Here is a 113,375-nt window from a genome sequence, read left to right on the forward strand (position 1 = left end):
TTTAGGGCAGCCGGGGTCATCTGCAGGTGACCAAATCAAGGCCAACATGTCGTCCGGAAGGTAGAGCGGCACACTGCGGCTGCGGCCGCTGCCTCGTAGCAGGCACTCGGTGACACAACACGTGTGGGACAGACCCGCGGGGCTGGGCTCTAGCCTCTAGCCCGGCCGTGCACACTGGGCCTTCCAGATGTGACACCCGACTTCTAGAACAGGTTCGTCGGTGTCCTCCGGCACGCAGGCATTCGGCAACGTTTCGATTCAATTGACTGCGGCTGTGCCGGCTAAGACACAGCGGGCCACGGCGGACCACTCCAGAAGCTGAGAGGCCCGCAGAAGCCGAACTTCTCCCCACGCAGAGCAGCTGTGGGGGACCAGGAGGCCGGCTTCAGCCGTCCCCAGGCCCGTCTGAGCCACGCCCTCGGGAACCGGGGCTCCTCTTGAATCCGAAGCTAAGGCCGGCTAGAAATCTCATGGTTAAAAGCCCCCCAAATCAACGTGTTCTGCAAACCCGGAGGCTGCCGAAGGAGTCCCAGGGGGTAAAAGACTGGAATTTCTGCCCCTTTCAACCAGTCCGGGCACGCCGGCCACTCTACTCATTTTCTCCGACGGTAGTTTTGAGGCAGACCTTTTCCCACCCTAGCCTTGAACTTAGGGCTTGCGTTGAGATTTGCAGTTATTTCAGCCTCGAGCATGGGAAAAGTTACCAGAAAGAAGAGTAGGACGCAGATTCTTTTATCTACCTATAGAAATAGATATAGGTATAGATAAAGATAGATGATATGTAGATATATAGACACAGAGAGACAGAGATAGATATATAGAGATACAGAGATAGATACATAGATAGATATAGATGAGATATATAGATAGATATAGAGATATATAGATAGAGATATATACAGATATAGATGATATATATAGATACATATAGATGATACATATAGATAGATGATATAGAGAGATATAGATATAGATATAGATATAGATATATAGATATATAGATATAAAGAAGCAATGGCTTCTGGAACAGGGCCACAGCGTTTTCTCCACACCCTTACAGAACAACAGTAGGATTTCGAACGCCCCGCCAGATCGCTTCACTTCGGTAGGAGTTTTCCCAGTTGGTTGAGAGAAGGGTAGAAATAAGGACAGGGATATTCCTGATTCCAAAAACTTCTTTTCAAAAGGTTGCTTCATTGCAATGTTAAATATGGGATCTTAATCTATAAAAATTTGCTGAAATAGCAAATCTCCTGGATGCTGTCATTCTTAAACTTTTAAAAATGCAGTCCTCTGTGACTTCTCCAGATCAGTAACTGGGAAGTGGCTTAAGCACTGACCTTATAACGATAAAGTGGTCCCGTGATTTATGCTGTCGAGGGGCTCAAACCCCACGAACCGTGAGATCACGCCCTGTTTGTTTCTTAAAGAGACCCAGCTGTTTAACATTTACTAACCTACCAGTGGGTGCAATCTAATTATTTGACTAAAAAGTCTTCATTTTTACAGTCCTGCTACTCAATTATTGCTGTAAGGGACCACTAAATAATACTGTGAATTAAAATACAGAAGTTACTTAAGAAAGCATAATATTCACGAGCTAGAAAGCCTAAAAAATCAGACCTTTAAAATTGTTCTCAGAGAGCAACAGGTACTTTATGTAGTCAAAGAAAACATAACATTCCTTAAATGCAAATATTTCTCCTATATAACACATTCACACAGTGGTAAGTTGACAAAGGTTTATTCTGTGCTCGCTTTCTGCTGGTATGCTCGTTCATGGTAATTTGTACGATATTTACAAATGGAATAGAGTGGAAAAGAGTTCTTGACAGTTCTTGACAAAGAGAGTTCTCAGCCAGCATGTAAGATTTAAAATAATAATAATAATAATAATCCCTGGGGCGCCTGGGTGGCTCAGTCAGTTAAGCGTCTGACTTCAGCTCAGGTCATGATCTTGAGCTTCATGGGTTCACGCCCCACCTTGCGCTCTGTGCTGACAGCTCAGAGCCTGAAGCCTGGTTGGGATTCTGTGTCTGCCTCTCTGCCCCTCCCCCTGCTCATGCTCTGTCTCTCTCTCTCTCTCTCTCTCTCAAAAATAAACATTAATGAAAATTAAAAAAAAAAATCTGCACAGGGATGTATGGAACAGAAGTTTGAGGCAGGGCTTCACTACATTTCAGTCATCAGGGGATAAGACATTATATTGCACTTTTTCAGTACTGAATTAAAGTGAGCATAGTTTTCTACAGCATAAAATGTTTTGGATGCATAAAAATGTATAGAGAATAACATCACGAGCTCCCACGTATGAATACCCATCCATTCCTTCTCTGTCCCCGACCCTCAGCTCCCGACCTTAATTTGATGTTCATCATCATCCAGCATATACTTTTCCTTTAAATTACCCATTAAATTGGGGCGCCTGGGTGGCGCAGTCGGTTAAGCGTCCGACTTCAGCCAGGTCACGATCTCGCGGTCCGGGAGTTCGAGCCCCGCGTCGGGCTCTGGGCTGATGGCTCAGAGCCTGGAGCCTGTTTCCGATTCTGTGTCTCCCTCTCTCTCTGCCCCTCCCCCGTTCATGCTCTGTCTCTCTCTGTCCCCAAAAAAATAAATAAAAAAGTTGAAAAAAAATTAAAAAAAAAATTACCCATTAAAAGTACACATATTTTAAAACTTTATACAAATGGTATCATATTTATCCTGCAGTTTCCTGTGAGATTCATTGATGACAGCATAGCTCTAGATCTTTTATTTTTTAATTTTTTTTAATGGGGGGGTGTGCGGAGAGAAAGAAAGAGAGAGGGGGAGAGGGAGAATCTCAAGTAGGCTCCACACTCGATCCTACGACTGGGAGATCATGCCCTGAGCAGAAATCAGGGATCATGCCCTGGTCGGATGCTCAACCAACTGAGCCACACAGGTGCCCTGAGCTCTTATATATATATATTTTTTTTTAATTTTATTTTAGAGAGAGAGAGAGCATGCAAGTGGGGGGGGAGGGGAGAGACAGGCAGAGGGAGGGGGAGAGAGAGAGACAGAGAGAGAGAGAGACAGAGAGAGACAGAGAGAGAGAAAGAGAATCCCAGGCAGGCTACACACAGTGCAGACCCCAACAAAGGGCTCAATCCCAACGCCCCTGATATCATGACCTGAGCTGAAATCAAGGGTCAGACGCTCAACCGACTGAGCCACCCAGGCGCCCCCTCTAGATCTTTCCTTTTAACCTCTACACAGTATTTTGTTGTAGAATATTCCACAATATTCCATTCTTCTGTTCATGGTCATTCCTGTTGTCTCCAAATTTTGTACTGTGCTACTATGAACATTCTGGGACACATCTCGAGCATGCGTGTATTTCTCTGGGGCAGATATTTAGGAACAGAACTAAGTTATACAGTACTCATTTCAACTTTGCTTACTATTGGAAAATTGTTACCGAGGTGTTGCACCAGTTTATGCTCCCGGTAGCACCGTGTAAGAATTCTTGCTTCACATCCCACCCCCTCCCCCGCCCCAGCACTTGGTGTTTTCAGAATCCAGGTAGATTTCTAAGGTACTAATTCCGGTATGTAAGATGGCTGTTTTGCACTGAATTCAGGTATTTTAAAACTAGTTGTAAATGTGCAGGGAGGTATAGCCCTATATCTTCCCCAGCTGCAGTAAAGAGATCATTTTAGCTTCTGAAGATAGATTCCAAAATGTCCGCCATGGTGGAAAAGTTACGGTTCCGTTAGTCACTAACGTTTTATTTGTTCTCCTTTGATTTCTCATAGATTGTCATGGAAAAGAGCACATTCACTATCAAACTGCGAGTAAAAGTTAACTGAAGTAGGGGGCACCTGGGTGGCTCAGTGGGTTGAGGTCGAGCGCCCCCGACTTCCGCTCAGGTCATGATCTCACGGTCGGTGAGTTCGAGCCCCACATCGGGCTCACTGCTGTCAGCACAGAGCCCACTTCAGATCCTCTGTCCCACCCCCGCTTGTGCTCTCCCAAAAAATAAATATTTAAAAAAAAAAGTTAATTGAAGTAATCCTAGGCACATCAAGCTCTTTTCATGCTTCAAATCTTTGACTTTCTCTTCTGCTCCATGATGATATTTTAATTGTTCTCCAGCCTGGTTGCATTTCTTTGCTTATTTTGGTAGTAATCAAGTTAGTGAGTCTCTCTCACAAATATGCAGATGAAATGTATCTTCGAAATGGTTTATATTTGATTTTGGTTGGGTTTATGCAAAGTTTCATTTAGCTGAAGGAATACATCTTCACGAAGTCCAACTTCACTGGCTGTTCTCAATACACGTTAATAGTCCTATCTGGAGGTCATATGCTGAAACCATCTCCCCAGAATTTAGCGCGCTAATTTGTACGTGTGAAAATGAGGTGATCAACAAACATCAGATAGGCGCTCGCTAAGTGCAAAGCAGAACTGAAGACCTAAATATATCATGCATGAGCTTTAATATATATAATACATTTTGAACTAAAAAGGAAAGCCTATTGTCACTTCTACTGATTTTCTTTTCAACAGTACAAAGGGTTTAAGTTTTCTCTTTAACACTGGTTCCTTTTTTTAAATGTTTATTATTTATTTTTGAGAGAGAGACAGAGTGTGAGTAGGGGAGGAGCAGAGAGAGAGGGAGACACAGAATCCAAAGCAGGCTCCAGGCTCCGAGCTGTCAACACAGAGCACAACACGGGCTCGAACCCACCAACTGTGAGATCATGACCTGAGCTGAAGTTCAACACCTAACGGACTGAGCCACCCAGGCGCCCCAACACTGGTTTGTTCCTAAGCGTTTTGCTGGCCTTGGGCAGGCCCCATGAAACCAACTGCAAACTGACCATTTCAAATCAATGTAGGGAAGTGTACCAAAATGTGATAAAAAAATAACTTGCTTTGACAATTACTTGCTTGAGACTTGATTCGTTAAGCACTCTCGAGTTTACTGCCCCTAGGGGAAGCAGGTTCCTATGTTCTAATACCTATTAATAATGAGCATTTTTCTCAGAGAAAGTCTATTGAGTGAAACTGGATTGATTTCTGACCAAGCCCCAAACAGACTCACTAATTTCTCTTCCAGTGAAGCATTATACTCCCTTACATTTACAAAAATATACTCAGAAATGTCCTCGCTTCTTAAGAGAATACTAGAGCCCAGATGTCAGGATGGCTTTCATAACAACTCTATGAGATTCATACGCAATTTTGGAAATGTCACCAATAACGTTTACTCTTCCGCCAACATAGGAATAAACACTGGAATACCCATTTTAATTTTCAAGGAGCTCTTTGGAGATTAGCTTCTTTCTAACTAGTTCACTGAAAGCACTTGCTCAAAAAAAAACTCAAAGTAAATTTAAAGGCAAAAGAAATGTTTCGTTGTGTGATGGGATGCTCACTGAGGCATCTGAAACATCTCTCAGTTTTTAAAAAACAGAAGATTCAGTTGAACCAACTTGATAGATTTTTGTTCCTTCTCTATATTAAGCCCAAAGTTCTGGTTCCCTAGTGGGCTTTGGAAGAGATGAAGTCTGGTGAACCCAACTAGGTGCCCTTTGCAAAAGCAATGGTTCAGAAAACCATCTCAGAGATCTAGTTGTCTTTCGGGTTTCCTTGGGCTCCATGATATGGAAGATTTTTTTCAGAGTGTAGAAATATCCACTCACCAATGTGGCTATCCATCTAACCCCTGAAACCTCATTTACAGCTATCCTGGGGGAAGAAACTGTTTTTAAGTTTATTTAGTTTGAGAGAGTGACACATTGCAAGTGGGAGAGGGGCAGAGAGAGGGGGGAGACAGAGAGAATCCCAAGCAGGCTCCACACCATCAGCACAGAGCCCGATGTGGGGCTCGAACTCATGAACCGTGAGACCACGACCCGAGCCGAAATCAAGAGTCAGACACTTAACTGACTGAGCCACCCAGGAGCCCTAGAAAAAAAAAGTCAGTTTTTCTTTATTTAAGTAATCTCTACACCCAACATGGGGCTTGAACTCACGATTCCGAGATCAAGAGTCACATGCTCTTCCGACTGAGCCAGCCAGGCGCCCCTGGATGAAGAAACTTTTTGAGCACAACATTTTATCCTAGTTCTAGTCAGATCTGCCCATCTCTGTCTCTCAGGGAATTATGAAGCAAGGCTCAAGGTAAACATCTATTTTTCCCAATTTTCTTAGCATCGTTTATTAAACAGTCCCCAATTTCCCCACATGCCATGCTACATCCAATAATACAGCAAATTCCATATGTGTAAGACTTTGTTTCTGGTTTCTCTTCTCTGTTCTATTGTATCTGGCTACCATGAGGCTAATTCTCACTGTTTTATTTATTACCGCATTATGACGAACCTGAAGGTCAACATTTAACTCAAAATACCTCTGGTGTCTTTCAGGTGTCGCTAATATAGGAGAGGAAAGGAGGGTTCAACATATAATTGATACTATACTAAACTGAAAAAAATACACGACTAAATTTAAGGTTGAATATTTTTAATGTGGAATTAACACAAGTACATTTACATTGTAAGTACATTTACAATGTAATTAAATTTTGAAGACTTAAAGGGAAATTGCTGCTATGTTTTATAGTAACACACATTTATAGCCCAATAAAATTAATACAGTGCATTTCCATGTACAAATACATATACAAATGTAGCATTTGTTGTACAGTGATTAAGACATTAAAAGACTATAACTGTATGTTTGAAACTACAGAACTCAGTATCGTCTTAAAGGATTAAAATCGCTAGTTTAATACCATAAAAATGAAGACGTTTTGTGCAGAGGGGCATCATCAATCAAAAATTTTATCTCCTAGCTGTGTCTTCTAACCACAGGGTCAGCACTCAAGAGAAACGTACTTTAGTCTCATTTTGTTGTTGTTATTGTCATAGAAGCATTAAGCGAAACATCACATTTATGGACATTTTCATGAGCGAGTTATAAATCAATCATCATAAATTCGGCAAATTGGACATTCGAAGACTTATAATTTGCAGGTACCTTTGAATAAAATACAATCGGTTTGTCATACAAACTGTTACATCAAATGATACCACTGGCATTAACTATGATCTTAACATGACACATAAACCTACTTAAAAGATACATTTATGTCTAATATAGTTATTGTGGTGTTTATCGTAAAACCAATAATCAAAAACCATGCGCCTAATGTGCCAACTTGACAGGAAAACTCACAACCCGTGATTCAAAAGGCAGCAATTTCAAACCATTGTCTTCAGTGGTCCGTAAAAGAAAATACTCCAAGCATAAATTCAACACCGCATGCAAAAGCTGGCCCTGGGCTTTAAAGCAAGTGGTCACGCTTTTTACATATTTAGAAGAAAGACATCTCTACACGGATCACCAAAAAAAAAACAAAAAAAACAAAAAACAAAAAACAAAAAAAAAAAAACAACAAAAAAAAAAAACCCTAGGAAGAGACACAATATAACTTAAGAACACCTTTACCAGAACTGCTTTTTCTACAAAATGCAAAAGCAAGTGAAGACACTGGAAACGTAGAGCTTTGTAACAGGAACACCTCTTGTGCAAATAGGAGTCTTTCACTTAAAGCTGTGACACGTGTATCCAAGTTTCAATGCGTAAATTGTAAACTTCAACACATCCTAACTACAGGATTTTTGGCTTTGGATCTTTCCAGAGCCGTAAGACAGCTCTGTCAACCCTAATACCAGTCAAAGTGCAAAAGAGGTCCTTCAGAACACATCCCTTTGGTACGTTAGAGTCCCACAGGTAACAGAAGTAAATAATGAAATAAAACCATCAGCCCACAAAGGGGTTTAAACTCTCTGGTTATCTCTCTTCTCTCTTTGGAATTTCGTTTTGTTTTGTTACTGAAAAGTTACCCCGAACATTACAGGGAAAGCGTTTGGCCTGGAAATGTTCCGAGTGACTGATCTCTGGGTTTTAGATGGAGTCCGAATGCGTGCCGTGGAAAACCCTACTTGGAAGCGAAGTAACCTGCACTTGTCACCTGAGGGGGGGTGGGGGCGGAAGGTGTGAAGATGGTTCTTGCAAGAATGAGACAAACTGCGAATGACGAAGTCCTTCTCAGTCCTGAGGAAATTCTGTGAATGTCATGGGCAGCACAGATCATCCTGACTCTTGTGCTATGTATCTGTAACGCTTTTAAGAAACATAATCTAGTTCACACCTCCAAAGGAAATCTTATTTCGATTCCTTAAGTCTATTCATTCTCCTTTCATTCAAGGGGAACTTAGTTTCCTTGTGTTACTCAGAGCAGCAGCTACAAAATAATGAAGAATGATCAACGTGAGGATTCAAAAGGTGCATCCTAAATCCAAAGGTGATGTCTCTTGCTTGTTTATTTCACTATGAAAGGTGTTATTCTGGTACAAGATTATTTCTTGAAGCCATCTAGTTTATGAATGGCATAACTTTACTGGCAGCAAAATAAACAGAGTTCACATCTCCTACAACCGGATTTCATAAATATTATATGAGCTATGCTTGTGTGCATATAGGTAACAGGAAACATGTTAAGCACGTAAGTATCAAAGAGATGTTTACCCTGTATTTGCCAGATTCCAAATAAGATAGCCTCGTATCTATCTTTAAACCTAAGTGCTGCCGACAGTTGCCTGTGTGGTCAACTGTAATTTCCTAACCCACTAACTGGCACACATTCAATTTTTGTAGGCCACAATACACTATTTTGCTCCATGCGGTGTCATGAGGGTAGATCTCAATCCAGACCACTTGATATTATAGCATTCAACAAAAATCTACCAATGAGTATTAATGTGTCAAAGGACTTAAGTCATAAATGCACGTGATGGGAAAGGCATGCATGCTCTCAAAAGGTCTGAAGTCAGAACTGTCTAGAGAATAGGGACCAAGGGGACCTAGAGCCTTGATCCAGTAGCACACTGCGTTGAGAGCACTAAATGCTTTAAGTGCTGGTGATCTATCAATACATGACATTTCTACCCTCCCGATGGCATGAAACAAAGAAAAGGCTATTGGAAAACTATGCTTATGGTAGAAAATTAAAAGAACTAGAAAAGATAATGCGGTTTTTGCCAACTAAAGCGTACACGTTAACAAACACAGAGCAAGCCCTTTGCCGTCTGGGAAACAAGCACCGGCCCAAAGCCAATGTAAGCTGTTCGGCCACGTGCTCTCCAAAGGGTAGTGACACACACTGAATCTACGGTGATTGGTTACAGTAATGGAATCACTTCAAATTAAAGCTAATCGAATATGTAATTTTACATGTCCCACAGTTCAGTTAGCTGAGATGTAATGTAATTAACTTTGTCCCGAATTAAGTATGAGGGCAATCTGGCTCTACATTTAAAATGATGATACAAATGATGGAAAACCTACCAAGTCTTCCTGTATTATATATATGGAAGCTAGATGAACATACTTGGTGTTTTCAGTTTTGAATCTTGGAGACCGGAGCACAAGAAACGCCATTATTTTCCAATACACACATGGCTTTATTGGTTTTTGAACCGCTTCATAAAAAATGATTTATATACGTTACTTTCAACAGCTTCTCCAGCATGTACTTTCAGGGACGCCTGTATTTCTTCTCTCATGAATCATTTATTTTATTTTTTTAAGAGGTGGGGAGAGGGAGAGAGAATCCTAAGCAGGCTCGATCTCATGAACTGGGAGATCATGACCTGAGCCGAAATCAAGAGTCGGATGCTTAACCGACTGAGCGACCCAGGCGCCCCTGTCGTCAATCATTTAAATAAGCATAAAGCAGTTAGCAGAAAGCTGGCCATGTTGATTTTCAAACTTTTCAATGTAGCAGATGGAATCAGTGAAATCTGGGGGGAAATGTGATTCGGTACAACTATCTGGCTCCTGAAAGTGTTCGCTTTTAGTATCTTAGATTTTATCTTATTCTAACAGATACAAATTTTTAAAGTTGTATGTGCAACTTTCAATTCAGCATGTGCAAGGTTTCTATTTGATACTCTTCTTTTATAGTTAGTGCTTCTTCTGCCTCGTATAATGCAAGAAAGAAAGAAACTGTTAACTACTTGAAGTTATGAAGATATTGTCCTGTGCTTTCAGATTTCAGAAGCTTTTACTCTGGGTTTTATGTTCAGGTCTATGATCCAACTCAAACCGCTTTTTGTATACGGTATGAGATGTACGGATGAAGGTTCATTTCTTCTCCGATACGGATACCCAGTTGCTCAAGCACCACTTGTTAAAACAACCTGCCTTTCCCCATCCGGCTGGCTCGGTACCTTGATTGAACATTTTTCGATTATGTGCATGTGGATCCATTTTAGAAATCTCTATATCTTTCTACATTTACATCAACACCACATCGCATTTGTTACTATAACTTTATAGTAAGTCCTGAAATCAGATATGTAAGTCCTCCAGATTTTTGAGATTCTTTTGTTCTGGATTTTTTGCCTTTGCATATGCATTTTTTTTTTTTTATTTGAGAGAGAGAGAGCATGAGTGGGGGAGAGAGGTGGGGGGGGGAGGGAGAAGGAGAGAAAATGAATCTTAACCAGTCTCCACGCTCAGTGTGGAGCCTGATGCAGGGCTCGATCTTCGACCGTGACATCATGACCTGAGACAAAATCAAGAATCAGATGCTTAACTGACCGAGCCACTCAGGCACCCATCCATATGCATTTTAGAATAAACCTGCATTTTTTTAATACTCAGATTTTGAGTGCGTGAACTCTATAGGTCAATTGGGTGACGATGGATTTTTTTAAAGTTTATTTTGACAGAGTGAGAAAGCAAAAGTAGAATAGGGACAGAGAGAGGGAGAGGGAGAGGGAGAGAGGGAGAGGGAGAGGGAGAGAGGGAGGGAGAGAGGGAGGGAGAGAGGGAGGGAGAGAGGGAGGGAGAGGGAGAGAGGGAGAGAGGGAGAGGGAGAGGGAGAGACAGAGGGAGAGGGAGAGACAGAGGGAGAGAGGGAGAGAGGGAGAGAGGGAGGGAGGGAGGGAGAGGGAGAGGGAGAGGGAGAGGGAGAGAGGGAGGGAGAGAGGGAGGGAGAGAGGGAGGGAGAGAGGGAGGGAGAGGGAGAGAGGGAGAGGGGGAGAGGGAGAGGGAGAGGGAGAGGGAGAGGGAGAGGGAGAGGGAGGGAGAGAGGGAAAGGGAGAGGGAGAGGGAGAGACAGAGGGAGAGGGAGAGACAGAGGGAGAGAGGGAGGGAGGGAGGGAGGGAGAGAGGGAGAGGGAGAGGGAGAGGGAGAGGGAGAGGGAGAGGGAGAGGGAGAGGGAGAGAATCCCAAGTAGGCTCTGCACTGGCAGAACCCCAATGAGGGCTTGAACTCATGAACCGTGAGATCGTGACCTGAGCCAAAACTAAGAGTTGGACACTTAACTGATTGAGCCATGCAGGTGCCCCAGGGGACAATGGATTTCTTAACAACACTGTGATTTCCAATCCTTAAACATGGTATCTCTCCCTCCCCCTTATTAAGTTCTCTTATATATATCTCAGCAGTGATTCGTGGTTGTCAGTATAGAAGGCTTAGACATCTGTTGTTAGATTTATCCCTATTTATTTTACATTTTATATTACCAATGTAAATGGTATTGTTTTTTAAAATCACAGTTTTTTCAATTCTCTGTGGCTAGGATCGAGAATTACAGTTTATTTTGTATAATGATTTTGTACACTATGGCCTTATAAAATTTTATTACTTCTACTAGGATCTTTTTGTGTAGAGGTTCCTTATGGTTTTGTACAAATACGTGATCTGCTCGGCATGACGGCGCTGCCTCTTCCCTTCATTTTGTTCTCTCTTTATCTTGAGTTATGAAAATGGCTATAATAGAAATGGTGAGAGTGAATATCCTTGGCTTGTTCCCAATCTCAGGGCGAAGGCTTCCAATATCTCACCATTAAGTATGATGTTAGTTGTGGTTCTTCATGAGCGTACATGATCAGATTGAGGAAATTCCCTTTATTCGTCTGGTGAGAGTTTTTATCACGGATGAATATGGACTCTTGTCAGCTATTTAAAGGATGACATAATTTCCCCCTCTGTTACGTTCACATGGTGAATTGCGGTGACTTTTAAGTTTGTAATACAAGTATCTGAACATCCAATTTGAAATAGTTCTAAGTTCTCTTGTGCTCTCTTTTTTGTCCCACGTGTTCTTTGGAGGTGCGTTGCTTACCACCCAGAGATCCACGGACATCCATTTCTAATGCTTTTTAAGACTTTATATGATTACAGTCTTCTGAAATTTATTGGGACTTATTTTAATGACCCAGCATATGATCTATCTTGGTGAATGTTCCATGTACACTTAAAAATAACGGTGTATTCTACAGTCGTTGGGTGCAGGTTTTAAGTAAATGTCAACTAGTTCAGATATGTCAGACTCTCCTGATTACTAATTATGTAAATCATTCAATAATTATCTAAATAATTCAACAACCGGTGAGGAAAAACTCTAAAAGGTGACCCAGATTTAGGGTACCTAAAAAAGCAAACAAGAAGTGACCTTTATTTATTTAATCTCTATACCCAACCTCTATACCATTTAATCTCTATACCATCTAATCTCTATCCCCAACGTGGGGCTTGAACTCACGACCTTGAGCTCAAGAGTCGCATGCTCTTCTAACTGAGCCAATACAGAATTCTAATACAAGTCCAAAACTAGGGATTCAAAGGAAATATGTGCATATGATAATAATGTTCACAAAAAGTCTGTGTTTTCGTGGGGTTTTTTTGGTGATACCTTTTGATAGATAGCTCAGTATTACTTAGGGGGAAAATGTAAAAGAATACTGGTTTATCTTCAAATACAGAAATTTTATGTATTAAGTGTAGGGTTAATAGAAGGGAATATTAGGTCAGCACTCATTACTTTATGCTACCTTCATATATTACGTCTTGGACACAGACACGAGTGTGTGTGTGTATGTGGCTGAAAGCTAACATAAGGAAACAACATACTCAGAACTGAGTGAAACACACTGGTAAAGCGTTCTTGGACAGTATAAGGCTGGTACTTTAAAAGCACATCATCAGTATTTAGTTCTGAAGGATCTCTTACAAGACACCTTGGTATCTGAGACTCTCTTCCATACCAGTCAACCTCGTAGGGAAAAGTGTAACATGTTTTAAAAATCTTTCTTCATTATTTTAAAGCTATGAAGGGAAAAAATAAAATAAAATCCTAGCCAACATAATATGCTTGCAGCTCTATTTCTAAGTGCAGAGAAGTTCTTGCCTATGTCGACTGCATCCTTGGTGAAGCTTTAAAACCGCTAGCCTTTAAACAAACAGTATACAGTCTGTTCATATTATACCTGTAACTTTGGCATTCCGAAACCTATAGTCACCAATTAAAATCTGCGAAGTATTCCCGGGAATCAGACCTTCTTTTCTTCTGTTTAGATTTTTCACCAACCTAAATGATAAATGAATTAGTAGCCAACAGTGGTAATATACGGTAACGACAACAACAAAAAACACATGTAATCCAATGACCTTCATGACACTGTGCTTGAGTCCTGTGAGTGACCTACAAGGGACTTAGGTTACTAGCAAAAATGCTGATTACTTTAATGATCCGTCATTACTTTTCACCCTGGCCTGTACTCGTCCACCTTTAGAGTCAAAGTACACACTCCATGTAGCCTTTCAGCTAAAGTCATGGGCACAGTGAAGACGACAATCATTTCATAGCAAAGTTCCAAAAGACTTATGGAAGTTTCGTTCACTCAGTCCTCTCCCAAACAAGATTTCCTTCCTGCTTTGGACTCTCTATAATTACACAGTATATTCGGCAGAACCATCTTGGCAATCGGTGTTAAATGAAGTCAAATGCATTAGAGTAGAATGGTAGGACTAAAAAGTCAATATGTGAATTGACAAAGAGAAGGTGACTGTGTCGTAAAGTAGCAAAGCATGGTTCCTGGCACACACTGGTAGGCATTCATTAAAAATGAGATGAGTTAATGAGTGACTTCAACGACCAAATGTAGTGGGATCTGTAGCCATTACAAAGCCAGGTCTCTCAGTTGAAATGTCTGAGCCAAGGGTAAACCACAAAAGAGCATGCAGACTCATAGCATTTCATTCTCTCAAAGCATGTTTCACTCACCAAAGGTTAACATTCCTTTCAGTGAGCTATATAGGCATAGCTGAAGCAATGAAAATGAGATACTGATAAGAAATGTGATATTTCTGCTTCTTGGGACTGTATAACAAAGATACAAGTAAAGCGGAACATTTCATTAGATATGCACGTGCCCCCGGCAAAGGTCATCATAAGCACTGAGAACACACTTACCATTGACCTTCGGCATCTTCATGGAGAAACTGAAAGACATCTCCATTTCTGATCAGGAGGTCTTCTGGGCCTCTCTTCCTGCCATCTGCTAGGGCTTTGTAATTGCCTGGAGACTATAAGGTGGTTTTGAAAGATCACATTACAAATTTGACTATAAAACGGCCTGGGTAACTGCATGCGCTAGGACATAAAGAATTCACTCTTCAGTGGGAATAGTGGTGGCTACAGCAGCCCAGCGGGGATGAGCAAACACGGAACCGTTTGTGATGAGGGAAGAAAAAGCAGAACGTGGCCTTATGGAGCCTGAAGAATTCATTTTGATTTGCAAAAAAGAGAAGCAGAGCACGAACTACACAGAAGATAACAGAGCACGATGACTTTAACTTCTATGAATTATAAGCACACACCCACGGGGCACCTGGGTGGCTCCGTCGGTTAGGCGTCTGGCTCTTGATTTCGGCTCAGGTCGTGATGTCACAGTTTCGTGAGCTCAGGCCCCGCATCAGGCTCTGTGCTGTGAGCCCAGAGCCTGCTTGGGATTCTCTCTGTTCCTCTTTCTCTGCCCCTCCCCCCGCCTCTCTCTCAAAATAAATAAATTTTTAAAAAAAAAGCATAAACCCAGAAAAAAACCCAGTGTGAAACTAATTTTTCAATACGGTTACTTGTAAACTGCTCCCATGGAAAATTTATCTAGACACACACAAAAGGCAGCAGCCCTAAGCAAAGACTAACACCCTCAAAAGGATTTCTGGGATTTGTATCATTTTGCACAGGTAAAAGTAACGAACACAGACATTCTGGGTCCAATAAAAGCACATTAAGCCATACTGTTGTGCTTAACTTGGCCTTAATCTTTTGACAGCTATCATGTGAGCTTGATTCATTAAGAAGCTAAATAAATTATCTAAGGCCCACTGATTGCACTTTGCTACAACGTAGAGAGAGACGAAATAATTTTCAAGTCCAGAAGTATTCTTTTTTTAAAGATTTTATTTTTAAGTAATCTCGGGGTGCCCGGGTGGCTCAGTTGGTTAAGCGCCCGACTCTCGATTTCAGCTCAGGTCATGATCTCGTAGTTCGTGGCATCGAGCCTCACGTCAGCGCAGAGCCTGCTTGGGGTTCTGTCTCTCCTCTCTCTCTCTGCTCCTCCCTCGGCTCGTGCTTGCTCTCTCAAAATAAATACATAAATAAATAAACTTACAAAGAAAAAAAAGAATTTATTTTCAAGTAATCTCTTGAATTTTAACCCAGTGCGGAGCTTGAACTCACAACCCCAAGATCAAGAGTCGCGTGCTCCACCGTCGGAGCCTGCCAGGCTCCCCAAGTCCAAAGGTGCCCTCCTGAGATGAGGAATTTTCCAGCACAGCAGCTCACCCATTGAAGACGGGCATTTAAAAAGAGTACCGTAACTAAAAATCTTTTAAATGAAAGAGTCACGTGGTATCGATTCTTTGCACATGCCAAGGAATTAACCTGAAAACAATATCCACATCACTCGGGCCAAACATCTTTTGAGCAGTACTTCTCATCAGCCTAACAGAGCGGCTCATTGCAACCCATTTTACTTTTTGCTCTCTCGTATGTTCTCCTTAGTAGCACAACTCAGGGAATAACGGCGAGGAGACAGAGCTTACAGGGTCTTCTCCATCCCCATCCCCTGTGATGAAAGTCACGCTGCCTACACGCTTCGTTTTCTGCCACCGTGGCTGGGAAAGCGCTTACTCAGCACCTTGATAGCTCCTGACGAGCCCTTCACAGAGCATCTGCAGAAAACATCTAAACCCGAACTGGCATCCTCTGATTTTTTGCTCACGTCTGAACTCTCTCTCCCGTCCTCAGATAGTATTTAATTAAGGAAACTCCCGTCCAAATATGTATTACGGTCACTGTTTCATTCAGAGAAAGACTACTGTTACTTTTTTTGAAGGTTTGATTTATTTTTGAGAGAGAGAGTGAGGAAGCACAGGGGAGACAGAGAGGGAGACAGAGGATCTGAAGCGGGCTCTGCACTGACAGGAGAGAGCCCGATGCGGGGCCCGGACCCACGAACGAGATCATGAGCTGGGCTGAAGTCAGATGCCTAGTCAACCGGGCCACCCAGGCGCCCCTAATTCTGTTACCTTTTTAAAGAAAGCATTCCAGGGTCGGCGCTACGCAGCTCTGTGACTATCCACACCACTAACTCCCTTAGCCCAACGTGAGAACGGCCCAACTGCATTTGCTGCTCTGAAGGGCACCGAGGAGAGGTCCGCTCCACAGGAGTGTTCCCACCCTCCAAGCTGCTGACCTCGGAAAACTGTAGACAGAACCCTAAACAGTCCTAACTGCCCCTCTCCTAATAATCGGCTCGGATCCTAACCACAGCACACACTATTTCTTCCCGAAGTTACTTTTACTCTAAAACAAACTTTTAGTTTTATGGGGTGCTCCCTTGCTCCGTCAGGCCGATGTGGCACCACTGACACATGTTTTGGCCACCCACAAAAATGTGCTCCCCAGATGTTATCAAAGAGTTTCATACGTGTAAAGTTTATTCCCTAGGTTTTCCAATCTGGAATCGAAACTGATCGTTAAAGTAGACGTGACTCTCTCCTGTGCTCTCTGATTTTATCTCCGCCGCTGCGATTGAAGACAGGGGTGAAGTTCAACGAGAGAGAAAACTGGTCCATGTACAGAGACGCGGAATTGACAGACCAGATGTCCCATCAACCTCAGCAAGAGCGCCACAGGGAGCTCAAACCGGTTCTACCGGCAGAGAGGAGTGCTTACTAATGAATGTTCACGGTAAGACTGGTTTCAAATCTTTTGGCTACAAAATACACCTAACGGCCTCAAGGATCTGGACGGAAGACTGCCCCCACGTGCCTCACTATTGCATCAGTAAAACTGCCCCAGCCGTTTTTTTTTATTTATTTACTTGCATATGTCATTACTGACCATTAGGGGCCTTTCTTCTTCTTCATTGTCATCATAAGAATAGAAATAGTTGCTTGACCACTCCTCAGGGTCTTCAGAAATTTCTGCAGGTGATGACATCTGGGTCCAAACTAGAAGAAAAACATGGGGGGGGGGGCAGTTCCTTAATGGTGCTGGTCTAACACAGGGAGTGAAGTAAAACTAACTGCAGTCATCAAGGCTATAACCGTCAATGGCCCAGAACAGTATTTTTATATAATAACACCTCCAATTAGACTGTACTAGTTTAGAATTTCTGATATTTCAGAAAGGGCCTGGAATGTCATATACTTCTGTTACTTCCTAGGATGGTTGCAAGTTGGAGTTGGTGGGAGAATTATTAAAACTAATAAGTTAAATAACATTCCAGAGAATATTGACCCTTTCAATATAGAGAATATTATAGAGAAGAGAATATAATCCCCGCCAAAGTTGTTTTCTATGGAATTGCTATTGGTCCTACTCAAACAGCACTTACAACATCCTACCTAATAATATTATTATCTTTGACCTGTCTTACTTCCTTATTAGGCAAAGACCGTGGGTCATACGTTGTATATCCGTAAGAGTCCTGCGTGTAAGAGGTGCTTAATTCATAAAATATATCAGGGGCGCCTGGGTGGTGCAGTTGGGTAAGTGTCCGACTTCGGCTCAGGTCATGATCTCACGGTTCGTGAGTTCGAGCCCCGCGTCAGGCTCTGTACTGACAGCTCGGAGCCTGGAGCGTGCTTCAGATTCTGTGTCTCCCTCTCTCTCTCTACCCCTCCCCCACTCATGAGCGCACTCTGTCTCTGTCTCTCTCTCAAAAATAAATATACATTAAAAAAAAATTAAAGGGGTGCCTGGGTGGCTCAGTTGGTTAAGCATCCAACTTAGGCTCAGGTCATGATCTCGTGGTTTGTGAGTTCGAGCCCGCATCGGGCTCTGTGCTGACAGCATAGAGCCTGCTTCCAATCCTCTGTCCCTCTCTGTCTCCGCCCCTCCCCAGCTCTCACTGTCTCTCTCAAAAAAATAAATAAATAAAATAAATAAAAACATTAAAAAATAAAATAAAAATATATTGAATTGATACAGATTAAACAATCTCATACAGGCAGAGAACTAACAGAATCTCATCTTGGCCACACTAAACTATTCATGTTATCTTGGAAAAATCACGTCAAATTTCTCTAACTTGGTTTCCTCATCTGGCAAATGAAGGCAACGGTACCAGGCCCTCATCCTGACTGTTCAAGGGGCCGCAGCATAGATGACCTGAAGGAAGTGACTTTCAGTTGAACAAGGCTGTCATTGCTTGTTTCTCTTCGACTAGGAGAGAACTCGTCCAGACTGAGGACCTTCTTATTTACGTATCAAGTATCAGACATTTGCTAAGCATTTCTCTTAAGCATTTTTCTAGAAAAGTCTATGCTGTTTATCCCAGAGTTGTGTAGATGACCCTGCCAGGTGCTTCTACAGCAATCTATTATATTTCTCTATTATAACACAGTAACTGCTTCTTAAATGATCATTCTACCCTCCTGGCTTCATAGGGATGGCAACTGAGTGTATCTTTTTTTTTGTTTGTTTTTTAAAGTAGGTTTCACACCCAGTGCAGGGCCCAGTGTGGGTCTTGAACTCACATCCCTGAGATCAAGACCTGAGCTGAGATCAAGAATCAGAGGCTTAACTGAATGAACTACCCGGGTGCCCCACAACTGAGTGCATCTTAAACAGACTGTATGCCCAAAGCTTTGCACAATTCCTGGCACACAGCCCGGGTTATAGTTGTTGAATTAACCAACTTGTTTGAAATCAGCTTAAATGACACAATTCGCAAAAAAAATAAAGATTCTAGCTGTAAATGACTCTTCTCTATTCATTAAAGCTATGGTGAGTGAAGTGTGCATTCCTTGAAGCCAGGAGATGTTTCACTCATCCCTGTACTCAGTGGGTTAAGCGTCGGACTTCGGCTTGGGTGGTGATCTCGCGGTTTGTGGGTTCGAGCCCCGCTTCGGGCTCTGTGCTGACAGCTCAGAGCCTGGAGCCTGCTTCCGATTCTGCGTCTCCCTCTCTCTCTGCCCCTCCCCTACTCGTGCTCTCTCTCTCTGTCTCCCTCTCTCTCAAAAATAAATACACATTAGAAAAAATTAAAAAAAAAAAAAAAGAAGAACCACATAGAGAACGTGTTAAATCACACATGGCTGGGTCTCACTCCCAGAGTTTCTGACTAAGAAGGTCTGGGGCAGACCCAGAGAGTCTGTCTTCCTTAAAAGTTCCCACGTGATGCTGATGCTACTGGTCCAGGCACAGCTCTGACACCCAAGCGGCAGGGCCCGCCAGTGTTATCTTGCACGCGGAAAACAAAAGGACCTTATGAAAATGGGTTAATTTTGCTTTCTCTATACTAAGGCAGCGGACAGGAAGATTTTCCAAATTAACAACGGGAGGAGACACTGTGCACAGCCATGAGTCTTACCTTCCTACGGCCACTATGCATACCTGTGTTCGCTTTGGCCTGAACCGGTGGGACGGTCTCCCGGACGTCCACCACAGCGCTGCTGTGTTCTGATTCAGTCTCCTCGGCACCCATAAAGGATCCGTGTTGCCTTCTGAGACGGTAAGTGTGTAAAAACAAGTGAGCTTTTATATGCTTTAAGAGTCACAAGAAATTAAAGATGGACGTTTTCCCACTGATCTCGTGCATTAGGAACATGCTCTAAGAATCATTCAAACCCAGCTGATTGCCCCCTGAATTTCAGCCCGTGGAATGATAGTGATATCAGAAAAGCTGATCCAAGCCAGCAGGATCTCTCTTTAACACAGAAGGAAAAATGTACTCCCTTCAGGGCCCACGACAGGTATATTGTTTAAAATTCTTATCATGTGCTGTATTATATGATTGAAATTTGCTGAGAGGTAGACCTTTTTTTTTAATAATTTTTTTAAAGTTTATCTATTTATTTTGAGAGAGAGAGAGAGAGAGAGAGAGAGAGAAAGATTCATTGATTGAGAATCCCCAGGAGGCTCCATGCCGCCAGCACAGAACCTGACAACACGGGGCTCGAACTCAAGAACCGTGAGATCATGACCTGAGCCGAAATCAAGAACAAGATGCTTAACCGACTGAGCCACCCAGGCGCCCCTGCTAAGAGGTGGACTTTAATGCTCTCATGACACACACAAAAGGATGGTTGGGATTAATATTTCACAACGTGTATGTATATCAAGCCAAGTTGTAAATATATATCGTTTTTAATTGTCGACTATAATTCAATACAGTTGGGAAAATGTAAACAAAAAAGTCCCATAAAAGGAGGAATTTATTGGCTCTTGTAACTGAAAGTCTAAGGATTAACACTGGACACATATGGATACAGGAGCTTAAATAATGTCATCAGGAATCTTTCTATTTCAGCATGGCTCTTCCTCTGTGCAGCAGTGACTGCCGGTCCTTTGTTACTCTTACAACTCTCTTTCTCCAATCAGATTGAAGGTGACCAAAAATATTTTGAACAGAAAGCCACGAGTGCAGCCATTGTTTGCCAACACGCTACTCCCTCCAGGATATACTGAGGACAAAGCATCTGTAATCATGTTTAAAAATTAGCCCAGGGTCGTCTGCACGCCTCCGTCAGTTAAGCATCTCACTCTTAATTTCGGCTCGGGTCACGATCTCATGATTGTGGGATCAAGCCCTGCGTCGGCCTCTGTGCCGGGTGTGGAACCAGATTGAGATTCTCCCTCTCTCTTCCTCTTCGTCTTCCCCTCCTGTGCTCGTGTGAGCACACACATTCTCTCTCTCGATAAACAAACAGGTAGATAGATAGATGAACATCCTGTCAATAAAGAGGTAGATAGATAGATGGAAAGAAGGAATAAAATAAAATAAAAATTAGCCCAAACTCTGGGGCGCCTGGGTGGCTCAGTCGGTTAAGCGTCCGACTTCGGCTCAGGTCATGATCTCACAGTTCGTGAGTTCGAACCCCACGTCGGGCTCTGTGCTGACAGCTCGGAGCCTGGAGCCTGCTTCAGATTCTGTGTCTCTCTCTCTCTCTCTCTGCTCCTCCCCCACTCATGCTTTCAATCTCTCTCTCCTTCAAAAATAAAGAAACATTTAAAAAAATTAGCCCAAACTCTCCTATTATTTTTAACATCCAGAGAAACAATAGGATAATATTAAGGACCATTAGGCTCCACGTATAAGGATAGAGCTGAAAAGATGATGTATTTGTGGAATTTGATGAGTTACTCCTAAAAGAGAGGGTAGTTTATGTCAGAGATACTTTATAATAACATTGTCTCGTGGACATACAGAAAACAGAAGACTGCAGGAGTGATAATTTCTTAAAGAATAATCACTTACGCATCAATCTGCTGAGTAGGAAGCTGATCCTGTTGTGTTAACTGATTGTGTTGCTTTCGTTTTTTAACTGTGAAAGAAAACAAAGCTTATGGGAGCACCATTCACAAGCTGCACTTCTTCCATGAATCATGCACACGCATGCACGTACATGTACACACACACACACACACACACACACACACACACACACCATTCCCATTAGAATTAACCTTCACAGACCGGAAATAACCAGGGGAAAAGGCCGGTCTGGATGTGAAATATGGAAACGGACTGAACTACGTAGTATTTTATCAAGAAATTCAAGTTTATAACTGTAACCATCACCCCGTGAACATTACTTGAGGTCCCTGGCAGAGTTCACTCATGGGAAGGACCTAGAGTTAATACAGTTAGTTTGCTGTGTTACTTCTCAAGCAGTGGAGTTCACTTGCCAGTGTAAAGTTCATTCACCAAGAGAGTTCAGACAACCCCTTGAACCTTGGTCTTCTACTAATTAGTTTAACAAACCCTTTCACTATAAATAGTGTAAAGTAAATATCAGCCCCATTCCTGGTACAAATGATCCCAAAACAGGAGTCAATGAGCTGTTACTGTACTTCTTGTTCTGAAGAATGCAAGCTTGAAATTACCTGTCATAAGTTCCTGCTGCTTCAACAAAATACTTCTTATCTCTTTTAACCATGTCATTTTCACATCGACATTCGGAGCCTAAAGATTTTCAAAAGGGAGGAGGAGAGGACAGGTTTCCTTTGAAAAAGAACGCTTCACGACAAAACAAATGTAGCTCAGTATATCACACATGATCTACATCCCAAATCACCAAATTCCAACTCTACCAGGAGTAGCAAGTAGGTAGCCATCAGATGAGACGAGATCGTCAAAACCCTTTTGAAACCGCCCTTAAAAAAATAATGCTCAGGCAAAAAAAAAAAAATAATGCTCAGAGAAAAAGCACAATACAATCTAACTTATTTTTCCTTTGTAGGAGGGTCCTTTTAAAAATATAAACGTTGACAGGAACCCTCTTGCCCTGTTGGTGGGAATGCAAACTGGTGCAGCCGCTCTGGAAAACAGTGTGGAGGTTCCTCAAAAAATTAAAAATAGAACTACCCTAGGACCCAGCAATAGCACTGCTAGGAATTTGCCCAAGGGACACAGGAGGGCTGATGCAGAGGGGCACTTGGACCCCAGTGTGTATAGCAGCACTTTCAACAATGGCCAAATTATGGAAAGAGCCTAAATGTCCATCAACCGATGAACAGGTAAAAAAGTTGTGGTTTATATATACAATGGAATACTACGTGGCAATGAGAAAGAATGAAATCTGGCCTTTTGTCGCAACATGGATGGGACTGGAGAGTGTGATGCTAAGTGAAATAAGCCATACAGAGAAAGACAGATACCATATGGTTTCACTCTTATGTGGATCCTGAGAAATCTAACAGGAGACCATGGGCGAGGGGAAGGAAAAAAAAAAAAGGTTAGAGTGGGAGAGAGCCAAAGCAGAAGAGACTCTTAAAAACTGAGAACAAACTGAGGGTTGATGGGGGGGTGGGGGAGGTGGGAAATTGGTAATGGGCATTGAGGAGGGCACTTGTTGGGATGAGCACTGGGTGTTGTATGGAAGCGATGAATCATGGGAATCTACCCCCAAAACCAAGAGCACCCTGTACACACTGTATGTTAGCCAATTTGACAATAAATTATATTTATTAAATAAAATTATATTTATATATACGTGTATATGTATATGTATATGTATGTATATGTATATATACACGTATATATCAACATTTTTATGTTTAATTTTGGTAAAAATGAAACAAGTTCTCCTGATTCTGAAAAGATAATCTACTGTAATCTTGATAACTCACAAGTGTGTAAAAGGACAGCAAGAAGTCTTATATGTAAATCAAACTCAGAAAATGTATTTTTATGAATTCTTATCACCTAATATAGAACTAAAACGAAGAAACACCACTGAGCAATTTCAACAAATAACAGCACATTCACAGGTCACAAGTCATATACAAATACTTATCACGATGACAATATCCTCTTGAAATGCTCTCATTCGTCTCCCCTTCCCTGAAACAGGTTGGACCTTATAGTGCATCAAGCCAGGGCTTTAAGCGTATGTTTATTTTTTTCATCATGATAAGGGTACTCTGAAGCAAATTTTTGAGAGACAATGATCAAATCTGAACTGTCATATCACTGTATCTCACAAGTGAGAATACCAAGCCCAAGAAAAACTCATAACCATTCGAAATCTGTAACTCTAGATGCTTGACAGGGACAGAGAAGCCCTGCCAAGTTCTTGGCTATCAGCTCCGGTTGATAAGTATCCTTGTAGTTGTAAAACTTCAAAGCCCTAGAGGGCCACCCGGGTGGTTCAGTCGGCTAAGCGTCCAACTCTTGACCTTGGCTCAGGTCACAGTGCCACAGTTTGTGAGCTCGAGCCCCACGTCGGGCATCTGCACTGATGGCAAGGAGCCTGCTTGGGATTCTGTCTCTCCTTCTCTCTGCCCCTCCCTTGCTTGTGCTCTCTCTCTCTTTCACAATAAATAAACTTAAAAAAATTCATTTAAAAACTCAAAGCCCGAGAAAGCACCATAGACCCATCTCAAGTTAAAGAAAACATGTGCTACTGAAAAAATGCTTGATTACACCACAAAAAATATGAAATAATATTTAAGCGACCTAAGTGAGAGGAATGAGAACTTTTATAATGGAACCAAAATTATTTTTGTTTGTTGCAGGTTATGGCTTCTAGAATAATTCTTAAAGGACCAACCTGGACAATATAAACTTCTTCCTTGCCAGCATACCAGATTTCAAACTTGCGGTTATCTCCTTTTACATATTCAGTGATGCCAACTTCATCCATCTAGAATATGTTAGTCAAAATTGTCATGAGGGTTTTATTTGGAATATGAAATTACATTCAATCTACACTTGTCATACTCTAAATGAAACAGAATTTCTCCCTGGGCAAAATACACATTTTATATTCAAGAATATGAAATGATAAATACAACCACAGACCTGAGTATTTAAGTGTTTTCACTGAGCTGTGCGCTTACAGTATAGATTACATACTCCATTCCAGTGATGGAAACAAATGTTACAAATCTGAACCCCCAACTAGTCCCCATAAGATCGAACCCCATTACAATTAACTGCACACTATGAAAACAAATTATTGTGTCAAACGCAGAACTAAAAGTAATTAAACATCAATAAAAAAGCTCATCCCAAAGTAATTTAAATGGTTACTTTTAATAATCCTTTGTCAGATAAATTCATCTGACAGATTATTACTTATCTCTATGGAGGCCTTATAAGTGATAAACAACCAATTTATGGGGTGGGGGAAAACCAGCTAGGTACACAAGGGTCCCCTCTATTCCACCAACCTCTCAGCCTCTCTGGAAAACAAATTATCTGTCATAGCAGAGTGAGATCTTCCTGTAGCCAGTGAAATTGTTTTTTTAATGTTTATTTACTTAGTTTTGAAAGAGCGAGAGAGAGAGCACGAGCAGGGTAGGGGCAGAGAGAGAGAGACAGAGAATCCCAAGCAGGCTCCATATTGTCAGTGCAGAGACATGGGGCTTGAACTCATGAATCGTGAGATCATGATCTGATCGAAATCAATTAACCAACAGAGCCACCCAGTCGCCCCAACCAGTGAAGTTTTTGTATGCAATATCCTTTCCTTACCACAATTTTTTCTTCCCTGTATGATTGTGCAAAGCACAAACTTTTCAATTTTCTTTCATCCTGTGCCAATAGCTTGGTTAATTCTATTTTGTGCCATTTCACTCCCTCACACACACATTCTCTTTTAGTTCTCTTCTGCCTTCTGTTTTTGTTCAATTCCCGTCTAATTATCTAAAGGAATATCTCATTCTTTGTCCCATTTATAAGTACCCCAAACAGCGCTGATTAGAGTTGCTAAGCATTAAAAGTACCCCTAGTGAGGTCACCATATCAAGGGAAAGAAAAGGGGGGCACCTGGGTGGCTTAGTTGGTTAAGCATCCGACTTCAGCTCAGGTCATGATCTCATGGTTTATGAGTGAATTCAAGCCCCATTCTCTCTCTCCCTCTCTCTCTGCCTCTCCCTTGTTTGTGCATGTGCTCTCTCTCTGTCTGTCTCTCTCTCTCAAAATAAACATACACTGAAAAAAGGGAAAGAAAGGGGATTATGCTTAGAAATGAGACGCATACATATAAGAGTCTCTGATGTCTACCCTGAACGTGGTCCCATGTTACTTCCAGAGTCTCCAAAAATACTTTTTAAGGTTCTTTTTTTTAAGTTTATTTATTTATTTTGAGAGAAAGAAAGAGAATCTCAAGCAGGCTCCATGCCGTCAGTGCTGAGCCTGGTGCGGGTCTTGATCTCACAAACCATGAGATCATGATCTGAGCGGAAATCAAGAGTTGGGATGCTTAACCAACTGAGCCACCCAGGCGCCCCTTCTTTTGAGAGAGAGAGACAGAGAGAAACAGAGAGCGAGCGAGCATGTGCACAAGCAGAGGTGAGGGGCAGAGGGAGAGAAACTTAAGCACTGAGCGTGGAAAAATATCTTCATATTCCTACTCAACCGCCCCAACTAAACGTACTTTGGCTGAAACATCGGGATTTAAGATAAATAATAACCTCATGTTCAATCTCTATTTAAATTGATTGCATTTCAACACATACTTTTAATCGCTTAAGATGGATCACACCTGGGCTTTGGAGTCTGCGAGGCCCGGGTTGGAATTTCATCTCGTATTATTAAGAGCTATGTGTTCTGATGGAAGTTGCTTAACCTTTCTGAATGGCAGTTTCCTCAACTCTAAAACGGAAAGAATACCTTCTTCACAGGGTAGATTAAAGGATTAAATAGCATGCATTAAATGCTTAGATCGTATAATGAGCTTTTTAAAGTATGAGTTTGCTTTGTAAACTTTCCCTTGTTTGAATTGCAGTTTTGTTATTTTTCACTTCATACCTATAGCAAACATAGCATTATAGATTAAATGAGTTTTTGATTTGCCCTGGTAATCTAACCATGATGTCGATCAGACAATCTTGTTCTGAGTTCCAAACAAGTCCCTTACAAATGATCTACTGGAATGCAAAGGTTTTACTGAAAGGTTGTCGGATGTTATTAAATGTTACGATACCATGAAGTGTTTACTATACCGTGAAATTTACTCCGTTTTAGAATCTAGGGGCAGTTAAAGGTCTAACTATATGCATACAGTTATATAATACTCTATAGTACATATTATATATAATAACAAGCCTGATTCTATAGTTACATCCGAATTGTGGTCTCTGCTGCATCTATTATATTTGCATTCATATTCCTGGTAGCTATGAATATAAATCCTTTATTATAAAGCATTTTATCTGAAGACATCTCAGTGTGTCAAGTATTAAGGGCTCCAACTTGTAACCTAATTTTTTGTCATCAAGGTAATGTAAAGATGTCAAATCTTTACATCGTTAAAAGTCATCCAGAGGGTCAAGAACTCGGCAACGATCACCAACAACTACCAAGCTGAAGACATTTATATGTATGGGATAGAATGTATTTACTTCTTGGGTTAGTATAATTTAAAATATTGAGGGCCACCTGGGTGGCTCAGTTCGTTAACCATCTGATTCTTGATATCGGCTCAGGTTGTGATCTCATGGTAGCAGGATCGAGCCCCGCGTGGGGCTCTGCACTGAGCCTGGAGCGTGCTCGGAATTCTCTCTCTCCATCTCTTTCTGTCCCTGACTCACTTGCGCTCTGTCTCTCAAAATTAAATAAGACAAACATTTGTTTTTAAAAAAATTATTTTTTTTAATGTTTATTTACTTTTGAGAGAGAGAGAGTGTGTGTGCACGCACAAGCGGAGGAGGGGCAGAGAGAGGAGGACAGATAATCCAAAGCGGGCTCTGTGCTGACAGCAGACAGCCCGACATGGGGCTCGAACTCACAAACCGTGAGATCACGCCCTGAGCTGAAGTCGGACACTGAACTGACTGAACCACCCAGGCACCTCAATAAAATAAACATTAAAAAAATTGATCTTGAATCACATTAACAAAAAATGTAGCTAAAATGTAAGTGCTATGAGGCAGGTACAAGAAAGATACTGGGTATAAAACGGTAACATGGCTGTATCTTAAAAAGTTTCTGAGACCAAAAAGAAGAAGAAAGAAAAAAGAGAATTATAACGGATTACAATTTATGCAAATTAAACTAGATGCGCACAGAACATCGACACACATTTAACAAAAACACGCAAACTGAAGGATATACATCAAATAAATAAGAATGGTTGCTACAGGGGTAGAGAGGAAATTAAGTGTGGAGAATAGGAACGAAGGAAGGCATGAAAGAATGAACGAACAAAAAAACAAGGCCTTCCAGCATGGTGCGGTGATTAACAGCATGGACTCTGGAACCATCTACCTGGGTTTGAACCCGTGCTGCGCGGCTTACTAGCTATGTGCCCTTGACCAAATCAGTCGCCTCTCTGGAACTTGGCTTTCCCACCTTCAAAATGGGGCTCACCATAGTTCCTACTTCATCTAAAGTTGCCATGTGGGTTCAATGAGTTAACAGTGCCATTTATAAACACTTAGATCAGCTTCTAGCAAATAGTAAGCGCTCCATGCAGGGTTATTAAATTAAAAAAAAAATTAGGTGATGATAATAAATGCAGGAACTGAGGAATCTGAAGAACTCGAACCTCTCCGTCTGGCTGTGACCTGAGGGCCTTTCCTTTGTACAGAAGCGGCCGGCTTAAAATATAGCATGCAATTGTTAGGCCACGGGATTCTAGCTTGACAGGATGAACTCAAGACAACGGTCCGGGAAAGTGACAGGGAAGTGGCATTCTGCATCCATCCTCTCTACTAAAGAGAAAACTTGGAAACCGGTAACCCCAATCGTTACGTCACACACCGACTAGTACTGCTAGCGATGATTTAATCCCAGAATCTCACAATAGGAAAGCAAGAAGAAGTAAACAGAGTGAGGCTTAGGAAACAGCCAAACTTGGGGCGCCTGGGTGGCTCAGTCAGTTAAGAGTCTGGCTTTGCTTCAGGTCACGATCTCACAGTTCGTAGGTTTGAGCCCCACGCTGGGCTCTGTGCTGACAGTGCGGAGCCTGCTTGCGACTCTCTCTCTCTCCCTGCCCCTCCCCGATTTGTGCTTTCTCTCTCTCTCTCTCCAAATAAATAAACAGACATTAAAAGAAAGAAAGAAAGAAAGAAAGAAAGAAAGAAAGAAAGAAAGAAAAAGAACTAGCCCAATTTCCATCTTTGTCTGTCAGTGCGATCACCATTTTCCTGGTACTCCTGGCCTAAACCTTTGCAGGCAGCACTGAATAATCTTTTTTATTAAAAATATTAGACATTATCGGGAAACCAAAGAAAAAGGAGACTGATTTTTTTTTCCCTTCAAATGTCAGGTATTATTTCTTTCCTGTATCTAGTAAGTCACCAAGCCCGTCGGTCTCCTTCCACTGAAATGTTTCTTGCATCTAGCCGACCCTGTTTCCATGGTAACCATTATAGTTTGAATTCTCATGACTTGGTTCCCGCATACCAGTCCCTCCTCACTCTAATGTACTTCAGAAACATTCTGTTGCCCACCACAGTGACAAATTCAAGTTAAAAAAAAAATCGATACAAATCAGAAATACAACATTAGGTACTGGCTAGGTCACTCTACAAATAAAAAGCTAACCAAACGCATTTGGGTCCAACACGCCTATGGAGAGAAAGTCTCATCCCCAGAAATAGGCACAGAGACAGCAAGAGATCTAAACGCCGGCTGAGGTCAACCATAAAATCTTGGTGCTCAATCGATGTTTGTTGGAGACAGAAAAGAACAACGGAGATCTGGGGGACGTGGAGGCGGGCTGCTGATGTCAAAAGGGCAACTCGGTGCATTTGCTGTAAAAGCAGCCGGAGTTAAGGAAACCTGTGGCGCTGCTGAGGGGTCAGAGCAAAGCAGGGGAAACTCGACAGTAGGAAGAGGCCCGAATCGGGTCGTAACTCTGGGTAGGAACTTTGTTACCAACAGCCTGGGACTGTTGGCCTTGTGGGGAGAATCAAAAACAGGGCCTGCTTATCTGGGAGACTCCAGACACAAAACACCTCGGGACACACCGCTTACCCTCTGTCCCTGCTGCTGAAAATGTCGTCAATTTTCAAATGGCTGACAACAAGGAAAGAACATGCTCATAAAAAATGACTCAAGTCAGGGCGGTTGGGGAGGCGAGGTAATAGTTTTCTCCATGTTCCAGTCTTCCCACAACAAGTGTTATGTTGCCTTTACAATTTTTTTGAGATTTTATTTTATTTTTTTTTTCAACGTTTTTATTTATTTTTGGGACAGAGAGAGACAGAGCATGAACGGGGGAGGGGCAGAGAGAGAGGGAGACACAGAATCGGAAACAGGCTCCAGGCTCTGAGCCATCAGCCCAGAGCCTGACGCGGGGCTCGAACTCACGGACTGCGAGATCGTGACCTGGCTGAAGTCGGACGCTCAACCGACTGCGCCACCCAGGCGCCCCTTGAGATTTTATTTTTAAGTAATCTCTACACCCAACCTGGGGCTCGAACGTACAACCCCGAGGTCAAGAGTCACATGCTCCACCGTCTGAGCCAGCCAGGCGCCCCTGCTTGTACAATTTAAAACTTGAGGGGCGCCTGGGTGGCTCAGTTACGCGACCGACTAAGACGGTGCTGACAGCTCGGAGCCTGGAGCCTGCTTCAAATTCTGTGTCCCCCTCTCTCTCTCTTGCCCCTCCTCCGCTCATGCTCACTTGCTCTCTCTCTCTCTCTCTCTCTCTCTGCCTCAAAAATAAGTAAACATTAGAAACAATTAAAAAAAAAAGACCTCTACTTAAGATTTTGAGGGTTGGGGGAGGACAAAACGGGCAAAGGGAGTTCAAGGGTACAAATTGCTAGTCAGAAAATAAGTAAGTCCTGGAGATGTCATGTACAGCCTGGTGACTGTGGTTAATAATACTCTATTGCACACGTGAAAGTTGCTAAGACAGAAGATGTTAAAAGTTCTTACCGTAAGAAAAAACTTACAACGGTGTGGTAATGGATGTTACCTAGGCTTATCGCGATCATTTTGCAACATACACAAATATCACATCATTGTGTTTTACACCCGAAGCCGACATAATGTTATACGTCAATAATGCCTCAATAGAAAGATTTCATCTTAAAAAAAAAGGGGATGTGAGGGACACCTGGGGTAGCTCACTTGGTCGAGCGTCTGACTCTTGATTTTGGCTCGGGTCATGATCCCAGGGTTGCGGGATCGAGCCCCATGTTGGGCTCCATGCTGAGCATGGGAGCCTGCTTGAGATTCTCTCTCCCTCTCCCTGGCTCTGTCTCTCTGTTCCCCTCCCCTGCTCGCATTCACGCTCAAATAAGAAACAATAAATAAATAAATAAATACATACATACATACATACATACATACATACATACATAAATAAATAAATAAGTAGATAAATAAATAAAGGGATATGCATGTATAAAACCCACTCATTTCACTTGAAAAGGTGCACAAGCTTTTTTACATATGAAATAATATGACGTTACACAATTTAAATTGTCTTACTTTCAAACAGTGCTTAAAGCTGTACGATGGGTATCTATCAGACCCTTCTCCGCTTTCAAAGCGCCTCTTACAAAAGACAATGGCTTTTTCATACAAGAACAGATGCCGCTGCATTGGTTTGAATCTAGCAAAATCCTTCATTTTTGTAGCGCCTTTCTTGTGTCCAGTCCAAACACTGAATGCTCCCTGCATTACCATCTTGCCCAGTTCATTTAAGTTTCCCTATGAAGGAAAATCAACACTCATCAGTACAAGGTGGAGCTACATTCGGGCCTCTGACATCAACGTCGTACTGTGTAGGCTGAGCTACTAAATTCCTGCAACACAATTTGTACGGTCTTTAAAATTTCATTCATCACAACTTTACATGAAAACGCGCCATGTGTCACACGGGTACATAATTAGGGCGGGGACAAGAGACAGAAGACAGCTCCTTTTCCCTGGCTTCCTGTCTCCATGTGGATGTATTTAGGGTAGGCCCCCACCCCCCACCCCACGCCCCGCCCATCTTCTCCTCAATCCTGATTGGCGATTGACATCTACCGGTCCTGGGATCCCCACTGGGCAGAGCTAAGTCTAAAGACTTGATTTTTTTTCTTCCGTATCTATCTGGGACTATGCGAGCAGCAGTTCCGGGACAATACATCTCCTTAGAAGACCGAAACATTCCTTCAAACAAGGTCTCCCATTCTTCGGCTCTTTTTTATTTCTCAATTGGTTCCGGGCGACGAAGAAAGAGATCTTAACTTGCTTACCCACAAAACTGCGACAATCATTACAATTTACTTACAATATAGCCATTTATTGCGCTCTGATGCATGGAGTCATTAACTGACTTCAGTAAATCCAGCATTGTGTCCAGAGCCTCCTTTAATTGTTCAATCCCTTGGCAGCCGTTGCTATATTTCAGCAGCTCCTGTGATTAGAAGTCAAAAATTAATATTGGCCAGATATTAATAGCGGGAGAAAATGAATACATTTCTGGCTAACATGCTTTCAAGGAGGAGTCCACAGATAATGTCATTTTGTGAGTAATACCTTTCATTTGCTATCCGTCCCATTAGTACTATATTTTAAAAACTGTGTCAAAATTTGGGAAGAAATGGAATAGTGACTAAACGGCATCGAGTCAAGGGCACTCGCCGCTCTTGAAGCTGCAGAAAAACAGCTGTTAGGACCCACTAGAGATTTATGTTTAAAGTAATCACACTTTGGGGCGCCTGGGTGGCTTGGTCGGTTAAGCATCTGACTTCAGCTCAGGTCATGATCTCACGGTCCGTGAGTTCAAGCCCCGCGTCGGGCTCTGTGCTGACAGCTCAGAGCCTGGAGCCTGTTTCAGATTCTGTGTCTCCCTCTCTCTCTGCCCCTCCCCTGTTCATGCTCTGTCTCTCTCCGTCTCAAAAATAAATAAACGTTAAAAAAAAAAAACTTTAAAGTAATCACACTTTTCTGGCCTTCGACATACAACAATTTGTCTTATTCATTTTTCCTAGATCACAGAACACTGTGAAAACATACTGTCAAATAAGCTCGGTGCTTACACTTAACACAACATTTTTGTAACCTGAATTTCAACGTGACACGAGGGGTGAGCCTCCTCCAATTTTCATCAAGAAGGCTCCTACGAAATACTGTCTCAAACTCTAAGAAATGTGTGTTTAGTTCTTCCCAACCATAGTAAAAAGATTGGGGCGCCTGGGTGGCTCAGTCAGTTAAGCGTCCAACTTCGACTCAGGTCATGATCTCGCGGTGAGTTCGAGCCCCGCATCGGGCTCTGTGCCGACAGCTCAGAGCCTGGAACCTGCTTCGGATTCTGTCTCCCTCTCTCTCTCTGCCTCTCCCCTGCTCGCTTGCTCTTGCGGTCACTTGCGCTCTCTCTCGAAAATAAACATTAAGGGCACCTGGATGGCTCAGTCAGTTAAGTATCCAACCCTTGATCTCGGCTTGGGTCATGATCTCAGAGTTCATGGGTTTAAGCCCCGCATGGGGCTCTGAGCTGACAGCTCAGAGCCTGGAGCCTGCATCACATTTTTTGTCTCCCTCTCTCTCTGCCCCTCCCCTGCTCATGCTCTGTCTGTCTCTTTCTCTCTCTCTCTCAAATAAACATTAAAAAAACTGTTTTTAAATAGTAAAAGTTTGGCATTACACACACATCAACGTAACTGGTATGGATAATTAACTCGCTATAAAGACTCCAGACAGCCTCAGATTACATCTATGCGCCGGGCACTTTAAGGGCCACAGTGAACCCAGGCCCTGAGCCTACCTATTCCTGGTGCTTCCTAGTCACCTGCTTCCTTTTTAATGGCTTTGCTACATTTGACCCACAGAAAGAAGGAAGGAAGGAAGGAAGGAAGGAAGGAAGGAAGGAAGGAAGGAAGGAAGGAAGGAAGGAGAAAGAAAGAAAGAAAGAAAGAAAGGCTTTATGTAATTACCTTTAACAGTAACTGATACTTAGTGATTCGTTGCACGGGTTTGAGTAAATAGGAATCCAGACCAAGCCTGTGTTTTAATTTTCTTTGACATTCCTGTCATTAAAATATAATTATCAATGAATTTAAGACATGCACCCATGAAAATACCAAGCATTCACTGATTAGACCCAATGCATGCAGGTTTCTTACATCTCAAGGGAAATTTACCAGGAAAACCACTGTTACATATGGTGTGGAAATTATAAGCAGCGGTATACGTAAAAAAACCACTGTAAATGTTGCCTTAAGGATTTGAGAGGTATAAAATGCCAAGATTTCAAATACTAATAAGTTTTTACATAAAATTTGCATTGATGTGGAATGCCTAAAAGATGAGAAAGCAATGAATGACCATAGATGAACATGATTAAACATGAAACATGACTAAAAAACGTATGTAAGAAAATTTTTAAAGGGCTCAGCTGCACAGGTCAAGGCCAAGAAAAGGAACAGGTTGTACTGAATATAAATCAAACTGGGTATGAGGAGAGGTTTTTTGAACACCACAAGAAAAATGGAGACCTCATCAACTGGTGCTATATTTCATCTGATTATTGGCTCACTGCCACTATAAATATGAGGGTCATGCCTTTGGGTCCTGGGAACATTGTAGGGTCCCTAACTAGGGCGAGATGGGGCTGATTTGGATGAAATGTACATGTAAGCAGTACAGAACACAGAGAGAGTAGGAGAGGCTATATATGTGTAAGATCTGGGACCTGCCTCTGAATATAGATAAAAACCAATATACAATCTAATGCACACAGTTAGCAGCTTATGGTTAAAGATGATGGACCGATACATGCATTTAGCTCCCCTTACTCATGAAACCCAACTGAAATGATTAAAAAAGTAATTTTTACAAGGCAAAACCCAAAGTTACAAAGATGGGAGAGGAAAAACACATCAACCAAATATGGAAACTGAACGCCAAAGTGATAACGTTAGACAACTGTGCACGCCAGAGAAACGTGACTCTCAAGTTGGCAGAGTTTTCGGAAAAGCCAAGGAACAAGTCAGTTTATGTTATAGAACACCTTCCCCCCGCTTCCACAAAGACTCCAGAATTACAGACATCAAGGACCTCTGAAAGGGGGGAAATGAAGGTCAGGTTTCAAAGAATGTGGTTGTTGAAAGTCTGCTTAAGAAATAAGTAGAGGGGCACCCGGGTGGCTCAGTCGGTTAAGCGTCCGACGCCTGATTTCTGCTCGGGTCATGATCTCACAGTTTGTGGGTTTGAGCCCTGCATCAGGCTGTGCACTGACAGTGTGGCTCCTGCTGGGGATTCTCTCTTTACCCGTCCCCTGCTTGCTCGTACTCTCTCAAAAATCAATAAACTTAAAAAAAAAAAAGTACATCAAGATACTGGGGTGCCTTAGTGACTCAGTCAGCTAAGTGTCCAAGCCTTGATTTGGGGCTCAGGTCATGACCCCAGATTCATGGGATCAAGCCCGGCATTGGGCTCTAGGCCAAGCATGGAGTCTCCTTAAGATTCTCTCTCACCTTCTACCCGCCCCCCCGCTGCTCGCACATGCTCTAAAAAAAAAAAAAAAAAAAACCAAATAAATAAATAAATAAATCTATACCTTTAAAAAAAAAAGTAGACACTAACACACATTGGTGCGAGTGTGCAGTGATCAGGACATCACACACTGCTGGCTGCGATGTAAAATGGTGCAGCAACTTGGGAAAACAATCCAACAGTTCTTCAAAAAGCTAGAGAGAGTTACCAAATGACCCAGCAATTTCATACCCAGGTACACGGCCAAGAGAAATGAAAACATATGTCCACAGAAAAACTTGTACATAAGAGGTGGAAAAGAACCAAATTACCATCAACTGATGAATGGGTACACTGAATGTGGAATACCCAGATAGTGGAAAGAAGAACTCATATCTGCCACCACATGGATGAACCCTGAAAACATCATGCCAAGTGAAATCAGCAAAACACAAAAGATCACATATTTTATGATTCCATTTATATGAAATGTTTAGAACAGGCAAATCTAGAAAGACAGAAAGTAGCTTACCAATCACAGAAGGCTGTTGGATGGGGGGGGTGGGGGGGCGGGGAATGGGAGGTAATTACTAAAAAGGTATGGGGGGTTTTTTTTGTTTTTGGAGTCATGAAATTGTTCTTAAACTGATTGTAGCGATGGTTGCCCAACATTGTGGACATAGTAAAACTACTTAATTACACATTTGAAAAGGCTGAATTTTATGGAATTTTAATTACATCTCAATGAGTGGTTACCCCCAAAATTAAATGAGCAGAAAAGTTAAAAAAAAAAAAGGAGAGAAGGCTCAGAGAACCATGCCACCTTGCACAACTAGGTGGATGCCTGTCCCTTCGCATAGCAGGAGAATGGATGTTTACCTGAAAAAAGTAAAATGGAAGGCCTATGAACTAAGGAATATCTGATCCAGTTGAAGACAGAGTACCATATTGAAAGCAAAGAGATTACTTGAATATTTATGTACCAAATTAAATACTCTCAGTGTTTTCACCTAAGTTGGCTACCAGAATACTGGCAACCAGATCCTTATTCACCAGGTAGTAGACTTAGGAATCTAACCAGCTTGAGAAAGATACAGGTGTGGGGATCCCCTCAAGGAAACACCTTGACACAAATCACTCAATAGTGAGGACCATGGTCAATAAATCCACATATGTGCAGGAAAATTCCAGCGAGCTTTGCATTCTAGTGCTTACTCTCAAGGTAAGTGGCCAAACAAGTGTCACCAGACATTTGTGGGAAGTATCTAATATGAGTGACAGGAACAAAATGAAGAAAAAGAAAAAACAAAAGCAATCTGAAGACAGCAGAAATTATGCAAGGAGAAGAAAACTAGTTTTAAAAGGAAAATCTATTCTTATTACCCTCATAAAGATAAGTGAAGATACTGAATTCATGAAATGAAAACAGGGTTCTATTGAAAGGAACATTGAGGGAACAAAAAAGGGTAGAGGCTCTACAAAATTAAAAATATAATGGCAGACACAAAACTCTCAATAAAAGGACTGAAAGACAAATTCCAAAAAATAGAGCAAGACAGCCAGAAAATAAAAAGATCAGAGAATTAGAGGAATGGTTGAGAATGTCCAACATCTGTACAACAAAAATTCCAGAAAGACAGAATGGAAAAATTGTGCAGAGAAAAATCAAAGAAAAAAATCCAAGTAAATTTGGACAAGAGGTTCCAAATTCAAAGGGATCGCCACAAGACTAACATAATGGATGAAAATAGTGCCAATGTCATAGCACTATTTGTGAAATTTCAGAACTCCAAAGATACAAATGTTCCCATAAGCTTTCAGAGAGAAGACAAAAATAGGTTACACACAAAGGATGGAAAATCAAAATGGTGGGGCACCTGATAGCTCAGTCGGTTAAGCATCTGACTCTTGATTTCAGTTCAGGTCATGATATCATAGTCATGAGAGCGAGCTCTGCATGGGGCATGGAGCCCACTTAAGATTCTCTCTCTCCCTCTCCCTCTGCTGCTAGCCCACTTGTGCTCACTTGTGTGTGTGCATGCTCTCTCTCTCTCTCTCTCAAGAAAATAAATAAATAAAAATAGCATCAGATTTCTTAACAGCAACACCGGAAGCCAGAAAACAGTATAGCAAATACCTTTAAAATTCTGAGGAAAATTATTTCTTACTTACTGGGTATAGACTTCTATACCCAGCCAAGCTAGCAATTAAGTGTTAGGGTAGATACACTCAAGACATTTGTAGACATGCAAGTTCTCACAACTTTTACCTCCCAGTAGACATACAAGCTCTCAAAACTTTTACCTCCCAGGCACACTTTCTCAGTAAAACTGCTGGAGGATATGTTCTACAAAACAAGTGAGTGAAACAAGGAAAAAATATGGCACCTAGGAAACAGGAGAGCCTACGCAAGAGACCATGAACAGAATCCCAAAAGTTATATTCAACAAGATCCCAGGTTGACAGCTGTGCAACAGGTCTAGTGAGCCTTGATGAGCAGATCAAAAAAGTCCAGGAGAGATTAATTCGAAATGAAATTCAGAGAAAAAAGAATATGTTTAAATGTACTAAGAAGAAATTTATGTAACTCTCTTAACTCGGAGAGTCTATGGGTAGGTAGAATAGGGAAAAGTATCTAAAAAATTAAGGAAGTAAAAAAGACAATTGCAGGGGGAAAAAAGGGATGGAAAAGCAACCATCTTATACTGGAGGATTCGTCTGAACATAGGAATTACCTAGTCTTACTAATTTACCACTGTATCTGTATAACTAAACTTATAACCATATTGGATGTTTTGGAGGAAAAGAAGTATGTGTATGTATCTGATGGTGAGGCAGGGGCAGTGAAAGAGGGCTAAAGTAGCGATATAAATGTTATTCGCCAACATGGAAGTAAATATCAAAGGAAGCAGCTGAAAGAAAGAACCGAAAGTGGTTGCCTCTGGGAAGCAGCATACAGATTTGTGCGCATGTGCGCACGCGTGTGCACGTACACATTGTGTGGCAGGGTCAAACTGTTCTTTGAGCTATCTGTATTATATACGACTCACAGTAGGAATGGATTCATAAATAAGAACTATCCCAGTGTCTTCCGGAAAGAGTATATCCAATACCTGAATAATTACTATACCTGGAAAAAGGCGCATTCTGAATACTTCTTCCAAATTGCCTCTGATCTGGGTTTATTCTGACAGTATTTTGCATACATCTGAAAATCATCTTTCTGTGATAAAAAGCACATTCAAACGTATTATCAGTCTGTGAACATGTACTGTTCTTATCAAGAAAGGCTGAGCTAGAATGAGTAGAGCCAAGCACGACATGTGGCCTAAAGGGCCTGCCACACTGGCAGTAAGTCAGGATCCCTCTCTGGAATCCAAGAAAAACAGGCCCACCAGACTGAGCAGAGGAACACATAAGTATCTCAGTAATCTCACCACCTCCACTTACCAAGTTGGAGAGCTAGGGAAAAGCCTTCTCCGACTGAACTATACAAATAGATGAATTTGTTCACAGCTGTAAGCCAAGAGGGTACCAAGGAACACGCCGTCTCCATGCCACCAGCCTCTCAGTTCCCTAGTGAATGAACTTGTGGCTAACTTCCAAGTCCCTTGGCTTGTCACTGGGATATCATCGTTGTACCATGACCCCGCTGGGTGTGTGACCATGCTATTCTCTCCCCCTGGAATCGTCTTTCCTGGACCCTCATCGAATGGGCTACCTCCTAGTCACTCTCTAACTCCCACCTCATGAGTCATCTCTTCTGGAAAGCCATCCTTTATACCTCCAATCTATGTCAGATGCCCCTCTTCTTGGCTCTTACGGGATCTTTCGTATATCCCCGATATAGCACAACTCACACTGTATACAATGATTTTCCCCCCGTTCTTCTCTGTGAATATACTCTTGGTCAAATATAAAACCTCCAACGAGCAGCACAGACATTAAGTACTACATGAGCCCGAAGGAAAAAGACTGGTGTTGCTTAGGGAAGTCAGGGAAGAATCTGGCTACCATTTAAATATGTTTAAAGTCCGAATATATTGAGAGAGGTAAGGACAAACAGTTTTTTCTTAACCATATCATATTCTGAGTCCATTAACGCTTTCTGGGATAAGACATCTCTTTGGAAGCTTTCAATGATCACCATTATCAAATTGACTCTCAAATCAAGATGGAACTGATTTTTCAGGAAGAGGAGGAAGTAGATAAGTAGATAAGCAGAGAATATTCTAAGGAAAATTCTAATGGAGGAGAGTATGATTACAAAGCTTGGGAAGTCCATTGTGCTAAGTATTCTCTTGGGATGTGGAGAAATGAGCCTCCCTGAATGATCTCATAGAATAAAAAGAACAGACAGCCCTCTGTTTCGCAAAGTCCCCATGATAGATGCCCTGGTGTCTGAAAGCCAGACTACGTTTGATTCTAAGACTTTACATGCATTAGAGGGGAATACCAAGGCATCTCTTAGGCTAAAAATTAACCAATCCAAGAATGGTTGAGCTGAGATGATTCCTACTCTCACATCTTCATAGCCAGGCTGGTCCCTGGACTCCTGGGATCACCCAGAGGTCAGTGGGCACAAGCTGAGCCATTGAAGCGTCTGATTCCGTCAGTCTCTGTAACAAAACTGGGTTTACCATTAAATACCTGATGGAGTGATGGGTCTCCTCCCAAAACATAAAGACATAAAAAACAATACCTACTTTGTCTCTAAATCCGATCCTACACAACGAGCTGCTATTTTAGTGGCCCATATTTATATATTTTTAAATAATAATTAACAAACCCTTTCGAGGAAACAAGGTCCCACTCTCTCTGGAGCGTCAACGCAATTTTCCAGACTGCTCAAGAAAATGCTGTGAAAATGTCAGAGGAAAAAAAAAAAACCACGATATAATTTTACATCAAATACAGTAAATTAGTCAACAGCCCTTTAAATAATACAATGCAAAAGAAACATTCAATTCGGCAATTACATACTCGTTATGGAATTCATAGATTTCTGCCATATTTCCAAAGAGGACATCCTTTTTATTTCTCAGGAGAGGTGGCATAAGATCAAACATCTCAGGATTATCCATCTCCGCTCTGTAGCCCTACCCAAAATAAATACATTTGTTCATTTAAAACACGTTCACGTTAATACTCGGTTGGGCCACCAAAGGGTATAGCTACAACAGAAATGTGTACAGCGAGACTCCTGGGTGAAAGCTGTTTGTAATTCCAACAATCAAATCTTCCAGTACCCGAAGTCACCCATTTACAAAAAATTGTTGTTTTCAGAAAGCCAGACAAGGAAATCATCGTTGCCCGCTCAGCGCGTAGAACAAAGTGACTCTCTTGGCCTTCAGGGTAGCTGATGGTATAGGAAACAAACTAGAAATCAAGCAGGAAAAACTGTATTACAGGTCATTAACCTCTCCTTAAGCTGCCAGTAAGTGTGTGGGTTTTTAGAGCAAATTAATATTATGACAGGTGTATCAAATGAATGGTTTTCTTTTACCTTTAACTCTTTCCAGCACCGTTTCTACACAGCACAATTCTCACTACTGAGGGAGAACCCGAATACGCACATTTAACGCATGGGCAGCCTCAAACAATGGGAGAAACACCTACTGCTGGCACGTGACAAGGAAGGAAAGAGACAGAGAAGACTGTCCTCAGTACTTCCTAATGAATGTAGCAGGGAGAGCACTGGGGGGAAGGTGGGAAAATAGAATTTGAGTCACTTACCAACAAAACAGTAAACAGCTCATGAACATAGACCCTCTCTGTCTGTATCAGCTCATTTAGGACGTGGCTAAAGCGAAAAGACAATATTTATCAGTTATTTTGTTGCCTTGGAATTATGATCTTTCAATCGTTACCATCATAAATTGTCTAAGGTAAAAATTGTTAACACCTAGGAACTACCAATGGTTTTGGCTTTATCATCAAAATATGGAGTGAATCGTATAGTCTCTAGAATAAATATCACCCACAAGACGCTTTAAAATATATTGAAAACAGAAAATAAAATATATTGAAAACAGGGGCGGGCACCTGGGTGGCTCAGTTGGTTAAGCTTCCAACTTCAGCTCAAGTAATAATCTCATAGTTCGGGAGTTCAAGCCCCGCATCGGGCTCGGTGCTGACCGATCAGAGCCTGGAGCCTGCTTCGGATAGTCTCCCTCTCTCTCTGTCCGTCCGTCCATCCCTCCCTCCCTCTCTCTCTCTCTCTCTCTCTCCCCCGCCCAAATAAATAAACATTAAAAAAATTAAAAAATAAAAATAAAATATATTTAAAACAAAGGAAAGGGGACTCAGGACTTATTTTTCAAAATGAAAAAAAAAAGCCCACTTTATTTCTATCTCACTAAGCTTAAGAATCAATTTATTAAAAACTCAAAAATCTATTCCTAAAACTTTGGTTTATTTTGTTGTGGGGGGTAGGGAAAAACACAGTTTCTCTTTCTCCCTCTCCAAAAACATAATGACATTAACATTTAATGCCCGATTTTCCCCTTTCCCAGTAATGTTCTGAAATTTTCCAAGACCTGAAATGGATTTATTTTACTGGTTTTCCTAAATATAGATCATATTTAAACCTTAGTAATTTTGATCTCTTTAAAATAAAATACATTCTTCTTCCAATGTGATTTCTAATTGACACTTTTTTTTTTTTGAGAGAGGGAGAGGGAGAGAGAGAGACAGACAGACAGACAGACAGAGAATCCTAAGCAGGCTCTACGCTCAGCAAGGAGTCCAACACAGGGCTTGACCCCAAAACCCTGGGATCATGACCTGAGCCGAAATTAAGAGCCGGACGCTCAACTGACTGAGCCACCCAGGCAACTCAATACCATATTTAAAATCCATTTCCTGGGGCCCCTGGGTGGCTCAGTTGGTTGAGCGTCCAACTTCAGCTCAGGTCATGACCTCCTGGTCCATGAGTTCAAGCCCCGCATCGGGCTCTGTACAGACAGCTCAAAGCCTGGAGCCTGCTTCAGAATCTGTGTCTCTGTCTCTCACTGCTCCTCCTCTGCTCATGCTTTGTCTCTCTCTCTCTCACTTTCTCTCTCAAAAATAAACAAACATTAACAAAATAAAAAATAAATAATAAATAAAATTCATTTCCTCACTCTCCAATACAGGTAACACATTTAACTTCTACCTTTGCCTTTCTTTTATTTTTACATTTATAAGCATTAACATTATTTATCTGAATATGTATCGCCACACAACTCTAGGATATAACATTTTAAAGGTGAATCTTCTTTTGTTTTAATTTTTTTAACGTTTATTTATTTTTGAGAGAGAGAGAGAGAGAGAGAGAGACAGAGCACAAGGTGGGGAGGGGCACAGAGAGGGCGAGACACGGAATCAGAAGCAGGCTCCAGGCTCTAAGCTGTCCGCACAGAGCCCGATGCGGGGCTCAAACTCACAAACCACGAGATCGTGATCTGAGCCAAAGTCGGATGCTCCAACCAACTGAGCCGCCCAGGCAACCCCCCAAAAAGGTGAATATTCTTATGTCTAAAATAGTAACGTTATAAAAGTGAGCACGCTATTTTTAACATCTCTAAAATAACACTGTATATCTAAATAATCCTTGTAGTTTTTGAAACAGCGACTGTCCTGTTCCCTGTCATCTCTTTTACAATAGAGGAGATGAAGAATCTAGAAAACTCTGGCTAATTTTCAAGTCACACAAACAGCACATTCGCCTTGACCACTGAATCAGAGATTCCTACTGGTAGATGCATATAGAAGTGTATGTCAATAAAGAAACGATACTTCTGTAAAATATCCAAGCTATTGTCGTTGTCCAGACTGGAGGATTGACCAGAATTTCTCTGCTCCCGACAATCATGCACCACTTCGATCTGAAATGATGAAAATAAGACTTAAATTAGCATCTATGTACGTATAGTTCCTCTTGAAGGAAATCTAGTTCAAACTAAGTTTTCTCTAGGTCCTAACTGTGTACATAACTTGAAAAATAACACTAGGATTTTTTTTTTCAGATTTAAGATGCTAATTAGAATTCATTTTACACATTAAATAATGTTTTATTTGGCACTTTGGGGAAGTGAGGTTAATTTATAAAACGTTGAATTTCCAGATAACTCAAGTTTACTTACTGAAGAAAAAACCCAGCTTTTTAACCTTAATGATTTTTAATGGAAGCCTTTCTAGGAAATATTACATGAATCCTGGAGTCCTTTAATCAAGGATACACAACATCATTGACTCTCTTTCCAATGATCCAGTGGTATCATCAGGAACATGAATGATGTGATAAAATCCAAGGATAACACTCTGGGGCTAATAACACGTGGGTAACTATTCTTTCTTAAAATGGCCGTAACTTGTTTATTTCTGCCTCTGCTCTCTGCCACATGTCAGCTTTTGCTACAGGTGATTTCTCTGATCCTAAACCACGATCTTATTTCGAAGATTCTACAGTCCTTGAAGAATATCCGATGGAAAAAAAGACAGTCTCTTTAACAAATGGTGCTGGGAGAACTGGACAGCAACATGCAGAAGAATGAAACGAGACCACTTTCTTACACCATTCACAAAAATAAACTCAAAATGGATGAAGGACCTGAATGGGAGACAGGAAACCATCAAAACCCTAGAGGAGAAAGCAGGAAAAAACCTCTCTGACCTCAGCCGCAGCAATTTCTTACATGACACATCTCCAAAGGCAAGGGAATTAAAAGCAAAAATGAACTATTGGGACCTCATCAAGATAAAAAGCTTCTGCACTGCAAAGGAAACAATCCACAAAACTAAAAGGCAACTGACGGAATGGGAAAAGATATTTGCAAATGACATATCCGATAAAGGGCTAGTATCCAAAATCTATAAAGAGCTCACCAAACTCCACACCCAAAAAACAAATAATCCAGTGAAGAGATGGGCAGAAGACATGAATAGACACTTCTCTAAAGAAGACATCCGGATGGCCAACAGGCACATGAAAAGATGTTCTACGTCGCTCCTCATCAGGGAAATACAAATCAAAACCACACTGAGATACCACCTCACGCCAGTCAGAGTGGCTAAAATGAACAAATCAGGAGCCTATAGATGCTGGCGAGGATGTAGAGAAATGGGAACCCTCTTGCCCTGTTGGTGGGAATGCAAACTGGTGCAGCCGCCCTGGAAAACAGTGTGGAGGTTCCTCAAAAAATTAAAAATAGACCTACCCTATGACCCAGCAATAGCACTGCTAGGAATTTACCCAAGGGATACAGGAGTGCTGATGCATAGGGGCACTTGTACCCCAATGTTCATAGCAGCACTCTCAACAATAGCCAAATTATGGAAAGAGCCTAAATGTCCATCAACTGATGAATAGATAAAGAAATTGTGGTTTATATACACAATGGAGTACTACATGGCAATGAGAAAGAACGAAATCTGGCCCTTTGTAGCAACGTGGATGGAACTGGAGAGTGTGATGCTAAGTGAAATAAGCCATACAGAGAAAGACAGATACCATATGTTTTCACTCTTATGTGGATCCTGAGAAACCTAACAGGAGACCATGGGCGAGGGGAAGGAAAAAAAAAAAACATTAGAGAGGGAGGGAGGCAAACCATAGAAACTGAGAATAAACTGAGTGTTGATGGCGGCTGGGAGGAAGGGGAAAGTGGGTGATGGGCATGGAGGAGGGCACCTGTGGGGATGAGCACTGGGTGTTGTATGGAGACCAATTTGACAATAAGCTTATTAAAAAAATCAGTAAAAGTAATGTTAGTTTCAAATTAAAAAAAAAAAAAGACTCTACAGTCCTGGGACTGGCCCAGTGAGTCAACTACAGGAGCTCTGCGATGGCTATTTGTTCTTCAGAAGCATCAGAAGTATCTTCCAGGGATCCTGGCTGTACGGGACTTTTGAGCTTGCAAAAATCTCTGAACTCCACGTAAATGTAGCACTAGAACCCAAAAATGAAGTACAAGATCTAGCGGCTAAAAAGCATTTCCACAAAATATGACAAATCCATGTGGAAAGGAACAAACACCTATCGACTACTTCCTATATATTCCTATCTATTGTGCATATATTGTATCCATTCCCCGCCCCCAGCAATTTACCAAGCTACGGCACACTTATCCTCATTTTACATATGGGAAAACTGAGGCTCAGAGGTATAGCAACAGGGCCAAGGTCACATACCTAATAAGTGATGAAAGAGTCAAGCCTGTGATGTGTCACCATTATGCTCCCTCTTCAAGACTATGGTTTGATTTACTCTATCTGAATGCATTAACTGTTACCATTTTCATACACTAAGACTGAAAATACCATGTACGTCACTCATCAGATAGGTAAGCATCATTTACTCCTAACAGGTTTCTGTTCCAAGGTTGGAAAGTTTTGAAACGTAACTTTATACCTTTAAATGCCTAAGGATTGTGCAAAATGGCTAGAATTGGAAGAAGGTGTGCCTTCTGGAACTGGGTTCACCAGCTAGAAATCTCACCAAGAAAATGTACAGAGCCACAGCCTATTTATTCCCTGAGATATGCAAATAAAAAGATCCACATAGAGGAATGTTAAGGTGTCACGAGAGGAACGTGGAACCGTAAGACACGTAAGATGATGGAATTTGGCATTCAGTCCGTTTCTTTCCTGAAAACACAAGCCGTGACCACACAACGTGATAGCCAGGCATGGTATATCAGTATAGGCCATTCACTAGCCTAATGATGGTATTGGACACTTAGAACACTACCGTATGCCACGCATCATTGGAAATACTTCCCAAATATTATCTCATTTTTACACTAACTCTATGATGAGGGTGTTCTATTATCCCCATTTTATAGATAAGGAAACAGGAGTGCGAGAGAATTTACCCGAGGTCATACAGCCAGTGATTGTCAGAGTTGGGATGAAAACCCAGGTAGTCTCTACAATTGCTCAATAATCCGTATCACTGCTATACTGCCTCTCGGAGATAGATGTTCTTGTCCTTACTGACCATCAAGAAGACACAAGGAAAATGTAGGGCCCTACAGTTATGACGAGGCTACTCTCTGCAGGTACCAGAATATCATGGGTAACTGAGAAGGAATCTCGTCTCTATCAAGAAATGAACAGATGTGTGTTTTTTGAGCCCCGAGTATGGACCATTAGAACCTGTCCTCTGTCCGGGTTCCATACTTATGGGAATGTAATCAATTATGAAAGAAATCTTTTGTAGAAAGGTGCAATACTTATTTAAGTCTATTGAAGTGGTGTGGGGGAAAGAAAAGCTGGGACTTATAGATGCTTTACAGAAACTAGTTCTGAACTTGAGCCAAGACTTAAGAAACCGCTCATACATCTGGGGATATGTCAGTACCGCAATTAGACACAATGCATCAGTAGCAGCTTTTTCTTTTAGATTAAAGAGGCTTTTGAGCACACAATATTGGTTTAGTGGATTAAAAATATGGTTTGAGCCTCCACACCGATTCTGCAACTACAGCAATAAAGCCAATGTTGAATTAATTAATGATATTTACTTTTAAGTTGCTCTGATTTTGTCTCCAACTCTTCTTCCCTGGTAGAAAAATATGAAAGAAGAATTTCAGACCAGAATGAAAATCAACACTTTTAATTAAAATACACGAATGTTTATTCAGCAATTAGAGACATGGGACTATTCCAACTTATTTATACGAGCGCTTTTAAATCACGCTACACGAAACAGTTGACTGGTCAGATTTATCTGTAGGATTTCGACTTCTTCGTCAGCATCATCTTGCTGTGTGTTCACCCATTCTCTGACTCATCAAGTATGCCCCTGATTGCCAAGTGACCACGAAGAGTTAGTAACATTTATTTGGCACTTACTGCATGCCAGGTACTGTTCTAAGCCCTACATGGCCATTTTGTTCTTTAATCCTCCAGTCGACCCTACCCGAAAGGGACGATTTCTATCCCCACTTTGTAGATAAGTATGGTTAGTGTCTTGTCCAGGAAGCAGAGGTGGTATTCAAATGTGCATAGTTCACCGTCAGAATATACGTTTCTAACAGCTACATAAAACAACAATTCTGAAGCACGGTAGGATGCTAAAACAACACAACTTTGTCAAAATCCGAGCTTTAATCTTTCTGCTCTTCCTGTTTAATCTCTCCTCTGTCCTCTTTTTAAACACGTTGAAAGGAAAGTCATCTGTATTTTTTTTAAGTTCATTTCTTCGTTTTTAGTAATCTCTACACCCACCGTGGGGCTCAAACTTACGAGCAGAGATCAAGGGTCGTATGCTCTTCCAACTGAGCCAGCCAGGCTCCCTCCTCCTTTTCTTTCTGTTCTGTTTATGATGGGTAAGCCCCTATATTATTAAGCAAGGAGTCCAAACGTCCCTACAAAGCCCAGGGCATGGTCCAAGTGCAAGACTAGGTTGTTATTTGCAGCTAAAAAGGCTGCCACCCACACAGGCTTCACGGATCTCTTCTCTCTATGGAATATACTTTTTGTCCTTTCCTCCTCGGCAGAAACCACTGCAAGGCAACCTCGGGGAAAGGCCGTGCTGTTTTGTTCTCCAAATTTTATACTTCGCTTTCATTATTTAAAAATATATTTTAGGGGCGCCTGGCTGGCTCAGCTAGTAGAGCATGTGACTTGTGATCTCATGGTTGTGTGTTCAAGCCCCATGTTGAGCAGGGAGCCTACTTAAAATATATACAGATGTAGAATGACTGTGCTGTATGCCTGAAACTAAAGTAGCATTGTGTGTCAACTATACTCAAATAAAAAAAATTTTTTTAAATATGTATTTTTTATATACAAGTTTTACATTTATAGCATCAGCTATAACAATATATAAGTTAGACGTAGTGGCACTTACCACATAAAATCAATTTCTCCATGAACACTGATGTCTACCATTTAAAAGACACCTGATCCACAGAGATCCGAACTTATTTATAGAGGTAACTTAGGGAGCCTCTCTAATTAGCTTTACTAATTGATTCCTTGCAACTGCACTAAGAGATGAAAAAGGACTATACAGAAAACTCATGAGGAATGCATCCTTTTTTCTGAAAAGCAAGGTAGACAAGTTCATTCTCGCAACAACGTAAACGTTCGGTAATACCTTGGCTCGAGAGCATGATTCGTTCCAGAAACGTGCTCGTCACCCAAAGCATTCATCTGTCAGAGCGGATGTTAAGAACCGCTGGCTCAGCTGTCACGCCGCGGTCGGCGTCACGTACTCCTCGTAATGGAGGACATCGCTCGTGCACGAAGGCAAAATTTACGGGAAACGTTTGCTCGTCCAGCAGAACACTTGCGGACTAAGTCACTCGCGATCCGAGGTTTTACTGTATCCCTAAAATTATGGAGCACCTAGGGTACGTGCTAGGTTCTGTGTTTGGTGCTGGGGATGCAAACGTGAACTGAGCACGGTCCCTGTCCTTACAGAGTTTACAGGCTGACAAGAGAGACCGAAAAGAGGCAATTACACAAAAGCTGTGAAGACCCAAAGTGGGGGGTTGTTAGCCCACAGCATGAACACCTAAGCGAACTAGGCGTGGGGCGGGGGGGTGGGGGGGGAAGAGAGGCAGGAAAGAAAAGCTTACCTGAAGAGAATGGACTAGAGACAGGAAATCGGCTGGAAGAAGAGGAGCTAGCAAAGGGGAAAGGGAGAGGGAAGGGACTAGCATCCCAGAGAGAGAAGAGTATTGTAAAATCCAACAGGCAAGACAGGTAGGGGCATCTGGGGAGGCAGGGAGACAGCTGCGGTTGTCAAGGCAACAGATGTTAGCTGGGATTAAGGACGCGGCAGTGAGGGCTAACAGTGGGGTTGGAAAGAAGGTTTGCATGTGGAATCTGACTTGCCTATAGGAAATTCAAGGAGGCGAATTGTAAATGCCACGTCCGAAGCATGTAGACTAGAGCTACAGGTTTTGCAGCTCAAACCACATGTCACCCCTCACAATGTTCTTCGCTAACTTGTACCCTTTGTAGTAAATCGTTAATTCAACAAACACTTATCGCATCCTGCTAGGTGCCAGCACTGCGCTAGGTATGGGATCCTGTCCGACGCAAATTAATAAAAATAAACAAAATCAAACCCCCCCAAAAAACCAGTTTGACGCACTGTATGAAAAACGAACACAACTTGATTGGACCAAATCTTGTATGTTTGGCGTAGCAATGCTTGCAACGTAAATAATGCTTTGATTTCATTTCGAAACCATGATAAATAATGGGTAAAATCACTTATCCATCCATATCATTTATTCGGTAAGCTGCGTTCTTCCTCACAAATACATGAGGCAATCTTAAGTTGAAGCCAATCTAAGCTGCTCCCAACAGATAGCTGTACTGCGGATGACACCCGAGTCGCTAAAATGAAAGAAACCTTGATTTAACATCGCCGATTGGTTTCCCTGGTTTCTTTTTACGAGCGGTCACTCGATGAAATGGGAGTTTAGAGGCATCATCTACTTTTCATACAGTCGTTTTCCCAGGTAAGTTGAATGCTAAGAGAATAACGGATGCGTGTTATGAAAAACGGGAGAAAGTTAATTGCAGGCAACATTCAAGAATAAATTGCTGCTGGCTTTAGACGTCAAACTGGTTTTTCACGTGTGCACAAACTCAGAAAATGGACCAAAGTAATAAAGATGGGTACCTTTTGAAAAAAGTTTACATGCTTGAAAGAAAGAGTATCCAACTCCCACTGCAGGACAAAAAAAAAAAAGTGTAATGGCATTAAATGAGAATATCAGAAAGAAAAAATAAATAAAACCGAATGGAAGAGATTGTCTCGTTGCAACCCTTTGAAGGCAGCAGGCGTTATTGTTCCCGTTTTACGTACAAGGAAACTGAGGCTGAAGAAGGTTCAGTGAACGGCCCGAGGTCACACAGCCAGGAAACAGAGCCCAAAGTCTAACTGAGGTCTGTCTTCTGCGAAGGAATATCAACGTATTCTATTTTTATTCTCCTAGCGGTAGATGCTTATGCCCTTATTGGTTTTTGGGTTGTTTTTTTTTTTTTGGTTTTTTTGTTTTGTTCTGTTTTTTTGCCCAGTATCTTCTTAGTCGACATTATTCATTTGTGAGTATATTTTTATATTTAATAACCATTAGCTACATAGCTTTCATCATCTTAGCTTAGTTACATGCCTACATCACCTCTTTCTCAGATGATCCATGCTGGGACTGCCCTGGGTTTTTATACTCCTTCAAGCTTTCTCTGCATTTCAAAGCATTTCGTACATATATTAATGAAATCTGTGATCCTCTCAGATTAGACAGACCGCATTTAGTCCCATGTTCACCCATTCAACTAACTTAGGGCCCCAAAGGCCAAATTATTCTCCCCAGAGGTCGCGCAAGGGCAGCTTTGGGCAATCGAATCATCTCACTTCCAGATTAGTTCAACACCACCGTCACGATAATTATTTTATCCCACAGAATGCAGAAAGGAAATGGATATTACATGGTTAAAACTCGTCTGCAAATACTAAAACAAGAGAACGGACTCTAACAGTTCGTTTCTAGCAGAATCATTCTATTTATCTGCACTTACTTAGAAAAGGCAATCCATTCTGTTATCTGAGCCATTCACTTACTAGAAGCGAATAAGAACCAAGTAATAGTTTATCCATTTAAGTAGTAAATATGTGTGAGCGCGTGCACACGCTTGCGTGTGTAGACCAGATCCATATCCTTTCCTCCACCTGCTCAAGAAAGGGGTGAGTTTGGGGCGCCTGGGTGGCGCAGTCGGTTAAGCGTCCGACTTCAGCCAGGTCACGATCTCGCGGTCCGTGAGTTCGAGCCCCGCGTCAGGCTCTGGGCTGATGGCTCGGAGCCCGGAGCCTGTTTCCGGTTCTGTGTCTCCCTCTCTCTCTGCCCCTCCCCCGTTCATGCTCTGTCTCTCTCTGTCCCAAAAATAAATAAACGTTGAAAAAAAAGAAAGGGGTGAGTTTGATGCTGGTAAAATGTTCATGCTCATTGCAAGGTTGGACTATTCAGTCCACATTTTCATCAGTCCCTACTACGCTGTATTCCTATGCTTTACTGTCGTATGATCCTCTCAGCCGTGACTCCTGCCCTGTGCAACAGAGTTTAAACGTGACCAAAGATGCTTACATAAAATCTCCATCTATCAGGATTGAAGAACGAACTCAGTGTTTACATCAAGAGTAACAAACGACAGCAGGAAAGGAAGAGATTAAAAGAAGTGAATGCAAGATACTTTACCATGTTTCGGTGACAAAAAGGGTACTCCGGATCTGATCAAATTGTCAGAAGCAGGTACCACAAACTGGATTGGCTTCACATGCTTGTCCGTCAGGTTCCTGAACCCAGCTTGTTGGTTCTCAAATATACTCCGAATGTTTTCAAGCTTGAGTTGCACTGTCCGCATTTGCACCTACAGGTCGCGTAAGAATTCTATGAAGTGTTTTCTGAACTGGGCTCATTACAAATCTTATTACATTTCTCAGACTCAGTCAAAAAATTAATTTAGAGTTTAAAATGTAACTAGAGGGGCGCCTGGGTGGCGCAGTCGGTTAAGCGTCCGACTTCAGCCAGGTCACGATCTCGCGGTCCGTGAGTTCGAGCCCCGCGTCGGGCTCTGGGCTGATGGCTCAGAGCCTGGAGCCTGTTTCCGATTCTGTGTCTCCCTCTCTCTCTGCCCCTCCCCCGTTCATGCTCTGTCTCTCTCTGTCCCAAAAATAAATAAACGTTGAAAAAAAAAAATTAAAAAAAAAAAAAAATGTAACTAGAAAAAATGAGGAAAGTAACAGAAAACAGATGAATGCAATGTCTTCACATGGTTATAAAACCCGAAGCTCTCAACCAAAACAACTTGAAAAAGCAATTTACTGGGGCTCCTGGGTGGCTCAGTCGGTTAAACACCCGACTCTTGATCTCAGCTCAGGTCATGATCTCATGGTTCGTGAGTTCGAGCTGGCAGCACGGAGCCTGCTTGGGATTCTCTCTCTCTGTTTCTCTCTCTGCCCCTCCCCCGCTCTCTCTCTCAAAATAAGTAAACAAACTTTAAAAAATTATTTAAAAAAAAGAGTATAGGGGCGCCTGGGTGGCGCAGTCGGTTAAGCATCCAACTTCAGCCAGGTCACGATCTCGCGGTCCGTGAGTTCGAGCCCCGCGTCGGGCTCTGGGCTGATGGCTCAGAGCCTGGAGCCTGTTTCCGATTCTGTGTCTCCCTCTCTCTGCCCCTCCCCCATTCATGCTCTGTCTCTCTCTGTCCCAAAAAAAATAAAAATAAAACGCTGAAGAAAAAATAAATAAATAAATAAATAAATAAATAAATAAATAAATAAATAAAAAGAGTATAATAAAACAAAGAAATTTATCAAGCAGTCATGAAATCGGTCACTGTATAAAGTGCTTTACCCTTCATGGCTGGAACAAAGCAACGGCTGGAAAAGAAGGCATGTTTAAGCACAACAAAGCCACCAAGGTAAGCACTGTCTTAGAAGTTTGCTATGTCGTGGCCCGCGGGACGTCCTATAGCTCTCTGTGTTGTAAAAAGCTCCTCCTTGACTCTCCTCGATGATCTGAGGCAGTTAGTTTCACTTGGTGGCTTCCAGAGAAATCACTTGGTTATTGCTATAGGCACGTTTCTGATTTTCTGGGGCATCCCCTAAGATGTGCAGCTAAGCATGGTTTTAGATACTGTTCCAATTAAGAGTCAACTACGCAGGGGCGCCAGGGTGGCTCAGTTAGGCGTCCGACTCTTGATCTCAGCTCAGGTCGTGATCTCACAGCTCGTGAGATCGAGTCCTACGCTGGGCTCTGCGCTGACGGCACGGAGCCTGCTTGGGATTTCTCTCCCTCTTTCTCTGCCCCTCTCCTGCTCGTGCTCACTTGCTATCTCTCAAAAGTAAATAGTTAAGCTTTAAGAAGTTAAAAAAATTTTCTTTTAATTAAAAAAAGATAAAAAAAAAAGGGGGGTCGACTATACAGTCTGGCCACAAATAGCATCACAAAAGCTCTGAGCTACAGTGTGGTGAGAGGGCCTCACGACATCTCCAACAGGGGGGCACCGAGCTAATCCACAGGTCTCTGCCTCATTAATACCAACATCTGTTGGCACCCCCTCCCCAAGAAGCTGAGTAGGAGAGCCAGATCTGTGTCCACAGAGCACCCGGTGGTGGTCACGGCAGCAGAAAGACAAGACGTTTGCCGTAGAATGCTCTCGACACGGACCCAGTGTTCTCCTAGGACAGCATTGGCCCCGTCTCCAAGGATGCACAAAACAATGGCACGTGAGAGCTCCTCACTCCTCACTCCTCATTACACAGCCAAGCATAAGCCTTTGGATTCTTTCCTTTTTTTTTTTAAGTTTGTTTGTTTATTTAAAGTAATCTCTGCGCCCAACATGGGGCTCAAACTCGTGACCCCAAGATCAAGAGTCACATGCTCTTCTGACCGAGCCAGCCAGGCTCCCCAAGCCTTTGGATTCTTTGATGCTTACCCGTGGGACTAATATCACCCCTCCTCCTTCAGAGAGCCGTGTAACTACAATTTGAATAAAGTTAGCTGTGAACTTGACTGGAATCATAGTTTTTAAAAAATGCGTTTATTTGGGGAAAAAAAAATCACAACAGCCTCCTACCTTAAGCTCGGGTGATAAAATTACATCAAATTCATACTGTAGGGTATCAGGATCGTAATTGATAAAGGGCAGAGCCATTTCAAGAAAATTTTCAATGTCTTGGAGGGCTTTCTGAGCATCTTCTTTAGACTGAAACTTCTCTACTTCTTGGTTAGCTAGAAGGCATTCTCCTTCATCACAGCACTGACGAGCCTGGTGAGCAAATCACACACGCACGCACACACACAAAACCATGAATGAATAAACAGAAATATGTTCGCCTTTTAGGAGTGTTTAGCAGCCTCTGTGAATCAGAGTTGCTTCCAGAGCTGTTAAAAAATAAAGATACCTGGGTGCAGCCCCCAGAAATTCTGATTCAGTAGCTCTGGGCCCTAAGCCAGGCGTTCATAGCTCTGCAGAGCTCCACAGGTATTTCTGATGCACGCATAGCCAAGGCTGAGAAGCACGGTATTTTCTTTCACAACAAGGAATTCATTCTGCAGCGAGAGTCTGACCATTCTCTCAGCACTAACACGTCAGCTGCGTGCTATTTTCCCCAAATCAGTAAGTGAAATACGAAACACCTCGCAAAATACATAGTGTCCTATAAATGTGTAGTGACCTGCCAAGGACAAGGATGAAAGTTTCCTTGCCAAAGAAGGAGGGGGGACAGGTTAAACTGTCCATGCTCAGATGCGATGTCTGTAAATGATATCCCTCGTTTACATTCCGCTTCCGAGGCCAGATCTTCCTTTCGCTGCCTCTTTCTGAAAGGGGTCGGACCCACAAGCCAGGGAGGAGTATTTTCCAGTCCCTGTTTAATTTCTTATTGCGGTAACTATGAAATGTGGAAGGAGTTTCTGGCGTTAGCAAAATGCCGCTAGGGCTGTGAAAAGTGTTCCGACTGCAAATTATCCCCAGAGGAGAGGATGCAGAGATGTACCCAAAATAGAAAGGAAGCCATCGCGACCGTGATCTCAATGTTCACACCAGAACCCGCCATGCTTACGATACTAGACCTGCCAGGAATACTGCAAAGGTACGTGGATTAAGCAAACATCATCAAATTCAATCCTTCCACCCCTTGCACATTCAACTCCGAGGCTATACCAGACCCTCACCCTAGAACGCAAAAGCAAAAACAAACGGTCTTCTTATTAAGAAATGTATCAGGTCTCACGACACTACCTGCTGCAGGAGTTTATGCATTTTGAAGATCCTGCTGAGCTGTATCCGTTTGGCTTTAATCTCATTAACCAAAATATCGGAAAGGTAACGGAGTTCATTGCACCTCTGGCAGATCAAATCAAGTGCATAATGGTGATTTGAAGCAAGTCTGTGTCCGTGTAATATCACAAAGCGGGCCTTGGCTAACAGATCCTAATTTTAAGAAAGAAGTAAAATAAGCACACGATCGCTGTTCAAACAGAGGAGGGGGCAAAAAGAAAGCAACTGAGAGGCAAATTGGCTTAAGCAGGGCGGACGGAGTGCCAAAAATATGATTGGATGTCATACTTCTGCAGGCTGTCAGAAAGCTCGGGGTTACAAGTAATTAGCTACGGCAGTGACGTCATCAGAAGCCCACGTGTTTCTGGTAACAGAAACAGAAAATGAACCAGCCTGCTCAGAGTGTGGACGAGATTTGCTTCTCCCGGTAGGTACAGATTTAGAACAGAACTGCATATATCAGATGAGGGGCGCACCAGCCAAACGAAAGCGGACGGATTTCGGGCCATCTCAGCTCTGGAAATCTCGTTAGAGTCAGCACCTGCCCGCCTCCTGGACGTCCTGAAGTGAACACCACGGGGCTCTCAAGTCCAAAGGGATCTTGGCGGCCTTGCCTCCACTCTACCAACGACTGGCATCCCGCCCCCCGCACCCTGGTCCCCCACTTGCTCCAGAGCTAGCAACTGAAAGAGCAGGAGGTCAGGAAATATTTGGCGAGGTAAAATAAGGAGAACTGAAGCCCGGAACGATGAAGTGACTGGCCTACCTAGCCGGGGGGAAACACAGGATTATAACAGGGAGTTATTTTTTGAATGGGTACGGCTTCAGTTTTGCAAGATAAAAAAAGTTCTGGCAATCTGTTGCGCCACAATGTGACTATAGTTAACGCTACCGAACCGTGTACTTAAAAATGGTTAAGATGGGGGCGGGGGCACCCAGGCGGCTCAGTTGGTTAACTGTCCGGCTCTCGGTTTGGGCTCAGGTCATGCTCTCGCAGTTCATGGGTTCGAGCCCCGCGTGGGGCTCTGCGCTGGCAGCTCAGAGCCTGGAGCCTGCTTCGGATTCTGTGTCTCCCTCTCTCTCTCTCCCCCTCCCCGACTTGTGTTCTCTCTCTCTCTCTCTCAAAAATATACATTAAAAAAAAAACTAAAAAAAAATAACAAAAAACAAAAACCAGTGGCCTTGCTCTCTCATACAAGACAGAAGAGCAAAGCTAATTTGTTAACTGTTAAAGCCATGAGTCCAAGCTTTAAGACCAGCAAAGTGATCATCGTTTTGAGTACTTATTATACAACCACACTTCCCGGGTATTGTGCTAAGTGTTTTATCTACAACATCGAAAACAGTCCTCCCCTAATCATTCCGCAAAGTAGGCCACTTTAGCCCCAATTTATAGATGAAGACGTTGAGGCTTAGAACATTTAATCACTTTGCCCAGGGTCATGCAGCTAGTAAAACGAAGCAGATTTATCTGTCTGAATCCATATCTGGTTCAACTGCAGATACCACATGATGGATATTTAAGAAATTATGCTCTTGTACATTTCTATTGTTTCCAAGTAGCATTCCTGAGAGACATTTTGCTGGCTTCTTCAGAATGCTTTAAGCTTCTGTTCCTATCGGTGGGCCTGAAACCGCTCACACGGTGACCTCAGAGACTGCCCGTTGCAACTACATGACGCATCGGCAGGGTCACCTCTGGCCCACGTCGATTGGGAAAGAATACAGACCAGTGTTATTAAACCCATTACGTAGACTGTTACCAGGAAAAGTGAACCGGGAGGGTTCATGCTCCTGAAAAGCATCACAATGAACGATTACAATAGTGACCGTCTGAGATGTCCTCTTACCTGAGAATTTTCATCTAAGTTTTCCAACTTTTTAATTTTTTGTTTTACTTGACCTAGGTTCCCGGTGACGTCTGCCAGCTCTGCTTGTTGGTTTAACAGAAGTTCGACTTCACTCACGAGCTGCAAATAGGAAAAAACCAAGGCTTTAAGCATACAAATTATTGAGCATTTTTTCCTTTGATCATTTTTGTAGGCAGTGCTATTAAATAAGAACAGCGACATGGAAAAATCGCACATGTGGCAAACACTTCTGTCATTTTATTCCCAGGAATCGATATAATCTATTAACGCCCAACCTACTAGATATCAGTGTATACTCATGATCTGTAAATATCTCTATGTACATGTGTTGGCATGTATATGTGGGCACATATGGAAGTCCGTGTATGTATACATACTTGCACATATACTCCCCGGCGCTATGGCGAGTGGTCCCAGGAAAGAAGGTTCCCCCAGTACTAATTAGCAGCATACTTGGAACCCAGATCTTGGTCTTCCCTATCATATCCCAGAAAAGGAAACCAAGGCTCCTCAGGAAAATGGCTGGTTCCACGGCTAAAGCAGAGGAGGTACAAGATGGGCTTGGAACATCTCTTTATGCCAGAAAGTAAAGAAGCGATAACCCGAAAAAAGTCTGGATGTGTCACAAGGGCACAGTAGCCAGTCAGAAACACCGAAATAGTTAAGAACAGTAAAGAATCACAAACCATGAAGAACTTCTGATGAGCAGGAAGATATTTGCATGACCTTAAATTTTCTCCCCACACGTTTCCTACTAGTTACAAGTGGGGGAAAGTCATAGTGGAGAAACTCCACGGAAGCCTGACTGGGTAATCGAAATGCACATCAACGATGAGGGGCAGGTGGACTTCATTAACTCCCTCGGTTGGGGAGGAGAGAAAGATCTGGAAGGGCCAAGAACAATACCCTCGGCAGAACACATCGCTCATAGAGTATTCCTGCTGGTCATACAATGGTTAATCTAATCATAAGAAAACGTCAGACAGGGGTGCCTGGGGGGCTCAGTGGGTTAAGCGTCCGACTTCAGCTCAGGTCACGATCTCACAGTTCGTGGGATCGAGCCCCATGTCGGGCTTCTGTGCTGTGAGTGAGAAGCCTGCCTGGGATTCTCTAGCTCTCTCTCTGCTCCTACACACAGCCCCCCTCTCTCAATAAATAAATAAACTTTAAAAAAGAGAGAGAGAGAATGTCAGACAAACGGAAAATGAGGAACATTTTATATTAAAAAGCACTGTGTTCTTCTGAAATGTCAGTGTCATAAGAGACAAAGAAAGGCTATGGAAATGTTTGTTCTAGATTAAAGGTGACTAGACAGGACAACTTATCCAACACCCAGCCCTCTAAGACTGACTCCTGTACTGGAGGGGGGGAAATGATATAAATGGCACTATTGAGCCAATTGATAAAACTGGAATACCAATGGTAGGTGATTATAAAAGGAATGCATTATTGTTAAATGTCCTAAATTCGATAACTGTCCTGTGATTATGCAAGAGAATATTCCTATCCTGTAGATTCAAAAATATCTCAAGTTTGAGAATATTCAAATTTTTCTGTACATCTGAATTTACGAATAAGACCTTTTTTAAGTGAAGTTCCTAAATACACAGAACCTATCGACAAATCACCATGAGATACAGATCACGTCAGTGAGGTTACGATCCAAGGAAAAGAACAATACCGATTAGAGGCAACAAGGATTTGAAGAAACAGAATGTAACTCCAGGTCAAGAACGTAGTATGGATGCAAACTAACACCGGAGTGGAGGGACGATGGGGCACATTCAGGAAGAGTGTTATCCTTACATGGATTCGGCTGGGGAGGAGGGAAAGATCTGGAAGGACCAAGAGCAACTTGGCCTATTCTTTCTTTAAGGAAGATTTCACAGAGAGCATGGCATTCCAAAATCTGTTTGAGTCACAGGAGGGAAAGGTCTGGCAATCCCGAGCCCTGTGTCCAGAATGCGGCACCCAAACCCAATTCTGCTCACACAGATGAAATACCAAGTAAGTAAGAAAGTCATGGGTAGAAAACAAGCCAGCCACATGTGAGAGAGAAAAGAGGTGAGTTTTCTTCGGATCTCCTGGAAAAGTACTATGAAAGAGACTATGTCGCTTGACCAAGTGTGATGTATTTTCCAGAAGCATCCAACTAGAATGTACTTTTAGCCTTTCAAATAATGCTTGACCAAGTGTGATGTATTTTCCAGAAGCGTCCAACAAGAATGTACTTTTAGCCTTTCAAATAATGCATAATTGAACACGATTTCATTTCACCCATCAGGCTTTTCATAGAAATAAATTACTGGATCAGAAAAAAAATGTTTTGGGGTGCCTGGGTGGAAGAGTCGGTTAAGCATCTGACTTCGGCTCAGGTCATGATCTCACGGTTCGTGGGTTCGAGCCCCACGTCGGGCTCTGAGAGCCCTCTCCCTTTCTCTCTGCCCCTCCCCCACCCATTCATTTTCTCTCTCTCTCTCTCTCAAAAATAAATAAACATTAAAAAAAAAAGAAAAATGTTTTTGTTAGGTCGTATTAAATACGGTCAGTATAAGTATATGGTATTAAAACAGCAACAACAACAAGAAGGAAGTGGGTATTATTTCCTTGGAAACCTAGTCCATAGCCTGAAAGCATTTTGTATGTAAAATAAGTTTCAAAGATAAACATCAGGGTGGACAGCAACTGAGTCCTCCTTACAAGTTCAGTGCTTTATCCTAGGAGATTAGTAAGCCAGAAAGACATCTTGGCAGGGTTCGCTCACATTTGCTCCCTTTCCATCTCGCTCTGGGTGTCAGTGGGCATCTCGTGAGACTGTACTTCTCATGATCAAGGAGCAAGTAAGAGCCGCTGGCAATAATGAAAAACCCCGTATAAAGGAATGTTTTAACTGACCTCTTGAAAATCCTGCTCAAACTTCCATAGTTGCAGATACTGCTCCATTTTTAGTTGGTGTTTTTCCCAAAATCCATCAAAAGCTATTTCCATATCATGTACTTGAGTCAGCAATCTTAACAAAGAAAAGTCGTTAGAATTCCTTCACACCAGCGATTTGTTCTGTAGGGAAGTACATAAATCTGGCCTGGACATTAAGAATTATAAAGAGGGGCCCCTGGGTGGCTCAGTCAGTTGAGCGTCCGACTTCGGTTCAGGTCACGATCTCGCGGTTCGTGAGTTCGAGCCCCGTGCCTGGCTCTGTGCTGACAGTTCAGAGTCTGGAGCCTGCTTCGGATTCTGCGTGTGTGTGTGTGTGTGTGTGTGTGTGTGTGTGTGTGTGTGTGTCTCTCTCTGCCCCTCCCCTGCTTGCGCGCGCTCTCTTTCTCTCTCTCTCTCACTCTCTCTCAAAAATAAATAATAAAAAAAAAATTTTTTTTTTAAAAGAATTATAAGGAAAGTCAGGGCACCTGGGTGGCTCAGTCAGTTAAGTGTCTGACTTCAGCTCAGGTCGTGATCTCAGGGTTCGTGAGTTCGAGCCCCACATCAGGCTCTCTGCTGTCACCACTGACCCCACTTTGCATCCTATGTCCCCGTCTCTCTCTGCCCTTCCCCCACTCACGTGTGCCTGCACACGTGCGCTCGCTCTCTCTCTCTCTCTCTCTCTCTCAAAACTAAACATTAAAAAAAAAGAATTACAAGCAAAGTCAGAGACCATGACACTTGGTCCATGAAGAGCCCATCAATGTCCACAGAACCTCTCCTACAAGCAAACTGATGTCTATGAGACGAGGGAAGTTGTTCTCAGATTCCCAAAGGTCCAGAAATACTTGCACACTTAAGAGACTGAAGCAAAATTAGAATTCCCGTTCAAAAGTGTAAGATAAGTAATTCCAAACCAAAAGGAGAGTACTCACTTATTAACGGTTTGCCAGTCACCACTGATTTGTGGCCGACGTTCAAGTCTTGAACTGACGACATCTTCAATGCTAGGCACTTCCAGACTTGTGAGGAGGATTCTTCCTTCTTTGGTTACAGCTGTAATATCATTCTGGAAAAAGGCACGGTGGGATGAATTAGCCTGCTAGCAACCCATCCCGCATGACTTCACGACAAGGAAGCATACACCTAGAGCACGCTATAGAAGAGAAACGGCAGTTCTAGAACGGCCTCTACTGAATCCGAAACCCGTGAGGATTTCCAAGAAGCCTCTGCCTACTGAGACGGGTGTTGCGATCGCTATTTTTATAAGATCTTTATAGGCAGCAGTCCCTTGTGGTCCAGATGTAGTCTCCTTCTCTTACTGGTAGAAAGTTCTAACTCATTCTACTCTACTAATATTTTTAACGTGCTCTAATAAAGCAGTCGTAGCGTCATGAAGTCTACCACATTGGAAAGCATGCAGTTAACATAATATTTAATGCACATTCAGGGATAGGGAGATTGTTATCAACAGCCGCCGGCCATATTATGTTACGTCACATTTGGGTTCATTAATTCCTCACAGAGCATATGCTGCTTTCTATTCAGAAGGTCTTAACCTTGGTGGGTAGATTCTTCGGGCATCTAAGAGTGAGCTATGACTCCCTTCAGGAAATCCAAGGGCCCTCTGAACTGTTAGGCAAAAATGTGGGTGTCCCCTGTATTTGTCCGGGAACAGGTCCTACGCCACCACCAATATAAAAAAGACCATAATCACTGAGAACTAATATTTCCGGGGCGTCTGGGTGGCTCCGTCAGTGAAGCGTCCGACTTCAGCTCAGGTCATGATCTCACTGCCCGTAAGTTCGAGCCCCGCGTCGGGCTCTGTGCTGACAGCTCAGAGCCTGGGGCCCGCTTCAGATTCTGTCCCCGTCTCTCTGCCCCTCCCCTGTTCATGTTCTGTCTCTGTCCGTCTCTCTCTCAAATATAAAATAAAATGTTAAATTTTTTTTTTAAAAAGAGCTAATATTGGGGCGCCTGGGTGGCTCAGTCGGTTAGGCGTCCGACTTCGGTTCAGGTCATGATCTCGTGGTCCGTGAGTTCGAGCCCCGCATCGGGCTCTGTGATGACAGCTCAGAGCCTGGAGCCTGTTTCAGATTCTGTGTCTCCCTCTCTCTCTGACCCTCCCCTGTTCGTGCTCTGTCTCTCCCTGTCTCAAAAATAAATAAACGTTAAAAAAAAAGAGCTAATATTTATGAAATAGTGGCTATGTGCCAAACGTGGTTGTACATATATCACTTCCTCCATTTCATCCTCACAACAACCCTACAAGGTACACACATATCGGCATCGACCTCGCTGTGCACGTAGAGCAACCGCAACTCAGAGAGAGGAGGCAAACTGCCCGATCACACAGCTTATGAGGGTCAGAGCTTTCTCTCCTGGAACAGTTTTACTTTGAGATTATGATTCACGAGTTCAGTCTCTCTCCTCTTCATCTACAAATGGCCCCTCAAAAAGCAATTCAAACTAAAATACAAGTGTCGTCTCTACACAGAGCTCGTATCCGAGTGCCACCTCCCCACCCCCCCACCCCCCGCCCCAGAAGGACATGAGTGATAGAGCCTGGTGCTTCTTGAGATCATTCTTCAACTTTCGGGAGAACGTGCTTCTCAAAGTACTTGGTGATTGTCTGAACTGTGACTCAGAATCCTTCACAACCCAACACTCCAGACAACTGGGTAGGAGGGCAAAGTCAACTTGCCATCTAAGGTCTACGGTAGAAAACAACAAAAGCTAGTACTCTGGGGATGCCTGGCTGGCTCAGTCGGTGGAGCGCGTGACGCCTGGTCTCAGGGTCGTGAGCTCAAGCCCCGTGCTGGGCGTGGAGCCTACTTTAAAAAAAGGAAAAAAAAAAAAAAAAACTAGTACTCTGTGCAAAAGAAAGCTTGTGATCAATTTAACAATGTTTGCCTTGGTCGCAGGCCCCCTGACTCCTCATCTGGTTCTCCTTCTCCACTTCACGTCGCACCTGGGGTGGGCGTAAAACTAGAACACCCATCTGCCTTCTGATTCTCCAGCTTTCCAAATGAGCGGGCCTTTTGAAAAGATAAAGAATCCGTGATAACAAAGAGGACTGTAGACTTCTTATTCTGGGGCAGCATGGACTCTTCCATTAACAAATAAAGAACTTCTCAAGAGAATGCACCAGTTACAAGGGGGCCACTTACGTTCAACAGATCCGGGCCATTTTCCCCTTGTGGGTCCCCCCCCCACCAATCAGTGTGAAATGCACGTGCGCCGTAAAAGAAAGGCCATGGGTCACGGTTGTTTGTTGACGCTTTCAGACATACCTTTAACATGCGATACCTCTCGGCACGAAGCGCAAGGATTTCTTCTATTGAAGGAATATCATCTGGCAGTTCTGTCTCCGCCAGTTCAGTTCCAAAGGACTGTAACATCTGAGCCATTTCCTTCACTGTGAGAGCAAAATTTTCTATAGCCTGCAAAGACCCAGTGATCCTTTTAATTCCATGGAAACTGCCAGCACATCAATACCTAGATCAGTAACTGTACTCACTTTAATCTAGGTATGACAACAAGCACATCTACTATGACCTCTCTTCTGCTAAGGAAAGTTGGCATTGCCCTTGGCAATCGACGCTACCTTTGTAGCTAAGCCTCTACGAAACTGACGTGAGGTTAGAGAGTCTTCTTGAATGTCTTTTATCTAAACTTCTGTACTCATTTCTTGAACGCCAATGAGAACAATGTCTTTGTTTTAAAGTTTCTTTCTTTTTTTCTAGTAATCTCTACACCCAGCGTGGGGCTCGAACTCACGACCCCGAGATTCGAGAGTCGCGTGCTCCTCCCGACGGAGCCAGCCAGGCGCCCCTGAAAACAATTTCTTAAAGATGCCGTGGACTGAGTCATTCGCTTTCTGACTTTGTTTAGGTCTATCCCATTAGACCCTGCAAATGTAAAATCACTTTATACTAACTTTACTTTGGAAGAGAACATCAAAGCCACCGGACATTTGTTATAACTTATGAGCAAGCATTAGCATTCTAACAAAGCAATGCACAAGGGTGATGGGGGAACAAACTGGCCACGACAATTCATTCAGGCACAAGACTTGAAATTGTGATCGCAAAGGTTCGGTCGCCCTCCAATGTCAAGTCGCGTTGCGCTGTTGATTGTTTCCAAAATCAACCGCTCAGGAAAAGAAAAGTGGGGGGGGGGGGGGGCAACCCGTAGAGACCTTATAAACCCTCTGCTTACCATGCAGCTCGAGGTGATCTGCTCTTTCATTTGCAGTTTTAGAGGTTATGAAAGGCTAGACACTAATTTTGACAGTACACTTTCGTATGAACAAAAAGAACTGCTGAATGACAAAGATGAGGAAAACAGGATCCTGATTGAATGAGAAATCATTTCCTTCAGAAGGGTTCCCTTATCGCTGGGATCTGGGACAAAGATTCTTCTAGTATAAACTCACATCTGCGAGGCACAGGGTCTTTGCCTATTTGCCAATTTCTAGAACCGAACGAAACTCTACTGTAATCCTAACTGCCTCAGAAGCATCGCTAGGATGACATGAATCGTATTACTTAGCATGTTTTGAGGGCTTGTCATCTGTTAGGCACTGTGCCACGCAATTTACATTTGTTATCTCATTTAATCTTCCCAATATCCCTATGACGTAAAGTAGTATTATTCCCATTTTATAGTTGGGAAAACTGAGAGCCAGAGAGGCTACATAGCGTGCACAAGGTTACACAGCTAAAAATCAGCAGTGCTGAGGTCTGAACCCAAAACGCTTTGTTTCTCCAAGTTACTACATGGCCACCGGAGGCAGTGGACAGAGCACGATCGCCTTACTCCCTAGGCCTCTCCTTCAATTGCCATCCTCAGTGCCTCTTCATCATTTCTAGATATTTCCTAGGGAAGAAAATCAAGATGTTGAATCATATGTGTTTGAAAAACAGGAGCCGCAGCAAGCTGTCTTTCCCAAAGAGGAGAACAATGCCGGAACTAGATTTTAAAGGCTAATATGAACTACAGGCTCTACAGTAAGAGCAAAGGCAACATACATTTCTGAAGATGATCCATTCACTGTTGGAGTACTGCAAGGTGCCGCCTAACTCAGGGGTTAACTGCTTGTCATCAATGTATGTCAGCAAATCACTAACTGAGCTCAGCATAACCACCTATATAAATAAGCAAGAGAGATACTGTTAACTGCCCTTCGCGGCATCCCTCCATTCAACTGTACAATGAACTTCAGCATTTCCTTAGCACAAAGTTACCTTTTGCAAATGGTTCTAATAGTTCTCTCCTGTACACCCTCCCCCGCCCACATCCGTCTGCACTACGTTCTTTGGTAATAACAGTTTTCACATACGAAACATTTCTCTGTAAAGCAAAGTTAATCTCCATAGAAACCCAAATCGCTGGTTCTCCTTGATCTAAAATTTTGCATTATTAATGGCCAACCTTCCGAAAGAATGTTATGCCTACAACGGAGGAAAAGGGCTTTCTGTAGTAAGTTATAACTTATCAGGAGGGGCTGATCTTCGCAAAAGTACCATAATTTACGAGGACTCTATCCCTAACCCTAAATAAACGTATAAAAATATATTTAAAAAAAAAGATCATGGTACTATGAACTAGCTCAGGATGCTAAGTTCATGGGAGTTCAAATACGTAAAACACACGCTCATTTTTTCCCTAAAAATAAAACGTCCTGATTTTATACACACACGCACACGTGCATATACACACACATAAATAACGTAGGTGACATATATCTCATTCAACAGGGATTGCTTTGTTACAAATTGACGAAACTCTTCCTTTACTTTAACAATAGAAACAGAAGACTTTGGGGGATTTCAAGTTTGTAGTTTGGGAAGACAAATTCTATTTCTTTTCTTTCAGATGCTTTGTGAGCACGGGTAAAGCATAAACAGCATGGTACAAAGTCCTCACAAGAATTAAAGAGACAAAACATTTAAACAATATACTCTTACTGGTAACTTCAGCATGAAATCCTCCTGACTAAATCGAAATCCAATGTCCGTGAAGGTCCTTTGAAGAAAACTGCTGGGACGTAGAACCAACACCAAGTGCAAGTTCCCGGGAAAAGAAACCTGCGGAAAGGAGAAACGCAGGAAAGGAAGAACAAATCGTCAAAACGTGCACTCGACTGAGCACGTATCAGAAAATACGTAATTAAAGGAAACCGTTTTTAAAGCAATAAAAGCCACTAGAAGGACAAAACTTTAAAAATGGATATTGATACAATCTAAAAACTTGGAAACAGAAACAGAGCTAATGTAAGGTCATCAGATCAGACCCTTGCAATGTTCATGGCGGGGAATTTTCTCACACAAAAGTAGATCCCAAGTTAAGAAGAACTATACTTTTTTACAAAATAAATCTAGGTTTTTATTTTATTTACTACTTTTTAAGCTTATTTCTATTTTAGTCATCCCTACACCCAACATGGGTCTTGAATTCACAACCCCGAGATCAAGAGTCACACGCCCTATCGACTGAACCAGCCAGGCACCCCACGAACCATACCCTAAAACTTCATTTTTAAAAAAAAAAATGTTTTTAATGTTTACTTTTGAGGGGGAGGGGGACAGAGAGAGAGAGGAGACACAGAATCCAAAGCAGGATCCAGGCTCCGAAGCGTCAGCAGAGAGCCCGACGCGGGGCTCGAACCCATGAACCGTGAGATCGTGACCTGAGCCAAAGTCGGAGGCTTAACCGACTGAGCCACCCAGGTGCCCCTGAAACGTCATTTTAAAAGTTAGTCATTTGGGGGCGCCTGGGTGGCGCAGTCGGTTAAGCGTCCGACTTCAGCCAGGTCACGATCTCGCGGTCCGTGAGTTCGAGCCCCGCGTCAGGCTCTGGGCTGATGGCTCAGAGCCTGGAGCCTGTTTCCAATTCTGTGTCTCCCTCTCTCTCTGCCCCTCCCCCGTTCATGCTCTGTCTCTCTCTGTCCCAAAAATAAATAAACGTTGAAAAAAAAAAAAAAAGTTAGTCATTTGTACTTGAATTGCATTTATTCCCTGTGAAACGGAATTAGAACGCAGGTTCCTAGGATAACCCCAAAAGTCAAAGGGAGCTTAAACATTATGTACAGGTACTAAGCAATGGAAGAAACCTGTGATATGGAATCATATTTTTATTTTCATCCAAGCAACATTCACAGAGTCTCTTGTACATGTCCATTCCATGTACCTAAGCGAACGACTGTCACGCACTGTTAGCAGTCGGTGTCCCCAAATTAATAAGAGGTAGTCCCTACCCAGTTGGCAAGAAAATCAGTCTAATAGTGCAGTCCATTAGTAATTGTTAACTCTATAGCACAAGTTGATAAGTGAAACAAAGGAAGTAGAATAATCCGCAACAGACGGTCAAAACGGTCTGTTTGAAGCCTAAGAAAAGGGATTACTTAGATCAGAATGTCATTCTGGTGCACCAATGTTTCCCCCGTTTCCAGAATACGGACATGTAGGTGGTCAAGAAATAGCTGCTGAAAGAAAGACAAGGAGGGTGGGCGTCTGGGCGGCTCAGTCATCTGACTCTTGATGTTGGCTCAGGTCATGATCTCACGGTTCACGGGATCGAGCCCCGCATCAGGGTGTTCGGTGACAGCATAGAGCCTGCTTGGGATTCTCTCCTTCCCTCTCTGCCCCTTACCCACTTGTGCTCTATCTTAAAATAAATAAACATTTTTTAAAAAGATAAGGAGGGGACTATGGAAAATTAGTGAGAGACAGAACAGTATGGCCCAACGTTAATAATGAACTACCATATATCAAATGCTTACTCTATGCCAAGTATTTTGCCAACATTATCATAGTTCCTCTTCATAATAACCGTGTGAGGTAGTTAAGCCAGCGTCTTTTACAAATAAAGCAAGCGGGGGCGCCTGGGTGGCTCAGTTGGTTGAGCGTCCAACTTCAGCTCAGGTCATGATCTCACAGTTGGTGAGTTCGATCCCCACATTGGGCTCTGTGCTGTCAGCACACAGCCTGCTTCAGATTCTCTGTCTCTGTCTCTCTTTTTCCCTCCCCTGCTCGCTCTCTCTCTCTCAAAAGTAAATAAACATTAAAAAAAAAAAAAAGACAGAAAGAAACTGAGGCTCAGAGAGTTTAACTTACCCCGGCTGGTGAAGTCTTAATCTATGCCTGCATCAGTGCTCTTTTTTTTTTTAATGTTTATTTTTGAGAGAGAGAGAGAGAGGCAAAGAGAGAGGGAGACAGAGAATCTGAAGTGGGCTCCTCACTGACAGAGGCACAGCCCAATATGGGGCTCCAACTCCCCAACCGGGAGATCATGACCTGAGCCGAAGTCGGACGCTTAACCCACTGAGCCACCCAGGTGCCCCGTAAGTCGGGGCTCTTAATCACTGTACGCTTCCCTATCTCTTCGAGACGTCCCGGTCAGGAAAGCTAGAGGAAAATGATGCTCGAGAGTGTAGCAATGGGAGATGGTGCTAGAAAGACAGGTAGATGCCAGATCAGGAAAGACCTTGGCTTTTTCGTGGAGGCAAGGGGCAGTGGAGAAACACGATCAGCATTTTAGAGGGATCACTTCAGCTTTAGGAAAGGACTAGATTTGCACAAGAGTGGAGGCAGACAGACGAGCTAGGAGGTGGGTACAGTAATCCAGGCCAGGGATGAGGAGTTTCTGAACCCCAGCAACAACAGCAGCAACGAGGGTAGAATTTAGGAGGTGCGATCTGTGAGACAAGACAACGGAATATGGCTGAGAAGGAGAAGACTGAGCCAATCTCCAGGTTTCTGGGCATGGGTGGGTGCGTGGCACGACCCTCGCGGACATGGGGAACACAGGCAAAGCAGGGGTTTTTATGCAGGTTTTAAGGAAGGGATAAGATACGGATTCCCCATTCGCGGACAAGTTGGGTTGAAAGGGTCAGCGGGACATCCAGATGACGTCCATCAGACAGAAATGTGTACAAGTCCAGGGGGAAGGCGGTCGAACCTGGGAATCAGTACCAGCTCTACTGTGTTTTCTATGCTCAATTTGCTGTGACCCTAAACGTGCTCTAAAATATAAAGTCTATTAACAAAAAGAGGAACTTTCACTCAGGTTTAAGACCTAGACTCTTGGGAAATAAACATTTGAAACTGGGGATATTTTAAATTCAGTTTGAGGGGTGGCTGGCTAGCTTAGTCGGTGGAGCGTGAGACACCTGACGTCGGGGTTGTGAGTTTGAGCCCCACGCTGGGTGTAGAGGTTACTTAAAAATAAAATCCGTAAATACAACTTGAGACGGTGATAAAGCATCAACAGTTAAGTGGCCATGAGAACCAGAGCAAGGGAAGAGGACCGAGTGGGAGACTCACAAATAAGTGAAAGAAAAGAGGTCAAAATGAAATCAATAAATTAATCAATGATTATAAACAGACACAAATCGGGCTGGCTGTCCAACTCCGAACTCCCCCAGGTGGCCGTGCCTCTGCTACCCTCTCCCTTCAGGAGAGACTTCTTCCCCTCTCTCAGGTACTAAATGGTTACGTCCCCCAAAGTTTGTGCTGAAACCCAGCCCTCAATGTGAGGCTGGTAGGAGGAGAGGCCTTTGGGAGGTGCCTGGGTGATGAGAACGGAGCCATCATAAGGGGACTAGTGCCCTCTTAAAAGAGACCCCAGAGAGACCCCTCACCCCTCCTGGAAACTGCTTCAGATTCTGTGTCTCCCTCTCTCTGCCACCCTCCCCCGCTCCCACCATGTCTCTCTCAAAAATAAAGATTTAAAAAAAAAAAAAAAGAACTGTGATCTTCCTACATGACCTTGCCCTCCTAACACACAGCGATTAGTGGTGGGATGAAGTCCTGCCCTGGGATTTTTCACACCAGTGTTGAGGGAAGAACACTTTGAGGGTGCAGTTCCAGAGCTGCTGGTCGCCGTGAACCTGCTGGAGAAAACTTCAAAGCACGCAGCTAACATGCGTATAGGACTAGAAGCAGAGACAGAGTCCCAACGATGCCTCTATGATGTACATAGCGTGTATTTTATGTTAAACATGGCACGTACTTCCTATAGTTATCATAAGAATTAAATTAAATAATGAACACAGAGGAACTTTGTTAAGCCCTAAAAAAAAGAAGATAGGCTTTAAATTTTACCTTGCATTCTTGGATCTAAAGACAAGTAGGCTTAGGTAGAAAACTTCCAGGATATTGATAAAGGCTTGCTTTTTTTTTTTCATTTGTTTAAATTCAAGTTAGTTAACATACATTGCCGTATTGGGTTCTTTTAAGTTTTTTAATTGATGTAGGCAGAGAGAGAGCGCGCGCGCGTGCGCAGGGGAGGGGCAGAGAGAATCCCAATTCTCCCTCGATGCAGGGCTCGATCCCACGACCTTGGGATCCCAACCTGAACGGAAATCAAGAGTTGGATGCTTAACCGCCTGAGCCACCCAGGGGCTCTGATAAAGGCCTGCTTAAAGGGGAGACTCTGACAGAGCCTTGGGAGAACTCCGGACCTATTTTTAAATTTTTTTTTTAATGTTTATTATTTTTGAGAGAGACACACACACACAGAGCGCGAGCGGGCCAAGGGCAGAGAGGGAGACACAGACTCCAAAGCAGGCTCTAGGCTTCGAGCTGTCAGCACAGAGCCCGACGCGGGGCTTGAACTCACAGACCTCGAGATCATGACCTGAGCCGAAGTTAGTTGCTTAACCAACTGAGTCACCCAGGCGCCCCTCTGGGCCTATTTTTAGATAGAAAGCATAGATTCTAGTTCGATGCCATTTGCTTTAGGAGTTAAGCCTCTCCTTCTTCTTCACACGGGTAAGTTCCCAAAACCATTAAACTTTCCTGCCTTGACCCAGCTGCCTTTCCACTTTTTTTTTTTCTTTCAGATGGAACTGAAAGCACCCGGCCTCTGTCAACACTTATGGCAAAATGTGTTTTGTTCTTTCATGGACCCTAGGTTGATCTGGTCTCATCATCTTTTTTTCTCGGACTTTCCTTAACACCATAGTCTCTGGTATCACATAGGAAATCTCTAGGTGGCCCTAAGCCTGACCAACTTAAAGCCATTGGTCTCTAGCCTGCCACGCCCGGGAGAGCAAGGTTGTCCCAGCACCTAGGTCCGAGGTCCATCACACGGCAGGGAACAAAGGAGAGAGGAGAGAAAAAGCAGAATCATGGTCTATAGAATCCACAGGGAAGCAAATCCAGGCAGGGTTTGGGGGTGCTCCGCTGCTTAAAAGTCAGGGATGTTATGTAGCTATTATTTTTAACATTTTAACCATCTCATTTATTTTTTTTTCTAAATTTTTTTTTCAACGTTTATTTATTTTTGGGACAGAGAGAGACAGAGCATGAACGGGGGAGGGGCAGAGAGAGAGGGAGACACAGAATCGGAAACAGGCTCCAGGCTCCGAGCCATCAGCCCAGAGCCCGACGCGGGACTCGAACTCCCGGACCGCGAGATCGTGACCTGGCTGAAGTCGGACGCCCAACAGACTGCGCCACCCAGGCGCCCCTTAACCATCTCATTTAACTGTCTCATTTACTTATTTATTTCTTCATCTATTTATTTATTTAAGTGATCTCTTACACCCAACGCAGGCCTTGAACTCACGACCCTGAGACCGAGAGTCGCACGCTCTTCCCGTTTATGGAATCAGTCATTGCCTATATTTGACAAAGTGGTTTGCCCCAAACATGGACACCCGGAAAAAAAATCCTTCTAAAGAGAATTCTACATTCTAATCATATCATGCTTAAGGAAAACTTCCTGATTATTCTGCCATACGTTGTCCTTCCTTAATTCCTTCAAAATGTTTAGGGATTCACTTGTGGCCAAAAGCCCACAAAAAGTAGCATTTTTAAAGAAAAATTGTATCAAGGATGAAAACTTCAGTTATTGCCTGCATACTTGCATTTACAGTGTTTTTCATGATGGGATAGGTAGAGAATCTTTATTTCGCGACCACACAGATCGTCCTGGAACACACGGGCTCCGTTAAACTAACAGCTACTCTCAAATTTAAAAGCCATTTAGAGGAATAAATCCATCTGACCGGTCGGTTATTTATTTATTTTTTTTAGAAAACGAAATCACACAGTTCAGACCACGTGTATGGTTTGTATCCCTCCCACCCATTGAATCCCCTGTGCCAATCGGATAGACTGGAGTTTTTGATCCCGGTCCCATTTACTTTCCCAACCTAAAAAGGTGCTTGCCATATTTGTCTAGTTACAGCAAATCCATAACCTCGCATGAATGACTCCGTTTCATAACTCTCTCGAGCAAACACTTACATACGTGCAGCACAAAGAATTCCGAAAATGAGATTGTACAGCCTTGTAGGGTAACAGACGGTAGCTACCCTTGCCCCGAGCACAGTAGAACTTATAGAAGCATCCAATCACTGTGTTGCACGCCTGAAACTAACATGACACTGTGCGTCAACTATATTCGAACACAAACATTTTTAAACTTTTTTTAAAAGTTTATTTACTTATTTTGAGAGGAGGGGGAGGGGCAGAGAGAGAAGGAGAGAGAGGATCCCAAGCAGGCTCCCTGCTGATAGCATAGAGGCCAATGCAAGGGCTCGAACTCACACGCCATGAGATCATGCCCTGAACCAAAACCAAGAGTCAGACACTTAACCGACTGAGCCACCCAGGCGCCCCAAAACTTTTTAAAATACACACACACACACACACACACACACACACACACACATTTATGTATGTTTTGGACCTCTGAAGGCCTTATGGTAAGGGAAAGGAGACTGACTAGCTGGCCATGGGTGAGAATGTCGCTTTTTACTGAAAGCCTTTTACAAGAATCATGATCACCATGAGCATAATTACGATATTGTGCTGAGTGCATACATTAGATTCTATTCTTATCCTTATTTCACAACTGGAGAACTTGCCTGTGGTAGGCTGAATAATCACTCCCCAAAGATGCCCACATCTTAATCCCTGGAACTTGTAAATATATTACCTTATCAAGCAAAAGGGACTTTATAAATATGAGGAAGTTAAGGGTCTTGAGATGGGGAGATAATCCTGGACTCTTGCAGTGGGAACAATGTAATCAGAAAGATCCTTACTAGACGAAGAGTGAGGCAGGAGAGTCAGAGAAGATGTGACATGAGAAGCCCAGGGCAGGGATGCAGGGCCGAGAGCCAAGGAAGGTGGGCGGTTCTAGAACCTGGAAAAGTCAAGGAAGTGGATTCTCCTCCAGAGTTTCCAGAAGGAACGCTGCCCTACGAACACCTTTCTTTTAGCCCAGTGAGACTCATTTTGGACTTCTGATCCCAGAACTGTTAACAGAATACATTTGTGTTGTTTCGAGCTGCTAAGTTTGTGGTAAGTTGTTACAGCAGCAAAAGGGAAGTAATACACTGAGGTTGTGGGAGGTTAGCAATTTTCCAAAAACTTCTAGCTTGTAAGTGGCAGAATGAAAACCCAGATTCACCCGGGGCGCCTGGGTGGCTCAGTGGGTTAAGCGTCTGACTTCGGCTCAGGTCATGATCTCACGGTCCGTGGGTTCGAGCCCCGCGTCGGGCTCTGTGCTGACAGCTCAGAGCCTGGAGCCTGCTTCGGATTCTGTGTCTCCCTCTCTCTCTGCCCCTTCCCTGTTCACACTCTGTCTCTCTCTGTCTCTCAAAAATAAACAACCATTAGAAATTTAAAAAAATTTTTAGGGGCGCCTGGGTGGCGCAGTCGGTTAAGCGTCCGACTTCAGCCAGGTCACGATCTCGCGGTCCGTGAGTTCGAGCCCTGCGTCAGGCTCTGGGCTGATGGCTCAGAGCCTGGAGCTTGCTTCCGATTCTGTGTCTCCCTCTCTCTCTGCCCCTCCCCCGTTCATGCTCTGTCTCTGTCCCAAAAATAAATAAACGTTGAAAAAAAATATTTAAAAAAAAAAAAATTTTTTTTAATTTTTAAAAAAAGCCACATTCCCCTGACTCTTAAACAGGCTATGATTGAAAAATAAAGAGTATTTTCATTTCAGCTTTCCTTCCTCTGGAGAAACTCCTAATGGACAGAAAAAGGAGCAACAGGAGGAATCTGGGGAAGCGTGGCAACGATGGTACAAGGATCGGGTTCAAGGTCAAGAGTCTAAACCTGAAACCCAAAACAAAGGTGACCAATGTGAATGCCTACCATGTGTTAGGGGAAGAATGGAAACACGTGAAGTAGGCAGGGTTTCATCAAAACACAGACTGAAGGAGGTGGAAAATGGCAACTCACACTCTTCCCAGATGATGAGTAGTCACCGGAAATGGTGGGGATTATGGTGAACTGGAGAGCATTGGGGGGGGGGGAGGGGCACCACTAGTCAGTTTCAGCTAAATGTCAGGTGGAAAGGTGGGCTTTGCCAAATCTTCAATTTCTCAAAAGAAGCCAGAAATCCAGAGTTGTGTGAAACGTCAGGATTTTTAAAGATGGGAAACAAGTTCAAAGTCTGTTGAAACACTGTATGACCTAAACAGAACACATCTTTGGACTACCAGCTTGTGACCTGTGACCTAAAGCTTCATGTCATCTGAACACGGGTAGGTATCAATATATGCTCCTCTCTCTGTGATCGCTGGCTAGGAGAATCTCGACGGGACAGAGCGCTAGAGAAATTTTAACCAGAAAGGCCATATGGATTTAAGACCAGGTTGCAGATGTTTGACTATGAGCATACACATAGGGAGAGAGAGTGCTTTTTCTCTATACAGTATGCACACATTTGCCTAAAAGTTTCAAGATAATCCATTTTAAAACTATTGTTTATTTTTTAAGTTTATTTTATTTTCAGACAGGGAGCGAGCGCGCACAAGCGGGGGAGGGGCAGAGAGCGAGAGAATCCCAAGGAGGCTCCGCACTGTCAGTGCAGAGCCCGACTGCGGGGCTCAAACTCAGAAACCACAAGATCACGACCGGAGCTCAAATCAAGAGTCGGATGTTTCACTGAGCCCCCCTCCAGGCGCCCCAAAACTAGTGTTTAAATGAACAAACAGCATATCACCTATCATAACTAGTATCAGACGCACATATCTTACAGCAAAGATAACCCAAGACCATTGAGCTTTTCCATTTCTGTTTGGGGATACTACATTTCTAAATTCTTTGGTATGCTGCTTTAAGAATCCCTAATCTTTATGGTTATATAAACATGAAAAAGCACAATTTCTATTTTCTCCACAAACCCCAGATTGTAAAACTATAAATCGTGTTTGAGAGCCTGTCAAAAGAGCAAAGCGATGTGGCCAAAGGTCAGCCTTATTTTATTTTGTTTTTATTTTTATTAAAAAAAAAAAAAAAAGCCAGCATGGGAGAGGAAACAGCATTGCTTTTAGCTTCTTGCGGGCATTTTTTTTTTTTTGGAGTTTCAACATGTGACTGCTTAAAGGCACCTCCGTAGAATGAACATGCTGACATTTCTCCAGTCACTATGCGCGACACGCCCCCCTCCCCCCTCCCCCCCCGCCCCCGCAACAGATCTCTCTGGTTCTTCCGGTTAATGGGCACAGAATTAGCTCGCTCGCTCTCTCACCTTTCCTTCCTAGAGAAGATCTGCTCCCTTCTCCTCACGCCTACCCTCAAATTCCACAGCTACATAGCCTTATAGCAGTAAGGACAGCAAGAACAACAAAAGGCATACACTTGGATGCATCATCTCGCTCCTGAAGTCTGGAAATTAACCTCGCCTAAATCCTTTGTGTAGTACCAAAGAGAGGCAATTCATACACCCTGTATACACTTGTCTGTGATTCTGTACTTATTTCTTTTAAAATGTTCAGGGGCGCCCGGGGGGCTCAGTCGGTTAAGTATCTGATTCTTGATTGTGGCTCAGGTCATGAACTCACGGTTTGTGGGCTCGAGCCCCGTGTAGGGCTCCACGATGACAGTGCAGAGCCTGCTTGGGATTCTTTCTCTCTCTCTTCTCTCTGCCCCTACCCCACTGGTGCTTGCTCTCTTTCTCCCTCTCTTAAATAAACTTGGGGAAAAAAATGTTTAAAGTGCGTTATACATCGCAAAAGTTTGGTTACGTTACGATAAAACAACTTCTATTCCTACAGACTTTCTCCGTTTTTTAATCTCTAAGGCAAAGCAATGCAGTAACACTAAGACGGAACCCTTGACTGAAAGCCTATTACAGATGTGCGAGACTTGGTACACACATTACCTAGTGAACCCCCATAACACTGCGGTCAAGTAGCTTTTACGGCCTTTTTCAGATGCACAAACCGAAGCACAGAGCAGTGCAGTAACTTGTCCAGGGTTCAGCCAGTGAGCAGGGGTACCCAGGCCCTGAATCCTCAGGGAGAGCTCTTTCTAAGACACAGAACACTTTTCAGTGTTACACAGGCTGAATGCATACTGACACTTGCTGCCTGGCGTTCAGAAATCACTTGACCCGAACATCTAACAGAATGGGACAAATATTAGTGGTCAAAAGAAACTGGGGGAAAGAATCTGGCATCACGGAGCCCATTGAACAGAGACTGCTCTAATCCAATAGCCTAACAGAATAGAACGCTCAGGCGTGGCCATGTGATTGACCTTGATACGGTCCGAACTACCTCTTCAGAATACACCGAGGACAATTTCGTGACTTCAGGTACAGAGAAGAATTTCCAGCGTGATGAACGAATTCCACACTGTTCTCCCACACCGCGCCCTTACAGAGTACAGAAAGTAGGAGTGACTCTGCAGACCTCCAAGTAACTTGCCACATGACCTCAGGGGCAGAAGAGTCGTGGGCAACAGTCCTTCCTTGACGTCTGTCCTTCTCGTCACTTATCTGTTATCATGCCCTCCCTCCCACTTGCCCACAGTCATTGCAATTTCCACCAAGTAACCCATTTAATCTTCTCTCTGGACTTTAAATCCACTGTCCCATCCTCTCAGGTGCTACTTATATCACAGTCTCCAAAATCAGCCCAACTCCAGAGATCCTGCAAGGTCAAACCGCTGTGTCACCGGTGAGTTTCACATTTTTTACCCTGGTCAAGCCAACCCATGTAAACAGAACAAATGCGACTTCCACTAGAGTTCTGGGCTTCCGACTTAATCCAATAAATGGCATTTCAAGACATTGATCCCTAGGGGCCACTTGAAAGAATTCATTTAAGAGAAGAATGGAGGAGAGAAACAAAGAAAGGTAATAGAAACCTACGTTCTTGCTTAAGGTCCAAACCAATATTCATTTCCTTCATGAAGCCATCCACCTGGAAGTTCTTTGGTAAGAGTTAGTTATGAACATGTCCTCCCTTCTCGAAATAGATTGAGAGCTCTTTCAGTGCAACAGTCACGCCATAGTTACCTTGGCGAAACCTATACTGTGTGTAACGCAGTAGTCTATTGGTCTACTACTAGGTATATGTAGTCAATGAGTGCGCATGTCCTGAATTCACTTGTGTGTCTATTAACGTAGGTGCGTATACACGAAACTAAATTTGTCACCGACAAAATATCTGTGTACATAAAGGAATCGGGAACTTTCCGGAAGCTTAAGCCAGTTACTTCTGATAACAAAAGTACCGATGCCAGCTGCCCCCGATGCCACGAAGCACGTACAAAGGCATTTCTTGCACACTACAAATTGTCGGGTCTGAAACTATTTATTCCCAAAGTACAAAATCATGTGTAGAGCTAAAGATACACAATTTTGTCAAAATAGAAAGATTCATAACCTAAACTATAATTTAAACTACATCATTCTGTGCTAAGACCTTGAGTAGAAAATAAAGCATTTACTCACCCATTGAAGTTAACACTCCTTCAACCACAATAAAACTCTTACTGGTTTAGTTTCCTTATCTTACTTTTGATTCCAGATGTCATTTTTCTTCCTAAGGCTGATTTTTACTTTCTCATGTTTGTGTGTTGTCTTGATTTTTTTCAACGAGCAAGGATTGTATTTTAAATCCTAACATCGGTAACATTAACTTTTCAAAGAAAAAGAGTGACATTTAAAACCTTGTTGATGACCAGATATTAAATTAGTGTTATTTCACACACCCCCAAAATACAGCTAAACGTCACTTAAGAAATTTGCTGGGAATTTAGTACACAAGTGAACCAATGAAGGGAAAAATTTACTTAGAAAAGTGTTTGAAACCTATTGAATGGAGAGATTTCTAAATTCTAGTCTATAATAAAAATCAAGTCACTTCTTTCCCTTAAAAAAAAAAGTTGTCAACAGGCTAGAATTCTGCATCTTTAAAGTTTGAATTTGGAAGACAATTGCAATCAAGTCATCAGATTTCAAGTCATCAGACTTTTAAAATTTTTCACTGGAACAGTAAGTGACACCCAGGAAGGGCTGCCTTTTCAAACGCTGATGAAGTCAGCTCCAGACCTGTCCATGATATCACACTCTACTTGACCATGGTGAAAGGATGAATCCTTTTGTTAGATATTATCTTAACTCGCGATTTAAAGCTACTCTGCCAAACGATTCAAAACTGCTCACATGGCCTTCGACAAATAACACGCCTGACGATGTTTCCTCATAAACTTGATCACATTTAGATTTTGAAATTGCATTCAACCTCCTTGACTCCTTTATGTTTCCCTATGTCAAGATCACAGTGATGGCATCAATGCAATTCATGCAAACACAAGTCTCCGTTCTCTCTCCATCTGTCCTTTAAAAGCCTCATTCGGCAGCAGTTTGTGCTATAGCACCATGCTGCAGCATCCCTGCACTTGAACTTGGGAATATAGGCTTTCCAGGACCGCAGGCAGAGCCCTTACCGCATTCCTTCTGAACCTCATCTTGCCTCTCGGGGGAGTTGCCTCTGCCATCTCGCCTATACACAATAACACTCTTCTTCTCCAGTTGTCAGTGCAACACGGATGAAATATGAGCTGCTTCTTGGGTAGTATTTAAAAACGGCAGCCAAAAATCTCTATCAAACAAAGCTACCGTAGCTGCTTCCATTACCAGCGTGGCAGCACAGCAAAAACACCCACTCTTCCTGATTAGTCAGCTGACGAGCCTTCCCGGCTGCTCATTGTGATTCAGAGTTGACACATTCCCCCAATTACTTAGCCAGATTGAACCTCATGGATTAGCTCCTGCCGGACCGCTGAAGATGAGGCATGTCCTAAGAGTGGAGAAAGGGGGAAAAAAAAAATGACTCTCTCCTAGGGGCTTGATGGGACTGGCTTTCTCCTCTACGCAGTTTGATTTTTAAGGTGGAATGCTGAGAATCTCTGTGAAGGTAGTATTAACGGATACCCTTGTTCTTGTCCTACCCTGATCCGTAACTGAAAATTCACTCCAGGTTTGTTGTTGTTGTTGTTGTTATGGTTAAATGCTATTCTGAGTTTAAGCCTTGTGACAGGTTACCGGTGGGTGGAATGTTGTCTTGATGATAATCTAGAAAGAACACACAAACTTTCTAATAATGGATAGGCTTCTCTCCCAGACTGACATTTCCCCCAATTGTACAAACGGAAAATAATCTTGTTTCCCATCATTAAAAAGTATAACCTGACCGCAGTTTATTTTGGAATTTACGAATTAAGGTCTTCAAATTGGGTTGTGTAATTATTTCATAGATGTTTAAGGTAACATACCAAAGACAGTTACACCTTATCTTTTCAGTGGCAATTTTCGCCAGAAATCCTTTTTGCTGACTCCAACTTTTGCTCTCGAAATTAGCTTGTATTCAGTATTTATCTTTAATGCAAACAGTGCCCAATGGCTACTAATGGTTGGGATGTAATTAACGTGCTGGGTTTTTAAAAAATGTTTACTTATTTATTTTTGACAGGGACACTTGGGTGGCTCAGTCCGACTTTGGCTCAAGTCACGATCTCACAGTTCGTGAGTTCGAGCCCCGCGTCAGGCTCTGTGCTGACAGCTCAGAGCCTGGAGCCTGCTTCGGATTCTGTGTCTCCCTCTCTCTCTGTCCCTCCCCCACTCACGCTCTATCTGTCTCTCTCTCTCTCTCTCTCTCTCAAAAATAAACATTAAAAAAATTATTTTTGAGAGAGAGACAGAGAGAGAGAGAAGGAGGGAGGGGCAGAGACAGGGAGACAGAAAATCCCAAGCAGGCTCTGTGCTGTCAGTGCAGACCCCGACATGGGGCTCGATCTCACAAATCATGAGATCACAACCTGAGCCTAAATCAAGAGCTGGAAGCTTAGCCGACTGAGCCGCCCAAGCACCCCTGTAATGAATGTGCTCTTGAGTATGGGTGTAGAAACTATACCACAAGCAGAAACATTTAACCTGTTAAAAAGAAACAACACCTAAGGTAATCTATAGCCGGTCATACGTCTTCATCACCTGGGCCCCCAATCTTGCCCAGCGCCATCACTTTGGCAGTAAAGAGAATGAAGGAACCCTGCGTGCCAAGGTCTGTGCTGAACAGGGTTCACACTTCCCCACTGAAAGATCGTCCCTAGGAAAGCAGAAAGGGGAGCTACACCTCCCAAGAAACAAGTCATTTCTGCTCCGTTGACTTGCAACCAACAGCATGAAGACCAAATCTGATATTTCTCGTTTAGAAAAAAAAAAAAAAAAAAAAAAAAACACAACCCTCTGTTCCAAGTGGCCTATTTGATTAATAAAAATAAAACCTTAAAAAACTGATGCTATGTGCCAAACGGTCACTCAACGAAAATTAATTTAATCAAGCAGATTGTTTTGGCCAAAAGAAAAAAGCTGGGCTGGGTAATAAAAAGTGTTTTATTGTAACAAGTGCTATATTAAGTAGAAAAGAATTGTAAACTGAAATCTCGTCAACAAGCGCAAGGACAGATCCTAAAAGGCCAGAGCAAGGTCAACAGCTTTGACTTGACTTTGCCCCATTGACACGGCTCAATAGTATACACCAGGCAGATTTATGCTCTCCAAAGGAATTTTACCTTTAAAAAAAACCCAAAAAACAAAAAACACTTAAGGGGCGCCTAGGTGGCTCTGTCGGTTAAGTGTCCGACTTCGGCTCATGTCATGATCTCACAGTTCATGGGTTCAAGCCCAGAGTTGGGCTCTGTGCTGTCAGCTCGGAACCTGGAACCCACTTGGGATTCTGTGTCTCCTTCTGTCTCTGCCCCTCCCCCTGTCGCGCTGTCTCTCTCTCAAAAATACACATTAAAAAAATTAAAAAAAAAATTTTTTTTGTCTATCCACAAGCCATCTGGAAAATGATAGAAAGCAGCAGGTGGAAAGTGCAACAACTGAAGTTCACGACAATTCAATTCTTGCTCCGCCTCTTTTAGTTACTTAGATATTTGACCTTGGATTTCACACAAAACCTTTCCTGAGTGTGTATATCAACGTAATTCCCTCAGCTATGAGACAATTATAATGATACCTGCCTGCAGTACTTAGTCAGGAAACAGAATGACCATTACTTAATAAATGTGAACACTTGAAAAAGCAAAAATATATTACATGAAGTCAAGGCTTTGCTATTTTATTTCAGTCACGTGTATGAATTTGGTATTCTTCTCTCCATTGCTTACAGTTAAACACTTCTGTTAAAGAAATAAACAAAAAAAAAAAAACCCCACTTGGCTGATTGGCTCAAGATGAAGAATCATTCAAGCTGGGTATGAACAGAATCTCATGCATTTTACCATGTGAGTGCCGGTAGATTTCTTACGCTCATTGGCTAGGTTAGTACAGGAAAAGGTACACCGGTCAAGAAGTCCAACAACTTAGATCTCTGGCTTGCCTTCGCCACTAAATCAACTTCCTCCGGTGAGAGTGGCCTCCCATGTCAGTGGGGAGACGAAGATTTCTGATGATGGATGATGCTGGACTCTCAAAGAAAAGAATGTATTGGGGGCGCCCGGGGGGCTCAGTCGGCTGGAGCATCCTCCGACTTCGGCTCAGGTCACGATCTCGCGGTTCGTGGGATCCAGCCCCACGTTGGGCTCTGTGCTCCGAGCGTGGAGCTTGCTTGGGATTCTGGGTCTCCCTCTGTCTCTGCCCCTCCCCCACTCATGCTCGGTCTCTCAATAATAAACATTAAATATACACACACACACACACACACACACACACACACACACACATATTGATTCCCAGCTACTCTGGTCTGATAGAGGAGGTTAACCGCACGGTACTTCTACAGACAGCCCCAATCTTGCCAGCTAAGTAGTCTACGGGTCCCACACTGCCCTCCTCTTCTATGAAGAAGGGTCTGACAATGCCACCGCACCCACGTGAGCCTAGTGATGTGAAAGATCACCCAGGCTGTGAGCAGGACTGCAGCTCTCATGTTTTTCTCTTAGGGAAACTGTTTTCTCCATCTGGGTCTTGGGAAGCTAGGGGCTAGAATCCAACAGGGGAGCTAAGTTCTGTTACTGTTGAGTCACTGCCCTACTCTATCCCAGGGGAGGAAATGTCTAGAAAGACACATCAAAATGTTAACACATCAAAATGTTAAAAAGTGGGAGCACCTGGGTGGCTCAGCAGGTTAAGGATCTGACTCTTGATATCGGCTCAGGCTGTGATCTCAAGGTGGTGAGTTCAAGCCCCGCATCGGGCTCACCGTAGTCAGCACAGAGCCCACTTCAGATCTTCTGTCCCCTTCTCTCTTTGCCCCTCTCCCGCTCGTGCTCGCTCTCAAAAATGAATAAAACATTAAAAAAAAAAAGTATCTGCAGAATGCATTGGTACTTACTGAGGTTTTTCTTTTTTTAATTTTTTAATGTTTATTTATTTTTGAGAGAGAGAGACAGAGACAGAGTGCAAGCGGGGGAGGGGCAGAGAAAGAAGGAGACACAGAATCCGAAGCAGGCTCCGGGCTCCGAGCTGTCAGCACAGAGCGCAACGTGGGGCTCGAACTCACAAACTGTGAGATCATGACCTGAGCCAAAGTCGGACGCTCAACCGAGCCAACCAGGCACCCCAGTACTTACTGAGATTTTCTGAAGAGAAATTTTGAGAGAAGACCATGTATCCAATCTTCGATCAAGAATAATGGTAAACCGGGAGTCAGATCCATTTTGCCTGCAAGATAAGAAGAAATCATGTTTTGCTTAGTAACTACCCAAATTTGCTAGGTATGTCCTTAATTCTGACTGTTTCATTTACATTTGCCGCCTCAGCTAAAGATAAATTTATTTGGATTGGGAAAGCTATCACAAAGCGCTACACGGGAAAACCAGTTTAATTCCATGTTCCACCACTCAATATTGAAAATTTCTTTTTCGGCACTAATGTCATTCTTTTTTTTTTTTTTTTTTTTAGGTTTATTTTGAAAGAGAGAGAGAACGTACTATCAAGCACAGAGCCCAGTGCAAGGCTCAATCCCACAAACCGTGAGATTATGACCTGAGCCAAAATCAAGAGTCAGATGCTTAATCGACTAAGCCACCCAGGTGCCCCTAATGTCATTCTTTTAAATAGTCAAGGGATAGCATAATGCAAATAGGTCACTAGGATAAATTTGGCATAGTGCAATCCCGGGTGTGGGAAAACTTTGTAGACAGCTGTCCTTCATTACATCAGATTTAACTTTTCATGGCAATCCATCAAGAGCCCATGATCCATCCATCCATCCATCCATCCATCCATCCATCCATTCACTCACTCAGAAAAACACTGTTAAATACGGGTTTCTATCCTGTCTGTGCCTTTAGAGGAGGAAGTTTAACGAATGTTTTATTTGCCCTAAAAAGACCACTTTTAGGCTTTAAGGGGTGCACTATAAATTTAATTTTCTGTGATTTTGACTTTCGTTCATGAGACTCTTCATATTTTTACCATTGTAGACTTGTGCCCTCTTAGTCTTCAGGGTTAATAAGTGGAAAATGTTTCCTTTAAAAATCTGTTTTTGGGGGAAAGTGGGTGATGGGCATGGAGGAGGGCACCTGTTGGGACGAGCATTGGGTGTTGTATGGAAACCAACTTGACAATAAATTTCACATTTAAACAAACAAACAAACAAACAAACAAACAAAATCTGTTTTGGGGGTACCTGGGTGGCTCAGTCGGTTAAGTGTCCGACTCGACTTCAGCTCGGGTCATAATCTCACGGTTCATGAGTTCAAGCCCCGCATCCAGCTCTGTGCTGACAGCACTGAACCTGCTTGGGATTCTCTCTCTCTCTCTTTCTCTCAAAGTACATAAATAAACTTTTAAAAAAATAAATAAAAAATTGTTTTCAACCTAAATACAATCTTTCAGGCAGCTTTGGAAACTTACCCTCACTCTTGGCTAGGAAGATTTCCTTTTAGGCAAATCAAAGGCTTTAAGTTTGATCATCGTTTTCAACATATGCTTTTCTTCACGAAGACAATTATTTCTAGACTCCCAATTTTGTTTTCCTAGATCCTCGGCATAATTTTTTTTTTTTTACCAATTTAGGTGGCTGTCCACTTCCCCTTACACGTTTTCTTTCTTATCTCCTCTGAAGGTGAGTCTTATAATCCACTTACAATAATAATTACAGCCACACTACAAAGGCATTTTCCTGTTACATTCAAATGGGTACCTGATACATAACAAATTGAAAAAAATGTAACGAAACGCCATACCTTGCAATAGACGTCAAGTAAGTCAGCACTTTCGCTATCACTTCTTCCGGTATACATCTGAAATTACAATTTTCTGGAAAAGTAATGATCCAAGCATTATCCTTTCCCCGGCCACCTAAAACAGTATGAAAAAAAAAAAAAATCAGCCGAATTAACAATTCATGTGACAACAATACAAGAAAGAGGATTCGAGAGGGGCGGTTAGAAGACAGTTTGGGGCCAATGTAACTTATATAAGGATGATGGTCTCCGCATAAATCAAAATGGCAACACGCTCCAAAGTGTAAGAAGTTCTAAATGAAAACAATGCAAGAAAGAAGAGGGAGCAAGAGAGAAGGCAAAAGGAGTGATTAGAGTCAGAAGAAATTTTCATAGAATGCATATAATAAATGTAGTTGAAACCACAGCTGAGCCCTCATATTGGACAGCCAAGAGTATTGGGGAATAACTGTTTCCATACCAATGCTAAGGGCCTAAATCCCAACTGGTGACTGACAGCCTGACAGGAAATAGAAACCTTGATAGAATCAACCACTTACAGCTATGGTGAGCCTGAAAGAATACAGGATATAAACTACAGGAAATAAGCAATGTTCAAATGGATTTGTGGAAGAAACAGCATAAGCAGTAACGGCGACGATGGTATAGAACTCTTACTGATGAATGCAAAGACCATAAATTCTTTGTGAGTTAAAATTCAGTGCACACCCTACCCCAGAGCCCTCCACATAGCTCAGAAACTATGGAACATTCAGAATGAAAGCCATCTAAGTGCAGGGATGAGCCTTACACATGTTTAAGGTCCTACTCTACAGCCTGCCCAACAACTGGGCACAGAGTAGGTGCTCAATAAATACTTAGTGCTAAATGGAAGTTGAAGGATTCTTTTAGGAGGAAAGTTATAGGGTGGCCTTCGAATTTAGCTTGCTAATGGAAATTTTTTGAGAAGTTTAGTTGTAATTCTTATTTGGCTGAATTCAAGTGAATAAAGATATCAGGATATAAAAAAAAATTCAATGTGCAATAAAAATATGACAAGGGCAAGGCTCCTGGCTGGCCCAGTTGGAAGAGCATGCGATTCTTGATCTCAGGGTTGTGAGTTCAAGCCTCACGTTGGGTGTAGAGATTACTTAAAAAAATAAACAAACTTTTAAAAAACTATGACGATGGCAAAGGAGAGAAAATGGAGTAAAAATACTTAATGCAAAATAAGGCAAAACTGGAGCGAAAAAAACAAAGAACTAATGGGGCAAGTAGAAAACAAATAGTAAAATGGTAGATTTAAACCCAGCCATATGAATAATCACATTAAATGAAAATAATCTTGACATCCCAGTTCAAAGTTAGAGATGATCAAGTTGGATTAAAAAAAAAATCAAGACCCAATTATACACTACCTACAAGAAACACACTTTATTTTCAATTTAATTTTTGTTTAGAGTTTATTTATTTATTTTGAGAGAGAGAGAGCAGGGGAGGGGCAGAGACAGAGACAGAGACAGAGAGAATTCCAAGCCGGCTCCACACTGTCAGCACAGAGCCTGACTCAGGGCTCAATCTCACAGTTCGTGAGATCATGACCTAAACTGAAATCAAGAGAGTCAGATGCTTAACTGACTGAACCACCCAGGTGCCCCTCAAATGATTTTCTTAATATCTAGTAATATTCCTGACTCTGAAATCTATTTTGTCTAAAATTAGATGGCTTTATTGGGTCCCTCACACTCAGCATGGAGCCCGCTTGGGATTCTCTCTCTCTCCCTGTCTCTGCTCTTCCTCCGTTCTTTTGTGCACACTCTCTCTTTCAAAATAAATAAACAGACTTTAAAAAGAAAAGAAAATCATTTGATAATCAAACAGTGGTAAATTCATCAAAAGAACATAATAATCCTAAATGCTTATGCACCTGATAACAGAGCTTCAAGATACGTAAAACAAAAACTAATACAGCTACAAGGAGACACCGACAAATCCACAACTTGAGTCCAAAAATTTCACCACCCCTCTCTCAACAACTGATAGAACAACTAGACAGGAAATTTGCAAGGATACAGTATACCTAAACAACAATCTTTTTTTTTAATGCTTATTTATTTTTGATAGAGAGTGTGAGCAGGGAAGGGGCAGAGAGAGAGGGAGAGAGAGGACCCCAAACCAGCCCTGCGCGGACAGCAGCGAGCCCTATGTGGGGCTCAAACTCCTAAACCGTGAGATCACGGCCTGAGCCAAAGTCGGCTGTTTAACTGACTGAGCCATCTAGGCTCCCCCCTCCATGTTTATTTTTGAGAAAGAGAGAGAGAGACAGAGACAGAGAGAGATCATGACCGGAGCTGAAATCAAGAGTCAGACGCTTAACTAACTGAGCCACACAGATGTCCCAGAATATGATTCAGTCTTTAAAAAGGGAGGAAATTCTGACATATACTGACATATACAACTTGGATGGACCTTGAGGCTATCATGCCAAGTGAAAGAAGCCAGCCACAAAAAAGACAAATCCCGTATGATTCCACTTATATGAGGAACCTAGAGTAGTCAAATACCCAGAGACAGAAAGCAAAACGGTGGCAGCCAGGGGCTGGGGGGAGAAGGGGACAGGGAGTTATTTTTTAGTGGGCACAGAGGTTCGGTTTTGCAAGATCAAGAGTTCTGGTGATGGACTGCGGGGATGGCTGCACAACAACGTGAATATACTTAATGCCACCAAACTATACATTTAAAAACGGTTAATGGGGCGCCTGGGTAGCTTAGGCGGTTAAGCGTCCGACGTCAGCTCAGGTCATGATATCGCGGTTCGTGAGTTCAAGCCCCACATCGGTCTCTCTGTTGTCAGCGCAGAGTCTGCTTTGGATCCTCTCTACCCGTCTCTCTCTCTCGGCCCCTCCCTGCTCATGCATGCTTTCTCTCTCTCAAATAAATACATATTTAATAAAAAATGGTTAAGATGGCACCCTTGGGTCCTCACTTCCAAGATAACCAAGAAGAGAAGGAATAAGGGTCATGACACAAAGGGCCATGGCCACATGCAGCCTATTTGCTGCAGCAACTGCACTCATTGCATGCCCAAGGACAAGGCCATTAAGAAGTTCGTTATTCCGAGGGCACCTGGGTGGCTCAGTAGGTTGAGCTTCCGACTTCGGCTCAGGTCACGATCTCACAGTCTGTGAGTTCGAGCCCCGCGTTGTCGGGCTCTGTACCGACAGCCCAGAGCCTGGAGCCTGTTTCCGATTCTGTGTCTCCCTCTCTCTCTGACCCTCCCCCGTTCATGCTCTGTCTCAAAAATAAATAAACATTAAAAAAAAATAAATAAGTTCATTATTCGGGGGGGGGGTGTGAGGGGGTTCTGGCTGGCTCAGTCAGAAGAGCAGGTGACTCTTATCTCGGGGTGATGAGTTTGAGCCCCACGTGGGGTGTAGAGAATAGTTAGATAAAACTTAAAAAAAAAAGTTCATTATTCAAGAGGTACCTGGCTGGCTCACTCGGTAGAACATATGACTCTTGATTTCAGAGTCATCAGTTCAAGCCCCATATTGGACTCCATGCTGGGCATGAAGCCTACTTTTAAGAAAATGAGAAGAAGAAGAAGGAGAAGGAGAAGGAGGAGGAGGAGGAGGAGGAGGAGGAGGAGAGGAAGGAGAGGGAGGAGAGGAAGGAGAGGGAGGAGAGGGAGGAGAGGAAGGAGAGGAAGGAGAGGAAGAAGAAGAAGAATTTTGGTATTCAGACCACAGTAGAGGCCACTGCCATCAGGGACATTTCCCAAGGTAGTGTCTTCAATGCCTATGTGCTTCCCAAGCCGTGTATGAGACTACATTACTACGCAAGGTAGTCCGGAATCGCTCTCGTGAAGCCCCGAAGGACCGAACACCCCCACCCCGATCTAGACCCGTGGGTGCTGCCCCACGACCTCGACGAAAACCCATGTCAGGAGCTAAGACCTTGAGGACCGAAAAAAAACTGTTCTCTGGAAAAAGATAAAACGGAGATTATACTTTCTTTGAATGTTTCTTTCTTTTGAGAGAGGGAGCGAGAGAGAGCAGCAGAAGGGTAGAGAGAGGGAAAGAATCCCAAGCAGGCTCCATGCCGTCAGCACAGAGCCCGACACGGGGCTTGACCTCACAAGCTGTGAGATCATGATATCAGTGGAAACCAAGAGTCACATGCTTAACCCACTGAGCCAGCCAGGCGCCCCAAATGGAGATTATACTTTTTAAAAAATGGTTAAGGCGGTCAATTTTACGTTATGAGTATTTTATCACAATTTTTCAAAACTACGTACAAATGCATATACATACACCAACGCATAGAACATACATGTGAAAAGTAAAACTTTCTCGTAAATGGAACTCTAAAAAAAATAACTTAGTACAAGCTGCTTAATTAGGGTCACTTGATGGCATTTGTAAGAAACATTTAAATAATCAGAGGGGTGCCTAGGTGGCTCCGTCGGTTAAGTGTCCGACTCTGGCTCAGGTCATGATCTCACGGCTTGGTTCGTGAGTTCGAGCCCCGCGTCAGGCTCTGGGCTGACAGCTCAGAGCCTGGAACCTGCTTCAATTCTGTGTCTCCCTCTCTCTGCTCCTCTCCCACTCGCAGTCTGTCTCTCTCTCTCTAAAATAAGTAAACATTAAAAAAAAATTTTTTTAAATAATCAGAGCTACGGCAGAAGAGAAAATCTCCAGGAAGTCACCTCAGTTACCACCCTCTCTCTCAGAATTCTGCTTGCACCTATCACAGATTTCCAAAGGCGTGTCTGAAAGGCAAACGTACGAGGGTAGCAAGATTGTTTTTGTCACGAATCGAAACACACTTAAAACCTCTATTCTGTAAACATCTATTTGTTTAGCAACCATGTGCATAATGCATAAACGTTCATTAAAATAGTGCCTCTCAGCAAGCAACTCTCGATCTCGGGGTCATGTTGAGCCCCACGTCGTGTGCAGAGATTACTTAAATACATAAAAAGTTAAAAAAAAAAATAAAACAGTGCTTCCCAAACTCCGCGTGCACCTATGTGTATGGCTACTTATATAATAAACGGGTGACCACACTCGTTTTGCTAAGAAATTCGTTCATTTGGGGGCGCCTAGGTGGCTCACCCAGTTGGGCATCCAACTGTTGATTTTGGCTCAGGTCACGATCTCACAGTTCGTGGGTTCGGGCCCCACGCTGGGCTCTGCACTGACAACGAGGAGCCTGCTTGGGATTCTCTCTCTGCCCCTCCCCCACTCGCTCTCGGTCTCTCAAAATAAATGAGTTAATTAAAAAAAAAAAACTACACGCGTTAGAGAGTGAGGAAATACATAATTTACAAAAAGAAATTCATACACTGTTCTAGTCTAAACATACGAAAAGTCTGCTTACCGGACAAGAAGGCGATATCTTGCATTAAGAAATGACTGATGTCCTTCATACGGAGCAGCAGCTGGGTTTCTATGACAAACGAGAAAGGGAGAGACATGACACGCGTGTTGGAGCTCGGCCGGAAGCATCCGCACGATTTCTCATCATGCCGAAAAGAACCCCGGGGGTCCCGCACACACACCGCTGCCCTTCCCCCTCTACTCCTCTGGGCTACACCGCAAGGAAATCGCACTCTTGAAAATATCGCTGGGGAAGCGGGACCAGTGTCCCGGTTCTCAGAGTCTATACGTAGGGCATAAGCTACTCTCCCTCACCAGAAAGCCAGGGGCCAAGGTCCCAGCTCCAGGACGTCCCGATTTATTTAAAGGGTAGACTGTCACACAGAGACACCGTAGCGGACGGTCTTCTACTTCTGATAATGATAATGCCTTTCATTCTGCAAAGCTTATTAGCGATTACAGAGCACTTCTCGCATCTTTCAGCTTATTGGCATTCAGGAAATGGTAACATATGAACTTGCCTTTGATTATTAGAGGCGGAACGACATCCAGGCATTGCTAAGTGGGTTTTAGTTGCCCCAGATCTTCAGTGCTAATTTCTCATGTCCCTTTCCAGTGAACTCTACAGGAGCCGAAAATCAAAGCCTACTACCTGCCTCTGGTCCATGGGCAAGGATAACTTTTTAAAGGAAACAGGTCATGAAACAGGGCTATTTTGGATGGCTGGTTTTAATGCCTGTGGCTCCACATCCCCTACAGAAGCCACGTTTTCCACGGCTGTCGGACACAAAGGGCCTTCAAAGACCGAGTAGATGGTGGTGTCAGGCTGATGGCACATTAGAAAGGACATTAGAAACCCAAGTTCTCGGTGGGTCCACCCTAGACAGCGTAATGGGTATCAGTCATGGAATGACCCACCCTCACATAAATCCTCCCGATGTAAAACACACACAAAAAAAAATTTCAGTGACGCATCATTTTCATAAAACGCGTGCCATTACAAATCTGCAATCTGTCAGGACATAACAGTCAATTCCCAAAAACGTCTTGTCATTAAAAAAGTAGATTCCTTGGGGCGCCTGGGTGGCGCAGTCGGTTAAGCATCCGACTTCAGCCAGGTCACGATCTCGCGGTCCGTGAGTTCGAGCCCCGCGTCAGGCTCTGGGCTGATGGCTCAGAGCCTGGAGCCTGTTTCCGATTCTGTGTCTCCCTCTCTCTCTGCCCCTCCCCCGTTCATGCTCTGTCTCTCTCTGTCCCAAAAATAAATAAACGTTGAAAAAAAAATTTAAAAAAAAAAAGAAAATCTATCAGTGCGATTAATTATATTAGAAAAATAAAGGAGGGGGGTGCCTGATGGCTCAGTCGGTTAAGCATCCGACTTCAGCCAGGTCATGATCTCGCAGTCCGTGAGTTCGAGCCCCGCGTCAGGCTCTGGGCTGATGGCTCGGAGCCTGGAGCCTGTTTCCGATTCTGTGTCTCCCTCTCTCTCTGCCCCTCCCCCGTTCATGCTCTGTCTCTCTGTGTCCCAAAAAATAAATAAAAACGTTGGAAAAAAAAATTTTTTTTAAAGTAGATTCCTGCTACATCCCAGGCCCAGGCCCGTGCATTTCCATCTGTGAGCCTTCACATCCAGACTGCTGAACAGTTATTTGTTTAATGCTACAAGTTTCCTCACATCAAAGAATGTGTTTGTGGGGCCCCCTGAGTGGCTCGGTCGGTTAAGCGCCCGACTCTTGACTTTAGCTCAGGTCATAACCTCACGGTTCATGGTTCGAGCCCCACAGTGCGGAGCCTGCTTGGGATTCTCTCTCTTCTTCTCTGTCTGTCCCTCCCTCCCCCACTCCAAATAAATAAATAAACTTAAAAATTTTTTATTTTGTTTTAATATTTATTCATCTTTGAGAGACTGAGACAGAGCATGAGTGGGGGCGGGGCAGAGAGAGGGAGAGACACAGAATCCGAAGCAGGCTCCGGGCTCCACGCTGTCGGCACAGAGCCCAATACGGGGCTCAAACCCACGAGCCGTGAGATCATGACCTGAGCTGAAATCAGATGCTTAACCGACTGAGCCACCCAGGCGTCCCTAGTCTACAATTCTTTAATCCGTCCATGTAGTAAGAGGCACCAGGGCGTAAAATAAAATTAGGCCAAGAGCTGCGAGTGGAAGGACGCAGGCCTAGCGCGGGCCGGGCCACGGAGCAGCGCTGCGATCCTGAGCGAGTTACTCCAGACCACCGGCCTCACTGTCCCGGTTTCAGAAAACAAATGCTTTCTCGGTCCCCTTCCATTCTAGGAGATCCAAGAGCAGGTAAAATCCATAGTTACAAGAAAAACTGATGTTTCTATAGTAAAATATCACCCCCAATTGTGCCATAAAAGGAACATCTCCACACTAATGAAAAAGGGGGAAATAACGGGTGAAAGGGAACACGTCACAACTCTAAGAAATGATCACGGGGCGCCTGGGTGGCTCGGTCGGTTGGGCGTCCGACTTCGGCTCAGGTCACGATCTCGAGGTCCGTGAGTTCGAGCCCCGCGTCGGGCTCTGTGCTGACAGCTCGGGGCCTGGAGCCTGTTTCAGATTCTGTGTCTCCCTCTCTCTCTGACCTTCCCCCATTCATGCTCTGTCTCAAAAATGAATAAACGTTAAAAAAAATTAAAAAAAAAAAGAAATGATCACGTTCTGGATCGGAAATAGACTGAAGGGAGAGGAGCCAGAAGACACAGGGTTATCACTGAGCAGCCACAAAAGATAAGGGGAGACGGTTGCTGAGAACAGAGAGAGAGAGAGAGAGAGACAGAGATCTGAGTTGGGGGGAAGCTGGCACTGAGTTACACCCAGCTTACTCACGAATGAAAAGCACACACTTGTCTTACTTGGGACTGGTTGCTAAACCGAAAACGAGCTGATTACGAACACCGTAAAAACACCCCGACGGAGCAGCCCTTCACTAAGAGCTCTGCGGGACGACGATGCACTTGAACCGTCTAACATAACCACGCACAACCTAAAAGCAAAAGACAGGTAAAGTGCTTGCCAATTCATTCATTCCACACATAGGACTAGGAAGCAAACGAGGACAAGTTTTTACTGCCTTGACCATAAATGATGAACCGATCATGAACGTTTCTTTTATAAAAGACAGTTGTGCAGGGGCACCTGACTGGCTCAGTCGGCAGAACATGCAACTCTTGGTCTCGGGGTGGTGAGTGTGAGCCCCGCGTTGGACATAGAGATCACACACACACACACAAAAAAAAAAAAGGTTTGTGCAAATGAGGAGACGAGCTCAGAATTCCAATCTGAAGAATTTAGGGGCTCTGTTAGTAGAGTACACAACTGTTAATCTCAGGGTTGTGAGTTCAAATCCCACGGTGGGCATGCAGTGCACTTTAAATTTTTTTTTCAGTGTTTGTTTATTTTTCAGAGACAGAGAGAGACAGAGCGTGAGCAAGGGAGGGGCAGAGACGGGGGGGAGACACAGAATCCGAAGCAGGCTCCGGGCTCTGAGCCGTCGGCGCAGAGCCCAACGCGGGGCTCGAACCCATGAACCGTGAGATCGTGACCTGAGCCGAAGTCAACCGACTGAGCCACCCAGGCGCCCCGCATGGAGCCTACTTTAAAAAAAAGTAACAAGGGGGCGCCTGGGTGGCGCGGTCGGTTAAGCGTCCGACTTCAGCCAGGTCACGATCTCACGGTCCGTGGGTTCGAGCCCCGCGTCAGGCTCTGGGCTGATGGCTCGGAGCCTGGAACCTGTTTCCGATTCTGTGTCTCCCTCTCTCTCTGCCCCTCCCCCGTTCATGCTCTGTCTCTCTCTGTCCCAAAAATAAATAAACGTTGAAAAAAAAAAATTAAAAAAAAAAAAAAAGTAACGGGTGCCTGGGTGGCACTTACTTAATAAAAATTAAGTAAATCAGCCTTCTTGGCACCATTTCTTATCATACACCATTTGCCTTAAGAATTAAACCTCTCGGGGCGCCTGGGTGGCGCAGTCGGTTAAGCGTCCGACTTCAGCCAGGTCATGATCTCACAGTCCGTGAGTTCGAGCCCCGCGTCGGGCTCTGGGCTGACAGCTCGGGGCCTGGAGCCTGTTTCAGATTCTGTGTCTCCCTCTCTCTCTGCCCCTCCCCTGTTCATGCTCTGTCTCTCTCTGTCTCAAAAATAAATAAAAAAACGTTAAAAAAATTAAAAAAATAAACACACTATTTAAAAAAAAAAGTAACAAAAAATATACTTTTTAAAGATCAATGTCGTATGCATTTGCTTTTTTAAACAAACATTTATCCAGTCCCTACTAGGTGTTACACCCTGTTAAGTTCGGAGAGATGTTCTGGGTGAAAGTAAAGGTTCGTGTTCACATTAGTTTGTGAAATCGTGAGTCTGAAGCAAACCGCAACATCCCCCAGCACATACACATACGCACCATGCAACTCCTTGGGCTATGTCTGCAGTGTGCGTGCTATTTGATCACGTACTTTCGGTTTGTTGGTTGCCTGATCTCGCAGCTCGTGAGTTCGAGCCCCACGTCGGGCTCTGTGCTGACGGCTCAGAGCCCGGCGCCTGCTTCTGTGTCTCCCTCTCTTCCCGCCCCTCCCCCCGCCCATGCTCAGCCTCTCTTCCTCTCAAAACTAAACAAACATGAAAAAAAGTTGTTTTAAGAAAGAAATAAAATAAATAAAAAATACAAGTCAGAATGCTCTGTAGATGAAATGACTGCCATGGGAGGTAGACAGAGCAGCCCTCCCCCGTCACAAATAGGGTTTGAACACAGGCCGAGCTGCTCTGTGGGAAGGAGGCTGGCGAGGACAACCAAGCACGCAGCTGGGTCGGAATAAATGCTCTCTCTCTCGTGTCCTACTTCTCCAAGAGTCCGTGCCTCCATGATGTGAGTATGTATTTCCATTCCAAGGAACCACAACTCCACTGGGGTTATCAACCCCTAGAGGGAAAATGGTAGTTTAGAAAGTTAGGTAACTTGGCATCTACGAGCATTCTCATTTTTTTTTTTTTTAAGATTTGTAAAAAAAATTTTAACTAATCTCTAACAGAAAACCATGGAGGAGGGGAAGGGGGGAAAAAAGTTACAAACAGAGAGGGAGGGAGGCAAACCATAAGAGACTCTTAAAAACTGAGAACAATCTGAGGGTTGATGGGGGTGGGAGGGAGGGGAAAGCGGGTGATGGGCATGGAGGAGGGCACCCGTTGGGATGAGCACTGGGTGTTGTATGGAAGCCAATTGGACAATAAATTATATTTTTTTAAAAAAATTTTTAAGCAATCTCTACACCCAGGGCATCTGGTTGGCTCCGTGGGTAGAGCACACGACTCTCGATCTCAAGGTTGTGAGTTCAAGCCTCACGTTGGGCACGAAACCTACTTTCAAAAAAAAATAAGTAATGTCTACACCCAACGTGGGGCTTGAACTCACAGTCCTGAGATCAAGAGTCGCACGCTCCACTGACAGAGCCAGCCAGGCGCCCTATAAGCATTCTCATTTTATAGAAAGCGTTTTTACTCTACATCCTGCTGTGTAACAGCAGTAATTCCAACCCTTGAGCTTTATTCCACAGTGACGCTCTCTCCCAGGGACATTTATCCTTTCTCCGGGGTTTCTGTCCCTAGACGATAGAAGAAAACGGAGTTCTGAACCGTGCTGCACACACACGCCATTCTGTCCGGGTGCGAAAGAACCACGGCAAACAAACTGCTTCAAAGGCCAAACACCACTATATCCTCAAGTTTTCCTAAAAATAAGAAGCAAAAACGGAGCTCAGATTAAAATGGAAGGGAAAACAACAGAACCGTCAACTGGAGGGATCCAGTCTCTTCCATGGCCACCGCCAGGATGAAAACAGACGGGAAAACTGTAGCATATGATTAGCAGTACATGTCATTTGCCGAGCACCTACTATGTGCCGGGCACAGCACAGAGCATTTTGGATGCATTTTCTCTGGTCTCAACAACAATCTCCCAAGATGTGTATTAAAACCCTCACCTTCCAGATGAGGAAACAGGCTCGGAGAGGCTCCCATTCACACGTATTCATTCAAGAAATTCACACTGAACAACCACGAGGCAGCAAGCACTGCTCAGACCCGTGGTAGAATCCAGTAGATTTAGCAGAAGCTTTTACAGCCCTATCTATTCGGTCCCCTAGCCTTCTTCAGACAGACGGTCTAAAATCTGCCCTCGGAAGAAAATACACAATTAGCTCTAATGCAAATTACTAACTAGGGAGGTCTCCATCACCTGCCATTTCCTTCCAGGAAGAGTTTCATTCCAAACTATACCAAGATTATTTACCAACAATCTTTTGCAAGAAACACCATTATTTTTCCAGCCTGAAATTCTTAACAATGATGCTTACTTTTAGCCATCATCTCTTTGAAAGTTCCCTGTTGCTGATGTGCAGAACTCAGATAAAATTAGGTCTTGAGTCCTAAATCCTGTCGCAAGGCACATGGGATTCTAGGGGTGTAATTTTTTCTCTTTCGATATGAGAGGCAGATACACTATCCATCTGTAAACAGCAATGACTTAGCACATGCAACACGCTGAACTTGTGTTATGCTTTAAAAAGTAGAATCAGGGGCGCCTGGGCGGCTCAGTCAGATAAGCGTCCGACTTGGGCTCAGATCATGATCTCACAGTTTGAGAGTTCGAGCCCCGCATCAGGCTCTGTGCTGATAGCTCGGAGCCTGGAGCCTGTTTCCGATTCTGTGTCTCCCTCTCTCTCTGCCCCTCCCCCGTTCATGCTCTGTCTCTCTCTGTCCCAAAAATAAATAAACGTTGATAAACAGAGGAAATGTTATTTAAAATCATCCCCTGTGGTTTTTCTGATCAGACTATACATTAAACACCTAATGCTTCACCTTAACTGCGGGCCGCGAGTGCAAATGAAGGCTTGAGAGACAGAAACCCCAGTGTCCCCGAATGAGAACTCTCCTGGCTGACATCACCCGCAGACGTTGACCCAACCAAAGTAGATTTGGAGAGGCAACTCAACCACTGCCAGACCAGACTTTCTGGCCACGAAGTTATTTAAAATTAATATTCTAGTAGCATCTACAAGCTTTCTTCTGCCTGCAGGCTTTACAAAGAAGAGTCATTAGCAACTTACTAAAAATGAAATCAGCATATAATTATATATAATATATGTGAAATACATATACAACATATATACACATATACATACACATATTTTATGTGTGTGTGTGTGTGTGTGTGTGTGTGTGTGTGTGTGTGTGTAACTTGATTTTAAATCTTATTTCCAGTGCGAAAATGTCATGGAACGGTTTTGGGGGATGGGAAGTGATAACTTGATTTTTTAAGGTTCAAACTTCTAGGGGCACCAAGGTGGCTCAGTCAGTGAAGCGTCCGACTCTTGACTGCGGCTCCGGTCACGATCTCGTGGTTCGTGGGTTTGAGCCCCGAGTCGGGTTCTGTGCTGACAGCTCAGAGCCCGGGGCTTGCTTTGGATTCTGTGTCTCCCTCTCTCTCTGCTCTTTCCCCACGTGTGCTCTGTCTCTCTCTCTCTCAAAAATATATAAACATTCAAAAAAAAAATGAAGTTCAAACTTCTACTTCTAAGAGACCATTTGAATAACAATAAATTAATAACAGTGACACTGAAATTATATCTTCAAGCCATTGGCTGTATACATCCATAAACACATAGCAGACAAATGAGGATCGGTTTCTTCAATAATGTCTCTATTAGAATCTCTTGTTGAAAAACAAGAAAAAAATCTCCTGTTCATCTTAACTAATTTCCTAAGTAGCTGGAGGTGGTCTCAATATGAAATTGGTCCCGTCTAGATCAAGGAAATACAGAAAGATTCAATAAAATTTTACGTACTTCTTCAGACAGAAGCAGTGTGGATAACTGGGTAAAGAACGCATCCTTCTCAAGAACGACAGCTTCTCCCTGGGTTTATTTCAACCCCGGGCCCACTAAGACAAAACTGGACAAATGCTTTTTTTGTGCTGAAAAGATGGAGTAGCCTTTGTGCTCTACGGAAGGAAAACGCTCGAGTAACACAGCAGAATGATTTCAAAGCATGTATTTTGTTTCTTGAAAATTATGAAATCCGGCTCTTGGTTTCGGCTCAGGTCATGGTCTCATGGTTTGTGGGTTCGAGTCTTGCATCAGACTCCACATTGCCAGTGCAGAGCCTGCTTGGGATTCTCTCTCTCTCTCCTCTCTCTGCCCCTCAGGCGCTCTCTCTCTCTCTCTCTCAAAGATGAATAAACGTGAAAAAGTTTCCACAATGAAATCATTTAAAAATAAACACATTCACGTGTAAGCCACAGATCAACACATGGGGTGTGATCCCACTTCGGTAAAACACCTAGATACGGGTGGATTCTTAAATTGTCGTCCTCACCGGTTAGAAATAAGCTCCCTGAGGGCAGGGATTTGTGTCTGTTTTGTTCAGCGAAACGTGCCAACAGTGTCTAGCATGTAGAAGGTGATCAACAAATATTCACTGAACTATCTATGCCCACAGAAAATTCCCTACGGCCAAACTGTTAGCGTTTTCCTCCAGAGAGTAGGACTGGGCTAGGCAGAAGGGTGACTTTCAACTCATTAGTTTATGGGCATATGCGGTTTAGATGTTTGACAGACATCATACAGACATGATTTAAGCACATAAGAAACCGGAAAAATAAAAGATACTTCCTCCCTGCACGCAAACAAGCAAACACACGACACACACAGGAAAAAAAGGAGTATCTAAGGCGCCAGGCAAGGAGGTGAGAGCTACACAGAAGAAACCGAGAAGAGAAAGCAATGAAAGGGCCAAAAAGTACCTGAGGAAAATGAGGTACAGCAGGTGGGAAGGGACGACCTCTACCCCAGGGCTTGGTGTCCCAGATTGCCAGGCCTCGCCCATGTCTGCAGTAGGTTTAATTAGGAGCACGGCTCTGGGGGCGCCCGGGGGGCTCAGTCGGTTGGGCGTCCGACTCTTGGTTTTCTTGGTTTCGGCTCAGGTCACCATCTCACAGTTCATGGGTTCGAGCCCCACGTCAGGCTCCGCGCTGACAATGCAAGCCTGCTTGGGATTCTCTCTCGCTCTCAATCTCTCTCTCTCTCTCTCTCACTCTCTCTCCGCCCTTCCCCCCCCCAAAATAAATAAATAAATAAATAAACTTAAAAAAAATAAGAGCATAGCTATGGAAAGGTTTTCCTCCCTCCCCCCTTCAGATTAAAAGCCACCCAATGGGGACAGCAGGTTTTCCTAACTACAGGCAGGTACATTTTGAGAGGGACTGAACCATTTCATAAAGAACTCCATATGTGATGATTTACTGGAAGCAAAACTAGGGATAAATAACTGTTTTTTTTCCTCCTTAAAGCAACAGCAGGGCTGACCTAAGCTTACCCGTCCAGGCTTTGCAATCTATTTTCCTAAAAGACCTCTCCAGCCAGCCGCAGGGATGCGGCTGGCACATTTGACTGACAAAAGGTCTTGCCCTGGAAAGGTCTTTGCAGATTCCTGGTCAATATAGTATCAAAACACGTGCCTCTCATTTTCTCTAGATTATCCCACCCCGCTCCCACACAGACTTGCACAACAAAGGCTGAATCACGACCACTGAGGCAATGGAGTTAGTGACTATTTCGCTGTTTGTGTCTTTGCTTGTGCTTTCGTTTTTCCTTGGAAAAATTCTTGTGGATATTTTTTTTCTTATTTCTTTTTTTGCCTCTTAAGCTTTCGGCAGGGGCTCGAGGATAATTCCCACAAGGGGAATGAGTCCGTATATTGTAACCTTCCTAAACTCATGAAAAACTACAGACGAATAACCATCCAAAATGAGCACTGACTGACGGGCCAGAATGCATCATAGTTCCTAATTTCCAAATACTTTAAATGTGACTACCCCAAATTTAGGGAAACCTCATAAAAATGAAGTTCAGGCATTCCTAAAGTTGATCCACAAATTCAACGCAAAATTCCTAGCAAAATCCCGGCTAGTTTTTTTTTTATGCAGAAATTGACAAGCTGATCCTAAAATTAATATGGAAATGCAAGGGTCCCAGAATAGCCAAAACAATCTTGAAACAGAAGAACGAAGTTGAAAAATTCACGCTTCCTGATTTCAAATTTTCGTACACAGCTGCCATAATCAAGACAGCGATACAGGTATGAGATAGACTTGTGGATAGATCAGTGGAATTAAACTGAGAGTCCAGAAATAAACACTTACATTACGGTCAAGTCATTTTAAACCAGGGTACTCAGACATTTCGGCGGGAACGAATATTCTTTCAACAAATGATGCTAGGAACACCTGGATACGTGTGCGTGCAAAACAACGAACTTGGACCCCTAACTCACATAATGCACAAAAATCAACTCAAAAAGGATCAGACCTAAATGTAAGGGCTAAAACTCTAAAACTCAGGGGCGTCTGGGTGGCTCAGTTGGTTAAGCGTCCAACTCTTGGTTTCGGCTCAGGTCGTGATCTCACAGTTCATGAGATCGAGCCCCGTGACAGGCTCTGCACTGATAGCCTGGAGCCTGCTTGGGATTCTCTCCCTCTCTCTTTCTGTACTTCCCCTGCTTGTGCACGCTTGTGTGCATTCTCTCTCTCTCTCAAAATAAATAAGTAAATAAATAAACATTAAAAAAAAAACCTAAAACACATATGAAAACATAGGTGTGATTTTGTGACCTTGGATTAGGCCGGGTTTTCTCTTTTTTTTAATGTTTATTTTGAGAGAGAGCAAGAACCCACATGGGTGTAAGCGGGGGAGGGGCAGAGCGAGGGAGAGCGAGTATCCCAAGCAGGCTCCTCGCTCGGCGCAAACTCACGGGCTCGAACTCATGACCACGAGATCATGCCCTGAGCCGATACCAAGATATCAAGGTCGGCTGCTTCACTCAACTGAGCCACCCAGGTGCCCCAGGCCAGCTTTTCTCATATGGGACACCAAAGGCAGAGGATGCCAGAGAAAAAATAGGCCAAGAAGTACATTAAAAGGTGCTTAAACAATTACCCAGTCATCAGGGAAATGCGAACCAAAACACAGTGAGCTATGACCTCGCACCAGTCAGGATGGGCGTCACCAAAAAGAGAGTAACAACTGCTGGGGGGGATGCGGAGAAAAAGACGCTCCTCGCGGGCTATGGGGTGGGAATGTAAATTGGTGCAGCCGCTCTGAAAAACAATATGGAGGTTCCTCAAACAATTAAAGACAGAACTACTAGAAGATCCAGCAATCCCACTTCTGGGTAGCTACCCAAAGAAGACAAAACACTAACTCAAAAAACCATCTGCCCCCCACCCCGCCCACATTCATTGTAACATTATTCAGGATAGCCAAGATATGGAAGCAATGAAGTGTCCATCCACAGATGAATGGATGAAGAAAAGTGGTGTGTGTGTGTGTGTGTGTGTGTATAATGGAATAAATTCAGCCATAAAAAGGAAATGTTGCCTTTTGTAACAACATGGATGGACCTTGAGGGCATTATGGATGATCTCACTTACATGCAGAATCTTTTAAAAAAAAAAAAAAAAGCAAGCTCAAAGATACAGAGAACAGACTGGTGGTTGTGGGGTGTGGGGGCGGGGCGGGGGGGAGGGAGTGCCTGGTTTAACAAGGGTCAACATGTACAAACTTCCAGTTGCAAAATAAATCAGTCCGGGGGACCTAATGTACAGCATTAATAATTCTGTATTGCTAAAAAGTTGCTAAGAGAGTAAATTTTTAAAGTTCTCATTATAATAAACATATTTTGTAAACTACGCATGGTGACAGATGTCACCTAGAGTGAATGTGATCATTTTGCAGTATATGCAAACATCGAATGCTGTAGATCTGAAACGTTTGACATAAAAAATATGTATTATTTTAAAAAGGGGGACACCTGGGTGGCTCAGTCGGCTGAGCGTCTGACTTTGGTCCAGGTGGTGATCTCACGGTTTGTGGGTTCAAGCCCCCAGTCGAGCTCACTGTTGTCAGCATGGAGCCCGCTTCGGGTCCTCTGTCCCCACCCTTCTGCCCCTCCCCCACAGGGCCCTGGCTCTACCTTGGCAGTGTGGAGACTGCTAGGGATTCCCTCTCTCTCTCTGCCCCTCCCTTGCTCATGCTGTCTTGGTCTCTCTCAAAATAAATAAACTTAAAAAAAAAATTGTTTTAAAGAGAGAAATGAAAACATACATCCACACAAAAACTTGTCTAAGAACGTCCACAGCAATATTACTCACGGTAGCCAAAAAGGTTTAAACAACTCAAATGTCCATCAACCGAATAGATCATTAAAATATGGTAGATCTTCATACAACAGCAGTAGTTTTCAGCCATATGAAAGAATGAATGCTGATACATGCTACAACACGGATGAACCTTTAAACGCTATGCTAACCGCAGCCAGCCCCAAGACATCACATATTATATGATTCTATTTATCTGAAATGCCCGGGATAGATACATCTAGGAAGGTAGAAAGCACTGTATAATATCGGCCATCAGGGGTTGGCGGGATGAGCGGTGGGCAGGTTTGTTTCTGGGGTGACAGGGATATTCTGAACTTCTGGTAATGACTGTACAACTCTGTGATTATCCTAAAAACCACTGAAATGTATACTTTCAATGGGTTAATTGCATGGTATGTGAATTATATCTCAACAAAGCAGTTTAAAAAAAAAACCCTGGGGCGCCTGGGTGGCGCAGTCGGTTAAGCGTCCGACTTCAGCCAGGTCACGATCTCGCGGTCCATGAGTTCGAGCCCTGCGTCGGGCTCTGGGCTGATGGCTCGGAGCCTGGAGCCTGTTTCCGATTCTGTGTCGCCCTCTCTCTCTGCCCCTCCCCCGTTCATGCTCTGTCTCTCTCTGTCCCAAAAATAAATAAATGTTGAAAAAATAAATAAATAAATAAATAAATAAATAAATAAATAAAAAAAACCCTGAGGGCCGCCTGGGTGGCTCAGTCAGTTAAGTGTCTGACTTCAGCTCAGGTCACGATCTCATGGTTGTGAGTTCGAGCCCTGCGTTGGGCTCTGCGCTGACAGCTCAGAGCCTGGAGCCTGCTTCGGATTCTGTGTCTCCTGCTCTATCTCTGCCCCTCTCCCCCCCCAAAATATAAACAAACATTAACAAAATTTTTTCAAAAACCTCTTTCCTCCTCCTCCTTGCTTTCCCTTTTCAAAATAATGCAAAAAACAAAATGAGGCAAAAAATTATCTGAAAAGAGAGTAGATGTATCTCCATACGGGTGCTAGCACATAATTTTCAAGAGACAGAATACACATATGTAAATTTTAAGTACTGCAATAAAACCCAGCGTCTGCAGGGTTAACAGCCAACATAACCTCTTCATGACAGAGATGAGAATATCATTACTAAATATTTGAAAGTCAGAGAGAAGATAATCTATTTTTAAGAGTAAATTTCAGTATATTAAAACGTCACTATACTTGCTATCTGGGGTACCTTGGAAAACCACGACTCGACTATTTGATAAGCCCCAAACTTAATTGTGAGTGTACCATGGTCCTTCTTTCCAATATGCCATCAGCTTTTGGTTTTTCCATTAAGATATAATTTTTTTTAGAAAATTATACCATGGTGGGGGGGGCACCTGGGTGGCTTAGTCAGTTCAGCAACCGGACTCTCGATTTCAGCTCAGGTCATGATCCCAGGGTCGTGGGATCTGAGCGTGGAGCCCACTTGGGATTCATTCTCTCTCTATCTCTCTCTCCCTCCCCTCCCCCTCTCTGCCCCTCCCGTCCCACACTATCTCTATCTGCCCCTCTCCTCCACACGCATGCTCTCTCTCTCTCTCTCAAATAAAAGAAATTTTTTAAGTGCAATGGTTTAAAAAAAGAAAAAAGAAAATTATACCAGGTATTGAAAACGATAGGAGATAAATGAATAAAGTTCTCAACTGGAAAGCAATAACGGCTGCTTAATATTTCGACTGAAGGAAGAATAAGATGGGAAAGGATTCATCTCCGGCATGAATTTAAACCATAAAAGAGTAAACTAGAGAATTTGTAAAAAGAAAAAAAAAAGGAGGGGGTTGTGTAATAAACTACCGATCTCGTGTCCCCAGTAAAGTAGGATCAGTTACCGTTAAAGCTGTAGCTTCTCTCATTGGACAGCTCTGAGCACAGACCTCTTCTCCACCCCCAGGCATAGATTACACCGGTTCCAGACTGTGAGCAAAGGAACACGATGAGTCCAAGGGACCCGGGAGCCAATCCGACAGCACGAACGTTTGAGCAACAAATCCCAGCAACGCTTTGTCTTTTTGGAGCAGTGCTTCCACTCTGTGCCCTCGTTCCTCCTCAAGTACATTTTGCTTTGGGACACAAACAACGGTCTCTCGTGACTGACCTCTTCTCCATCTACGCTCACGCATCCAGGCTTTAAACACCACCTAGAAGCCTGATGGCGCCCAAACCTACACCCCCGTCTGAGGCCCCTTCCTTGGATGCCAGGTCCCCACGTCCCATCGCCTACTGGACACCTCCACGAGGACAGCACGTAGGCGCCTCCGAGTTAACAGGTGCCAAACCAGACCCCCGCCCTCCTCTTCTCACAGACCCGCTCCCCCTGCACACATGTCCGTCTCGACCGATGACAATCCCTCCTCTTTCTCTCGGACCTTGTAACCGAAGCATTTTGGCAAACGCTTTTTGGCTCCACCTTCAAGAATCTGAGCACTGCTCACCACCCTCTGTCACAGGCCCTCTGTCACCACCGCGCTGGTTCGAGCCACCATCACCAATCCTAATGGTCTCCTCTTTTTTTTTTTTTTTTGCAGTTTATTCATTTATTTTTCTGTCTCTCTCACACACACACACACACACGAATGCAAAACACAGCGCTTCAGCCACACGCGTCCCTGTCCTGTGGCTTGAACTTGTCAGTATTCTCTCGTGTCAGGGCCTTTTAACACCCACGGTCCCCTCTGCCTGGAACACCCCCCGAGTCGTAAGGTGTTTGTTCCACGTCACCTTCCTAGTGCTGGAGTCGCCAGCTGGTCAGATCCTTACGTGTGTCATACACATACAACGTGGGGATGCTTTGGGTGAAAACTAAGTAGGAGAAAGTGCTGTGACACTGGCCTCTTGCCAGGAGCGAGCTGCCTCCGGGACAAGACCTTGGCGGCAACAGAGAGGGGAGACTCACCTTGACCGCAGCCAGATGGGGGGCATCTCGCCCTCCGGGGCTGACCCGCTTCTGCCCTGGGGCAGGTGAGGGGGAGTTCTGTCACCCCCAGAGGGTGCCTGTCACAGAAGACGCTGTAATAGGGATGTTTGCTTTCCTTGGGGGGGGGGGGCGACGTCTAAGACCGAGGTGCCTCCTGGCGCCTGAGAAATGCAATGGAAAAAAGAAACCTTGACTTTCTGACAGATCTTGAACAAACGCGTTCGTCTGTTTTCCAAGAAACTAAAATATTACTACCCCACGTGACAGGAGAACACGGGCTTTTCCGGATAACTTACTTAACATCACCAACCCTCCAAAACACAACCAGCAACGAGAAAAACAGAAAATAAAAGGCTTTTAAGCAATCAGAACTGACAGCACAGAGTCCAAGTGTGAAAGTTCACATACACTCATGGAAGTAGACTCCCCGAGGCCCCACTCATAATTTACTTACTCCTATTTTGCAGACAATTCTAACGGGTTTCGTCACCCGCATGCCTGCTCAGAGCAGCACGTTAGAAGAAGCCAATGGCAGAGGAACCAGAGGATTAGACACGGACTGCTGGTTGGTAGAAAGTTGTGGGGGTTTGTTAAATGGTTTTATTTTTTATTTTTGAGAGAAAGACAGAGACAGAGACAGCACGCGTGGGGGGAGAGGCAGAGAGAGAGGGAGACACAGAATCCGAAGCAGGCTCCGGGCTCCGAGCTGGCAGCACAGAACCCCACGCGGGGCTCGAACTCACAAACCACCCCAGAAACAGTTTAAAACGACAGCAGTAGGGGCGTCTGGGTGGCTCGGGGGGGTTGAGCATTCACCTTCGGCTCAGGTCACGATCTGGCGGTTTGTGACTTTGAGCTCCCGCTTGGGCTGTCTGTCCTGGGCAGGGAGCCGACTTCAGATCCTCTGTTGCCCCCCCCTTTCTCTCTCGGCCCCTCCCCTGCTGGCTTTCTCTCCCTCAAGCATAAATAAAACATTTTAAAAAAATAACAGCAGCAAAAAATGAGACCTAACAGACAGGGGATATATGAAAAGATTAGAAAAGCAGGCATTACAAATTAAGAGGCAGAACTATCTGTACCCAATCTAATGGAGGGACAAACAACCCTCCAGACTTTAGGAGCCCCTGAGACAACACTATATACAGCACTTTAAAATAACTAATGCTATTATAAGGATAATCTTGAGTCATCAAAAAAAAAAAAAAAAAAAGATGCAGTTATCACCAGGTTGAGGAGTCAGGAGACTAAATCATCTTTCCGAAAGGCTTTCCACCCAAAATGTGACAGATTCGGGGACAACGGGGGGGAGGGGGATGTATCAAGCACCAAAAGTGCTAAACCTCATTTACCCAGAAACACTCAGTCATGTGGAACACGTGTTGATTTTGTAAGGGCGTAGCTCCAGAAGATGTGTGGATGACAACACAAGTTAATTACTCAGTATGCGACGTGTACGCCCTCACAAAATAAACCTTCCAGCGAGCAGGTGCTCACAACTACTTATCTGAGTTACCCGAGGTATAGTTTGCATTCTTTTGTCCTGTAAGGAATGTAAAACATTACTTTCTTTTTTCCTCTTTCTTTCCATCCTCGGGTAAGGAAGGTGTGGCTGGCGGGGGGGGGGGGGGCAGCATTTATTTGAGGACAAGTTCAAAAGGTAATTTTATAATAAACTATGGGCTACTTTTTTTTCATTTGAGAGAGAGAGAGAGAGCACTGGAGGCGGGGGGGGGGAGAGGGAGAGAGGGAGAGAGAGAGAAAGAGAGAGAGAGAGAGAGAGAGAGAGAGAGGCTCTTAGGCAGGCTCCACCCTCAGCGCAGCGCCCAACACAAGCCTCGACCCCACAACCCTGGGATCATGACCTGAGCTGAAATCAAGAGTCAGATGCTCAACCGACGGGGCCACCCAGGCACCCCAAGTGTGGGCTACTTCTGTGCTAGACTTCCTGAGTTATCGAGATAACCCGTGTAAGCGGGTGAGCACCTGACTCTTGATTTAGGCTCAGGTCATGATCTCACGGGTTCCTGGGATCTAGCCCCGCACTGGCTCCGTGCAGACGGTGCGGAGCCTGCTTGGGATGGTCTCTCCTATTTCTCTGTTCCTCCCCTTACTTGTGTGTTCTCTCTCTCTCAAAATAAATACATAAATTAAAAAAAAAAAAAAGATCTGCTTCTTCCCAGCTCAAGACCTACTGGTCAGCTCTCTCTGAATGTTCCACAGAAACCACACCCCCAAAACTGAACCCAAAACGTGCTCTTCCTCCTCCACCCAGTCACCCTAAGCAGAAATCTGGAATTAACGGGTCTCCTTCCCTGTCCCTCAAACCTCACGACCAGTCACCGAGTCAAATGACTTGTACCCTCTCAATTCTCCAAGCTTGCCCCAGGTCCCAGAACGGACCCAGTCCAGGACTTAGTGCACGCTTACTCGGCTTTCTACAAATGCCTTCTAACTGGCCACCCTACCTCACGGCTTCCTCTCTATTGCGTTGTCCGCACACTGTGTCCTCCACACAAATGCCAGGGTGAGATCTGTAAAAACAAGAAGCCCCACCATGCGCTGCCACTGTTGATCACCGTGCACACCACGCACTGTGCAGTCCTAGCGAGGGCACTGTTCATGGTGCAGTAAATGTGAATGGAGCCCCTAAGGGTTGTGCAGTGCACAACCCATACAACCATATGCAGCAACCTTGCTGTATTCCTCTCCATTGGCTCCCCCATTGCCCTACAAATGAAGTAAAGCCCTTTAGTATGCATTACAAGGCTCTGCCTGATCCAGTCCCGGCCTACCTCTCCAAATTTCTCTCTCCTGTACTTTCCACACTTTGCACTCCAATCATTAAAAAACAAAACAATTCCCCAAACCTACTATGCTGCCCCTTTTCTGCTTATTTTTGCAAATCTTAGTTGCTTTGCCTAGAATACCGTTCTCCCTACCTATCCCCACCACTCTATCCCCCGCCCCCAGTGCACTTGCAAACTGTCCACCCTGAAGACTCAAATAGAGGCAACCATTCCCTCTCTGGCTGGCCCCCAGCAGATACTGCACAAGCACGTGTAATTTAGCTTATTACACGGTACCATGCTCCTGGTAGTGAGCAGTTTATAAACGATCATTAGTGAAACCATCTTTCAGGAAGTTCTGCCCCACAATGAAAATCACTGTAAACACATTTTTAAAATACATTAGCATTCTTAAAATATATGAAATACACATGAAATCCTTTTTCACGCGTGAAATTCTGGTACCATGGCCTGTGTTCTAACAGCACGGCTACGCACCACTTCCAGGACACTTTGTTGATCCGCAAGGTGAAAGGCATTCCTGCCAAAAATGCTGAAAGGCAGAAAACTACCGCAAGCCCCTGTAAAGACAGCACAGCAACTGGTATTATTTAGGTGCCGTGCTCTGTCATGATGCCAAGGCCACAGGGACCTGCCCACGTGCAGGAGCCTTCCACAATACCGGAAGATGAAACTTCACAATATAGAAATAAGGGAAATCACCAGCGGTAGAAACGTCAGCCTGGATTTCACAGCAGCGCTAACTTAATATCTGCGTCCGTCACCACATTGCCCCTAATGATTTATTACATATAGAAATCACTACTGACCGCCTCAAAACCCAAACGGACAAGACCAACAAGTTCTGTGTTCCGAAGGCGCACAGATGGCCGTCCGGATCTACTCTGGTCTAAGTAAAGGGGTTTGTGTGGCGGCCTCCTCTGGACTCGCGGATGACCCTGAATAAGGAGGAATCTTTGGAACGTGTGTTGTGACCCCCTGATGCGCAGAAAATTGCCAACTCTTTTTTTTTTTTTTTTTTCCGGATGCCCAAACTCCCACTGCAAGGCTGAGCACCTGCTGAACCAAAACCACAACCTGGGCGGACCGCGGTGCCTCGCAGATCTGTCCCGAAAGCCTCGGCTGAACTTAAGGTCCCAGAGTTGCACCCCGTCCCCGGGGTGTCCCCACGCCCCGGTCTGCACGGTCCCGCGGGGAACCCGGCACCTCCGACTAGGTGAACGCGCACGCGCCCCGCGGCTGGCAAGTGGGCAAAGCCACGTTACGCCGCTCACGCCCCTTTTCCAAAACGCGGCGGCGGCACCGAAAGTTGTGTGAGTCGGGGGGCGATTTTGTCCGTCCGTCCTGTCACACACCAAAACTTCTGCCATCGGAGTGAGGACCCCAGGAGGCAGGAGGCTCGCGGGCCGGCTGGGGACATGCACCGCTCCGGGGAGAGGGGGGCGGGAGGGAAGCCCCGGCGGCGGCCGCACCGTCTCTCTACCCCTCCTCCAACTGCGGCTCGCGGATCCCAGCGCCTTTTTGGACTAGGTTTCCCCGGCACGTGTTACTCGCCACCCCCCCCAACCCCCCCCCCCCACTTTCCCGGCATTCAGGGACCAGCAGAAGGGAAGCGCGGCCCGGGGGAGGCCTGTCTCGGGTCCGCGGGATGCGGACCGGGAAGAAGCCGTCCGGCCCCACCTCTCCCGTGACACGCGGCAGCGGAGACCTCCCCGCACCGCCCGCCCGCAGCGCCGCGCCCGGCCCGGGGAACAACGGGCGCCCCCCGCAGTGGGGAAGGGTGCGCGGGGTGCGAGCTCAAACAAAGTGTGCGCGCCCGCCGGCCGCGCCGGGGAGGGAGCGGGGAGGCGAGGCGGCCGGGCAGCGGGCGCGGGGAGGGAACTCACCTGCCACGAAGACCGCATGCAGGAGGCAGAGGTAGCTCTTGCCGTGCCTCTCGGATATCCTCAGGCGCTGCGGGGCCATGGCCATGTCCACCTGCCCAGGGACGGCCTGGGCGGCCGGCACGATCGTGCAGCCGTCCCGGTTCGGGGGCAGGCCCGGGGTCCCGCCGTACAGCGCGGGGGGCCGGGGCGCCGAGCCCAGGCGCGCGGACCGGGCCGGCGGCGCGGACGCGCCCGGGTGGGGCCCGGAGCCGGCCGCCGCCACCCCCGCCTCGGAGTCCGGGCCGCGACCCCCGAATTCCGCCACGCGTCCGCCCAGGCTCATCTGGGCAGGACCGGAGGGGGCCCACCACCGGCTCCGCAGCCCGGGCGCGCGCGCGCGCGTCCCCGGAGCCCGGGAACTTGCTCGGAGTTTGGGGCCCCGGCGCACTGCCTCGGACGGCTGCCGCAGCGAGAGCGACCGCTCCGGGGAGCGCACACACGCCCCCTCCCAGCTGCGCGGAGGAAGAAGAGTGGGGGAGGCGGAGGAGGGACTCAAGGCGCCCGCGGGGAGGACCCCTGCAGAGACGCCTATTGTCGGGGGCGGGAAGGCCGGGCCCGGCGAGCACGCGTGGTGGGAGGGGACGGCCGGCCTCGCACTCCCCTGGCAACTCCTGCAGGTCTCGACGGTTCCGCAGCATCCCCGCCCGCAGCGGCCAGGCGGGGATCCGCCGCGCGGGGGCGTCGCTCGGTGAGCGCACGGGCGGGTGGCCCCAGCGGGACCGCAGTCCCAGCTGGCGCCCAGACACTGGCCCTGGATGGTCTGAAAAGGGTCTGTGCTGCAGCCGGAAGATGCCCTCCCCGCCCCCAAGGCAAACACACACACACACCAGTCGGATCTCTTGGGGATGCTAAGCCCCTTGCCTTCCAGATCCCCATTCTCAAAACGCCGGGGTCCTAGGAAGCACGCGGTACAGACCCCTGGGCTGCCGTCCCTCAGCGACTTGGGGATCTTCGCAGGTCTTAGAGCACAGGAGTATAGAGGCCACAAGAAAACCGAAAGGCGAGAGGAGGAGACCCCCCTGAAGAAGCCAAGTGGGAAATGGGGCAGAGGAGAGATGGGGTTCCGCAGTGCCTGCAATTAGCAGGACCCGCAGGAGCCCTCCCCAGGAACCCGCGGCCTGCTGAGGAGAGGCCAGGGAATGTCAGTATAAACACGGCACAAGTCTGAAACCGACTCAATGCCACCGGGATTCGCCCCCAATTTTGCTTCAGTGCTAGAAGTCTTTGTGGGAATTGCAAGGGCCAGTTCTCTCTTTAATCCTTATCCTTTTTCAAAGGTTTCTGTCCGGAAGAGTGGTCTGATGTTATACAGGCCAGTCCTTCCAGGTGGATCTTGCAAACACTCTGTGGGGAGCCCCTGATTTATACCCGAGGAAAGCGGGTGCGGGCAAGTACAAAAGTAAGGGGGGAAAGCGCGCTCCCGCACACGTTCACACACCTCTCCCTCTGGCCAGGGTAAGCGCTCTCTGAGTGTGTTAAGTCAACAGGCACACTGTTTTCCAGCCCTTCTCTGGAATATGTGCTGAGGGCAGAGGAGGAAAGGTTTATAATTGTCCCCTCCGTTGTGGAGAAGATGGTATTAAGAATTCCACCAGCACTACACTTGTTGATCTTCAACGATTTTATTTTAAGTTAAAAACCGGGGCACCTGGGTGGCTCAGTCCAGTTAAGCGTCTGACTCTCGATCTCAGCTGAGGTCATGATCTCAAGGTCAGGTCATGATCTCAGGTTCCTTAGATCCAGCCCTGGGTTGGGCTCTGTGCTGACAGTGTGGAGCCTACTTGGGATTCTCTTTCTCTCCCTCTCTCTCTCTCTCTCCCTCGCTCTCTCTCTCTCTCAAAAAGAAAGATAAAGAAGTACGAACAGCAGTCCATAAAAGTATTGGATGACTAAATAGGAGGCTATCTTTATAATCATGGGGTAGAGAAGGCTTTACTTAGCATAATAAAAAAAAAGTATGTGATTGATCCACAGATGGAAAGATGCCCTGCTGTATTGTCTAGTGAAAAAAGATGCAAAACAGTATTTATAGTTTGATCTCCCTTTTCATTTTTTTAGCCCACTTTTTAAACACTACACATATGAATGTGCGTAGAAAATGGTCGAGAAGGATACAGACCGCTAACAGTGGTGATCTCTGGAGGGTGAAATTGGGAGTCACTTGGTTAAGGGGGAGCTCTTGCTTTTTGCTCTGTAAGAAATTATGGCAGGGGTGCGTGGATGGCTCAATCAAGCACCTCTTGGTCTTGGGGTTGTGAGTTCAAGCCCCATGTTGAGTGCAGAGATGAAAAATAAAATCTTGGGGGGTGCGCCTGGGTGGCTCAGTCGTTTAAGTGTCCTACTTCTGCTCAGGTAATGATCTCCCCGTACGTGGGTTCGAGCCCCACATCAGGCTCTCTGCTGTCAATGCAGAGCCCGCTTCAGATCCTCTGCCCCCCTCTCTCTCCTTCCCTGCCCTCTCAAAAATAAACATTTTTTTAAAAATCAAAAATAAAAACAAATTCTGATACATGCCACTACATGGATGAATTTTGAAAGCAATATGCTTAAGTAAAAGAAGCCAGGCACAAAAGACCACATATTTTATGGTCCTGTTGACATGAGGTGTCCGGAATAAGCAAGTGTATAGAGACAGAAAGTAGGATAGTGGTTGCCAGGGAATGGGGAGGATGGAAGGATTGGAGGTAACAGATAAGAGTATTAGAGTTCCTGTGTACGGTAATGAAATGTTCTAAAATTATGCTGATGGCTGTTCAACTCTGTAGATACACTAGCAGTCATTAAATTGGGTGTAGTTTAAACGGATGAAATGTATGGTATTTTAATTTTATCTTAATAAAGCTGTCACATAATATCCTTAATATGTAAAGAGTAGTTATAAATTAATAACAAATGGAAATGGTCAGAAAATAGGAACAGATAAAACTCAGGAGAACTTTTTTTAATGTTTTTTTTAATTACTTTTGAGAGAAAGAGAACACACAAGCGTATGAGTGGGGGGGGGGGAGAAGCGAGAGGGGGTGAGAGAGAATCCCAAGCAGGCTGTCAGCATAGAGCCCCACAGGGGCTTGATCCCAGGAACTGTGAGATCACAACCTGAGCCTAAATCAAGAGTTGGACGCTCAACTGACTGAGCCACCCAGATGCCCCGCTCAAAAACATTTAAAAAATCTAATATATACATATGTGTGTATCTATGTAAATGTTTACCTTCAATGATAATAAAATAAACTTTAAAAATCCCAAGATATCATTTTTCACTCACCAAATTGGCAAAGACTTTTAATACTCAACTTTAAGTTGGTACAACCTTTCTGGAAAGCAACTTGGCAATCAGTATTGAGAACCTTAAAATGTACATATCCTCTGACTCAGCAAGCCGCCTTCGAGGAATTTCCCCTAGAGAAATAATCAGATATTTTGGCAAAGATTTACATACGGGGATGTTCTCTACAACATTATTTCCTATAGCCCCAAATTGGAAGCAACTTAGATGTCAGAGAATAGCAGGACTAATAAGTTATGATACATTTATAAAATGGGTTATTAAGCAGTTAATAAAAATGACATTCCTTTGTAGCAATGGAACTGTTCTGCATCCTGATTGGGGGAAACTGCATAAAGGGTATATGATATCTCTCTGTATTCTTTCTTACAACTGCTTCTACATCTACAATTATCTTCAAATAGAAAAAAATCTCATTTTTAAACAATATGCGGTATAATCTAAAGTACATGCCATCTATAAGCACTGAAAACATGTGGGAAGAAACATTGAGTAGATAGATTGATCGATCGGTCGATTGACAGGCAGGTGATCGATAGATAGATACACAGGCAAACTGATAGGAGAACGAGAAGGC

The 113,375-nt window shown here is 43.9% G+C and overlaps 1 protein-coding gene and 1 pseudogene across 1 annotated transcript; one reads left to right on the forward strand and one right to left on the reverse strand.

Annotated features, from left to right (window-relative positions):
* Positions 1-8,237: 8,237 nt before the first annotated feature.
* On the reverse strand, positions 8,238-109,558 carry MCF2 (MCF.2 cell line derived transforming sequence). The gene is made up of 31 exons (XM_047082056.1): positions 109,474-109,558; positions 89,612-89,680; positions 84,251-84,365; positions 82,631-82,721; positions 65,765-65,884; positions 64,826-64,942; positions 63,086-63,235; positions 60,728-60,861; positions 59,772-59,886; positions 56,856-56,975; positions 54,967-55,158; positions 53,800-53,991; positions 51,417-51,588; positions 49,844-49,891; positions 46,722-46,759; positions 42,994-43,082; positions 40,951-41,017; positions 40,198-40,313; positions 40,004-40,073; positions 38,345-38,437; positions 33,675-33,767; positions 32,030-32,155; positions 31,240-31,461; positions 24,398-24,490; positions 22,230-22,308; positions 21,601-21,667; positions 19,737-19,846; positions 17,238-17,347; positions 14,301-14,413; positions 13,315-13,415; positions 8,238-8,278 (listed from the first exon to the last, which is right to left on the reverse strand). Exons 1-31 carry the CDS (start codon positions 109,556-109,558, stop codon positions 8,238-8,240), a joined length of 3,348 nt encoding a protein of 1,115 aa, XP_046938012.1.
* Positions 84,490-88,225, forward strand: LOC124514040 (40S ribosomal protein S26-like; annotated as a pseudogene).
* Positions 109,559-113,375: the final 3,817 nt, after the last annotated feature.

This window comes from Lynx rufus, unplaced genomic scaffold, assembly GCF_022079265.1.
Source record: "Lynx rufus isolate CCGP_SWC_20201006 ecotype Redwood Valley unplaced genomic scaffold, mLynRuf1.p SCAF_19, whole genome shotgun sequence".
In the NCBI taxonomy this organism is placed as follows: Eukaryota; Metazoa; Chordata; class Mammalia; order Carnivora; family Felidae; genus Lynx; species Lynx rufus.

Excerpts from the sequence above, each read along its gene's own strand:
- MCF2 (XM_047082056.1), bottom strand. The coding sequence starts at position 109,558 with ATGGCCATGGCCCCGCAGCGCCTGAGGATATCCGAGAGGCACGGCAAG. Across the intron at positions 56,976-59,771 it reads TTGAGCAGGATTTTCAAGAG|CTCGTGAGTGAAGTCGAACT; the intron begins GTCAGTTAAAAC and ends TCCTATTTGCAG. Across the intron at positions 51,589-53,799 it reads TTTTATCACCCGAGCTTAAG|GTGCAAATGCGGACAGTGCA; the intron begins GTAGGAGGCTGT and ends CGCGACCTGTAG.